Source organism: Ambystoma mexicanum, chromosome 10 (genome assembly GCF_040938575.1).
Source record: "Ambystoma mexicanum isolate Mex_15411 chromosome 10, UKY_AmexF1_1, whole genome shotgun sequence".
Taxonomy (NCBI): domain Eukaryota; kingdom Metazoa; phylum Chordata; class Amphibia; order Caudata; family Ambystomatidae; genus Ambystoma; species Ambystoma mexicanum.
The window spans coordinates 1,510,510,691-1,510,654,869 of record NC_090932.1 but is presented as its reverse complement, the minus strand read 5'-3'; positions in this window follow the sequence as shown (position 1 = coordinate 1,510,654,869).

Here is a 144,179-nt window from a genome sequence, read left to right as displayed (position 1 = left end):
TTGTGACCTGACAGCCGTACATGCTAACATCAGGAATCGCCTAGAACAGGCTCAATCCCGCACAAAGAACTTTGCCGATGTCCACCGTCTCCCTGCTCCACCCTGTCAAGCTGGTTCTAAAGTATGGTTATCCACCAAGAACCTGCACATTCCGGGGAAAAGTAAGCTGCTTCCTCGGTATGTTGGTCCTTACTGTGTCCTTCATGTTTTGTATCCTGCTGGACCTACCTGCACACAGGCGAATTCACCCAGTGTTTCACGTTTCTTTGTTGAAACCTTGCCCTCCTGCTACTCGAGTGCCCTTACGCCCAGCTCTGATTGATGTACATGGATCTGACGAATATGAGGTATGGGCAATTCTAGATACCAAATTGCAGAGGGGCAAACGCTACTATTCTGTAAATTGGAAAGGATATGGTCCAGAAAATAGGTCTTGGGAACCCTTCTTGTGGCCCGTTTTCATGCCTCTCAGGGGTTAGTTTGACCTTTGAGGGGGGATACTGTCACGATGCACAGGACTGTGCACTCTCCTACAAGTCAAACACTTGGAAAACATTATTTTCATCTGTGTCCCTGGCGGTTGCCATGGCGCCTCTTTCAATGCCAGGCACGCAGACGATAGTGTACGCTGAGCATTCTAGCATTCTAATGCCTTGGCAACGACGCAGAACAACATGGAGCATGTCATCACACTCTCTGAATGCGTATTTAATTCCTGCCTAGTTACACCACAGCGCTTCTGATTGAAGTAGGTAAGCCAACTGCTAACTCGCTGTTCCGTGTTTCAATTCAGCCCTTGTTTCTCTGCTGGTCCTCAGTTTTTTCCTTTTTTGACTCTGACCCATATTACAGACTGTCTTTGTCTGACCCTTGCTTGCCTCCTGCTCTTTGAACAACCTAGACCACGGTCGTATTACGGACTGTCTTTGTTTGATGCTTTGCTTATCTCCTGCTCTTGATATACCAGACCTCGGAACGTAATATGGACTGCCCTGGCCTAATCCCTTGTTTGTTTCCTGTTGTGGAACTCCATATAACTTCACTTATTAAACATCCTTTGCCTGTAATTATTTTTTCTTTTTGAGAATCACCAGATTGGATTGTGATCTTGCCATTGCTATACGTTGGATCTATATTCTTGGCTTATGGACTATTGGACGCTATGTAACGTTCCATCAACTGTTGCCCTTTTCATCAGTAGTGTGTCCTCGTTCCACCCAGGGGCAGGTCCTACGAACCAACTAACTCCCCTTCGCTCAGTCAGTCCCTTCTCAGCCCAATCTGTTCTCATTCATTTTGAATTCCAAGAGTCTTGGACAGTTCCATTTTCTGCACATGCCTGGAGCTGGGACCAGGACATTATTATTAAGGTTAGTGCTGCGTTAGTTCAATTACATGTACTGGTTCTTTCCATGTTGGTTCCTTTTCTAATAACACAGTCCTCTCTTTCTTCCTGAGATTGGTGTGTACTGGTAGTACCTTGCTCTTTCGTTTGAATCACAGTGGTACCCGTTTTATTCTACGAGTAGCACAGTGTCTTAAGAAAAAGTTCAGTCTCTATTGAGGAGACCCGTATTAGGTTCAAGTCATGATCTGGGCAGTAACAATCCAGTTGGATCTCGATTAGAACAACCTCAAGGCGACCTGATCCTTGGTACGTGAGTACTGACAGACTGCAGGTTCTTGTTAGGTTGGATACATCGATTATCAACTAAGTCAGTGTGGACCCGGAGAACAGAAATATTGCCATGAGTACAGGGTTCGAGCAGGGGGGGTGGGAGACAGCACCCTACGGTAGTGCTGAGTATGCTTCTCTGCCTGTAGAAGTACTAGGGGAAGTGATAACAGGAGTACAAGACAAAGGGGAATCGTAATCGGATGTCGAGGAGGATGTGGCCGCTCTACCTCCTGCTCCACGAGTAGCGACAGAGAATGCACTGTGGCGTCTTGGGATAAGAATGTGGCGATGTTTTATCACATGCTAAAGAAGGGACTCCCCATGGAAGTCCAGTACGATCTAGATAAAGTAGTAGAGATAGAGGCCAAGAGTTAGATGTAAATACAGGCACACACTGCATTTTCTTAAAAGGAAGCAAGAGAAGGAAAAGGAGAGTATAGAACAGGCACAAAAGGCAGAGGCCAAGCTTGTTCAGAATAAGCTATCGAAAATCTGTTTGGAAGGGGCAGTGATTACCAGCTCCATGGAAGGACAGCAGAGGCAGTTTGGACAATAGGGACATGGTGACTCGCATATGACACATGGTTGAATGAACGAGTATGCTCCCAGTCCAAGGCAAATAAGAGGGTTTCCAAGGGATAGGGGAGGATTTTCACGGGGAAGTGGGTAATTTGGCAGGTTCGGAGGAATGGGGCCCCGATTTAACAGGCCAATGGGAAATAACTATGAAGGGTTGTATGGGATTCAGTGTTGGTCTGCGGAAGGATGGAGTATGTGTCACGAGATTGTTGAGACAGGTCACAGTATTTTAATGTGGGAGCTCTGCAAATGCAATCCCCGACCATGCCATATGCCCCAGGCTCTGTGCGATCGCAGCAGGTACGGACTGAACAGAACCCAGTGATTGGGGCTGCACAGACCAATGGGATTCCGCCAACTATGCCAGCAAAGCCACGGTACAGACATGGGAAAGAAATCCTTTACCCTAAGGAACTGTAACTCATTACACTAGAGCAGGTATTTTTCGAAGGGAGTCCTTTTTCGCTCCCCGGTGCTAATATGTACCATTAGAAGGACAGCCGACAGGGAGCTCTGATGTGTCCAGTCTTGTCCATTACCACCGATCCGTAAGAGGAACCCCGGATACGTATACAGGTAAGTGACAAAACGTTTTCATTCATGGTCGATATAGGGGCTACACAATCTTGCATAAAGGAAGGTGAGTTTCCCTTGTCAGGCAAAATGATGGACACACATGGTTTCTCTGGGGCTGTACTGTAGGTTCTGTGATGAAGCAGAGGTGATCGGTTCAAAGTCCCTGGCTGGGATCCCTTCTCATGTGGCGGAAAGGCAGATGCTTCCTGATCCCGAACCTGGGGGTGGTGTTCTGCGGGAGGATCACATGGGAAGGGACCCAGGACAGGAGGATTGGGAAAACCCTCTAACCAACTTCCCTAATGATCCCACGGTCTTAGTGGCCTATTGTAAAATTGAAACATGTGATGGAAAAAAGAAACCAGAACATTAGGGAAACATTAGGGACTTCACGTCCCATAATGCTCTATGTACTGGGATGAGGAAGAGGGGCTCAGAGGCACAGAACTGCAGTACCTGAAGTGCAGAGGTTCTCCAATTGGAAGCCGGGCTTTGTCAGGCTGTCCCATGAGAAAGAGACTCTCCACCTCCTGTGTCCTGCTTCGGTGGCTGGCGAGCACCAGAGCGTGAGAGGAGCAAAACAGGCTCCGTTTCTGAAAGACGTGGGCCGCAGGAGTGCAACCCGAGCTGCCTGAAGCCCAGGAACCGACAGAAGAAGCAGAAGTGGCAACAGCAGCAGGTCAAGCAGACACGCAGGGAGAGACCGGTGAATTGGCCTTCATTAGGTGAACCTGGTGCGCTCTGCAGTAGACCGCTGGCTGCTCACACGCATTTTGAATATGGAACCTATGAAAAGAAGCAATCTTGGTGTGATACTAATAATAAGGAAAAGCAAGAAGGGAAAGTTTGTAACTACAATTGCCAAAGTAAAGAGGAGGAAATATTGAACCAAGATAGTAACCATCTTTGCCAAAGTAAAGAGGGGGCAATATTTCAGCAAGACAACATCCAGCATTGCCTAAGCCAAAGAAGGGTAATTACAAATAAAAGGGAAAACAGTTTTCCTCAAGAGAGAAACTGGAATAAGAAACATTATCAGCAGTTAACGGGTGTGATAGCAGAAACCCAAAGGTGGCAGGAGAGAAGCCTTCCTTGTACTTAGTATCAAGGGGGAGAGGAACATAACCTGCATTGCATGTGGCAAACAAATCAGTGGACCAAATGACATTAATGTATATTATGCCCTTGTGAAAGAAGATATGAATTTCAATGTTGTTGAAAGTCAAAGACTATTATAAAGTTTGAAGCAGACCTCACCACTGAATGCTTGAAGTAGTATTAGGAGTTTTATCCTGGCAGGTGAGTATACCTGGAAAGGGACTGTTGGTGGTCAGTCCTGACAGTTTAGTGGACCAGGAAGAAGACATTGAAGTACTGCATTGTGGTTGAAGGTTCTGGTAGAAAGAAAATGGCAAGGGCACTAATGTGTTATGATTTGAACTGTGGAAAAACCATCCTGACAAAACCTTATTGTTCATAAAGAAGAAATGTGAAAGTGGTTGTTGTACAAAGAAGAAAAGTTATATTGAAAACTGACTAGAAGAGTGAAGACAAAGTCGTTTTGGTCTATTGAGCAGGAATATGTGGAAACTTTGAACAATCCTATTTGAAGTATGATCGTTCTTGTTTAACATATCCAAATGCCAAGTGAAAGACTTATGGAGTGAAGAGAACTTTGTATTGCAGTTGGAGCAGAATTTGGATGTTGAAAAGAACGTTCCTGATTGAAACTTTGATTTGGAAAATCCTGCATTCATCTTGCAAGGATACAGCTTTACAAAGTTTATTTTTGCATCTAACTATTAGATTGTTGAGTTTGATTGGCCATATATCTGTATGATTTTGCTGTATATAAGTGTGAGGGATATAAACCTGTTTTCCTTTCGTCTTAGTTTAACAGGTAGTTAAATCCTTGTTAGGTTAAGGAAAGTGAGGTGTGTTTCTCACCCTTATTATTTAATAAAATGGCCACTTGTGAGAAAACTCTATTTACTTGTGTGCCTTGCATTTCCGACTCCTCACAGTTCCTTGTACTGAAGATCTACGTATCAAGGTAGGTACACAGAATGTATCTGCTCCTTTGTTGTATTGTACAGATACCCTGGCAAATCTTGTGGGTAGAGACCTCTTATGCCAGCTTTGAATGTCGATTGTTTTCACGGAGAAAGGTAAAGTATGCACAATTCCAGGTTTGTATCCTGTGATGAATAGTAATGATTCCCCCCAAAACCTCAACCTGGGACCTTCCGCATGTGGCCAGTGGAAGGCAGACGTTTCCTGATCCCGACCCTGGGGGTGGTGTTCTTTGGGAGGATCACATGGGGGAGGAAACAGGTGAGGAAGATAGGGCGATTCCCTGTTCAACTTTCCCTGAAGCTCTAGTCTTTTAATGGATTATTGCCAAGTAAATATAGTTAGAAAAGCTAACTTGGTTGTCAGGGACTTCAAGCCCCATAATTCCTGCAGTACTGGGACGAGGAAGAAGGATGCAGAGGAACACTACAGTGGGAGTGATCTCGTAATTGGTGTAAATGACCTACACCTGAAGGGGACTGGGAGGCTTAAAAAGACCCCTAAGGTGCAGGCAGGAGAGGGAGGAAGCCGAACTGTGTAAGCGGAAGAAACAGCGAAAACCGTGGTTGCCACTGAGAGGGAAGCCTGAGGCAAGACAAGACACCAGGATCACTAAATCATCAAGAGCCGTGGTAGATCCTGAGAGAGTCTCAGCCTGTGACTCTCCCTATTGCAGAGGTCGCACAGTGGGAACCATGAGGACGAGACGCTTGCTCGATAATATTTTGTTGTTCAGAGTTCACGCAGCGGGAAGCATCGGCAGCGAAGGAAGTGTTCCCTCTTGTGAAGATCAAGGTGGCAGGGTTGCACCTGACCCTCTCTGAAGCAGAGGAGGATCCATTCGTTGGTGGCATACGCAGAGGAGGCCAGGGGAGGATGTCCACCTGACCGCGAGAAGCCACATGCTCTGAAGACCAGCAAACACAGAGCAGAGCATACACGAGCGACTTACCTGATAAGTTCATAGCTTGCAAGTGACTCCGGAGCAGTCAAACGCTGTCTGTGTGTTCACAGCAGGCCGCTTCACTCACAAGTGAGTGAAAGCAAAAATAGAAGCAATTTTGAATACCAAACTAAACGAAAACCAACAAAAGTTCTGCTTATGAAAAGCAAGTAACTGCATAAATAAGCATGTGAGAGTGTAGAAAGCCCAAAAATCCCACGAGAAAGCTGAAATTGTCCCAAAAGCTTACATGCAATACCCAAGCCAAGAGTTTATAACAAACCTGCAAAACCAGTGTAACAAACAGTACTCGAGGCAAGAGGGTTATATTGAGAGGCTTAATGATTATAGAGCTTACTGCTTATGTGATACAAAATAAAAATATTCAGGTGATAACCTACATTGCTAAAGCCAAGATAGAAGAAAAGAGAGAGTATCTTGTGATCAGAATTTGGTTGTTGGTACAGAGGGGAAAGAAAGGTTGCAAACAGGCGGCCCTCCTGGAGTAGATCATCCAGCGGGAGAGGAGCATAGTTGCCAAGAATTCTTTAAGTGCACTAATGTGGTTTCTTGTTTCCCCTACAATATGTTTAAAGTTTGATGCTGAAGATGTCTAATGAAGTTGTTGTTACGCTAGTTAGAAGTTGTAACATTATCCTGATCAAGACATTTGTTGTTTCTTACTGGAATAAAACCTATGTGAGACAGTTCTTATTGAAGCAGTGGAACTTTATACAAAACCTTGAAACTGCATTGGAACTTTATGTTAAAAATGATTTCCTTGGGCCCAAGGCCGAGACCTATCCCACAGCTCTGACAACCATACACAAGGTTTGGTGTCCCACAAGAAGTGAACATAAGTGGGGAACAGGTCACAACTCATGAGGCTGCTAGATAACCACAGCAGAAAGAGGAAGGCAAGGCACTACTGAGTCAGTGAATGACAGTATACCACTGAGAGGTGAAGAAAGCAACAAAGGAGGTGCAAGGGGAAAGGGGCAGAGGGAGAGAACACGAGCAGTGTGGAACAGCGACAAAAAGAGGACAAAAAGAAGAGGAACGGAGGAGACTCTGGCAGGAGATAAGGAGAGGAAGGGGAAACCAGGGGACAGTAGGAAGGACCCTAGGAATAGCGGTAAGACAAAGATGGACGGCATGATGCCGCAATCAGGGAAAATGGGAATAACACCAAGGAAGGCACCAGAGACGAAAATGTTGGCAGAAATGGACTTGTCACTTTTTTCGACGAAGGAGGACTCAGGGCACAGACTGGCGGAAATAAAGGCCCTTAGGGGAGACATACAGGCCTCATTAACAGACCTAACTGGCAGGATGACAACGGTGGAGAACAAGGTGGAGGGCCTAGGACACAACCAAATGAATGCTGACCTGGTCGAAATGAGGCTCGATGCCAGGCTGACAGAACTTGAACTCTGAGAAGAAGAGGTAATGCTGAAAATGGATGATCTAGAGAATAGAGAAAGAAGAAACAACATAAGGATACTGGGCCTGAAGGAAACGGTAAGGGAAACCCAGAGGCAAGTGGAGGAGAAGGTACAGGCCCTAGTGAACCACCTGTTTGTGGCAGATGGGGGAAAACAGATACAACTGAAAAGGGCACACAGAGGAGGCAAGCCGTATCGGAGTGGCCCCCGCTCCACAGTAGCAATGTTCCTGAGCTACAACGACAAGACAGAGGTATTTAAGAGAGCAAAGCAACGGAAGGGAACTGGACTTCGAAGGCTCCAATGTGATGATTTACCAGGATTTGTCCAACCTCACTCTCTAGGTGCAGAGACTGTAGGCCCCTCACCAAGTGGCTACAAGAGAAGGGCATTCGATATAGATGGGAATATCCATTCTCGCTGCAATTTGAGGTGGAATCAGTGGACTACCGCATAACCTCAGCGGAGGAGGTGGAACAAGCCCTAAGTATTTTGTATTTGTTTTTTTGTATTTGTTTATTACTTGTATCGCGCGCCAAACTCAAAGGTAACTGGGCGCTAGAGACTTGTTAGTTACATAAATATGAGGAAAATTGCAGTGACATACATGTTGGAATATTACAGCAATAAGTGGAGGAGAGACCAAGGTTACAGGGTGGTCCGACAACACAGGCAAATGAGGCAAGTCATAATAACAGGTCCCTAGTTACAGAAGGGTCATGTAAATCAGGCAATAGTGCATTGTCATAGTGGAAGACACAGGTAATGGGAGAACAACCGGAGGTAGAAATGCTATGGGTTTTTCAGGATACGGTAAGTGGCATCTTACTGAGGCGGCTTGATGCTGAGCCAATTTTTTATTTTAGCTTTGAAGGTGAGGAAGGAGTGTTCTTGTCTGAAATGAATGGGGATGGAATTCCAGCGTTTGGCAGCTTGTACTGGGAAGCTGGCTCTTCTGGCAGTCTTTAGCTTGTACCTTGGTACCTCTAGGCTGAGTGAGTGAGTCGACCTAGTAGTTCGTGAGGGTTGATGAATACATATTTTGTCAGACAGGTATTTAGGGGCTGTGTTGGAAAGACATTTATGTGTAATAATTCTGTCCCGAATGGGCAGTCAGTTGATGTTGTGTCGCAGAGTGGAGATTCGGCTGGATCTGGGTAGACCGAGTGCTGTTCTCAGAGAATTGTTCTGGAGGACCTGGAGTCTGTTCAGGTTGAGTTCAGAGGAGCCCAGGCATAGAGTGTTGCAATAGTCAGGTTTGGACAGCTGCTGGTACAAAGGTATGATTTATAGCTGTAAATCAGTTTATTGGTGTATGTGGTGGATGATGCTAAACTACTAACTTGTTTTTTAAGGGACAGTGTAGAGTCTAGATAGACCCCCAAAGTTTTTATTTCTTTGGATACTTTAATTGCGTTGCCATCGATATTAAAGGATGAGTACCTCGGGTCGAGTTTATTCAGTTGTGTTTGGGTACCTATGATCATTAACTCAGTCTTATCGTCATTAAGACATAAACTGTTGGTGGCCATCCATGCTTGGATTTCAAGATAGATGTTGTTCAATAGTTGAGAATCCTGGTCGTAGCAGCCAGTGAAAGGGATCAGGATCTGAGTGTCATCTGCATAGTTGGTGTAGATGACACCCAGATTGTCCAACCGGTCGAATAGCAGCTTTGTAAATATTTTGTAGAGTGTGGGTGACACACATGAGACTTAGGGGACTCCACAGAGTATGGGCTTTGGGTCTGCTGTGTCTGATGGGGAAACAACTCTGGTGGTCCAATTTGAGAGAAAGGAATTGACCCATTCAGAAGCATTCGATGGGCATGCTGCAGCTGACGTGAGGTGTTTTGTGAGAATTTGGTGATCAACGAGGTCAAAGGCCGCCGATAAGTCTAGGAGTAGGAGAATGGCTAGTTTGCCTTTGGCCTTAGCCTAGTCCATTTGGATCTTAAGATCAAGCAGAGCTGCCTCGGTACCGTGTCTGGGCCTAAAGCCCGATTGTCTAAGGCCTAAGAGTTGGTTATCTTCTAGGTGTTTCTGAATTTGTAAATAGGCCATCCGGTTCAAGATTTTTAGGAGGTATGGGACAGTGGTGAGGGGCCAATCATTTGTGGGGATGTTAGGATCAAGGTTGGGTTTCTTTAGGAGTGGCATCACCCATGCTTCCTTGAGGTTGTTGGGTACTTTGTTGGAAGAGAAAGAAGAGTTTATCAAGGTGGTGATGAAGGGGGCTAGTTTTTTTGCTCCTTCCTTGATGATGGAGGCTCGGCAGATGTCCCCTTGACAATGAGAGGGTTTTAGACTTGCTATAATATCCTCTACTTCCTTTGGAGTTACTTGCGAGAATGAGAAAGGGGTGCAAGGTCGTGGAGTATTCGCCGGGGCTGGTGAATGGTGGCCGCCATTTGGGAGACTTGCCTTTTTGGCTTCTATCTTGTTTCGTAGAAGGGTGATTATCAGCAAGGGCTTGCTGAATTTTAGAACACCATTCTGCTTCTTTGATGCAATCCTGAGAGAGAGGTGCTGGTGATTCTAGCTCTTTTAGAATACAGAAAATCTCCTTGGTACTCGAGTTAGCATTAAGGATTCTGGAATTGTAGGCTTCCTTTTTAGCAGCGAAGATAGTGGTTTTGTATGTGGCAGAGGCTGACGTGAAGGCAATTTTGTTGGTGTTGGTGGGCGATTTCCGCCAGGTGGTTTCTGCTGATCTTTTGGTGTTTCTGAGGATTTTTACTTCTGAGGAGAACCACGTATGGAGGTGCGATGGGTTTAGCTTTCCTAAGTTTGAGAGGAGCTGCGATATCTAATGCAGACTGGAGAGTGTTGTTGTAAAGGTCTACTAATTTGTTTGGGTCAATGTTCTTGAAATTGGGCTCATCAAGAATGTTGTGATAAGGGGCTGGAGGCTATTAATGAAGATGTTGCGTCAGTTTCTAGATAGTGAAGGGGAGGCTGCCTTGGCTTTAGAGGGGCAGGACCCTGGGTTAGAGAACAGGATAAGGTGGTGATCTGACCAGACTACTGGGTCATTTCGGAGAATAGTTATAGAGCAGTTGAGGTCCGCCACCCAGTCCAAGATGCGACACTTGAAGTGAGTTGGTGTTGTGACTCTATGATTGAAGCCTAGTTGTGTGATGGAGGTTTGCACCACTAGGGCATGGACATCATTGGGGTCTTGAAGGCCAAAGTTGAGATCTCCTAATAGTATAGTTTGGGATCCAAGTTTGGTATTGGTGGATAGGAGATTGGTGATGTCTTCCTCGAAAGAGGGGGAAGTGCCTGGGGGCCGATAGATCAGATGCAAGTGTATCGTTTGAGTAGGAGACAGTGTCAGTTTCTGTCATGAGGGCTGGAGGCTGGAAGCTTTGGTCCCGATGGAAGCACCATTAAACTACACATTACGGCACCTCCAGCGCCGTTCTAGTAGTTACATTTTGGGAGCATTCATAACGAGGTTAGCCACGCCCCCTCAGTGCGTTGCAACTATCTTCGTTTCCTCGCTCCACTGTAGTCGTATACTTCAGTGCTCCTAGCGTTCTCCAGCCTCAGTTTCCTCTTTCCTTCTGCATTGCCTTCCCTTCTGATTCTTACCTACTTGTCCTCCTGACTTTCGCTCCGGTATTTGTCTGCCATCTTTACCGTCTTACCGTCTTCTATTCCCCCCCCCCTTGCCCTTTCTCCTACACCTGGTATTTCACGAGTTCCGGTGTTTTTTTTACCTTTCTAACGGCTCGGTGAGTTTTCTCCGTAGAGATTGGGGGATCCTTTCTCTTAGCCCATTTCCCTCCTCATTCTTTCTTTTACTGTCGTACTTTCACTGTTATTTTTGCTCCATCTGTTCGCCTACCTGAAGCCCTTCCTCCTTAGCTTCCTGTGTCACTGGCTTACCTTCCATCTGGATACCGGGTGGTTGGTGAGGGCTTCCCCTCCTGGTTATACAGTCTACATACTGGGGAAACTCCTGCCCAGCCTCTACTACGGAACATTCTAGGAAATCTCCGACTCAGCCTTTGCTTAAGTACAGTTTGCGGAATCTCAAGACCAAGACTTTGGACACTCCTCCTCTTTCGGTTTCGGAATTGAATGCTACTGGGGTTTTTTATGCCGCTGGCTTTTTCCCCATATAGGGCTGTAGAGGGAAGGTGCCATATATTATTGCAGTCTGTTTTCTAATAGCAACCATTGTGGCGCATTCCCGAAACAGACCCTATCTCTTCTCAAAAAAAGGATATTCCAAAGAGACAACAGAACTACCCGGATTGGAATTATCCTCCAGTGAATCAGACACCGAGATACAGGTGAGCTCCACTCTTGACAGATTGCAACGCCCAAAAATGGCCACGGCAGAACAAGTCCAGGAGCTAATAAACGCTGTACAGAACTTTTCCCTCGAACTGCAGGGAGTTAAGGCAGAGAACGCTGTTCTCCGTCAAATGGCAGTCGCCAGAGAAGCCCACCAGACGGATTTACCACCCTTGTCCTTGGCAGCAGGAAAGTTTGATGGTTCACCCAAAAGGGTTAAGGAATTCCTGGATGCTTGCATGATATACTTTACCTTCAGACCTACTACTTATACTCTAGATCGCACTCGGATAGGATTTCTCATATCCAACATGATCGGAAACGCCCTTGCGTGGGCAACTCCGTTGGTCACGTCCAACAATCCTGTCTTACAAGACTATAATGCATTCACAACCCTGCTACGCCAAACCTTTGAAAGACAAGAGATTGGATTCTCTGCTGGAGAAGCCTTGTTTGATATTAAACAAGGTTCGATGGACTTAATGTCTTATATTTCTACCTTCAAGAAGCTGGCGGCGGAAGCGGGCTGGCCAGACACAGTGCAATACACCGCATTCAGAAGAGGTCTGCACGACGACCTGAAAGACGAATTGGCACGAGTTCCTAGACCGGCGACATTAACCGACTTGTACACTTTAGTCCTACAGATAGATTATCGACTCATGGAAAGACGATCTGAGAAAAGAAAAAACCGAACTCTTTCTATCCCTGGACCGTCACCTGTTTCCACCCAGGGGTCACATCGCTCTGGTGAAGAACCCATGCAGATTGGTACGACCAGGGGTCCTCTTTCAACCACAGAAAGAAACCGACGGAAGGAAAAGGGCTTATGTATGTACTGCGCGTCAGAAACACACTTCCTCAGGGATTGCCCGGAGGTTCCCCCGAGACGTCGGGGAAACGACGGACCCCGGTCTTAGAAGGAGCCACTTACCGGGGTTCAGTGGAAGGCTCACATTGTGCTCAGACGTCAGGTGAAGACGCCCGACTTATGGTCCTTCAAGTGTCACTCCAGTGGAAGAACTGTCCAAAAAAGAACGCCTTAGCCCTCATTGACAGTGGGGCGGCTGGTAATTTCTTAGACATCAATTGGGCTAAACAAGAAGGTATTCACCTGGTAAAAAAGACAGAGGAACAAAAGGTGGAAGGGGTGGATGGCCGTCCCTTATGTTCAGGACCCATTGTACAAGCTGCAGTCGACATCAAGGTATGCATATCTCTTCATCAGGAAACCCTCACCTTTGATGTGATAAGAGCAGCACATTTTCCCATAATATTAGGAATCCCTTGGCTTCGTAAACACAATCCTGATATTAACTGGTCCCTCAACACCTTAAAATTCGAATCGGAGTACTGCTTCCAACACTGCTGCTCTTCCAAACAGACGGAAGCAACCGTTATCTCTAGCCCATCAGGAACTTCTGGTTCCCTTCGAGTTCTTAACATTCACCCCATTTTTCATGAGTTTGCTGATGTGTTTGAGGATAGAATACCCAAAGACTTGCCCCCTCATCGGTCCGAAGATTGTGCTATCGATCTCGTTCCGGGTACCACTGTACCCTTTGGACGTATGTTCTCTTTAACCTTCCCAGAAAAACAAGCATTGAGGACATATCTAGATCAAAACCTCCAAAACGGATTGATTCGTCCTTCCAAGTCTCCAGCAGGGGCTTCCTTATTCTTTATAGCCAAGAAGGACACGAGTGAACTACGCCCATGTATAGACTATAGGGGCTTAAACAAGATCACAGTGAGAGATCGCTACCCGATGCCTTTGATAAAAGATATCTTGGAAGCAGTTGAAGGATCATGTATATTTAGCAAGCTAGACCTTAGGGGTGCTTATCATCTCTTAAGGGTCAAGACTGGGGACGAATGGAAGACGGCATTTCGTACACCCTTTGGATTGTATGAATATCGAGTAATGCCCTTTGGCTTAGTCAATGCCCCAGCAGCCTTTCAGAGGTTTATGGATCATCTTTTTGCTGATCTCTTATTTGTCTCAGTTATAGTATACTTAGACGACATCCTGGTCTTTTCTTGTAACCCTATTCAACATCAGGGCCATCTCACTGAAGTTATGGAACGCTTGAGACGCAATCAACTCTTGGCTAAACCGGAAAAATGTGTGATTGCAGTAACTTCGGTTCCCTATCTAGGTTTTATCCTATCGGAACATGGTATTAAGATGGATCCCAAAAAGGTCTCAGCTATTCTCTCCTGGCCAGCCCCCTCTTCGGTAAGGGAGGTACAGGCCTTTTTGGGTCTTTCAAATTTCTACAGACGATTTATCGTCAACTTTTCTGAGCAGGTTCTTCCGATAACAGCTCTACTAAAGAAGGATGTTCCCTTTATTTGGAATCACAACGCAGAACAAGCGTTCCTAGGATTAAAAAAGGCGTTTTGTTCGGCTCCGATTCTCAAACAGCCAGACCAACGAAGTCCCTTCGTGGTTGAAACTGATGCATCTGCAGGGGCAATAGGGGCTGTTCTCAAACAAGAACACGATGGTAAGGAACACCCAATAGCCTATCTTTCTCGCACGCTTACGCCTAGCGAAAACAACTACTCTGTTATAGAGAAAGAGCTTCTGGCCATTAAGCAGGCATGTTCAGACTGGAGACATCTTCTCCAAGGGTCAAGACATCCATTTGAGATTCGCACAGATCATAGCAATCTCAAAGTACTACAACAAATGGAGTGTAAGAACACCCGACAAGCCCGATGGGCTTACTTCTTTGCCCAATATGATTTCTTTATTACCTACCTCCCGGGCAGTAAGAACGTCCTAGCGGATAGTCTATCTCGTAGCCCCTCCAGTTGGGTTAATCCACCCTTTAAGGGGGAACTTTTGTTACCTGAGGTCCGAATCGTCCATACAATCTCAAGGTTTCTACAGGACGTCAAGGAAGCAACTCAGGTTGCTATACTACCTCTTTCCAAGCCAGTTCAGGAGCAATTATGCAAGAAAGAAGGACTGTGGTTCTACAAAGGAAAGCTTTTCATTCCCAACACCAAGCTACAGTCACGAGTCCTTCATTGGGGTCATGAATCACGGATCGCAGGTCACAAGGGCTTAACAGCTACTTCCGACCTGATCAGACAAATGTTCTGGTGGCCTAACATGTTGTCTGACATTCATTTATATGTAGGGTCTTGTCCTATCTGCGCCAGGAGCAAGGGTCTGACTTCAAAACCTGCTGGTTTATTGCACCAACCTAAACTTCCTACAGCTCCGTGGGCACATGTCTCTACCGACTTTGTGGTAGATCTCCCTAAGTCTCAAGGATACTCAGCAATCATGGTAACCATAGACAGCTTCAGTAAGATGGGCCATTTCTCACCACTGAAAGGAGTGCCTTCTGCTCCGGAGATGGCGCAGGTATTTCTAAAAGACATTGTCCGACTCCATGGTATCCCAGAAACTATTCTTTCGGACAGAGGTTCCCAGTTCACTTCTACCTTTTGGAAAACCTTATGTGATCTACTGGGAATAGAACGGGCCCTCACTTCAGGTTACCATCCACAATCGAATGGACAGACGGAGCGTCTCAACGCCACTATGGAGCAGTATCTTCGCTGTTTTGTTAACGAACAACAAGATAACTGGGTCTCTCTTCTTCCAATGGCCGAGTTTTCGTATAACAATACCCTTCACTCGGCTATTAAAATGACACCTTTTTTTTGTGTGTTTGGTCATCATCCCCGTTCTTTTCCCTTGGATGATATCCAGGCTTCATGTCTACCCACGATAGACTCTCTCTTGGAAAACATTACCAGAACACAGAAGAACTCTCTTATCAACCTACAGGAAAGTAGAGCTCGATCTAAACATCAAGCTGATACACATCGGATCCAGAATCCTGACTGGCAAGTAGGGGATAGAGTCTGGCTCTCAACCAGATACTTACCTCGTTGGACACATCCTTCTAAATTCTCTCCCAAATATCTGGGCCCTTATACCATCACTGCTCGCATTAATCCTGTGGCTTTTCGATTGAAACTCCCTTCTCAGCTCAGCAGAATTCATCCAGTCTTCCACTCTTCTCTGTTGAAAAAGTTCATCCCAGACCCACACCACAGGAAAAGAAGAACCTTTCATTTAAAGGACACTAATCCACAGGCAGACGAATATGAAGTGGAGAGGATAATAGATTCAAGATACTACAGAGGTCGACTCCAGTACCTAGTGAGATGGAAAGGTTATTCTCAAGCAGAGGATTCTTGGGAACCTGTGACTAATCTCTCAGCTCCCAGATGTGTGCGACAGTTTCACGCCCTCTATCCGGGTAAGCCTGGGGTCGGTACCCCAAGAAGGAGGCATACTGTCATGAGGGCTGGAGGCTGGAAGCTTTGGTCCCGATGGAAGCACCATTAAACTACACATTACGGCACCTCCAGCGCCGTTCTAGTAGTTACGTTTTGGGAGCATTCATAACGAGGTTAGCCACGCCCCCTCAGTGCGTTGCAACTATCTTCGTTTCCTCGCTCCACTGTAGTCGTATACTTCAGTGCTCCTAGCGTTCTCCAGCCTCAGTTTCCTCTTTCCTTCTGCATTGCCTTCCCTTCTGATTCTTACCTACTTGTCCTCCTGACTTTCGCTCCGGTATTTGTCTGCCATCTTTACCGTCTTACCGTCTCCTATTCCTCCCCCCCCCCCCCTTGCCCTTTCTCCTACACCTGGTATTTCACGAGTTCCGGTGTTTTTTTTACCTTTCTAACGGCTCGGTGAGTTTTCTCCGTAGAGATTGGGGGATCCTTTCTCTTAGCCCATTTCCCTCCTCATTCTTTCTTTTACTGTCGTACTTTCACTGTTATTTTTGCTCCATCTGTTCGCCTACCTGAAGCCCTTCCTCCTTAGCTTCCTGTGTCACTGGCTTACCTTCCATCTGGATACCGGGTGGTTGGTGAGGGCTTCCCCTCCTGGTTATAGAGTCTACATACTGGGGAAACTCCTGCCCAGCCTCTACTACGGAACATTCTAGGAAATCTCCGACTCAGCCTTTGCTTAAGTACAGTTTGCGGAATCTCAAGACCAAGACTTTGGACACTCCTCCTCTTTCGGTTTCGGAATTGAATGCTACTGGGGTTTTTTATGCCGCTGGCTTTTTCCCCATATAGGGCTGTAGAGGGAAGGTGCCATATATTATTGCAGTCTGTTTTCTAATAGCAACCATTGTGGCGCATTCCCGGAACAGACCCTATCTCTTCTCAAAAAAAGGATATTCCAAAGAGACAACAGAACTACCCGGATTGGAATTATCCTCCAGTGAATCAGACACCGAGATACAGGTGAGCTCCACTCTTGACAGTTTCACTGATAAGATCTCTACAGAGGGGAAGCTGGAGGGAGGTGTGGGTCTGATGGTCAGATGTGATTTGGCAATGAAGGCCACTCCTCCACCTTTACCTGTATTTCTGTCTGCCATGGTAATAGTATAACCTTCTTGGAGGGCTAGAGAAAGTACTGGGCCTGCTGCGTGGTGCAGCCAGGTTTCTGTGATAGTCAGGAAGTCAAGGCTGTTGGCGGTGATGAGGTCGGCGATATCAGTGGCGTGGGCTACTAGAAACCGAGCATTGATGAGTGCACCTTTGATATTGGTTGGAGATGGGGGGAGTTGGGCTCTCTGGAGCTCCTGTGGGATGAGAAGGTGGTAGATGTGGGTGCAGAGATTAGGGAGAGTGGGGGGGTAGGCAGTCTTGGATATTATTGCTGGGCGAGCGGTGATGCTGACAGTATCAGCAACAGTGACATGGTCCAGAGGAGCATGTGTCTTTTTTAGCTTTGGTGTGGCTTTGTGGTTGAGGAAGCGAGAGCCTAGCCTCTGATTCCTGGATTGACTTGATAGTGGGATGAGAGGTGTAGGGGGCGTTGCGAAGCACTGGATCCATTCAGTGGGACTGAGTGTCATGTTTGCTGCAGTGTTAATGGATGCTTCCACAGTGGGACTGTGTATGGCAGTCAGGTGGATGGATGGTAGGAAGTGTGTTGGGGGGTTGGTGTGAACTAAAGGCAGGATTGAGGCCATGGCCAGAGTAACTCTATGGAAGGAGGTCATTGTTGTAGGTGTGAGGGCAGACTCTGGCAGAGTCTGACTGTGTGGGGAAGCAGTGGGCTTGGCCACTCAAGTCACCTCACGGCGGACACTGAAATGGAAGTAAGGGACCCTGAGGGACCGAGTACCAGTAGGGAGAGAGCAGGCCCAGCATCAGGCCCGCAGAGGAAGAGAAGAGGGAAACGGGTAGGAAATACATGCAGCTGAATGGACCATCACCACAAAAGACGCCTAAAATGCCAGAGCAACCACGAGCGAACAATCCTAGAGAATAGACAGTGTGAAGGCTGAAGAGCTAATTGAAGAATTGGGTGGAAGGTACAAGTAGGAACATGGATCGCTGGAGGGAGGCTATAGTCTCAGCTCCAAGGTGGCCCTCTGTGGGAGAGAGGGTGTCCCAAAGACATTTGTAGAACTTAAGTTACAGTTACACACAGTTATGCAGTTACTAAGGGGTTCTTGTTACTGGACTGGCTCTGGGGTAGAAGTCAACAGCTACAAGAAATGTGTTCCACAAGGCAATGCAGAGGGGGAAATGGTAGAGTCACATGCTAGGCAAACGAGGACCAGGTGGGCAAGGTGGTGCATTCACAATGGGGAAAGGTGAAGTTGATAGGGGTCTGCTGGTGGGAACGCTAAATGTAAGGGGTCTAAACTCCCTGACGAAGAGGTCGCTGGTCATGAGAGAATTCTGCAAGACCTCTCTAGACGTGCTGTTCCTGCAAGAAACGCGTTTAATAAAAGGGGAAGAGTGAGTACTGAGAGGGGCAGGAATAGGGCAAGTCCATTGGGCATCAAGGAGCTCCAAAAAGGGTGGAGTAGGAATTTTATTACACAAACAATGCAAACTAAGGGAATGTGTAGCAACTAACCTGCTGGAAGGGAGGTTGCTGATACTGTGGGGAGTCATGGAGGGGGCGAAAGTACTATTGGCAGCGATATATGCGCCCAATCAGGGACAAGCGCAATTCATACACAGGGCGCTCGATGCGATACCAGAGCTGGAGGCTGACTTGTACATTATAGGGGGGGACTTTAACTCCTGGGCAAATGAAACCTGGGATGGGAGGGCAAGGGGGCAATAGAGGCCAAGAGGAGGTGAAGACAGAACGGGGTACCTAGGGCGGGCAACTGAGTCACGAGGCCTGATTGATGTGTGTAGGAAGCAGCACCCGCAGGAGGAAGGATACACCTTTTTCTCGGCCTGACACAAAACGTATTTTAAGATTGACTACCTGCTCCTTAATAGAGATCGGGGGACGAGGGTAATGGGATGTGAAATTAGGCCGGTGGGATGGTCAGATCATGATATGGCATTTATGACCCTAGATGTGAAGGGGCTACACAGGCCGGAAGGAAGCTGGTGCTTTAATGAAACGCTCTGGAAGAACCCAATTTTTGCAGTTCGGCTAGCCAAAACAATCAGCGAAAACTTTGAATTAAATGACACTGGGGACGTACGTGCAGGAGTGGTCTGGGATGCTGGGAAGGCAACTTGGAGAGGACTGTTAATTAGTGAGGGGGCAAGACGCAAAAGGGAAAGAAATCTGAGGGAGGAAAGATTAAGGAAAGAGATAGTAGAGGAAAGTATGAACGCTACAGATGGGAACGCCGATGAGCAGAGGGAGGAGATACTCACAAAAAGGGCTGAGCTGAAACAGTTGGGGATGGTAGAGACCCTAAGAAAATTGAGGTATCTAAAAACAGAAATACTACGAAAAAGGAGACAAGGCAGATGCTCTTGTGGCAGCAAGGCTGCAGGTGCAGAGAGCAGAAAGATGGGTATCTAACCTGGAGAATCCTGAGGGGGACAACAGGGTTGTGCCGAAAGATATTGCAGAAGGATTCGCCCAATATTACGAAAAGCTTTATACATCTGAGGCCTCAGGCGGGGAAGCCGCAGTAGGAGAGTACCTGAGAGAGGTGGACATGATTAGGCTTACGAGCACAGAGGTAGATCAGTTGGAGAGCCCAATAACATCAGAAGAGGTGCAGGAGGCGATATCGGTCCTACCCAATGGAAAGGCGCCAGAGGAGGATGGATATACCATCGGGTTCTATAAGAGATACACTGGGGTCATGTTGCAACACATGGTGAAATTATACAACCATATCCGAGAAACAGGAGAGGCACCGGCCACGTTTAGTAAGGCACTGATCTCCATGATCCCAAAAGAAGGAAGGGATCCAACTCAATGCTTATCACACCGCCTCATCTCACTCCTGAATGTGGATGAGAAAATCTTTACGCGGATCCTAGCAACGCGTTTTGAATAAAAAACTACCCTGAATAGTCCACCCAGATTAGAAGGGGTTTATAGCAGGGAGGCAGGGCCCAGATGCAATTAGAAAAAACTCTGGACCTTATAGAACATGTGGGTGAAGAAATGGGAGATCAAGCACTGCTGAGTTCAGATTCTGAGAAGGCCTTCGACTGAGTCACATGGGGGTTCTTATTTGCTGTGCTGCGAAAGATAGGGGTGGGCAAAAGGATGTGTAGAGCTATCAGGGCGATATACTCAGGGCCCACGGCGAGGGTGGTGGTAAACGGAACAAAGTCTAGACAATTGCCCAGATGCAATTAGAAACACTCTGGACCTTATAGAACATGTGGGTGAAGAAATGGGAGATCATGCACTGCGGAGTTTAGATTCTGAGAAGGCCTTCGACTGAGTCACATGGGGGTTCTTATTTGCTGTGCTGCGAAAGATAGGGGTGGGCAATAGGATGTGTGGAGCTATCAGGGCGATATACTCAGGGCCCACGGCGAGGGTGGTGGTAAACGGAACAAAGTCTAGAGAATGTCCTCTATCACCCCTCCTCTTTTCCATGACAATGGAAACGTTTGGGGAGAAGATATGTAGGGAGGGCCAGGTACAAGGTATTAGGGTGGGGGATGATAGTCATAAATTGAGCATGTACACAGAAAATGTGTTGTTGTAACTCACAGAGGTAAAAGAGACGGTCCTGAGGGTGCTACAGATGCTTGACGAGTATGGGAGCGTATCAGGGTTTAAGGTAAATGTGAGTAAGTCAGTCCTCCTCCCCCTGAGAGGGGTGAACGGAGAAACAAAGCGGAGGGTGGGGAGGGCTAGGGATACCAGTGGAAGGGGACAATATAAACTACCTGGGGGTGACAATATCCAGGGACCTAGACAACTTAAATGAGAGGAACTTTCCCCCTTTATTACACCGGCTCCTCAGTGAGCTGGACACTTGGTCCAAACTCGCCATTTCGTGGCTAGGACGGCTAAATGCGCTAAAGATGGTGCTCCTTCCTAGGGTGTTATAATTGTACCAGGCATTGCCAATAGAAGTGCCAGACCTGTACTTTGCGGAATTAAAAAGGAGGATGGTGCGATTCATATGGCAAGGAAAAAAACAGAGTAGCCTACAGAATATTAGTTCAGCCCAAAGAAAAGGGATGAGTGGGCCTACCCGACATGCACACTTATGTTACTTTGCATTTATGTTACTTTCAACCTACCAGCGCCTTCAGACCATACCAATGGTATATAAGGCGCTATATAAATGCAAAGTAACATAACATAACAAGTGTTTAAGAAAAGATGGGAAAGGGACATGGGAATGGAAATGGGGGCGGACCAGTGGCAAAGGTTATGCGTGAATGCACACCACACCTCGTGGCATGTCAGTACAAATTGCATGGCTCAAACTCTTTTATAGGTGGCAATGGGACCCAGTAAGATTATCAAAGATGTACCTGGGAGCTGACCTGCTTTGCTGGAGGGGGTGTGGGCAAGCGGCAGATTACTGGCACATGTGGTGGGGATGCGAGAAGGTGCAGAAATATTGAAAGGGGATTCTGGGATGGATAAGGAGCCTAGATGGAATAGATAGGCAAATGGACCCCCTTCTCGTATTGTTTGGGGTGGAGATAGTGGAGGAGGATTAGGTCAAACTCCCACATATGCCACACTACTTGTTGTTAGCAGCCAGGGCTTGTCTGGCAGCGGGATGGAAGAAGGGGGAACTTCCAAGTGAAAGAAAGTGGTCTTCCAAAGCTCTTGACATGTACAGAATGGAACAGCTGACCAGAGAGCTACATGACCTGACCCCGTCAGGAGAAATGGAGTGGGCAGCTTTCCTGGAAAAGTACAGCCCGGAGAAGCCAAACCTAACAGCCGGAAATGGGAGCCCAGAGCCCATAGAGGTCACTGATGGGAGAGTGTGACCCAATGCAAGAGCTAGAGTAAAGATGGAAGCAAGGGGGAGGGGTAACCTGACCAGGTAGCAGTGGGAGGGGGAAAGAGACAGATATGACAGACTGTCATGATCCCAGTCAGAGAGCACAGTTCTCTTTCAGGCATTCAACATAGGCAAGGAACATTACATCAGTCAGCGGGTCAGAAGTGGGTGTTAGCCTGGCATATATGGCATTCGCACCATTCACAGCATATGTTTCCATGGACTCTCATAGTGTTAACATTGGTCTTATACTCTAAACATGGCTGCCGCAAGATCCATTTGTACCTTGCAGCACGTTCCATTCATATCGCAGTGGGAGCTACTTAAGCCCCGCCTCCACAGGAACGCTCGCTTCCGGCGTCTCTCCTCACAGAACCTGTCAAAGGAGAAAATATAAAGACATTAGCTTAACAGAAAGAGACAACAAAATATAATAGTTATAGAAAATACTTACTGAACCAATGTTATCTCTGAAGCAGTATCTTCCGTCAGTAGTGGTTCTTCGTTACTGCAGCAGCTCCTGTCAGAAGTTTCTCTCACAGCCCGCAGCATCTTCCAGCAGCAGTTTTTGCTCATAGCCGCAGTATCCTCAGTCAGAATTTTCTTCCACAGCCTCTGCATCTTCCAAAGGTATTCTCCTCAGTTTTCCAAAAACCTGCAGACAATTAGAGGTATTTAATTAACGAACGAACTGAATAGAAAATAACAGAAGAAATGTTAAATAAGTTTACGTACCTGAAGGTTCTTTTAGTTTTCACCTCACCGTTGTTTCTGCACTCTTTCTGAAGGCTGCAGTTACTCTGTTTAGACGAATTTACGTTGTTTAACATTTCCTCATCCCGAGTAACTTCACAGTCATCCGCAGCCATAAATCTTTTCCGAATTCAGAGAACCTGTAAAAAAAAGTTAATTATTTAGAAAGAGAGATCTCTCCAGTGTAGGAATTATTCCAAGACATAAAAGAATAAGTTATTTTCGCCAAGAGACGTTACCCAAAGACTAATTCTGGAAAAATATAGACATTGTCAAGGCAAGAAATTATAGAGTACCTTAGCATTCCAAATTCCATTTGCATCTTCATCCCAACGCGCCCCTGTAGAAAGCAGGATGGAGAGCTCCACAAAAAATAAATACAGGTGAGACATATACATTTAATGCAGTACCTTCTCAGTAACAGATGTTATAGCAGCTCTATTGTTGTTATTATTGTTTATACAGAAAGGGAATCTGAAAAGTGTCCAAATACAGGTCCATAGGCTGAGAAGGCATTACACTCCCGAGGAGTCCGGTTAATTGTTACACAGACCTTCACCCAGGCTCCAGAGACACGTTGTAGAAACTACCAGTGAATGCAGAAGAAAGACTCAAACCTACAGATTTGGCTACCGAGGGAAGGAGCCTGGAAAAAGCAGGATCCATCAAAACATACGCAGTTTCCACCCCAGGGCCAAGTTAGTAGGGAGTGGGGAGGGTGGGCTCAGGCAGGGGTAGTATCAGGGGGTGGTAGTTGGGGGGAGGTTGGGGTAGTATTTGACAAAGTTGTTGTTGGGGAGGGGGAACATTTAAAAATGTGTATGGTGAATTATGAGATATGTATACAAGAAAAATGTACTGTTTCAGTTCTATATGTGCCGATTCACTAATAAAACCTAATTTAAAAAAAATATATGATTTTGTGTGGACAAAACCCCTGATTAGATCGGGCTAAGCGAAATTCACCCAGGTTATGAGAAGAGACATTGATTATATTGCACAGCAAATCATATATTATACAGTGTTGATGAATTGAATTGCCAGATATTTCCTTATTTCTGTATTTGTTATAAAAAGTGTGAGGGTCAGATATACTTTTGTTAGAGTGTTTCCTTTAGTTTATTTTAGGGTGGGAAATCCTTGTCAGGGTAGGTAAAGTGAGGCGTTTATTCAACATTTTTATTTAATAAAATGGCTAAAGTACAAAACTCTTTACAAAGTTGTCCACCTCACATTTCTGACCCCTCACATATGGTGTCAGAAGTGGGAACGTAATCAATTGACACACATTTGGGGAACCCTGAAGTTTGAAAAACGTAGCAAAAGGGCCTCCACTCCCATTATAGCCACTGAGCAGTCGATAGGTTTTGATATATGTAGTACTACGGGGGAGTTAATTCAACCGGAGAAAGACCGCTGATCCCTACAGATCTAATTCCTATACCTTTCCATGGTACTTATGTCCACCTTGCCTCTTCGTCAGGGCTGGCCTGGCCTTACTACCTAGACGGATTGGCAGGAGTAATCCATTCAGACTATAGAGGAGAAATTAAAGTATTGATGCAGAACAATGGGAAGAAGGCATTCCAAATTAAAACCTGCAAAATGATCGCCCAAGGCAGTCTAGACAAAGCTGTATTTCCAAAACCCAAAGAGGTGAAAAACAGTAATACCACAGGGAGAGGAACTCAAGGTTTTGGGGAAGAAGGCTTTGAACCAGTTATACCACTACCCGGAGATACTGAAGATGAAAATATCCGTGATTTAGCTTTTGTCCAATGCGATGATCTATTAGCAGAAACGTTTAATCAAGTGACCAGTGGGAAAGAAGGGAGGAAAAAGAATGCTCCATTTTGTTTTCTTAAAATCGGGTTAATATATAGAGGGGATGTAGATCCTTGTGGTACTTCGAGAACTCAAATTTTAATTCCTATGAGTCATAAGATTTTCTTTTAGAGGTGGTTCATCCTCATTTAACTGGGGGACATCTAGGAGCAGCGAAAACACAAATGCAAATCATACATCGATTCTATTGGCCTGGTAAATATGCTGACATAAAGAATTTCATAAATACCTGTGAGGTTTGTCAGAAAACTAACAATAGAATACTCCCTCCTGCTCCATTAAAACCTTTGCCCATTATTGATGTTCCCTTTTCAAGAACTGGAATGGATATAGTGGATCCTTTAGAAACATCAAGATTAGGTAATAAATATATACTGGTTATCTTAGATTATGCCACTCATTATCCTGAAGCCTTTCCCCCTAAGGAATAATACCTCCAGCAAATTCTGAAACATTTGCTCCCTTTTTTTCCCCAGACTGGTTTTCCAAAAGAGATTCTTACGGATCAGGGGTCCACATTTATTAGTAAACTCATGGCGGGGGTCAGGGAAATCCTACATATTAAAACTCATAAGCACTTCCATTTATCATCCCTAAACAGATGGATTAGTTGAAAGATTTAATCAGACTGTGAAAAATATTTTGAAGAAACTGGTTGAGGCAGATTGGAAACATTGGGACATAACAATACTATGGGCTCTATTTGCCATTTGAAAAACCCCTCAATCTTTCACAGGGGTAGGTGAGGGGTAAGTAACATTTGTAGTTTTCTCAGTAGTTGACATTTTATTAATGAAAGAAAATGCAAAGAAAACCTACAATGCCCACTGTACCAGGGAATTCCCTACCTAGTCTAGGTTCTAAGGGAAAATCTCCTAGCATAGACTTCACACTAAACAACAAAACATTCAACATAACTCATAAATAACATAAATATTTAATAATTTAATATTTAATAATTAGCAAATAATCAGTGTCCTGGACAACATCCACTTGTCCTGGGTAGATCCCTTTCCCAGGAATGGCCAAAGTAAAAATCTTTAACAAAGAAAAGTAAAGTCTTGAACCAGTTTTTGAAAGTTCCAAAAGAAACAAAAGTTCACACAAACAAAAATCTACTGGTAACAAGACTTCCTCCGTTTGTTGAAAAGTTCCCTTTCCAATTTCCACAAAGAAAACGGCACCAATGGTGTCAATAATGCATAAAGGGTGAGGGAATCAATCCCCTCACCCGAACCACAGAAGCCGAATAGATCGACCCTCCCACTGTGGTTGGCATGGGCGCCTGAATATTAATAATACAGGAAACCACGTGGCAGCCAATGGGGGAAAGACGGAGTTAGGGAAAGGGGATGGAAAGACAAAGGGAAGGTAGGGTAAAGAAACATGCATACATAGAACAAACCTAAATGCGCATAACTCCTGCTTGGCAAAACAACTCTAAACTTGTTATCACATGAATTCCACTCTCCACCTTTGGAGTTCTCACCTTAGTACAAAGAACTAGTAGCGAGGGACATAGACTCACAGAAGCATATCAAACACATTGGTTAGTGGGTCCGACTTAAATGCAACACAACATAAATATTCCACTCCTCATACCAAGAGCGTAATATTGCATAAGCATGATGGCACAAACATAGGGAATTCCCTATAGTGACTGACAAAGACACATGGCCCTAAAAGAGCAAGCAGAAGCCACAAAACAAAGAACATAGCGCTGTACATGTAGTTGAAAGCAGCATTATGTGTACATAAGGCCCCTTTTTGCCTGGCCTCTCCTGTTCTCTCAACACCTCCCAAGATGACCCCTTCCTCTTCTAGGTTTATCCAAAATGCCTATTAATAGGATGGTGCAGGCACAGTTGACCTGCAAGGGATACGTATTAGGCCACCTCTCATCTATCACCATATAGGCAAGAACAACATGTGCAAATGGTAGGACACACTTAACTTAATGCCCGGAAGCCTCCTGAGGCCGTCCGGACCGAAAGTAATGAAGCAGAGTTCTGAGCCTGGCTTCCTACTTTCCCCGCGGCGACCCAGGCATAGCAGAGTTCCATAGAAGTGCATGCAAATTTGTGAGCCACTTAACTGGATGTCGGGGCGCCTTCTGAAGCAGCCGGGACCTGAAGAACCAATGCAGAATTTAATCTCTGCAATCTCCTCTCACCTCTGCGGCCCAAGTCTCCTGCACGGCCCTCGTAACGCTCATTAGAGAGCTTAGTTCAACGCCCCCTCCACGTTCTGTCCACCTGCCAGCCTCACCGTCAATTCAGCCTGCTAACTCCTTGTCGCTGCCGCCTCCGCCCCGTGCTCTCCTCAACATTAAACATCAGCACCGGAGCGCGGGCGGTTGGCGGTTACAAGCAGGTCTCTTGATTGTCTGCAGCTGCTGAGTGGCGCGCCCAGGGAACTACCCAATGCCCCATAGCCCCCTGGGAAGTGTAGTTTTCCCTACTTTACTTTCGCCTTATAAGCCTTTTACTGCTCAAACCCTGACTTCTGACAAATGGTAATCCTGGATAAGCTTGACAAAAGTTAAAAAACTAAAGTACCACTTCTGCTTCAACAGCTGTCATCTTTTTGTAACTTCTGCAGCGTCTTTGGTATAACTTGTCGGATGCTTCTTCTAAGGGGGTTGCCTCCCTCATGGCAACTTCCTTCTATTAAGGGCACTGTGAAAGCAGGCTACCTTGCCTCACAGTATACCACTGCTTCAACCACCTTCAATATCATGTTTTCTGACAATATTATAGACAACTACAGTTCTGTTAGTTCTACTGCAACTTGGAACTTTGAGCTTGCTCGGACTGGCCTATAGGGCAATAGGCCCATGGCCGGTCCAAAAACACAAAATGCTGGTGTGGGTTCGTTTTTTTGGTCAAAGTGGGACACTTTTTTGCCAATTTGGGCCAGTTTGATGAGTTAATTCACTCTGCGGCTAGTAGTTTTGACTAGTGTTGCTGAATAATTATTCTTTAAAATGCACATTTGCATCACAATTTATCAAAAAACTCCCCCTTGGTTACTGTTCAAACAGTGTCAGAAAAGGAATGAATAGCCATTTGCAGTGGTGGGCCACTTTTTCATTGGTGCCTGAGACAATTGTATAGCCAAGTCTGAACCTGTCTTTGAGGATGTATTATGCAAATTAAAGACCAGGATCTTCAACCACCATAGGTGGGCAAGGCACTGTTCCTTCCTATGCCACAAGAGAGGGGCAGCCTCTTTACCTCTTCTGTCTGTCTTACAGCTACCACTAAAATCTGCCTTGGCTTCTAGACTGCTGCTTTCTCTCAGCTTCAACAGTCTCAGCTCTACAGATTGTTGATTAGTTCTTTTAACAAGCACCCAGCTCCTTGCCCCGGCTTTTATTTTATTTATTTGCATTTATAAAGCGCACAAACAGCCCAGAGGCATCGCAGCGCTGTTACATGGAATCGGCTTAGTTACAGTTGCAGGTAGGTGTACATACTTAAGTACATGAAGTGTTACATGAAAGGCGATATGGCTACACATAGGGTTACATGGTGTATAGACTATCGTACCATAGCATATTGTACCATAGCACAGTACATATAGCTATTACATGAGAACCCATCACGGCCTCGCATGGAGACGCTGCTGGCTTTGGTGAGGGATTTAGGAGAATAGCCTTGTTCTGACCTTTGTGCACACCTTCTTGATTCCAGCAGTTACCCCAAAGCTGTATTGCCACTCTTCCAGCCTTGAATAACCTTGTCACATTTGTATCAGAGGACACTGTATTGGTAACAACTTTGACAACTTCAAAATACATGTGATTAGTTCTTGTTAGGGCTGGTTTCCCATTAGAAAGGGTTTTCCTGCTGGCTTGGGTAATGCTTGTTCTTCTTGCTACTTCAGCAACTTCTACAATTAAAAGTACTTTGTTCTGGATGTTATGAGATTTAACCTTCACAAAGGAAACAGAATTAAGTATACGCAACCACTGTTTGATGGAGAATTTCAACTGCGAAGCCTTGCATTCGCTTTCATTTATACAGAATGCTGCTTTAAGATGTATCTGGAATCACCATCATTCATACGTGACCTTTCTTTGATGTTTATATTCTTGTAACAATTCGGGAAAGTCAGCTATTACCTTTCGAGTGATTACAAACAGCGTTCTCCCTCTTAATTGGAGACACGCAACCACTTTGGTAAGGTTATTTATTACAACAATGGAAAATGAAAGAGTTTTCTTATTTGCATGCACTTTAACTTGTTTCAAACATGCGCCTGATACATTTTCTTTTGTTGTCCAGACTTCCACGGCAACAATCAACTTTTACCCGCTCTTCTTTGCAAGTTTACATGGATTTGGTTACAGTTACTGGCAAGGAGTTATTAGTGAATTGGAGTACGGAGCTTCACTCACTGGCTCCAAAACACTGCGATTGCGGGCGGCTTCCACTTCCTGACTTTTCTCTCTGCTACTGCAATTTCAGGCACTCTTGGGACTCACACCCCACTGCAGCACAGGTGTGCTTGATCCAGCCTCGACCATGGAGAGACCCCTTCTCTCCTACTTCCCTCGGCTTGCTACTGCACACGGGCCTCAGGTAACTTCACAACTTCAGCTCTGCAGTCACAGCTATTGGTCGCACCTGAGGAAATCATTAACTTTTTCAAGTCACTCTCAGTGCAGCCACAGCCAGACAGGGTTTATGAACACAGGACCAACTCAGAACCTGCAGGTGACATCTGCTCTTCTCTCGTCCCGGGGTCCCTTAAGTGGTCACACTTCCTCATGAACTGCCAGCCACGTGCTCTTCTCCTTCTGCTACTGCTGCCAACCTTCCAGTTCCTGCTCCAGCTTCTTCCTACTGTTCCTTCCTACTGCAGCTTTGTATGCCTCTCAGGTGGGGCAATTGAATTCAGGTGCAGGCCCTTCATGTTAATTGCCTGAACCTGGCAAAGTCTGATAGGCCTACTTGCCTGTCCTTTACTTCTTTATGGCTCCTCAGCCCTCTTCTTCGTCACAGTCCCTGAGGTATTCTGGGACTTGTAGTTAATTTTAAGAAAAATTAAGTTTTTCCACTTCTTTTACATTTCTAAGGGCGGCTGTAACTCCCCTAATATTTTTAGAAGAGGGATTGTGAGCTTTAGTTTTACTAGAGACAGCAGATGTAGGGAAAGCAGCCCTCTCACATTCTCTGTAGTGTACCTTTGATATCGAGGGGAACATTTAAGCTCAGGGATAAAAAAGACATGTTCTTTGATTAAATAGCTTTAAATATGTCAAACATAGGTTTTAGCACCTTAGTTTTAACTGTAGGCTGAAAGTAATTCAAATGACAACAAGCCATAAATTCTTCTATAATGGTAGTAAGAGTATCCCTTTCAGAGGAAATATACAATGGGCCTCATTATGACCCTGGCGTTAAGTGGCAAACGATGCCGGTAAAGGATTACCGGCATCGTTTACCGCTCCGGCCGATTATAACTGAGCAATGCGCTATTAACGGCACTGTAATGAACGGTGCCGCTAAAAGCGCCAAGGACGCGGGCACGCAACCTCCCATGCCGTAAATACCGGCATGGTGCAAAGTGGGGAACATCACAAGTCGGGCGGACATGCAATTAACGCCATTGTGAAGGGCGTAAAGTACCTTACCGCCATGGTGCTAATACTGCCATCACGGACCAACCGTAAACGGCCATGTGCAGTGTTCCCAACTGCCACATGTGCACACAATCAGCACAGGTGGAGGCCATACAGACTGGGCAAGCACAAAAGGAGCACACCCCACCCCTTCCCACACCCAGTCACACTCCACAATGACCCCAATACTACTAGCAATGCTGGGGCTGGAGGACCTGATTGCAGTGGAAGTGCAACAACAACAGGCAGCACAGAGGAGACGCAGGAGGAGAAGGAGGGCAAGGCAGGGCCAGCATGCCCTACCAGCACAGCCAGTGGCACCACGCAGGCAGCCCCCAAACCCACGCATCAGAGCCAGTCCATTCAACCTAAGCGCTGAGCAGATCCGCACCCTGTACCGTCTGGACCGGGACACCATCATCACCATTGGGGACATGATACATGACCACAAAATGCAAGATGCAAGCAGCCCTACCATGCAAATGAAGCTGTGTCACAACCATTCCACAGCCATCTGCATGTGCACTGTACCAAATCAGATTGCATCCCCCCTCATCAAAATGCAGGTACAAGCAATGATTATGGCCAATACACAGCACCAAAAACCATCAACTGAAAGGACAGTCCACCATTACTGCGTACAAAGGAATCACATGAGGGTCAAAAACATCAATACACCACTACACTGACACAGAGGCCCAAATGAATTGCATGACACCTTTTGTTGTGCATAGTGAGATCATCATGAGGCTGACATCAACGGTGCCAGGATGAAAGCATACAAATCACCGGACATCTTCAACATCACAGAAACAACCACTGTGGACTAACACAGTGCATGGGCACTCACAAAGAACTTGACCCTCCTGCGCCCACTAGTAGATGGCATGCAAACCAGTCCATAAGAGGAATACAGACATACCAGTCACATCGTGTGTCTCCATGCATGGAAATGAGCTTGAACATAAGAAATACATGCATGCTATGTTGTCACTCAATGAGGTCAATTATGATGTGGTAACGTACTCATACATCGTTGGCCACATACAGATGATGCAGGCCATCTCTTGAAGATGTGGCTCCTTACCACAGTCTGTAACCCGCAGAACATGCACGAAGAGGACTACAATCGTGCGCATACACGTACCCGTGTGGTAATTGAGCAGACATTTGGCCTTTTGAAGGCAGGTTTTCACTGCCTCAGCAGGTCTGGTGGGGCACTCCTGTACGGGCATCAGGAGGTGGGCAAGAACGTCATGGCATGTGTCATGCTACACAATAAGTGCATCTGACGGAATGTGCCCCTGCCCACTGACGCTGAACTGCAATCACCTGACAATGAGGATGAGGAGGTTGGGGATGGGGCAGCACCTCAGGGACGTAACGATGCACAGGAGGGACGTGCCATGTGTCAGACTCTGATCAACCAATGTTTCTAGCAGACATGGACGGGGTGGGTTACATGGAGATGGCACTTGGGGCACAGGGTGTGTCCGGGACATGGACACTGTAGACTGTTAACCAATTAAGCACAGTTACGCAATAAGCAATGTCCACACATGTCATTTCTGATTAACCATAAAGTGTATTGAATAGGCACACAAAGTGAAAAGGCCCACCACCCCACACACCCACTCCCTCCTCCCCCTCTACTCCCCAACACACCCACTCCCCCCTCCCCCCTCTACTCCCCAACACACCCACGCCCCCCTCCCCCTCTACTCCCCAACACACCCACTCTCCCCCTCCCCCTCTACTCCCCAACACATGGTGTGCAGTACTGTGCACCAGTGGACCATGTGGCACCAGTACACAAGGCTGTGCCTACTGGCATCCCCCTCTCCCAGCACCAGGTGCACCCCTGTCTGATCGCCGCAGGTTCCTGCCCGACCTGCGCACAGGGCTGGTCCTGGTGGAACTGGCAGCCGAGGATGTACTCGGTTGCTCGGATGGACGCATGTCCCGCATTGCTTGCACCAAGTCGGACAGTACGTGCCGCACTGCGGCCAGTTCAGCGCATATGTCCTTTGAACTGGACTCAATAGCTGACCTCAAGGAAGCAGCACAATCATGCATATCCTCCCTAGCACTACCACATTCCGTGATATGCTGTGTCAACAGGCCAGTGAGTTGTTGTTTGCGCCTTATAATGTCCTGCATCCCCTCTTGGGTGTTTGGGGCTGTGGTTGATGGTTGAGGGGTGTCCAAAATACTGTTTTCCTCCTGCACAGGTGTGGTTGGGGACAGGTGGGGGAAATGCAGGGGGACAGTGGGGGGAGTGTCAACATGCAGCACATCCCCTTCCTCGTCATCCGAGATTGCTGCTGTGGCAGCTGTTTCTCCAATGGTGCTGCTTGCAGCCGATGCAGTTCCTTCGGCGGCCAACACTTGGCTGATGCTGGCTGTTGTTGATGCCAAAGTTGTGGTCGTAGAGCACATTGGTGCAGTAGCCTGTGGATTGCTCTTGGCCATTTCCTGTCTTAGAGGTTTCCTTATGCCCCTTGAAGTGGAGTGCTGGTGTTGTCCCTCTTCGGCCCTGGCCTTCTTAGCTGGGGTGGCACCGGTGTCGTCATCAGCGCTGTCTGATTGTGTGCCTGTGGGGGACCAAAGGAGGGAGAGGGTTAGTGATGGGTCTACGGGCATTGAGCATGCATTGTGGTGGCTTCATTGATATGGATTGGTGGATGAGTCACATTGGAGGGAGTGACATACAGGTTGTCTCACTCTTGGGTGGGTGCTGAATGGGGTGCATTATGCATGTGGACAAGGTGATACTCTGCACTGGCTGTAGGCAGTCTTGTGCTAATGTGTCTGGTGGACACTGGTATGCATCATTGCACTTCCCATTCATCTGGACATCATCGTGGTGGTATTGGCATAGTTATATTTGAGACACCTACCTGCATCGGCTGATGACGGGGCTCCTCTCTCCATGTCCCCAACTCCCTCTATGGACTCCATGCCTATGGTGGAGGCACATATCTCCTCCCATGGCTGGAGTTTTAGGGGCGACTCAGCACCTCCACCTTTCGCCATCCCAAGATTCCTGTTTGCTGCCAGTAAGCTCCTCATGCGGAGACGTAGATCGTCCCACTGCTTGCGGCATTGTTTTGGGGTGCGGGGTGTTGTGCCAACAGCACTGACCCTCTGGGCGACCATAGCCCAAATCTGCTTTTTCCGCAGCAGCGCCGGTCGGGTCATCTCTGTTGCAAACACAACGTCTTCATGTTCCTGGAGGGTTTCTGCCAACATGGTCAGCTCCTCTCTTGAGAAGCGCCCCTAGCGCAGCCGATCTCCGCTTTTCTTAACAACTTTTGGCATCCTGATATCAGAGGGGTGGTGGTTGAGGTGTGTGGGCGTTCTGGGGGTCAGATGTCTCCTGGTTACAGAGGATGGCAATGGATTATGTTTTTAAAGATGGCCGCCGTGCTCTTTCCCGTTCCTGTGCGATGACGCTACTTCCGGATCCGCTTATTTACGGTCACCGCCAATAGCGGTTCCCGCTATTTGCGGTTACCGCTATTAGCGGTGACCGCTAATGCCGATAGCTAGGATGCCGGAGGTGCTATTTGCACACATACGATGCCGGTAAGTGGGATTTTTAGCCCTTTAGCGGCATGGCGGTGATTTCATTAACGGCATGGCGCAATGCTCGTGCTCGCGAACTCGTAATGGGACGCTTTTAGCGGTCTCTTGCCAGCACGGACACGGTAATTGCGCCAATGCCAGTAATGACTGATACTTACCGCCAGGGTCATAATGAGGCCCAATGTCTCTATTAGGTTTCAACGTGGGCCGATTGAATGAAGCATTTAAGTCAATATGCACTAATGAAGACACAGAGCCAAGTATCTGACGTCTGGATCTTTATTCAATATAGCACGAATTGCACTTTGGGCGGTAGCCCCGCCCACTTTCAACATATGGGTCGCAGCCCACCAAATTCAAAAGAACAGAAAGGAGACTTGGCTCCTTCTAACAATTAGCAGTAGTAGAAATGGGACATTAAATCGCCCCCTTCCTTTGAATATAGCTGGGCTAATTAGTTCATCTCCTCTATCCATCTTGAAGGCTTGCGTATGGTCCTCCTGGATGGGCTACATGCAGTGGAGTAACTTTGCTGAAAATGTTGCTTGGGACATGATATCTGAAGAAAAGGTGCCCCAGCCAAATGAATGGGGACAAAATGGTGTGCCATGAAAGTTGGGGGGGACAAACACCCCCGTTCACCCCTAAAATTACGCCCATGGCTACATGCAGTTGGACGTGCACTTGTGCTTGCCTGGTCGCTGTCACTGTGATCGGCATCTCTGTCCTCCTCTCTGTACTCAGAGTCCATGTCTGATGACTCGTCTGCCCTGGTCAGTGTGGCGCTTGCTTGCTTTCCATCGCCCTCAAATGTCCGAAAGAAAGATGAGTTTCGTGTGATGGTGCCTTGCGGGCTTGTGGCCGTTATCATTGACACTTGTATGTGGGTTATGGTCATGGGCTCGGGCTTCAAAGCTGGGATATATTTGGCGTTCTGGTTCTGTCAGACCAGGACATGGTCGCCTATTTGAATGGGGCTTGGTCTCGCTTGCCTCAGGAGGTCTGCATATCTTTTCATTTTCACTTTACTTTCCTTGTACTTTGCTCTCACAGTGTCAACATAGGTGGTGGGAAGAGCGGCATGGGGGTTGTGTGGTAGTGTGGTCCTTATAACTCGTCCAAACATCAGGGCGGACGGGCATTCTCCTGTCGAACTGTGGAGTGTGTTTCAGTGTTCACGTAACAGCGTGCAGATGGCCTGCATGAATGTCCCGTTGGTGATGGAACACACCTGTAGGGTGCGTTTTAAGTTACTCATGACTTTCTCTGCCATTCCGTTCGCTTGGGGGCACAGTGGCGTGATCTTGCGATGCTGGAAACCCAAGTGTTATGCAAACATGACAAAATCATGTCCACTGAATGGTGGTCCATTGTCTAACTTCACTATGGATGGGATTCCATAGTCCACAAAAGTTTTGTCTAAGGCTGGTATTACTGCCTGGGCACTTGTGGAGCGGATAAGGTGCACTTCAGGGAATCGAGACATCTTGTCTACAATCATCAACACGTATTTGCCATTTGACAAGGGCCCAAACATGTCAATAGCTACTTCGTCCCATACTTGCAGTGGCATTGCAGATGTCTTTAGTGGCTCTGGGAATGTACGTGGGGCAACTGCTTGACATGTGAGGCACTTTCGTAGTAGTTGTTCTACCTTTTCATCCATTTGTGGAAACCACACTTTGGTCCTGAGTTGTCGTTTGGTCGACACTATTCCCCTGTGTCCTGCGTGAGCAAGGGCTAACATTTGTTCTTGAAGACTAGATGGAATGATGATTCTGTTTTCTTTTAGTAGAAATCCTTCTGGCAATGTGGATAGTGTATGTCTGATAAGTTTGAAGGTGCAGATGTATTGCTCTTCATCTGGTGATAACGTATGTCCATTTTCTTTCTTGTTGTACCATTGACGAGACCTCAGGCACTCTTGTATCACTTGAAGTAGGTGGTCTTTTCTCGTGGCTTCTAGCAATTGAGCTGTTGTGATGGATTTGGGGAGTGCATTGCTTATTAAATAGTTTAAGTATTGATTGGCTTTGGTTGACTGGCGTTCATCGTGCGCTGTCAGCGGATATCTGGATAGAAAATCCGCCGGGTTGTTGTCCTATCCCGGGTGATGTATGATCTTGAAGGAGTACTCCTGTAGTATTAATCCCCACCTGGCGATGCGTGGCGGCATCTTGGCGGTTGGTTTACCGTATATGGTGGTGAGGGCCTGGTGGTCTGTGAATGGGCGTCCATATAGGAATAGATGGTAGTGTTTACACGGCCATACAACCGCCAAGCTTTCCTTTTCAGGCTGAGAATAAGCGCATTCAGTAGCTGACAAACTGCAGCTTGTATATGCCACAATGCGACTCGGGGAGTCTGGTGGCGCACCTGGTTTAGATTGTGCTAAGATAGCTCCTAACGCTACTGGGCTGGCGTCCACGGTCAGCTCAGTGTCAAAGTCTGGGTCATAGTAGGCCATGCATGATGCTGATGCAATGCGCCTTTTGATTTCCTGGAAGGCCTCCTCGCATGCACTTGACCTGTGGAATTCTTGGTGTTCCCCCGTGAGTAGCCTGAGTGGTGTACTTACTGACGCAAAGTCTTGTATGTAACGCGTACAGTAACTTGCCATTCCCAGGAATTATTGTATTGCTGACACGGAGGTGGGCGTAGGGGCCTCCACTAGAGCTTGCACCTTTACTGGATCGGGTTGTAGGCCGTTGCTCGAAAATACGTGTCCGAAGAATTTTAACATTGATTTACTGATTTTGAACTTGTCTGGGTTGAGCGTGAGATGAGCATTTTCAAGGGCCATGCACACTCTTCTCAGGGTGTCATCGTGAATTTCTCGGGTAGTGCCAAAAATCAAAATGCCATTGCTATAATTTAGGCAATTCGGAATGTGCTTTATCACTTGGTGGATTTCATTTTGAAAGATTTCGGCTGCCGATGATACGCCGAAACTGAGCCTTTTGTAGCTAAATAATCCCAGGTGTGTTGAGAATGTGGTGATGTATCTTGATGATGGGTGCAGTTCAAGCTGGTGGTAGCCCTTGTTTAGGTCCAGTTTCGAGAACACCTTTGCCCCATGGAGTAAGTGCATCATATCAGTCATTCTAGGTGAAAGATGACGTTCTCTTTCTATGGCTACATTTGGCACCCTCATGTCTACGCAGATACAAATACTGTTTTTGTTCTCCTTTTTGGGCAAAGGCACGATTGGGGATACCCATGGCGTTGGTCCTGATGCAGGTTCAATGATGTCTTGCTGTAGTAGTGATTGAATCTCATCTTCTACGTGTCTCTGAATGTTGAAAGGGATCCCCCTGTAATGTTGAGCTGTCGGAGGAATGTGCTGATTTATATGTAGCTTGATCTGTTTGTTCTTTAGTTTTCCCAGTCCTTTGAACAGCGCTGGAAACATCTTCTGTATCATGTCCTTCGGACTGATGGTGTATGCTGACATGACTTGATACATGAGGTGAATAAGGCCCATTTGTATGGCCGACTTGAAACTCAGTATGCTTCCTCCTGGTACCTCTCCTTTTATGACGTAGATCTTAACTCTTTGACTTTTATCTTTGTATTGGCATGTAGCTGTGAACAAACATACCTCGACAAGTGAGGGGTTTGTTTGACCCATAGGGGTAGATCAGTGTGTCGGCTTCTTTTAGTTTCTTCTTTGTGGCAAGAGATTTGTAGGTCTCTTCATTAGTTACATTCACTGTCATGCCTGTGTCGATTAGGAATTCTTGATTTTGTCTATTTAATTGCATTAGTAATGTTGGACTATATTCTGCAGCTGCACTATTTCCAATGGCACGGTCGTATCCTCTCTTGCGGTCTCCACTCGAGGAGGATGAGCGTGAGTCACGTCCTTGTCGTGGCGAATCATCCACATATCTGAGTTTTTGTCTTGAATTCTTTCTTTGGGAGTCGTGTTTGCTCCTGTAATGGCTGGAGCTGTCTCTCCTTTTCTCTCTCCATCTGTCATTTCGTGATGACTCAAGTGAAGTGCTGTGGGAGTGGTGCCTGCTGGAGGAGGGTGATCGCCGCCTGTGAGGTCGTGGACTTTCCCGACTTGAGCTGCGGCCATCTTGTCTCCATGAGTCTCTGCTTGTTTACGCCAATTGAAAGAATTTAATGTTTCTGCAAAATGGTTTTCACCCCCGCACTTGTCACACCGATGTCATGGACCAGTATGGGGAAATTAGAATCTGCATCTACAGAATTATTTGTGTTCTGCTGTGTCTCCCGTCGTGCGAATGGGGCAGACTGTTGTGGTCGCGGCGGACTGATAATCTTGATGTTTCCTAGTGACTCTGTTTGCAATGCTAGGGCAACCGCTCTCGCTAGTTGCAAGATTTCATCTAGTGTCCTGCTTTTCTGTAGAAGTTTCTTGCGGAAATTAGGGGATTCGCACCCCACTATAGCCTGAGATTTGAGTGCTTCCTCTGTGGAGTACCGATCAATGTCACAGGAGTTCTCCCGCTTTCACAAGTCTCATTACAAAATTGTCCATGTTTTCACCCTTTTCCTGCGTGGTGGTGTGGAAAATGTGCCTTTCATAGTCTACATTTCTCAGTGGCGCAAAGTAGTTATTTAGAGAATCAATGATGCCTTGAAATGTGTCTGTGCTAGTTTCTGGCATTTCAAATACAATGTAACGTACCACTGGAGCAAGTGAGTGCAGTAAAATGCCTCGTAGTCTACGTTCCTCTCATACTCCTGAAGCATCAAAAGCATCAATGTATATCTGTAATTCCTTGAGCCACCTAGCCCATCTGGGTGTCAGACTACTGGTGTCTGAGATGTCGAAATGCTGCATTGCTTGCAACTGAAGTGACTCAGTGCCCCCAACTTCCTTGGGTGGGGGGCGGCGTGGAATGGAGCTGAACTGAGCGCTCTGTATGCTGCTGCCAGCATTGCTTTCAGACATGATGTCTTTGCTTTCTGTTTGTGCAGAGGTATGTTTGCTGGTAGCCCACTGGCACAGGGGTGGTGTCTTTAATGTTTCTCCCCAAGCACTATATCTTCAGGTCACTAGAAGTGGATTGTTTGGGCCTGGCACACCACGTTGTGCCCAGAGGTGCTGGCAGGCATCTGTACAGCAGAGTTATAGGGGCACTGCAAGGAAGCACTGGTGTTTGTTGTAAAGCATGTGTCATACGCGGCACAGTTGCAATGCACGTGTTATACGCGGAAAGCGTATGAAATAAATGAAAATTTCGTTCCTCCATGGTGGTGCAGTATAATCTTGTGCTGACAGTGTTTTCTTACTTTTTATGGCACACGTCGCTCGTCGGCGTGGGGTCTGAGGCGGTGACAGCGTCAGGGCGGCCTCCAGCGCTGCCGTGGCTTTCAGGCGGCTCGCGAGGCAAGGTATAGCAAAATGACTCCCAGATCAGGGGCGCTGCCTCAGATGTTTGTTCCTCATCGCCAATGTTAGGTTTCAACATTGGATGATGGAATGAAGCGTTTAAGTCAATATGCATTAATGAAGACACAGAGCCAAGTATCTGACGCCTGGATCTTTATTCAATATAGCGCGAACTGCACTTCGAGTGGTAGCCCCGCCCACTTTCAACACGTGGGTCGCAGCCCACCAAATTCAAAAGAACAGAAAGGAGACTTGGCTCCTTCTAACAATTAGCAGTAGTAGAAATTGGATATTACAGTCTCATCCCCTGGAATCTCCCCACTACCATGGGCCTTGTCTCCACCCAGGTGATCCTCCCGCATTACACCACCCCCAGGATTTGGATCAGGAAGAGTCTGCCCTTTGTTAGCCATCTGGGAGAAGGCTTTAGGCAGGGTTTTGGTGAGAATCCACAGGATTCCCCACAGGTATCCCCCTTTGAGTTACTGTATGAAAGAGAACATAGAGATGTACTAGACATGCTACGGGAAACCTGGGAAGAAAGAGAAAGGACCACTATTCCATTGTCACAGAAAGCACAGAGGTTGAAAGGACATATGGCTGCAGTTAGAAATATAATTCACAATAATATGGTCCGAGCTCATGAACATGAAAAAAAGTGTTGTGATAAGAAAGCGATAATGAGATCCCTTTCCATGGGTCAAAAAGTGTTAGTCCTTCTTCCATCCTTAGAGACAAAGATGTGATCATGATGAAATGGACCATATGAAATCTTAGAGCAGATGAAACTTTATAATTATAAAGTCTCTCAACCTGATCGAAAAATTAAGGTACACATATATCATGTCAATTTACTTAAAGAATGGAAAGAGGACCCAGAATGAAATACTTCAATTATGTCAACCAGTCTGTTGTCAGAAGATGGTGAGGTTCTTCAGTTAATCTCTCCTAAATTGTCTCAGAATCAAAAACAAGATCTGTTAGAACTTTTACAACAGTTCCCTGATGTGTTTAGGACTGAACCAGGAAGAGTGAAGGGAGTATATCATTATATACATACCCCTTCTGGACAAGTAGTACACCATCAACCCTGTAGAATCCCATAAAGTAGGAAGCAAATAATCCAAGAAGAGATAGAGTCTATGTTAAAGGATGACATAAATGAACCCTCACAAAGTCCATGGTCTTCCCCTATTGTGTTAGTTGCCGAACCAGACAATTCCTGGAGTTACTGTATCGACTTTTGGAAGGTCAATGAAGTATCCCAGTTTGACAGCTATCCAATGCTCAAATAGACAATCTGATTGATAAAATTGGAGATGCAGTATATCTTTTCACCATTGACCTTACTAAAGGTTATTGGCAAGTACCAGCTAATCCAAGAGACAAGCCCAAAACTGCTTTTTCTACCCCTCTTGGATTATTCCAATTTAAAGTTTTACTTTTTGGTCTACATGGTGCTCCTGCTACCTTTCAGAGATTTATGGATTAGGTTTTAAGACCCCTTTCGTCATTCTGTGGGGCTTACATTCATGACATCATTATACATAGTAGAACTTGGCCTGAACATATGTCGCATCTATATCAAGTCACTAGGGCATTGCGAAACGTTCCATAGATTTCTTTGAATACCATTTCCCCTAATGAGATTTTACTGAATATATTTCACAGAAAAAGGTAGGGGAAATGGTATATGTGTAATGCATAAAAGGTGGGGTGTGGGGTAGGGGTATAAGTTAGGGTAGGGAGGGATGAGGGGGGCTGTAGGAGGTCTTTCCCGCATTTAAAAAACAAAAGCAGAAAAAGTAAAAAGAAGATTTATTTTTTCGGTGAAATGGATTCGGTGAAATCTCCATTAGGATAAATATATTCAAAGAAATCTCTTACATCCTTGAGAAAAGCCAGCCTTACGGCCAATCCCCCAAGAAAATATTTGGCTAGGTCTGCTGTAAAGCATTTAGGTTTTTTGTGGGGAATGGACTAGTTCAACCTCAGTCTGATAAAGTGAAAGCAGTTATGGAGACACCCTCACCAACAACCCAAAAAAAGAATTGAGGAGGTTTTCTGGGACTTGTGGGTTACTATCGCAGGTTCATACCCAATCTTTCTCCCATTTCTGTTCCCCTTACAAACAAACGTAAAAATGCAGAACCACAGAAATTAAGGTGGGGTCTACAAAAAACCCAAGGGATTTTCGCTGTACAGAACATCGGGGAGCAGGGTAGGGGCCCCCGATGGTGAACCACAGTATCCACTTTCCTTTGAGACCTCTTCCCCATCGTACTGTGTCAGATTTACTGACCTTCCAACTCCCCCCCTTCCATGTAAACACTGAGACGAGGAAGAGGGAAACTTGGAGGATGAAGATTGCAAACAGGGAACACACTCAGACACATAAAACAGACTCTCCCCTTCCTACAGCAGACTGTCCCAGTAATGAGGCCAGGCTAAGTCAGGCCTCCCTCTTTAACTACTCACACCTGACTTCACTTGACTCTCCCAGGCAATAGAAAAGGAGGAGCAGGAAAGCACACTTTGAGCGAACTGTGGATACTGGAGGGTGCCAGGACGCCAGAGAGAGACCTATGGAGCTGAGAGGAACCTGGAAGGCCTAGAGGCGAAAGAACCACCCAGACACTGAGCCTGACTGCACAGGGGAGGTCGCAGTGTGGAGTGGAACTTGTGCCTCCAGGGAGCCCAAGCCAGGGCAGCTGGGATTACCTGGTGGCACCCACAACAAAGCTCCATCCCTGGGCTAAACAGGAGAGCCGTGGCCTCTGGGGGGTAGGTGACGAGACCCTGACCTTAGGTAAACTTCTTCTAGTGCTCCAGCAACTCCCAAAGCCATGGGGAGCTGTGAAGTGGGAGCAAAATAACAAAGTGCATTGTGGGACGGTGAGTCCAAAACTATTTCTTTTGAAAATCTGAGAAGGGTCTGAGCCCGACTGGAGGGACACCCTTGTGTGAACATTGATGAAGGAGAACCCTAGGAACCTTTGGTGAACAAGGCAGAGAGCAGGGCGAGAAGGGCAACTGAAGTGAACAAGACCAGCAGAACGGAAGGGCAGGTAATCCTGGGAAGGCGACGAAAATGTGGATAGAGCAGATGGGACCAGGAGGTGAGCAAAAGGTTGTGGTCCTACCAGCTGCAAGGTGAAAGTCGCTAGAGAATCCCAAGGGGACAACTCCCTACCACTGCAGAAGGGCACAGCGGTACTTCCTTCATGTGCAGCGTGAGGACTTGAAAGTAGGTTAACTGCGCTGGGCCAAAAGCCTTGACTGAATGGAAGGTCTTGATAAATTGTATCAGCCGCTGCCGGTGAGTGAAAGGGAGGTCGCCTTGTGATATTGTATGAAAAGGACATTAACATTTTAATTGCTCGTGAGGTTGTCAAGAAGCCGCAAGCGAAAGTACATTGTAGCAAGAATGAAGAATGCCGAGATTGTACATGTGAGAGAAGAAGCCGCAAGAGAAAATAACTAAGCAAGGAGATGAATAGTCAAAGTGCTTATATGAGGACAAAGTCAAGGGTAAACACTCCCTCGTACAATCGAAACTCTTTGACAAGAAGGGAAAGGAACTGCAGATACCAGAAGTCCTTGAGAGTGGAGGCCGGTATAAACCGTTAAACTGTATCCAGTATTGTGGGTTTCGCGTAGGACAGCAGCCATGAGAAACAGAAGCTTGATTTTGAAAAGTAAACACACTGGCTACAATATCACAGAGTGGCCCAGCGCGACGCGATCGCCTATCGGAAGTCTTTGTACCGAACTGGCAGGTACGTAAAAGAGAAAGCGTGAACGATTGCAAAGAAACAAGTGTGAAGCTGGCGGTTTGAAGGATCGCGCCCGATTGAGGAAAGCTAGAACTGCCCTACAGAGGAAGGTCTGAGCCCAGAGGAGGGGGACTTGAGTGAACCAACTAATTGTTTAAAAAGACATTAAGAGTTTCTGAATGCTATAAGCAAATGGAAATGGTAAAGTTAACTGAACTGTGATTTGAATAAAGGCTACAGTGAACCCAACGGAGGGATGCCAAGTGAAAGCAAGGGAAGGTGAATCCTGCATTTTGATAAAGGGACTGAATGTGAAAGTAAGAGAAGGTGAATCCTGCATTTTGATAAAGTTATTGAACAGTGAGGTAAAGACGAAGGTGAACCCCATGAAGGGGTATCACGATAAAGCTGCAGAAGAGAGGAATCATACAACATACTCGGTATAATGATCAGGCATTCTTGAAATGGTCCATACGTTTGGACAAGCCCAGCTGTAGCAGAAGTATTGGCAACAGAGTCATGATAAACTCCCTAGGAAACCACACTATATGGTCAAAATTGAATTTAAACAAGCTTACTTAACACATTTCAGAAAGGGAACACTCCCTTTTAGTCTGGCTTGAAAGCCATGGCTAGGATTTTGGTGGGGTGATCACGGTGCTGGGCAAACAACTTGGTTTAGATAAAAACATAGCTACCAGAGCTGCTCTGTGTCACGGTCCTTTTGACATTTTAATACAAGCCAAAAAAGGGAATATTGCCATCCCAGATCTAGGTTAAAGAGAGAGAAGACAATCCTATTGATTGCTAAAACGAGAATAATGTCAAACTTGGCAACACGCTATAAAAACTGTCTCGAGGCACATAAGGTCTCATTGACCAACAAAACATTTTGGTCTCTAGCACAGACAGCTCAGGAAGACAATGTGATTTCGGGCACGATATGGACTGATGCAGTCCAAACTCTATTCAAACTTCTGTTTTTAGAAACACTTGATTAGGTCAATCAAGTAATTGTGAATGATAAGACACACAGATCGGAGGCGATAACAATAAATCCAATAATCGATCCCCGAGAAGTGTTCACATACTTTTAAGATGCAGGAAAGTAGTGAGAGAGGATAGGGTAAGGTTTTTGTCCATCCCTCAGCTTAGACAGGCGCAACCAGTACACCCTAGGGACATTTCCATCAACCTGAGGGACAGCAAGATACTCTGTGCAGGGATATTTAGTTAATTTTAGGGATTCAGACAACAGGAATAACTTTATAATTGAATGGTTCTGTCTATATAGTGTTACAGAAAATTGGGCAAAGACAGAATGGAACAGCCCTTAGACTCCATTTCGGATGTATATAGCTTTTAAAGAGACTAAATAAATCTGCAGAGGAAAAAATGCCTACTTAATAAACTCCAAACTGTCTTGAGAAAAGAGCATTCCACTAAGTTGAATATCTGTGCCATACATTGCTTAATGTCTGAAGCTTATCGCCCTAAGGCAAAGAAACTGTACCTGTGCTTTGTTGACTTTAGCAAAGCATTTGGCACTGTTCCTCAAGCTAGACTTTGGGCGATACCTCTGACTTGGGTATTGAGCCGTGTCTCTGTCACTTCATCAATATGCTGTATTCTGACACTCGTGCAATGGTCTGATTGAATCAAGGGGGTTTGACTACTCTGCCCATATTGACAAATACAGGATTAAAGCAAGGATGTGCCCTGGCCCACCCTTCTTTACAATGTATACGTCCGTGACATGGCATTGGCGCTAGGAGCCGCACATAATTTCCCTCCCAAATTGGGGTGTGTGGCTTGGCTAGGGTATGCCAATGATACTGTACTACACCCCAATTGGCCTCCACTGCTCTATTTAGGCGCTGTCTGTCTATACAAAAGAAAATAACCAGAAATTAACATTGATAAGACCAAGGTTCTGATAGTTCACCCCCGTTCCAGGACGGTTCTGATAGTTCAACCCTGTTCCAGGACCAAGGACACCTTTAATTGGAGAATGGATGACGCTCCTTTGGAGATAGTAGATAATTACATCTATCTCGGGGTACCTATTAGGGCTCGTACTAAACAATCTTCTTAAGGTGCCTTTGTAGTGAGTAAGGTTCTGAGAAAATGGTGAGTGTTAAAGAAGTATATTTACAGCAAGGGTGGACAAAATATTGAGGGATGAATATCTATATACAAGACCAGTATCGTAGCAGGAATATTATATGGTACTGATTCCCTACCTGTATCTAGGTTGAAATGGCTTGAGATCTTGGAAGAAAAACAACTTTGTTTAATTATTGGTGTACCACCGTCCATAACGGGGGAGGCGTTGAGGCTTGAGTTTGGGCTCTGCTCCCTCAGATCGGTGTGGCTACTTCAACTAGGTAGATTTGTACTATCGTTGCACTTACCTATGTCACACCAAAATCGCTTGTTAGGCCTGATAGCAAAACAATACTTTCAGCTTTACATCAGCCATCTTTTTTCTGAAATAAAGGCCTCCGCATCAAAATATTTTGTCTAAAATAGGTCTTTTGATGCAAGACCTGATCCCTTCCCCGGCTGCTGCCAGGGATATGAAATTAAAGAAATCAATATGGGGCATAAATTCTAGCCTCTGCTACCTGCATCGAAAAAAAACTATGCCACGTTCGCTAGTCAAGGGTTTTGTTTTAACCAACCTCACACCTACTTAGTCAAGGCATGCAGTATGCAATTAAAACACTTTATCATATATTTAAGATTTAACATTCTTCCTACAAAAGAGTATATTGGCGGTTGGTCTGGGATTCACTGGCCTATGTAAATCAGCCATAGAAACCTCTCGGCATATCCTTACCGCTTGTGCGACCATATCCAGTCATACAAAAAAGGATATGCTTCCTTGGTTTCCAGTATGGATTTCACCATTACTGACCAATTTTGGAACTCAATATATTGTGCTGAATCTATTGTGATTACTGCGTTTGCCGTCTATATTTGGAAAAAGGCCTTCACAGTAATATTATAGTATTTCATGTTTTCTTTTTAGCAAAATGATGTTTGTTGCCATTTAATGAATGAATTTTAAAATGTATATGATGTATTATTGTACATTTGTACTCATGAATGTATGATTCATTTTGCTTTTCTCTTTTTATGATGAACTTCCTTTGTTTTTTAATGTTTGATATGGATATTGTGTGCTTAAGGTTTTTTATTAATTAACTAAATGCACAATAAAAAAAAGGTAATGGGATATTTGCGGTTATACCCCTGCGCTGCTAGGTGCAACAGATACACCTGCAAAGCTTGGCCATTCACACCTGGAAGAGGCCCAGCCGGCAATGCTACTTGTGTATTGGTGTCATTATATAAAGGTAGGAAGTGCAGGGAATCTGTGGAATCTACCAACAGGCACCGCCCCCCATCAAACATTCTCACCATCCAGGTGAGTAAGGGCTCCCCTGACTTCTGCCTCAATTGAGTAATATTCTCACCAACCTCCTAATGTGTGTAATCTTCTAGTGTAGTCAAAACCACAACACCCCCCCCCCCGAGCCCTGGGTTATGGGGGTAGACCTACACCTTGTTACTGGGTTTGTTTGTTTGTTTGTTTGTTTGTTTATTTGTTAGCGCGCCTAACCCAGAGGTATCTGGGCGCATTTAAAAAGTTACAAATAAACGTGGAACAGAGATACAGGTGAGACAGATACAGGCAATTATTTACATTACATTGTTATGATAAGCAGCAAACACTATACATTACATGATTACATTACATAAATGTACAATTATGGTATGTACTGCAAAGTTAAACATCGAGAGAGACAAGCCAATTATTAGCATTTTTTCTGAAACAGTGGAAGGACGGTTCTGATCTTAAGGCTAAAGGCAGGGAGTTCCACAGTTTGGCTGCCAGTACAGGAAAGCTACTTCCCCCTGATTTCTTGTGCTTATATCTTGGTACCCTGAGGCAATGAGAGTGTAAGGTTCTGGTAGGACGTTACAATGTGTTTTTGGAAAATGTGTCTGCTAAGTATTTCGGGGCTGAATTGGCGAGGCATTTGTGGGTGAGGGTTAATGATTTGAAATTGATTCTATCCTTCATAGATAGCCATTTGGTGTTGCGTCTGACATCAGAGATGTGCTGCGTTCTAGGAATATTTAACACAGTTCTTAATGCATTGTTTTGCAAGATTTGCAGTTTATTGACATTGTGTTTACTCAACCCTAGGCATAGGGCGTTGCAATAGTCTATTTTAGACAGGATTAATGCCCTGGTAAGAGTAGTGCAGCTTGATGTAGAGAGGAATGGTTTGCACGCATTGATTAACTTACAAGTGTATGCCGTGGCAGAGGCTGTGGCATTGACTTGTCTTTTCAGGTTTAAGGCTGAGTCGAGATAAAAGCCCAGGGTTTTTACCTCCTTAGATACTTCAATGTTGTTACCGTCGATATTAAATGATTTGAATTGGTTACTAAGTTTATTTAGTCTTGATATAGAGCCAATAAGCAGTAGCTCTGTCTTCTCATCATTAAGACAGAGGCCATGAGTGGCCATCCATGTTTAGATAATGAGATATATTTTGTTGAGCAAATTTGAGTCAGTCCCATGGTCACCAGTAATAGGGATGAGAATCTGGGTGTCATCAGCATAGTTGGTGTAGGTGACACCCAGATTGTCAAGGTAGTTGAATAGAGGCTTGGTGAAAATATTGTACATCGTAGGGGAGACACACAACTCCTGTGGTACTCTGCAGGAGATGGTGCGGTCTCAGCTGATGCGGTTGGGGAGAAGACCCTTGTGGTACGATTATCCAAGAAGGATTGTATACATGCAGTGGCTTCAGCAGAAAAGTAGGCATCAGATTTTAAGTAATTACATAAGACTTTGTCATCCACTAAATCAAATGCAGCTGAATCAAATGCTTTGTATAGTATTTTCAGCAAAAATGGAAGACTCGTTATCGGTCTGTAGTTAGTTGGGAAAGTGGGGTCGGGTTTTTTTTTTTTAATAGTCGGAGGCCCCATGCGTCTTTTAAATTAATCTGGACAGTACATGTATCAAAGGAAGAGTTTATTAGTGTTGTGATGAATGGCACTAGTTCCCTAGCTGCCTCTTTAATTATTGGTATTATTTTCAATTTTCTTTTGTGGAAGATCAATTTTATTCGAGAGCGCCAGTTGAATATTTGTACACCAGGATTTGTCCTTGTTGCATGTTTCCGTTGGAGGAGGGGGGAACTCTAATTCTCTTAAAATAACTAAGAGTTCTCTTGTGTTAGAGTTGGCTTTATTGATTCTATCGTTATAAGTATCTCTTTTAGTTTGAAGGATCTCGGATTTATATCTAGTGGAGATTTTGCAGAGTTTTTCCTTGTTCTCCACTGTGGATTTGTTTTTTCATGAGGATTCTGCACTTCTTTTTTCATTGCCTAGTGTTTTAAGATTGGGGTGAGCCAAGAGTTTAAGTGTGGTCGAGGCTTACCTTTGCACAGTTTTAAGAGTGCTATTTTTTCCATAGCTTGATTGACCATGTGGTTGTAGAGTGCTACAAGAACTGTAGGGTCTGAGCAAGTAGATGTGAAATTGGTAATAGGTTGGAGTAAGTGTCACACCACTTACCTGGAGACCGAGATTCTCCACGCCAGTTCACCCCTCTTCCTCTTGGCGGATCTATCCGCGCTTCCGCACATGGGGATCCGCTGCTGGGAGAGTGTCGGGGGTCCGTGTTGGTGTGCCTCTGCGCATGCGCGGGCGACCGCGGTCACGGTTCCACGCATGCGCAGTAGATTGGGCCCTCGCCACTGCTAAGGCTTGCTTTCCAAGCCTCGTTTTGGGCTTGCCAGCACCAGGCAACGAGACGGCTTGCGTCTCAAGCCTCTCGGGTGCTGGCGGCCCATAAGAGGAGCAGAGATCGGGAGCGAGTCGCGTCTCAACGCGGTTTGCTTCGGATCGTGTTGCCCGCTCGCTCGGCTCCCGAGCCCGTTCCTGTTTTTGTTCCTGGTCCTATGTCCTGGCCCCCGCCTGGTTCCTGCTTTAATCCTGCTCTCCCTTCCTTGTGGGTCTCCCGGGCCTCCTGTCTTACCTGGCCTTGCCTTCCTGGGGGGTTCTCCTTCTCAGCTGTTCTGGGTTCCTGCTCCTAGGCTGACTTCCCTGGGGTTGTTTCCCCTCTCTGTCCGGTGGTTCCCATTTTCCGCCTCCAGTTTGTTCCCATTTCCTGAGTCAGTTCCACTTCCTCCTGCCTGAGACTTCCTCCCTGCTCAGCCCTGAACTCTTTTGGACCCTCTGTTGTTGCCTCAGTCTGACCTGACATCTCCTCTTCTGCTACCATTTGCCTGCATTGCCATTCACCCTCTGTGGACAGTAGTGGATCTGCTTCAGTCATCTTCCTGCCAGTTACCCCTGGTCAGCACTGGATCTTCGGCCATTCTCTGCATCAGCTTCATTGCTTCCCGGACTTGCTCTTCTGGACACCACCCTCTGGCAATCTTCATCAGACTGAAGGACTACAGAACATCCGCCTCTCCTGCCAGTGCTTGCACTGTCCTGACGTCACGCAAATCAGGAGAGAGAGTTCCGTGACGTTGGGAGTCGGTCCATCTTCCACCCAGTACCAATCTTGGGTTGTGGAAAGGCCGGTACCCCGCGTCATATGCTCGTCTGGAAACAGTGGTCAGTCTGGCTGCCACATCAAGATCTGCAACCAAACCAACAGGTACGCAACACTCTCCTGATACTCACCTTAACAGTAACGGTAATACATTCTCCAATGTTATATTGCACTTGTTTCTGGTAAATGCCGGGGGAGCCACTGGGCTCACGAGATTAAGTTGTGGGCTGTCTTGTAGGGTGAAAGAGATAAGGTGAAGGTCAGTCCAGGCACAAGGTTCATTGGAAGTGATTTTGATATTGCAATTAAGGTCGGCTAGCCAGTCTAATGTTCTACCTTTAGTATGAGTTGCAGAGTTGATACGGTGGATGAAGCTTAGTTCAGTGATAGTATTAGCTAGTGTTGTAGCATTGTCATCTTTAGGGTCATTGAGAACTAGATTAAAGTCACCTAGTACTATGATTTGAGAGGTAGGTTTTGTATTTATGGTGAGTATTGAATTGATATCTTCCTCAAGAGTAGAAATAGGGCCAGGTGGTCTGTAAATAAGGTGCATGGTTATAGTGCGTGGCGTTGTGAGAGGCAATTTGCTCTGTCTCGTCTTAATAAGGTAAAATGTTCTGGTATGGCTAGTGAAAGAGTTGGGCCTGCAGCTGTATGAAGCCAAGCTTCAGTTATGGCTAAGAAATCTAGTTGTTTAGAGACGATGAGGTCAACAATGTCTAATGCGTGAGCTACCATGGATCTGGCATTTATCAAAGCGCCTTTGATATGAGGAATGTCAGTATCAAGTAAGTTAGGCAGATGGCACATAGTTTTCTGTCGTGTTAACTTATTGGTAGGAGTATTGTTGTTTAACTTTTGTTTGGTTCTCTTATTTGGTGAGATTAGGATATTGGGTTGTCTGTCACTGTCATTATTAGTGGTTGATATGCCAATTTCAATCTAGGTCCTAGCCTGAGATTTCTGGAGTTTGTGAGGCACGGTTGGTTCGGTGTAGGCCTGGTGGCATATAGTTGGATCCATTGGAGTGGTGATAATGGGCAGGTGGGGCAGGTCAGTAGTTTGCCATTAGTGGTTGGAGGGTCAGGAACGGGTTGAAAGTATGGCAAGAATTTCGTTGGTGTGATGCCATCTGACTGATGGTGGAGTGGTCATAGTGAGAGGGAGCTGAGGTTTGTGCGGTATGCCCATTGTTGTATTAGCTGTCACCAGAGTATTGTGTGTTTGTAGGTTTGCCATAGTGGTAGTAGTATGTGGAGGTAGTGTGAATATGACGAGGGAGCTGATCAATGGGAGTATGCATGCGATATTGGTGGTGAAAGTGGTGCATGACTTAATAATCAGTACAGCTAAGTGTATGAAGTGGAAATTGTGTTGGAGGTCAGGGACAAGGCGTCCGTTCATGAGAGGATACTGATGGGTTCAGTATATTGATAAATGGTCGGTAATACAAGGGAAATCGTAGGTTAGTAGGCAGTGGGGTTATGTATGCTAAAGTAACTATGAATAAGCTGAAAGTGGTCGGACAATGCAGTGCGTAGAACTGGTGCCGGATGTCTCAGTAGGCAATGGTACAGGACTGGCTAATGGCGATATATGATACCAGTATTCAGCAGTTAAGCAATACAGTGTTATGCAATCAGCTACTGGCACTGACAAGGCATAATTCAGATTGGTACAGGTGATCGTAGTGGCATAAATATTACCAGCAGTTGGAGAGATATACGTATGCTTCGATTAGTACAGTGAGTAGCTACTATGCTGAGTGAGCAGCGCAATAGGCCTAGTGAACACCATGCGTTATTACGGGGCCGGAGGGAGGCAGCAGTAATTCGTGAGTGGCATTGGTAAGAATTAGCTGAAACATGCTGCATTCACATTCGCAATGACTATGAATGACAATGGTCAGGATCAGTTCTGATAAATTACATTCAATAATGGCGGTAATTAGCAGATAGCAAAAATCTCAATATAATAAATCACATTCAATAATGGCAGTAATTAGCAGACAGCAAAAGTAAGATCCGAGTCTAGCATGGTACATTAAGACAGTTGTTCACTCTTAGGATCAGGTTGTTGAACCGGAGGTTCACAATGGCAACTGGTTGTCGGATTACTGCGTGACTCGGCAGGCATGTAGCGGTCGGTTGGCGTATGGCAGTCACAGTCGTGAGAAGTCCACACAAGAGTGTTCTGTGTGTTAGCAAGAGACCTCTTAGCTCGCCGTAGTGTTAGATATGGTCAGGTACCAGCAGATAATTGTCTAGTGCGAGGAGGGCATAGGTACACGTCCCATGGCTCTAATGGCCCGGACAGGCACAGACAAGCCCTTATTATGCAGCCCTTGTGTTTGCGGCCGGCTTCCACTGTCGGTGAAGCTAATAGATTAATAGCATAGCCGTGGGCCAATCAAGCTTCAGGATTCTAGAGAACAGGAAGGCTCCTAATGCTTCCCTGTAAGCGAGGTGGCCATAGCACACATTACCTAGTCACCAAAGGAAACGTTGTGGAACAAAAACAAATGGCTGTGTGGCACCCAGATATGGTGTTAGAGGCAGTTAAGGTGCTGCCGTAAAGCTTGGGTAATGATGCTCTGAATTTCAATGCACAAAACTGCAATATTTTCGATGAGCCAAGCACGCCTTGCAATCTCACCGGATGGTCCCGTGAGAAGCTGGTATCTCGCTTCTTTAACAGTGACTGGTTTTTTGTCAGGTTTCAATTCAGATTCTGCCTCCAATTCAGGGCTACGCTCTGAGTCAGTGGAATTCCAAATATCACCATCTCATTTATCTGGATCCCAATCCGCCCCTGCAGTGGCAATTACAGCAGCGACTTTCCTCTTGTTTACATTGCCTCAATGGCAATGTAAACAAGAGGAAAGTTGCTGCTGTGATTCCTTTTTATATCGCTTTTTATATTTATACTGAGCAAAACTGACAGCTGCCCATTCAGACACTTCTTGGTATTAATTTGCTTTATCATGCCAGATTTTCAATTGTAAATGCTGCATCAGTGAAATGTGTTTCTCAGCAGCAAACTCTTTCTCCAAACACAAAATATCTTCGCTTAATTCAACATTTCTCGGGTGCATTTTTCCATACCAAGCCTGTCTTCTTCCTAACGCAGCAAATTCCTTTCCTTTTCCACAAGGACCTGCTGTAAACAAAACACTACCTCTGCGAGCCCTGCGATGCCCATGCTTTTATCCGACGGTTCACTTAGCCCAGTGCCGCATGCCCATTTTTTCGCTAATTTATCATATGTGCTCTTTGCTCAGCCTGGAATCATAACAGTAAGGCAATCGCTGCCAGCAGAGAATCCCTTATCTTTTTTCTTAAACAAGATATTTATATTTACAAAAATGTACAATGATCTAGTCACAGTAACTGCTCACAGAGCCATATGTTTTGCTTCAGAAGTGCACAGAAACTAGTTCACAGCCTCAGCACACAAAATGAAGAAACCTTAAGCACTGGAGGGCAATTATATACACAAACACTCGGCTAAACTGTAAAATGGCTCTTTGCGGCCCTTTATTCACAAAAAGCATACATGAATGAATAAATGCAGTAAAAATTACTGCAACAGAAATCCTCATCTTGCCAGGAATGCAATCAAAAGCCGTGAAACAGGCAGGCAGAGGAATTACCACATCAACAGGCCTGGAAGCAGTGCATCCACTCTTCCAAATAAGCTTTCTGCCTGACTGCTCTGGTGCCCCTCATTTTAAACCATGCGCAAATGCATGATTGCATTTTCCATAACGTTCTGGCTTTCAAAGACTCTACCTGTTGACAGTTCCCATGTGACCCCGGCCTGAGGGGCCCATGGCAACCCCAAGAGGCATAACACTTCCCTTTCTCATAAAAACATGAAAACAGCTACATAACATTTCTTCAGCTTTGCAAGATGATTCCCTGGCAATGTTATCACGTACCAGCTGGCACCTTCTTCAAAACAGTCTTTGAAGCAATGCAGAAGCAAAAAAAACATGTTTGCCAGTGGAATTGTACAAACCACGTTACAAGTACACATCAAATGCAGCTTTCACTGAGGCAAGATGAAAATGTCCATTATGGCTCTGGGAGCACCTAAAATTCACTGTGCACAGACGCCATGTTTCACTCGAAAGCATTACATACAGCATTTAGTTTCTGACATCCTGACACAGATAGATCCTTAGTTTTTTGGTTTTTAGGCAGGCAACTTCCTCTTTGGAATAGGGCAAGAGAGGCATTTTCCCAACACATTTTCAGTTGTATAAAAGTCTTTAACAAAAAACATGACAGCTTTGTGTCCAGCTTTCATTTCTGACCCTCACATAAGCCTGTCACAAAAAATGATTTAGGGGAAGGGGGCTATTTCATTATAATATTGCTCTAATAAAGGAAAAAGAAGACACTACAACCCATACATTTCTCACCTACGCTTCCATTCTAAGGATCAGTGAACGTTCTTCTTGCATTCATCCTTATCGCTCAGTGCTATACAGAACCGGAGTTGGTCGTATCTCAATTGCACCTCTGAACTTGGGTAAAAAGGATACTATTCGGTATCTCTTTCATCGGGCAACTTATTGGGCCAATAGGTCAATCTCCTTATTTGGTATAACGCTCTTACATTTTGCAATCATTCTTTTTAATAGGTGCTATTGTTCTTTTATCAGCCCACAAGGCAGCCTCTTGCCACTAGAAACCTGTGATGAGCCATGTGTGGCAGTGTCCTCATTTTATCTTCTTTTGGGTATTACCCACATACCATCAGCAATCAGTCCAACTTTCTATCTACCACTTCCAGCTGCTTTACCCAAGAAAGAGCCTCTACCCTGTAAGCTTGTTTATACTTAGAAATCTGCCAAATGTACCAAAACATTTCCCTTTCTATCCAGTGTTACCAGTGACAATAGCCCCCAATGCAACAATGTGCTATTGATTAATTGTACACTCTCTCACACAAAAGGGACCAAGGGCTCTCAGAAATAGTGAAACAAAGATCCTTTTGCCATCTCTAATAGTGGAAGAACCAGGACATTTCACGTCCATCGATGACCTATAAATAGCTAAGACCAGGTCCTATTCCCTGGATGAAGATCCAGTACCTGTTCAAATGTTGCTGGTCCTCAGCTGCCTCTACCGACCTCCTGGTCCTGCTCCTGTCGGTTCCCATCGATTACCTTGCCCACTGGGTTGGGCTCCATTTATACACCTGCAGCCCCTTGACAGGCTGCAGGTGTGGATGATTATTCAGCCCTGCCTGACTCTCATTAAAGGGACATGCCTGAACTTTACTACTCTTAGCAGGCATATTCCTCTTCCCAGTACTAGAGTGGTAAAAGTGCATAGTCTTCATTGCTCTTAGTTGCCTCTTCTTCGTCCTAGTACTGTCAAGGGTCAATTGTGGAGAAATGAGGGGAACTGACCTACAATAGTCCATAAAGGTTGGGGAAGGGTTGGTGTGAGAAATCTGAAGGTGTCTCCCTGACTAGACTCCGGGGATCTGTTATTCAGGTGGCCAGGTCACGGCCATTGCTATTGGATCCAGTTCCTACGGGTGGACCAGTGCGGGAGGATCACCTAGAGGGGGGGTCCGCGGGGAGTGGAAGTGAGACACTGATGGGTGAGATGAAATATTCCCCTTCTTATAACACCTTTTCCCCATCATACCATGTAGGATACTCCGAACCTCTAACCCCCTTTTCCCAACACAAACACTTTCTCATGACACGAAAGACAATTGACTAACTCCAGAGCCCTTTACCTGACATGTCCCAACACAAGGGTCAGGCAAAGTCAGTCAATTGACCATAACCACACACACCTGATGACCCTTTCCCTTCTCCACAGGGATAAAAGGTTGAGCATGAGAGCCCACTACGAGCAAGGCAGACTGCACAATGAGACAGAAATCCCACGGTGGCAGTTCAAGAGGAGGACAAAGGCGGTGAGAACCAAAGCGGAGACAAGGAGAGAAGCGACCTTGCCCTTTTCAAACCAGACCCACAAAGCCTCTCTGAAAGGAAACATAAGCCAGCGTGTATTGCAGCAGATGTCAACGGTATACAGAGCCCTCCTACACTGATAACCAAGACAGGGAGAGACGCTTGCTATCGTGGTACTGTCCTTGACTCCAAAGACAATAAAAGCCAAGTGGTTCATCACAGCCGGTGAGTCGAAAGGAGAACCAATAGGAAACCGAACTGTGTTGAACGAAAGTTGCGAATGGCAAATTAATGCAAAATCAAAGACCTGCTAACACCTCAGGGGAAACCAGCTGCAGAGGAGTCCGGCACCATGTCGGTGCTCACCCGAGAGACTCTGGTTGATTCCCCTATTGTTGGAACTACTGATACCAGAAGGCCTTTGGAGAGCTGCAAGGAAAAGGTCAAAGTGGTCATACAGGGATCTAGCAAAACCCCCTGTACAGTCGAAAGTCTTTGACCGACAAATAATTGGAAAATGAAGGGAAGTGAATCCCAAATAGTGAGAAAGTAGAAGGAACTGTGGGGCTGGCAAACGTGAACCCGACAGATGGATGCCTGCAGAACAGGGTGAAGCATGATGCCTCAACGAACATTGTGTTGACAAGAGTGAACCCGACAGAGGGATGTCCACAGTGGATTGTCTAAAAGGACATTAAGACTTGTGAATGCAACAGGTGAAATTAATTAGGAAAAAGCCATAGTGAACCTGACAGAGGGAGGCTAACATTCAAGAAGGGTCTGAACCTAGAAGAGGGGGGTCCAGGGGTGAAAAGTGGAAAATATGGAAAGGAACTTTTTGTTTGGTTATTTAGAACACATCAGGTCCACAAAGGAAAGAGACTTTTTTGTATAAAAGAGACTTAACCACCGAAGATCCTGATACCTGAGAACAGAACTGTAGTCTTGTGCTGGGAAAGTTCTAAAGTGTGTTGTGCTCAGGTGTCCCGCCTTGTCCCGTGCTCAAAACGTGGGAAGGGAGACCCCGGCTACCACATCCTGATTTATCATTTTGTGAATACTTCTTTCTTTCTTATGAACCCTATTCAACACTCTTTTTGTATTTAGTTGTAAGGATTGACAATAGTTTTTTTTTAGCATAGACCCTTTTATTTGACAAGACACCACTAGGACTGCCTTATTATTATTTGATGGCCGTAGCTTGCTCCCATCTTAGATTTAGGTTTAGATTAGGCAATGTTTCAACCTACCTATATAGTTTAATAAACCCTCTTGAACTGTTATCACTTGCGTCTGCCTTTACTGTTGCCACCATGAGTTCTTTACAGTTGGGTTTGTTGTTACTAGGGAAAGGGGGATGCCATGTCTCGCCCAATGGTACCCCATGCTTAGTCCCCAAGGACCCTCCATCCAGGTGATCCTCCTTGCTTCTCTGCCCCCAGGGTCGGGATCCACTAGCGATGGCCTTTCCCTGGCCACCTGCGTAGAGGATCCAAGGGGGTTGAGGAGTGAGAATACCCTCAGGTTTCTCACATACCCTTCCCCACTGCGGGTTGGACGAAGGTGTTTCACAGTGAAACCGAGAGAGGAAGTTTGCCTCATCTCTCTTTTGGTCCTCTCAGGGGCTCTACTGTGGATCAACCAGGTTGACGTTCCAAGAAACCCTGCATAGCCCTTAGATTAGATCCTCTTTATTGGGATATGGATTCTGTTCCTAACAAATTTACATTATTCTCCTTACAAGCTTGTTTAAATTTGGCAGGCTCCGCTTTCATAAGGCGAGGAGGTCCAACTATAGACATTTTAGAATTTATTTGGGTTACCCGTGAAACCCATTGATCAAATTGGGTTATGTCTCTCCCTAGGACTAATTGAGTTGGTAAATTGGAGATCACTGCTACAGTCAGATCTAGTTTCTTTCCCAAGATGGTAATAAGAATATTGGTTAACGGGTACCTTTTCGTATGGTCATGTACACAAGTTACCTTCTCTTTTCCTGCTTCTTTCCACCCATGGGGAAGTAACTCTGTTCTTAGGCACCATCCTTACTTCCAGTTTTCAATTCAGGACAAATCAGTTTTTCCTCTAAGATAACAGGGATTTTATATGAGGTTTTCCCTTTATTACATAAAAAGACATACGCCTTCTTTGAGTCTCTTCGGGTTCCCTGGATGAGGGAAGTTTGGGAAGGTCATCTACATTTAATGGACAACATTTTGCAATGTGTCCATACACCTTACAAGAGTAACATGTATCGCTCACCTGGTATCCACGGGGACGTCACTCAGCCTGTTCTGACCTCTTACGACCTCAAACCCTTCCCTGAAGGCTATTTGACTGGAGACAGGGCCTAAAACACAGGATTGGTAGAGTTTAACTTCCTATTGTCTCTGTGTGCTTGAACCCCTTCTTCCCCAGGGTCCAACCCTTCTCTTTGATCCACAGCTTACCTTGTTTTCTTGGATAGTGTGCTCTCCGTCCTGCTTTCAGCGCAGGGGCGCGTTGATTGATGCAGGCTCGTTGCTGCCTAGTTACTTCACTGGCAAGAGTCCGACAGGTAAGTATAATGAGTCTTTTGAACAGTTCTCTAACTTCGTTCCTTTCCTTCCTTAGATGATGGCCGGCGTCCGGGGATGGAGGCGTGCTGCTGATATGAGTAGAGCTGAAGGTGAGTGAGAGCGCGATGCGCGATGCACTCCTTTCATATTTGCATTGAACTAAGTTCTTTTTCTGTGTCTTTTAGGTGGCGTGACGTTTTCAGCGTGGATGCTGGTTATGAAGAACAAATGCGGTGGGTAAGCGCGGTATGCAGCACCTCTAGATGTTTCCACGCTAATCTGGAGTGTCTTTTCCCTCTTGCAGATGGATGAGAAGTTCCGGAGACAGAGTTCCCCCAGAGCGGCTGGGATTCAGGTAAGCATTTGAAGCTCGTACAGTATTTAAAAATAAGCGAAGATTTGCAGAATGCTTACTAACGCCTTTTCCCTTTTCCTTAGGAAGCGGCGTGCCGGGATGGGAATGACACCGCCGAAGATGCCCGCAGAACAGAAGGAGCGATGAATGATGGGCAGAAGCGCCGCAAGGTAAGGCTGTTCCTAACGGTGTTCTTGTTCTTGCAGGAGCTGAGCGCAGAAGAAAGATGCAGGCCTACTGGAGACCGATCCAAACACGGTGAGTGTCACGTTGCAGGTGCAGAAAACGCAAGGCATGTTTCTCAGCCTGGGTGTGGCTTAAATAGTCTCTGGGTATCCCAGGTGTCTCTGGGCTGAACCACACCCAAAAAACTAGACCGCACATGCAGTTCTGGGAACTAAAATATGTGGGGGCAGCCATCTTGTCCCCATCAATGCACTATAAATCCAATCCCCAATGTTATCCTATGGGAGTGAGTGAGTCTGGTGCCACAAGCGCCAAGTCTGGCTTCAAGTGGGTCTTTGGAGGGATGGAGAGGCCCTTGAGGGCCATGTAGGTGATCGTGGCCTGGCTCCAGCCTGACATCTTGGAGGGCTGGGGACATGAGGTGCAGGAATCATGACATAACACTTCCGATAGGGATCAAGAAATGGGTTCATTACTGCGGGATACCCTCCCTCCTCTATTTGTTCCATTAAGGATTCAGTTCTTGTTGCCCCTTGTTTTAAAGATGTTGTTATCAGGGGAAGTTGAATGTCAAATAATTTTGACGGGGAAGATAGAGCATTACATGATGACTGACTGGGGCTCTTTGTAGTCCAATGAAAAGTATTCACTGAGGTTAAGTTCTCTTTCTCCCTGGCCTTTGGGATTACCAAACTTTCTGAAGTAGTGGGTGATGATTCTGGTAACATATTGTCAGGATTCATTCCCTTCCAACCTTTTCTTCGCTAAGAAGAACAAGGAATCTGAGGGTAAGGCAATCTTTACACACCAGAAAGGGTGCTGTTTCACCGTTGCCCAATACTCATCCCCGTTCCCGCTTTCCCCGGTCCTTTAGGTGCAGTGGACATGGGTTACCATGGCGATTCTGGCGTCCTCTACACTCCCGTTCCGCAGAGTGACGCTGGAGGGGCAGAGCTTAGACTCTATGGCAACCCTATTAAAACCTCTGGGTTGCTCCAGGCGCCGCTTCTGATTTTGTTTAAATCACGGCTTAACTTTGACTTCGTCTTGATTACTGCCTCAGTTATCTGCCTTGTCCTTGCCCCCCCCTTTTCTCCAAACCATTGTGTTTTAACATAGACCCGGAAAGCTAATCGACTATGCGTCTGCCTGCTGACTTCAACCCTGGATTGGTTGCACGTTAACAAACTCCCAATGCTAAAGAAACTCACCAGGCCTCCTTATCGACCATTCTACTGCCTGCTGATCTTGTCTCTGAATTTGCCTGCACATTAACAATTTCAGAATGAACTCGGATTATGCTCTGCCTCTTGATTTAAAACCTGCTACTGCCCGCACAACGCCAACCTCAGAACCCTCCTGACCATTCTTCTGATCGGACCGCATTCAGGAACACTCTCCTCCAAGCATTTATTCCGGTCCGTACTGCATCATCATTCACTTCATGTTCTACAAGGAATCAACACCTCACCAGTGTATTTCAATAAAGCACACTGACTTGGGACTGCCTTTTTTCATCTAGCACTTAGGTCGTTAGGTGTCCTTGTGCCGTCGGGGTAGCCTTGGGACTAGAGACTGCTGCTCTCCGATTAGGCGTCCTCATGCCGTCGGGTATAGGAGTAGTAACGGAATACTCTGGGTGCTACCTTGATTTCAAGACACGCTTCATTTCCCTTTTGGTAAGTCACGGTATCTGGTTAACTCCCCATCGCTTTTGGTGCTTACTCTTGTGCATTGTTTCATGATCCATGTTTTGTCTCCTTAGAGTATTCTCTTGTGAACATAACTGATTGAACGTGGGGAATAGTCTCAGGCCAGATAGAAAGAACTCATATAATCACTAGTTCGTGCTAACCGTTATTTCTTGTACATTGTATTTTGGGATTAACTCTCCCAGTAACTTGCCCTTTGTTCCTTTACAGTGCCTGGTCTCGCGTGTAGTGTTCCTCCTCTTTCGACCAATAGACCCCTCTGTATTTTCATTTTTGTGCATACAGAAGGGTACATTGGTAGGAAGAACTCGATGGCTACACTACGGGTTCAACTACCATGGATTCTGACTCATATCTTCCCCACAGGTTCTTTGTCTTTCTGCTTCTAGAGGATAAGAGATAAGACTTCGATGCCTCTCCTTATAAGAGGCTTTCTTCTGATATCTCTCTCTCGAAGTTGGATAGGAAGAAGGCTCCCATAAGATTTCATACCTCAGAATCCCTACCATCTGGCCCCGTTTGATCTCAATGGGGTTATCAGAAAAATTCAAGAGAACACATTTTAACTCCTCTCCCCATGAGAGTAAAGGCTGTAGTCTTAATCCTTTTCCTATAAGCGGTAATATATAAATGTCCAAACTATAGGGAAAATCAAGCTGTAAACACAAAGAGATTATTATTTTGTCTCTCGCTGGTACTCGACAGTCATGAGGAGAAAAAAGATGGATGCCCCATCAATGTTTTCCTTTTCTGCTCCCCATGTGAATCTGGGAAGCGTTGCTCTCTCAATAACTCATTGAGGAATCTTATGGCCTTGGTAAACTTGGAAGGGTTTCTTCCTGTGGTTTTGTAATAATACCTTAACATCCCCTTGGACGTTTGGGTCTATTACCCCTGCTAAAACATCAGTCTCATATTCCCACACTAACCTGAACATGTGTGCTAGTCTGATGTATCGATCAGGAGGTGCAATTGTGGGATATATTGACCCTACTCAGCTGTGCTTCCCCACATCACCAAGCTGCATTTCAGCAGAAACAACAAAATGGCTGCGCTGGCTCCAGTATGCACCCTTGCCTCAAAACTGCGTTTTGCAGTGACAAAAAGATGGCTGCACCATCTTGCCAAGAACATATTGTGCAGGATGGAACAAGGGGGCACACTGAGGAAACCTGCCAGTGTGTTCTTACATATACAAAAGAGATAGAGTGAAGCAGCAGCGCTGCTTTGCTGGAAGCCCAAAATTCCCATTGAAAAAGGGAATATGTCACCTCTAAAATGATGCCGCTGTGATGCTATTTTCCCTGTTTTCACCAAACTGCTTTTTCTCAAAAAGACCCTGTCATGCCCAGTCATATTCACATTGTGCTCCATCAGAAAAGAGCCTTATTCCTAAATGCCAGCCAAACCTGAGAAATCAACAAAAGCTTTTCTTCATCTACACGGGAAATGCTTAAATTGTGCAACATGTCACAAATCACTGCTTGAAAAGAAAATCATATCTTTCTGTGCACTTGTCAATTCCAGGAGACCTTTGCCTTGTACAGACTGTTGTGTACAAGAAACTAACTATGGCTGCAGAACAATGTGGGAATCTAGATAGAAAAAACGGATTTGCAAGAAAAATGCAACTTTCAGTCACCACATATGAAATGTACTTTTGCAAAATAAAGGAAAATATATGCTTTAAAACGGCATGTTGGATAAGGCCCTGCCCTTATCTAGCAATGTGAAGGGGATTGTGATGTTAACATATATGTATGAGATGGTTCTATTCAGCAGGTTGTCTTCCAATTCAGAGCAAAAATAAATACAATTGAATCAAACTGCAATGGCTGCCTGGTGGGAAGTCAGCCCAAAAATAGATTTCTGCAGTGGCTACATGTGGGGAGAACCAGGCACACAGGTCTGCTGGAAGGATGCTAGCAACATAAGGACCCCCACAGTAAACTCCTTGAACACACAAGTGATAATTGCTAGGTTGGACAGACTGTTGTCTGTGCTCCAGCCTCGTATAGAATATTTCTAGGAAACTAAAATACAAAGTGAAAATTCACACCTCCTCATGATTTCCACTAGAAGCTTCAAAAGAAATCTCTGTGACAACCTGGGGTGAGGGGCTAGCCTTGGAAAGGCATGCTCATACATGGAGAACAATACTGACATTTGTCTCCAAAACTATTTATTAATAAAAATGTTAAAGACCTTTATCTCTGCAGCAGGACTTTGCAAAGATGTGAAAATGTCACAGTTTAAATGTGATTTTGTGGTTTATAATTTAAGACATTGTAGCATTCACTGACCCCTGGGTAATAGAAATGGCAGAGAATTGGGTATTATAAGGAAAGTATCCATGATGCCATTGCGAATTCTAACACTGATATGCCTAATAATAATCTATACACATGTGTAAAGTTATAGAATTTTAAGTAATATAATCCTCCCTGAAAAGGGCGAAACAAGGTCCCACAATTGTGAGGATTGGACTGCTATGCTCTACATACAATATGTAATCTGCCCATGTGATTTGTTAAAATGCCACAAATGTATAAATGTGTAAATTAGGTTATGACTGATTTTGGGCAAAAGGACTATGGAATGGCTTTTTACCTCATAAAATGCAACCTCATAAACTGGCACTCCTCCCCGAAGAGGCAACCAACATTGATTGTCCTATCCGCTTCTTGGAGGTAGGCCTAGCTCAGTTCTGCCAAACAATAATTCTGTGATATCACCATGCTCTATATAAAGAGTAGCTGACAGAACTAGAGACAGAACTAGAGAGAGACTCTTCCTGATGTTTCTGTGCTGCGTTCCTGATCTGCTCCATTCATCCTGACAGATTCCAACTACAAGGCCCAAGCATTGCTGACCCTACTCCAGAGCCCACTGCAAAACCCAAGCATAGCTGATTCCTATCCTAGCAAGGCCAGTGATCCAGAATCAACCACTAATCTCCCATTAAAAAGGGGAAAGCTGTGGTACCTTTTGCATCCTGAAATCAGACGGGCTTGCTGCCCACTAACTGCTTGCCCACTGACTGCATCCAGCGCTACCTGTGCCATCCAGTGACCCGAATTGCCCAGCTGTTCGCTACCCGGTGACCAGAACCTGTTGAGTGTCCAAAAATCCCAAAACTAAAAAGTGGACTGTGAGTATAATCCCCACCCCATAGAGACACATAGCCTATTTTGTCTTGCCTTTGTCCTTCCCCCACTCTCTAAGTAGTCATATTTACACCCTGGTAACTTGTTGAAACTGTTAGAATTATCCTCGTATCCTGTCCTTAATGTTTAAGTGCTAGTGCCATCATTTTCAATTTTGTCTGGTGTAAAACCCTTAGTTATATTTGAGTAATCAAACTCATTTCCATATATTTCATTGTTGGGGTTGAGCACTGGGGTGACAAGGTTGACCTTGCCAATCAACCTTGGAGCTTACTGTGTTCCTCCTTAACAATATAGCCTAGATAATTAGTGTAAGTAACATTTTCCTTTCTTTCAAAACCGAGTTTCTCACTTTTGACTGCTCTATTTACCTAAAAACAAACCTCACTCTACCTTCCAAATCTCTCTCAATTTACCAGCTAGAGACCTATTTTCACCTCTACATTGTCCCTGTGATATACCTCTATCCCCCGGCCCAGAAACAAATCGGAGTATTTCACCCGTTTTTATTAAAAACCTTTTGGGTAATTTAAAGCGGGAATTAAGAAAATTGCAAGTTTTACAACATGTCATTTGGCTGCAGCATGCTCTAAACTTTCCACTCATTTTCTAATTGTATGCCTTTTGCTGATCCATTGCCTTGTGAGTGCCAGCGAGATAACATACCTGATATTGTGATAAAACATATGTATATTATAATTTAACCACACATTAATTAATTATTTGTAAACTTTGAGTGTTATTTTAGGCCTTTGCTAAGGGTTTAAAGTCAGTTTTTGTCTCTTATTCTGTGAGGGAAGGTTTTTTATTCTGTCTTCTGCATCTTATTCCTGACTACCTGCTGCTTCTTTCTATCCGCTCAGAATTTGATTATTTGTGGGTTGAGAGAACATTGCAGGGGGAAACTTTAACTTGGGTACTATCTTTCCTAAAATCAAAAAGTGCTCCTATTCAATTGTGCAGTGTATATGTTCTGGGAGAAGGTTAATTAAGTGCATTGCTTGCATTTCTATTGTAATTATCACCCATTGGTGATTTCTGCCCCATATTAAAAATGTTATTATTTCCTTAGAATTTTAAAAATAAATAAATATTGTATTTTCCCCAACCGGCTTGGTTCTCGGTCCATTGGGACCCAGGGTATTTGAAAAAGGGTGTGTGATACGAGTGGTGTACCATCTCAAATTGAATTCGCATAAAATAAAGAGAAATGTATATCGATTGAGCGCTACATCCTAGGCTGAGACCAAGGTGTGTGTTGCCTGATTGAAATACTTAACACAATCAATATTAGGTCTGTGGGTATTAGTCTTCTTTCACCTGGAGGAATTAATTTATCCTTACTTCTACAGATATCAAACCCAATAGTGCCTTTAGTGGCTACTGAGAGGTCTGATGTGTGGGTACTTCGTTTTTTAAAATTTTAGGTTCCCCCAACTTGTATCAGTTGAGCCGCTTCCCACCTCTGACACCATCTTTGAAGGCATCATGAAGGAGAACACAGACAACTGATTCCAACTTCAAAATAATAATCAACTTTATTAACTTATACGTAAGGATGGACAAATGCCTAACTTGCCCTGTGCTACTGTCATGATGCCTACCCCCGGGGACCCAGACCACGTCCAGGCATCAAGTTATCCTAAGCAAGCCCAACAACCCCTGCTAGGGGCTATTTGGGTCCAGTCCTGGTGCCTATGGCGCCAGGCCCATATGGAGAGTCAGTCCTGGTGCCATAGGCGCCAGGCTCATAGATTAAAACTTACCTGATGCAGACCATGCTGCAAGAGCTCCAAGCCAAAAGAGGCTTGGAAGGGACTACTTTACTTAGGGACTATTTTTTACTCGGGCGGGGCTGGGGAGGAATACTTACCTGGGACTACTTTGGAGGCTATTTAAACCATGCCCAAAGAGCAGTACACGCTTCACGTTATTCTGCATCCAGCAGCGTAACGCTCACCGTGCCTGCAAGTCTGCATCCAGCCTTCTGCCAGGCCCACCTCGAGTTTGGAGCTCCTAGAAAAAGGGAGAAAGAAGGAGAAAAGGTTAGAACAAAAGCAATACCTTTAATCCTTACCTGAATTCCCGATCCATCGCGCCTTCAAGCTGGAAGAAAGAAGTTATTTTATGCGCATCGCGTCGCCTGCTGCAGCGCCGCGCTGAACTCACCGGCCTTCACAGCATCTTCACGTTCCACCGCATCCTCCTGCATGTTCCCACCGCACTCCGGCACCTAAGGAGAAGACAAGAACAGCAAGGTGAGCCAAGGGAATACACAGAGGAATATTAGTTACCCCCCCATAGACTTACCTGATTTTACCACCGGGGGTACTATTCCTCTTCACGGGTCGGCGCAGCTTCCACTGCATCTTCGCCGAACCCCGGCCCCTAAGGGGAAACAAAAGGACAGCAAGGTGAAACAAAGGGACTAACAAAGGGAACCCTCCTCACCACAATAGACTTACCTGATTTTACCACCGGAGGTATTATTCCCCAAGACTTCATACTTTCTCTCAGCGCCTGAATAAGGGAGAAAGCAACAGCTTACATATTGACATTATTTGATCGAACTGTGTTGGAAAATACAAATCCTTACCAGAATACTACCGGTTGCCACGAGGAACTCTTCATTAGGGTCAAGCTGCAACCTGCAAGGAATCGGACAAGAGTGAAAGTCAGGCATTTGAACTCTTACGAACTTTATACTTACGGCGTCTTGCCGGGAATCTCTGAGTCAATATTGTTCTGGAACTCACCAATTCCTTGGAGCCTGTGAAGCAACTGGTTATCAACGCGCCCCTGCGCTCAATGCAGGATGGAGAGCTCATCTTTTCAAACCATCAGGTGAGACTATAAGAGGGGACATCAAAGTTGATCTGTGGGGAGAACAGCGGGGGTGGGGGGATTTACGCTCAACTCCACGGGTGGTTAATTCCCTTTCTCCAATTGCAGAAGAATATTCCTACAGGCCAAGCAAACGAAGCTAGGTGGGCCAGTCCAGTCCATCATCTCGGCCCTATGCGTCACATTGGTGGAGACCGCAGCTGTCCAGTTCCGATCGACGCCTCTGTGGGAGCCAGGTGAGCGTAACAGAACGCAAAACCTACCCACAAATTCCCACCCGGGCGTTATGGATACCTCAGAGACTGACCAATTGGCCCAATTACTAGGGGAACTGAGGGCTGAAGTGCATTCCGCCCGTCAAGAAACTAATGCTCTTAGGAGAGAACTGATTTTGTCAAAGGAGCAAACTGATGACCTTGCCAGGCAACTATTGCAAAGCAAGGCTGGACAAGCACCCCTACCTCGTTTCCGGGGAAATCCAGCTCCTGTGTTATCGAGTAACCCTGTGCAAATAAACCTACCAGGAAATATTCCATTAGCTCCACCCGAACGCTTTACCGGAGATCCCAAAAGGTTCGCCGTGTTTATGAACCAATGCCGCTTGCACTTTTTATGCAGACCTGGAGCCTTCCCAAACAATCAAGCCAAGGTAGCTTTTGTATTGTCATATCTCAGCGGCATTGCAGCTGATTGGTCAATTCCACTAGTTACTCAGGATGACCCAATTCTTTGGGATTTTCAGGGCTTTCAAATGAGCATGGAAAGACTATTTGCCCGGCACTCCCAAGGACAGGTCCTGGATAACGAACTTTTGTCCCTACGACAGGGTAACCAGGACCTTCTATCCTACATCGCAACCTTTAATAGGTTGATAGTGGAAACTGGATGGCCTGAGGTAAAACGAATCACGCTATTTCATCGAGGGCTTCGAGGAGAACTCAAGGATGTCTTGGCTCAAGTCGTGAACCCACCTCAAGACTGCGCTGAATATATAGACTTAGTGGTCCAGTTAGATCACAGACTTCAGAACAGAAAGGCTGATCGAGCAAGTTTGAGAATCGGGTGTTGGTCAAAACCCACGCCAACCCCAAAGGAGCAGATGCTTCAGAACCCATGCAAATCGGAGGGGTTAAAGGATCCTTAACCCAGAAGGAAAGAGAAAGGAGGCGGCAAATGCAATTGTGTCTATATTGTGGAACTTCTCGGCATTTTCTATGTGATTTCCCTGTAAAACCACCCAAGAAGGTGGTAGGAGCTGCTGATAAAAGCCATATGGAGTCAGACTCGGGAAACGACCACGCCCGACAAGCATAGAGGTCCGCTTGCCGAGCTTGAAGAAGGATACTCAGACCTCGCATTTCATCATACCAATGGTCCTCGTAGATCCAGGGCAGCCATCGCGTATGCACGCAGTAAGGGCATACATTGATAGCGGGGCCATAGGAAACTATTGGCCGAAAACAAGGCTCCCCTATTAATGCCGGGAACTACAACCCATGTCAGGTTTTCTGGGAAATGTAGTTTATTGCAGCTATTCTCCATGGCAGCTGCCACCGTGAGAAAAAATGTGCATGACAGCGCTGTAGCAACTTATGAAGAGCAACCACTTTCTTGTTCCTCTTTCTGGCCTTACATAGAGTCCCCAACTGTCCATGTTAACGCGGGAGACCGGAGAGGCACAGGGCAGACACCAGGGAAGTGTAATGAGGCGAATGTCGGGGTATAACACTCAGATGTCATCACCACAGTTGATGGAACTGAAATTGCCTCTGGGCCTGTAACTCATTCCACCGCAGAGATGACACTATTGGGTCAGGATGGGCATCGAGAGACTATTGTGTTTGATCTAATCAAATCCCCACAGTTCCAAATAATACTGGGGATACCTTGGTTGGAAACACATAATCCTTGTATTGATTGGCGAGAGAAGAAAATAACCTTCCCGGATTGTGCACAAACCTGTTACCCAAAGAAAAGTCAGAACGCAGGCCTGGCCACAGTAACCACAGCAGTCATGTAACTACCTCCAGAATACCAAGAATTCCAGGATGTCTTCCAAAATGAACAGACAAACACCTTACCTCCTCACAGATCGTACGTTTGTCAAATCGATCTCATACCCGGTGCACAACCCCCTTGTAGCAGGATCTATGCCCTTACCTTCACCTACGACAATACTTAGACTAGTACCTTGCCAATGGCTTTATTCGCCCATCCAAGTCCCCTGCATCTTCAGCTTTGTTCTTCGTGCCCAAAAAGGAAGGTGACCTCAGAACGTGCATAGACTACCGCGCATTGAACCAGATAACTGTTAAGAACCGATACCCATTGCCTCTGATCCCTGAACTACTAGACCAAGTGAAGGACGCTTGTATATGCACTAAATTAGATCTCCGGGGGGCATACCATCTGGTACGTGTAAAAGAAGGCGACGAATGGAAGACTGCTTTCCGCACTAAGTATGGGTTATTCGAATACCAGGTGATGCCTTTCGGGTTGTGCAATGCACCAGCAGCCTTCCATGAACGATGTCCTTCGTGAACTCATTGACATTTGTGTTGTCGTATATATCGATGATATTCTAGTATACTCCTCTTCAGAATCTGACCATGTGAAGCACGTCCGAGCAGTCCTTGAAAAATTGCACCAGCACAAACTATATGCAAAACTGGAAAAATGCGTTTTTCATGCCACAGAAGTTGAATTCCTTGGGTTTATCCTGACCCCAAAGGGAGTCCGAATGGACTCACGAAAGGTGGACGCAATCCTTAAGTGGCCATCACCAAGTTCTGTTAAAGGAGTACAAAGCATGCTCGGCTTTGCCAATTTCTACCGCAGATTCATCCCAGATTTTTCACATGTTGTACATCCCATCACAGCACTCTTGTGAAAAAAATAAACGCTTTATGTGGACTGAAGAAGCTGAAAATGCCTTCCAAGAGCTGAAAGCGAAATTCACGTCTGCACCTGTATTAAAGCACCCGCGCCCTGAACTTCCATACATAGTGGAAACTGATGCATCCAGTCTAGCCATGGGAGCTGTCCTGTCTCAAAAGGATCCTGAAACTGGCCAGCATCATCCAGTAAAATTTTGGTCCTGATGTTCTCGCACCCGAGTTAAACTATGCGGTTACCAACAAGGAGTTATTAGCCATTAAATCCGCCTTCAAGGCTTGGCGGCACTATCTTCTCGGTGCTAGGCATACCATTACTGTGATCACCGGAACTTACAGTATTTAAAGACAGCCAAGGCCCAATCGTCACGTCAACTCCAATGGGCATTGTTCTTTGCCGAGTTCGATTTCGTAATAACCTATCGACCAGGTTGTAAGAATGGTAAAGCAGACGCCTTATCCCGAATAGGGATGGGAGAGGCAGAAGTGAACCCATAATCAGTACCTATAATTTCCGAACAAAGAATTCTTGGCATGACTACCCTACAGACACTAGAGGACATTCAGGTAAAGATCCAGCAACTCTTTGATCCTACAGCCCTGCAGGACTGGGTACAAAAAGGCCCGGACTACTCTGTCACCAATGATCTGCCTTATTACCAAGGGCGGCTGTTTCTGCCACACAAGGAACTACAAGAGCTAGTCATTTCCCGTTATCATGATACCCTAATGGAGGGGCACCCAGGTATTGCAAAAACTGAAGCTAAAATTAAAAGACAATTCTGGTGGTCCACCTGGCGAAAGGATATTAAATCATTTGTGATGTCTTGTGGCATTTGCGCCCAAAACAAAAGTCAAAAGAAAAAACCAGCTGGACTGTTACAACCTTTAGACATTCCGCCTACACCATGGCACACCTTATCGTTAGACTTTATTACTGATCTACCCCCATGCAATGGATTTAACACCATTCTAGTTATTGTGGATCTTTTTTCCAAGATGGCCCACTTTATTCCTTTAAAGGGATTACCTTCAGCTTCAATCCTGGCCAAGGAGTTCCTTGAAAACATTGTTTGCATACACAGATTTCCGTTCATATTGGTCTCTGACCGGGGCAGTCAATTTATTTCATATTTTTGGAAAAAATGCTGTCAATTGGCGCAAATCGATGTGAGGTTATCGACCAGTCACCACCCCCAGACCGATGGTCAAACGGAGAGGACCAACCGGACTCTCGAACAATACCTGCGTTGTATGTTACATCAGACTGAGAGTAATTGGAAAGACATTCTTTGGATCGCCGAATATGCATACAATAATTCAGTACACTCTGGAACTGGACAAAGCCCCTTTTATACCTTATATGGGCACCATCCTCGAACCTCAGACCTTGACTCACCCCAACACTTAGAAATGCCCGCAGTCAACCATCTGCACGCTATGATTACACAAGCCTTTAAGGAAGCAACTACACATTTAAAACAGGCGAAAGAAAAATACAAGAAAGATGCTGATCGGCATAGAAGTGATACTCCACAATACCAGATAGGGGACCAAGTATGGTTAGCCACAAAACATATACCTCTAAAGGGAACACGGACCTTTAACCCCAGATATTTGGGACCTTACTCTATTAAGGCCATTATCAACCCAGTGGCTGTCAAGTTGGACTTACCTGCTAATATGCAAATTCACCCAGTCTTTCATGTGTCACTTTTGAAGCCAGTGCAACCAGGGACAAGACTAACCAAGCCACCAGACCCTATCCTTGTAGGCGGAGAACCCGAATTTGAAGTTAAGAACATCCTGGACTCCAAGCTGATAAAGTCAAAACTCTTTTATTTAATCGACTGGAAATGTTACGGGCTGCTGGAAAACGTCATGGGAACCTAGTGACCATGTTCATGCACCCCCCGATTGGTGAAAAAATTCCACCGAAATTTCCCAGACAAACCGAAACCACAGGGAAGAATGACTTTAGGAGGGGCCTTGGGGGGGGAGTGGTGTCATGATGCCTACCCCCGGGGACCCAGACCACGTCCAGCAACCCCGGAAGCAGGCATCAAGTTATTCTAAGCAAGCCCAACAACCCCTGCTAGGGGCTATTTGGGTCAAGTCCTGGCGCCTATGGCGCCAGGCTCATATGGAGAGTCAGTCCTGGCGCCATAGGCTCATAGATTAAAACTTACCTGATGCAGACCATGCTGCAAACTTACCTGATGCAGACCATGCTACAAGAGCTCCAAGCCAAAAGAGGCTTGGAAGGGACTACTTTACTTAGGGACTATTTTTCGCGTTATTCTGCATCCAGCAGCGTAACGCTCACCGTGCCTGCAAGTCTGCATCCAGCCTTCTGCCACGCCCGCCTCGAGTTTGGAGCTCCTAGAAAAAGGGAGAAAGAAGGAGAAAAGGTTAGAACAAAAGCAATACCTTTAATCCTTACCTGAATTCCCGATCCATCGTGCCTTCGAGCTGGAAGAAAGAAGTTATTTTATGTGCGTCGCCTCGCCTGCTGCAGCGCCGCGCTGAACTCACCGGCCTTTACAGCATCTTCACATTCCACCGCATCCTCCTGCATTTTCCCACCGCACTCCGGCACCTAAGGAGAAGACAAGAACAGCAAGGTGAGCAAAGGGAATACACAGAGTAATATTAGTTACCCCCATAGACTTACCTGATTTTACCACCGGGGGTACTATTCCTCTTCACGGGTCGGCGCAGCTTCCACTGCATCTTCGCCGAATCCCGGCCCCTAAGGGGAAACAAAAGGACAGCAAGGTGAAACAAAGGGACTAACAAGGGGAATCCTCCTCACCACAATAGACTTACCTGATTTTACTGCCGGAGGTATTATTCCCCAAGACTTCATACTTTCTCTCAGCGCCTGAATAAGGGAGAAAGCAACAGGTTACATATTGACATTGTTTGATCGAACTGTGTTGGAAAATACAAATCCTTACCAGAATACTACCGGTTGCCACGAGGAACTCTTCATTAGGGTCAAGCTGCAACCTGCAAGGAATTGGACAAGAGTGAAAGTCAGGCATTTTAACTCTTACGAACTTTATACTTACGGCGTCTTGCCGGGAATCTCGGAGTCAATATTGTTCTGGAACTCACCAATTCCTTCGAGCCTGTGAAGCAACTGGTTATCAACGCACCACTGTGCTCAATGCAGGATGGAGAGCTCATCTTTTCAAACCATCAGGTGAGACTATAAGAGGGGACATCAAAGGAGATCTGTGGGGAGAACAGCGGGGGCGGGGGGATTTACACTCAACTCCACAGGTGGTTAATTCCCTTTCTCCATTTGCAGAAGAATATTCCTACGGGCCAAGCAAACAAACCTAGGTGGGCCAGTCCAGTCCGTCATCTCGGCCCTACGCGTCACATTGGTGGAGCCCGCAGCTGTCCAGTTCCGATCGACGCCTCAGTGGGAGCCAGGTGAGCGTAACAGCTACAGTGGGATTTCCCTACCTAACTAAAACTAAGGGAAGTCTGAGTCAAAGAGTTCAACTTAGAAACCTGTCTGTGTCCAAATCCTATGCTTGCCATCACAACTATAACCATACAATGTATAGGGATGTCAGCATTAAAAAGGAAAACAGTGTTCAACACAAAGTCCTGAGCATCTTCCAGCTCGCAGCTCTCGTTCAGCTCACTTCTCCAACTATAAAATAGATCAAAAAAGTCTCAAAATTCCCTTTTTGAGAAATAGAATGTAATAGTCTCTTCAGGTCTCAGAGTTTCCTTCCCCAAGTTAGGACTCGGGTTTCCCTTCCCCAAGTTCCAAATCACACAAGTTGAATGTCCTTGAAATGAAAGACTTCTAGTCAGGACTCAGGGTTCCCTTCCCCAAATTCCAAATGTCACAATTCCAAAACAAACACATAAAGGTCCTTGAATTCTATAGTATAATTGGATTTTGTTTTCAAATGTATAGTTTAGATAATTTTGTAGCTTTCTCACAGGCTGAAAATGTCACTGTGAATCAAGGTTCAGAATCCTTTGTTTGTCTGTTCTTTTAACATCCTTTTATATTGCAGCATACAGTGATTGGTTTATAATTATATTCATTTTAGCACTACAATGTATGATGGTTTATACTGATTTAGCCTTTCTTTACTCCTTTAGATTTCATCTGTTTAATTCTGTTTAGTAGTATAGTCTTCATTCCGTTTAATGGCAAAGTATTAATTATCTTCATTGTTCAATAATTGTTAATTTAACTTTAAATGCATTGTCCAATGCGTGGAGACCTTCTGAAATGTGTTTCTTGGCCCACACGACCCCTCCGATGCAAGATATTCCCTTTTTTGTAATATTGAGCAATTGTAACTGTTTGTTATACTTTAATTGAATAGTTCGGTGTTCAGAGACTTTTTAAAACGTGTTCTTTGCCACACGTGACCTCTCTGATACAAAGTATTTCCCTTTGTTGTATTGTTAACAGATATAGTTGTTTGTTTCACTTTAATTGAGCAACTAACTGATCGGAGACCTTCGAAAACATGTTTCAGTTTACACGCGTCCACTCCGATACAATGTATTTCAGGAAATGCTGCAGTTCACACAAACGCACCGGGTTCCTCAAGCCTTAGAAACTCAACAGTCGCTTTGAATGCTTGTGCTGCAGCGCGGATCACTCTGCCTTCTTCCTTTCATGTCGGGGCACCAGTACCTGCTCCTCAGACACTCTTGGGGTGGTCCTCCACCCCAGGGGAATGAGCACGTTGTATGGAAAGGAACGTGGCCACCTTCCTGCATGGCTCCCTTCAACTTTCCTAGTCTGCTCCAGGGAGTCCCCACTCCTACGCCATGTGGTCCGGACCTCAGCTGCCTGCACTGACCTCCTGGTCCTGCTCCTGTTGATTCCCATCGATTACTTTGCACACTGGGTTGGGCTCCATTTATACACCTGCAGCCCCTTGACAGGCTGCAGGTGTGGATGATTATTCAGCACTGCCTGACTCTCATTAAAGGGACATTCCTGACCTTTACTACCCTTAGCAGGCATCTTCTTCTTCCCAGTAGTAGAGTGGCAAAAGATCATAGTCTTCATTGCTCTTAGTTGCCTTTTCTTTGTCCTAGTACTGTCAAGGGTTAATTGTGGAGAAATTAGGGGAACTGACTTACAATAGCCCATAAGGGTTGGGGAAGAGTTGGGTTGGTTGTTACTTGGGAAAGGGGGATACCATGTCTCGCCCAAAGGTACCCCACTCTTAGTCCCCAAAGACCCTCCACACAGGTGATCCTCCACCGCTTCTCTGCCCCCGGAGTATAGATCCACTAGCGATGGCCTTTCCCTGGACACCTGCGTACAAGATCCAAAGGGTTGAGGAGTGAGAATACCGTTAGGTTTCTCATATGGCAACGTGACTGCCTCACCTCATAGCTTTCCTGCCACTATGGTCTTTCCCTATTGCACTTTGAAGTAGTTTCAAGGCATTCTTTATGACCTAACCTTACCTAATAAATCATGTAATTAATTTGTCAGTATCAAACTGTCAATTCTCGAATGAGTGATCACTTGAATGTGAAACTCGAACTTAATCGGAATTTAAACTATTTCACCCAATCAATAAAAATACAGGGTGAATACCATACTAATTTTCGTGGTAGTAAAATAATCTGGAATAGAGCAAACATGTATAAATTCAATGAGATTCTAATGCATAATAGCTTACTACTTTCCCCTTCATGTGTTGTGGTGAGGCAGAAGAAGGACACAGACTTATTGGTACCATTGTATTAGTATGGTAATAAAAAGAATAAGACCTGCTTTTGCCTATCACTATAGGTGTTTTCCAACCTATCTTATTAACTTAGGTGCTTGTCGGAGGGGGGGCGCTGTTGCACAACTGGTGGAATGGCGGCCATCGCGTAAGCTCCATGAGCAAGGGGAGATCCCTGGTATAATACCAGCATAAAATGACAAGGCCTTTTTCATTAAAACCCCAGTGAATTATTGCAGAAGGTGTGGGAACAACTTGTTACGAAAGGCGACCTGATCCCTGCAGTACCCCTGCAGAAATCAAACGGAAAGGTGTGGAGAGGCCGGATGGCACACGCGGGCCGCAGCATGCTGCTCGATGCTTATCGGTCTCCGGAGCTGCGGCAGAGAGTGGGACTGTATTGTGAGGAGCCCCGGAGGCCGCAGAGACTATCAATAGCCCCCTCCCGTGTCACCATTACCTGTGGCGAACTGTGGCTGCGCCTGCCGCATGCTGGCCCACCGGTGCGCCGGAAAGAGGAGGACTCAGCCAGCGCCCTGGACTGTGCGGCACGGCCCGTGAGGGCTGCATGACTGGTTTGGCTGCTGCCATAGTCTGGGGGTCGGGTGGTTGGAGCGAGCCCCGACGTGTAGAGGTGTCTCCTGCAGAGCATGCAGAGCCTCCTCCCAGCACGTGTCTCGACTGCTGCGTGGTAGCCTCGCACTCTCCCTCTTTACATTGTGCTGGGGGATGAGGGAGTGGCTGGATCGGACCTTGCACCGGCAAATAGCGGTCTCTTTTTTTATTTCATTTTCCCACCGCCACTACTATTGCTCCTCACTTCCCCACGTTGTGTGTCATACCCTTCCTTGAGATTCCAGATCAAGGGAGTGGTGAAGAGGCGAGCTGCTCCCGCTGGGCTGGTGTGCAGAGGGGGATATGCGCTGGCAGCCTGCAGGGGTACACCTGAGCGCATAATGTAGATACGGATTGACTGTTGTCGACTGCAGCAATTGGGGCCCATTGTACTGTTGTCCTGTGGATTCGTGCCCCTCCGGCTAGGGCGGGTAGCGCTCTCTACACGCCCTGTGGGGTGAGGGCTGTCTGTCTTCGACTAGGCGGTGTGGACTGGCCGCTGCCTGTGGAAGCATACGCTTACCTGCTTCCTCCCCTAACCCCCCAGGTGGCATCACTGGGACAGGCCCGCAGCAAGACAATATTTGCGTCACATGAACGGGAGCAGTAGGGACCGCGGCGCGCACTGGGCAGCGATTGGGCTGCAGTGTAATCGTGCAGAGATTATGTGGCCTGCTGCGAGGAGGGAGTTCTACGAATGGTAATCATCAGAGCAGTCCCGGCTGCGTGGTTGAGTCTGGACGCCGCAGCATAGTTGGTAGCCGCCCTGGCCGGGGACACTGCAAATCTGACATACCTCATCACGCATCATTCACTGACTTTCAAGTTGCGAGGGTGGGCGGAAGGGTGCAGCACTATGCCTAAGGCTGTCGGCCCCAAAAAGAGTGGCATAATGGATACATTTGCTAAACCTGGCTCTAGGCAGGCAGAAACAGTATGCGAGGAAGCAAGCACCCAGTAAACAACAACAGCAGTTTCACCTACACTACCCATGGACCCACAAGGGGTCATGGCTATCATGCAGAAGAGATTTTCTTCCATTAACGACAAGCTGGACGGTATTACAGTGAATGTCACTATGATTCGGAATCAACTGGAAAAGGCCACGAAATGAATCACGGAGACTGAGACGCGAATCAGTACGGCAGAAGACGCCATCGTATGTTATGTTATGTTAATTACATTTATTAAGCGCACGTACGCCTGAAGGCACCATGGTGCTGAAAGCGAGAGCAAAATATTTGTTTTTACCAGAGTCTAGAATTCAAATGTTTTAAGTGAGCGGCGAAAGGAGAGGAAGAGAGTTCCATGTGGCCACTAAAAAGGCATACCCGCCTGTCGGAATCAGTGTAAACCGACGAAACACCACAAGAGAGGCAGACTGAGACCAGAGACACCGGCCAGGAGTATAATGTTGAAATTTAGCCTTAAAGTGTTCTGCGCCCATGCCACAAAAGGCACGGTGGACCATACACATAGATTTAAACAAGATCCTATTTTCCACTGGAAGCCAGTGGAGCTGCTTCAACAGCGGGGCCATGTGGGCTCTAAAAGGTGGATGAAGAATGGCCCTGGTGGTAGCATTCTGCAAAAGCTGTAATTGGTTTATCAAGTAACAGTATTGCAGGGGAAAGTGACGTTCATGGCTAAGGATCTGGGCAGCATTAAAATGAAGTGTGAAGATTTGGAAGCAAGATCTAGGCAGAATAATGTTTGCATCGTAGCAGTTCCGGAGGATGTCCTAAAGGGCCCTATGGAGACTGCAGTAGAGGAGCTACTGAAAGATCTGCTGGAGGATCCTGGTTGGTCTCAAATGTTTGTAGTGGAGTGGGCGCACTAATGGCAAAACCAAAACTGGGAGGGTTCCCCCGACCAATAATTGCACTCCTAATGAACTACAGAGGCAGAGAACTAGCTCTGAAGGCTGCACAGGAGAAGCGGGAACTGAAGATGGGCTCCAACGTGGTCCGTATATTCCCTGATTACATGCTGGCAGTCCAGCAGGAGAGACACGCATTTGTGGGTGTAAAAAAGCTGGTCAGGGAGCACAGGATCCCCTGTGCTATGATGTATCCAGCTAAACTGCACCTACAATTCAAGAACAAAACTTACTTCTTTACGTTCCCTGAGAAGGCTGCGTCATTTGTTGAGGCCAACATTCCGCTACCAGAGAAGCAGACAATGGAAGATACTTAACATTTGAAATATTGTGTATCACACCTATAACTATAACTATGCAAATTAAGATGTGTTCATGGTAATGTTTGTTTAACTTCTTTAATTATAGTTCTAATATAGCCAAGGCGAAATATCACATTGCCGGGGTCTCTACTCGTCATGGTAGCAGTCGCCCCTAATGCGAGTGCACAGTTTTGTTGTGCAATGTTGGGTGGGAGTGTGGGGAGGTAAAGGGATGAACATAGTCAACGTTCAGGGTACTATGAGGGGGGGGGAGTGGGACATGGGGGGTGTTGGGGTGAAATTGTTAAAAACAAACAGTGCGCATTATATATTGTGGACTAGACGGGAGATGGCGCAGAGGGATGTGGCATGGTATGGGGTACATGGAAAAAAATGGCAGGACCCACTCCAGCTGATGTTAACTTGTTAAGTTGTAATGTGCAGGGCTTGGGCATCCCCACAAAAAAGTGTAAAATGATGCGTATGTTAATAGGCAAGGAGCCAAGCTCCTGTTTTTACAAAAAACACACCTGCTAGAACACCAGGCATGTAAGGTCGCTCCTGGTTGGGGAGATCAGAGATACTACACATCTTACTCCACTAGAGCACGCAGGGTCATGATCCTAGTGCACCGTTCACTGCCATTTACTCATTATGCGACAGAATGTGATGAATGTGACAGGTTTGTGATCGTTCATGGGAAGCTAGGGAGTGGGGAAGTACTCTTGATGAATGTATATGGCCCGAATGTAGGTGATTCTGAGTTTTATGATACCATATTCCAAAAGTGTGCTAGGTACCCTACCGCTTCGATAATCTGTGACGGAGACTTCAATACGATCCTCGATGTACAATTAGACTGTACATCTTCCGCACCCCGGTCCCTAATGAATGCAGCGCGTATTATAGACACACACATGGAAGATTTGGGATTGAAGGATGTGTGGCACACACTCCATGGCACAAGCAGCGTTTTTACTTTCTATTCATCGGTGCATGATATGCATGCTCATATTGATTACTGGCTGACATCCCGTAGGTTAGTAAATTGGTTGACCGAGTGCCGCATATTGCCTAGAACTCTGTCCGATCACTCCCCAGTGTTACTCTCACTGAGCATTCCAGATGGCACGGACCAACGACCACAGTGGCGTTTCAAGCCTGCATCCCTAAGGGACCCTGTCTTCCGGTCCAGTATGCAGCAACATATAGATACCTATTTCGAGAACAATGAAGTTTCGGTAGCCACGCAAGCTATTCCATGGCAGGCATTCAAGGTATACATGAGGGGGGTTGCAATGTCTACTGAATTTGGGGTGTTGCGTGACATTAGGAGGGAATTAAAAAGATGCAAGGAGGCATTGGCGCGGCTGCAAGCAGAATATGCTATGAGCCCCACACCGCAGATTAGCAGGGATATTAAGACGCATTTAGATAAATATCAGAATGCGGCGGATAGAGAGTTGCAGTACTTTGACAAACCTGCAGCAGTGCACCGATATGGGGAGCTAGAGAGGCCGGGGAAGCTGCTAGCGCAGACAATCTGCTCTGAGGGGGTTGCACCAACAACACCTGCATCGTCAGGGTAGATGGAACGGTGGCTAATAAAGTCGAAGAGGTGTGTGAGGTGTTTTATGACTTTTACAAAAATCTATTCTTCCCCCAGAGTGTGGCTAGATTGATGATTACTTGGCCAAAATACCTATGACCCTCCTGTCGGCGGAGGCTCGCTCCACACTGGAGGTACCTAGAACGTTGAGTGAGATTAAGGAAGCGATCAGAAATCTGCCGGGAGGGAAAGCCCCGGGCTGTGACGGCCTTCAGAATTCTCTTGAAGGTATGGGTAGACTCACTAGAAACTGGCGCCCTCCTGGACTCGATGCGTCAAGCAGTTATCACTTTGTAATTAAAACTGAGTAAGACGCCACATGATTGCGGTTCATACCGACCGCTGTCCCTGCTAAATATTGATGCAAAAATATTTGCGAAAATACTGGCTACCAGACTCAAACCGCTGATGCCCTATATGGTCCATGAGGGACAGGCAGGGTTTATATCGGGGAGTCCAATATTATGGCAAGGGTACCTCAAGATAGGGGTTGCTGTGTCCTTAGACATGCATAAAAGCATTTGACACAGTATGCTGGCCTTTCCCGTTTAGGGTACTGCATAATTATGGGTTCGGACCAAACTTTATAAAATGGGTAAACATTTTATACACACAGCCATATGCTTGAGCATGTGTGAATGGAGTGCTATCACCGATGTTGGCAATGGCGTGAGGCAACCGGCAGGGATGCCTGCTATCGCCATTGCTGTCTGCATTGGTAATTGAGCCTCTGGCAGACCTTATGAGGGCTCGACATGCCTGTGCCGGCATCAACATATTTGGGCAGGTAGAACTCGTTATCCTATATGCAGATGAAATTCTGATGTATGTCAGGGAACCTGGGAGGTATCTGCAGAGAATACTAGCTGCGGTTCACGAATTTGGGAAATATTCTGGATTGTGCCTAAATAGCAGCAAGTCCGAGGTTTTCCCACTAACGGACAACACACCTGAACCAAGGAATTTGTTCGCTCTGAGATGGACACATCAACATATAAAATACCTCGGGGTAGAGATTGCTAGATCTGTGACCCTTGTTAAGTCCCTTAACTATGCCCCTCTGGTTGTGGCATTGTGTGCCACGTTGGAACAGTGGAACCAGCTCCCTATCTCTCTGATGGAATGGGTTGCACTAGTTAAAATGGTCATCTTGCCCAAACTCTTTTATCTCTTCAGTAATATCCCGTTGTGAGCCGGTAGGGCCTTTTTCACTAAAATAACTGGAGTGTGTTCATCATTTGTAAAGGAGGGGCAGATAAGGATCAGCTGGAAGCGACTCACACTCAGAGGGCTGGCAGCTCCACATTTTTAGCTGTATTACTTTGCTGCTCAAGCATATTATACAGTGTACTGGGTCGGGAAGGGACCATACGCACTGTATGTAGGATTGGAAAGGCAGGGGAAAGAGGCGGCAACTCTGCTACATAAAATAGCTGTAGGTACACGGGGTAATGTTGACCAACTGGACCCGGTGTCCGTCACACAAGAGGCATGGTCCAAATTGGTAAAGCAGCCCAAGGATACAATATTGTATAGTCGGACCCTGCCAATCTGGGATGCGACCTACCTAGGGCCAGCGAGGGACAAGGTACTAGCGGCGCATTGGAGTAAGGTGGGTGTACTGAGGCTGGGAGACTTATTTCATAAAGGGCTATTTGTAACTTGGGACATGATCAAAACGCACGTGGGGGACTCCCCTCTTCAGAAGCTAATATACTATCGCCTTTGTTCAGCAGTTGTATCGACGTGGTCCGAGTTCCCCTGCGAACCGGCATCTCACCCGAGCCTCAACTACATACTGACCTCAGATACTACAAAGAAGTCTGCTTCAGCACTATATAAACTAGTACACACGGTAGGGGGGTACAAACAGCGCATATTAGGGGGGACTGGGAGAGGGACCTGGGAGTTACCTTTACAGACACACACTGGCTGCAAATATGCAGACTTACAAGGCAGATATCATTACATTCCAGATACAGGTTAATACATTTCAAGATCTTACATTGAGTGCATCTTACCCCATCCCACCTCAAGAGAATGTACTCCAGCTCAGATGGGAAATGCCACGCTGTGGGGTGGAGAATGCGGACATAATGCACATCTTGTGGTCCTGTCGGATATTATCAGAATATTGGGACAAGGTATACAGAGGACTAGGAGATGATAGACCAGCCCGTGGTGCGCATACACTCAACATGCATATTGGGATGTGAACATAAATTGAATCGGTTAAAGCGTAAATTGGTAAATATTGGGCTGTTGTTGGCTAAGAGGGCTATCCTGATGAGATGGAAGAGCACAGTGCCCCCCATAGTTGAGAACTGGCTCGGTGATATGGCCTGGGCGGATGATAATGAGGAAATATACACTGGCTTAGTTACGCCGGCCAGTCGGCCTAGAGACATATGGGGTGATTTACGACAATGTTTGGTGAATAGAAGTATGGAGGAAGAAGATGAAATAATTGTAACGTGAATAATGTAGGTGCTGAGGTCATCGACGATTGTATTTGAGACCTCTATGCGTCATTCTTTTAATTACGGTAATGTTTGGTTTTGTAATGCTCTCCCCTGTTCAAGTTAAATAAAGTAAAAAAAAAACAAGGTGCTTGTCAGTCAGTCAGGATTGTTCAAACAAGTTAGTCAGCTGCCCAATAGCTACCCTTACTGAGCCTACCGCTATGTAAAAACTAACTTAGGCCAGGAGAATGACTCCCTCTTCCTGAAGGTTCTTCTAGTACAAGTCTTTCAATATGTAATTCAAAAGTAGTCTCTTGAAAATGATCCTTGAAATGGATGCCAAGTGTTTCAGTATATCACTTGCAAATAGACTCTTGTAATGATTTCAATTACACTCTTTAATTCTTTAGTTGGATCACTTTGCTTTCTCTCCTCAGGTTTGATCCCTCTAAGGATTCTCTTATTACTCTTGGTTTCTTATCTGTGATTGTTAATGTGTGCTTTTATAGTTATTGGCATACTTTGTGTAATGTGTGCTTCAGTTGCCAATTTTCTCTATGTTCTTTTCTATATCTTGCTTCATCTTCAAACTTAATTTCTCTTTGTACATGATGTCGAGTTATCGTCCCCAAGTTAACCGCTTGCAAGAATGAGTCTTTGGGGTCTTGACAGGCCGCCCAGTTTCCCTGTTAGCTTCCAGGTGATAGGAGAATGTCGGTGAGAGCTGTGAGGAACCTGAGAGCAACCTCCCATCTACTTCCCTTGGATCCTCTTCTCAGGTGGCCAGGGAAAGGCCATCACTTTTGGATCCTGACCCTTGGGTTGGAGATGCGAGGGAGGATCACCTGGGTGGAGGGATCTTGGGAAGTGGAGAGAGGATGTCTGCAGGTGAGACATGGTATTCCCCTTTCCCTGTTGAGAATGAGTCCTACCCTTCCCCGACCTTTGTAGGGTATTGTAAGTCTTTTGCCCTTCCTTACGCACCCACTGTCCCACATTCACATACTTTTACAACTGAGACAAGGAAGAAGTAACTCGGAGTAATGTACACTTCTAGTCAGTTTCACCACTATGGCACTGAGACGAGGAAGAGGATTATAGAAGGTCAGGTATGTCCTGTTAACTATTGTAATTGTGATCATGCAAAGGACTTAGACATGCTACCAATCGAAAGGCCACAGGTGTATAAAATGAGAAACCAAGAGAGAAGAAATGGGAACCTTCCTGGTATGAAGGAGGCACCTCCAAGGCGAGGAGCGGGCTGGAGCAGGATCGGCAGAGAGGGTGCAGTGTGTTGCCAAGGGGTAAGAAAGGCGCAGCGACCCGAGCGGGCCGTGTGAGGACCAGAGCCTCAGCGATTGCCTGAGCCACATGTTCCCAGATGGAGCTGGAGAACACGAAAGACTCCTATCAGCGACGGCCCGATGCAGCAAGGTTTTGCGATAGCGAGCGCTGCTCGCTGGCGCTCCCAGCGTCTACCCGGGAGGAAAGTGGAAGCCATAGAAGACTGCAGAGACATCCGGAAAAGCAGCCGAGTACCGATGACTGTGAGAGAGGGAACACTCATACTGGGGCACTCCAGGGGTGGGAATTGTATTGTATTGTATTGTTTATTTATTTATAGAGCGCACCGGCCCGTTAAGCAACTGAGCGCTTGTGAAAATCTTAGGTTACGGTTACATAGATATCTTACATTTTTTATGTTACAGTTGCAGGTTAATGTAGCATAAATATCTTAACATTTCTTATCTTACAATAGATGCAGATGCAGGCATATTTTACAAGTTACATACAGGATATTTGGATATATTTACAGTTATTAGATGCAGAAAAAGGGGGATAAGAGGATTTCAGAGAAGGGAGGAGGTGTCTGGGACACCAGTCATTCAGAGGACAGGAGTCAGCAGTTGTTGGTTTGTAGCCAGAGTTTAACATTGGTTTTGAACATGTGAAAGGAGGGAATGGCTCTAAAAGGGTCCGGAATGGAGTTCCATAGATTTGCAGCCAATACTGGGAAACTTGAACCTCCTGTTCTTTTCAGATTGAAATTTGGGATTCTGATGCTATTAGATTGGGCCTTTCTAATGCAGCGTTCAGATATGTACCTGGTAAATTTCGCAGTGAGATATGCAGGTGCTTTGTTGTTGAGACAGTTGTGTGTAATGATTAAGGTTTTAAATTTGATGCTGTCATTGATGGACAGCCATTTAGCAGTTCTTCTTTGGTCAGATATATGTTGACCTTTGGGAATGCCTAGTGCTGTTCTGAGGGCGTTGTTTTGAAGGGTTTGGAGTTTGTGGGTGTTGTGTTTGCTGGTACCTAGATAGAGTGCGTTACAATAGTCTAATTTCGATAGGATAAGGGCACGTGCGATGGTGATACAACTGTCCGTAGACAAAAATGGCTTACATGCGTGAATTAGCTTGCAAGTGTAACTGGTTGCTGAGGCTGTGGCATTGATCTGCTTGTTAAGGTTGAGCGCTGAGTCTAAGTAGAAACCTAGCATTTTAACTTCCTTGGCTACATTGATTTTAGTACCATCAATGGTGAAGGATTTGTAGAGGTGGGAGAGCTTGTTTAATTTACCGGTAGATCCAATGATTAGAAGCTCGGTTTTATCGTCGTTAAGACATAAACCGTGAGTGGCCATCCAAGTTTGAATGATTTGGTAGATTTTGTTTATGAGATGGTGTCTTTGTTGTAATCTCCTTGGATTGGGATGAGGATCTGGGTGTCATCAGCATAATTGGTATATGAGACACCCAGTTTATCCATGATATCAAAGAGGGGCTTTGTAAAAATATTATACAAAGTAGGTGAGACGCAAGACCCCTGTGGAACCCCACAGGTGATGGGGACTGGATCAGCGGCTGAGATGGGCGAAAAGACTCTTATAGTTCTATTATCCAGGAATGAATGTATCCATGCCATGCATTTGTGGAGAAGTTGGCAGCTGATTTAAGGTGGTTGCAGAGTACTTTATGATCTACCAGGTCGAATGCGGCTGATAGATCTAGTGTCATGCCTGCCAACCCAGGCCCACCCGGTACATCTGCTTCCACAACTATTGTTACTCGGAGGACTCACAATAGGCTGTACTTACCTGCCCACACAGCTCTTAGAACTGCCAGGCCTTTCTACACACAGTGGAGAGTCTTTGGGAAGCTGCCGGGGAAACGCTTCGAGTAAACCTTCCCAAAGGCGCATAGCACTGCATCTTTCGCGTGCGCTTATTTCTGCAGTGTTTACTATTGTTACAGCGGCTAGTGAAATCACGTGATATATTTTGTTAACGTGAAGTTCCTTGGTTACTTCGTGATCACGCGTAATACGTGCGTGTCACGTGATCCCTTATAACATGACGCATCCAGTGCAACGGTGCTTCTGGTCGTTATTGGATACCTCGCGTTCAGGAGCTTTTGAAGTTGGATGTTTTCTTCTATATCGGCTTCAACCTTTTACCGCGTTCTACTGCGGTCATCAATTTCTATTTACCCGCTCCAGTCCCGCCTAGGAGCAGCCTGGCACTGCTTCCCTCAGCGGTCTTCATCTCCGCCTTCCCGCTTCAGGACTGTACTGTCTAGGAGCTGTATTACACCGCGGTCCTCAGTGGTCTCCTTTTCCTCAGTCCTGCTCCAGTTCCGCCTGGGAGCAGCCTTTTCTCTGTGCTCTGCAGCGTTCTTATCCATTCCATTCCCGCCGTGGAGCAGCCTTATATGTCTACACTGGGCGATCCTGTTTTGTATAGTGGCAACTGCTATCCCATTCAACCAAATAGCGGTATCTCAACTATCCTGGACATTGGCTATATTTGAATCACCCTGCTAATCTAGACTAATTCAGTCACTCCTACTAAGGGCATTATTCAGACAATCATTTCCTGGAACAAGATATTCCAATTCCATTCCATCTTTGTTGGCTTCCATTCAGGACTCGTGCAATGGACTTGTTGGATGCTATCCTGCGTGCACCAACCCGACTCTAGTGCGGCCCTCATTCCGTACGGGTTAGTATCCTCTACTAACTTCCTTCCTTGTCGATTTTCCCTTGGATTTCCTGCTGACATTTTCTGAATTCCATCCGTGACTGTCCGGAAATACAGGTTAGTTTATCATAAAAAGACCCTCACTTACATTCTTGTTGTAGGTCAGTTACTAATGTAATTCCTGGTTTTCTATCAACAGCCTGGTGTATTTTTGTCCTACTCACCCTTTCCATTAATTACTCTCTTTGGCTGTGTACCTTACTAGTCAGATAGTGATATTAGTTGGAAGGTCTCACATTGACGGACGTCGGTCTACCTCAGATCATTCTGGACGTCTGAGACTACTCCTCGTATATCCTTTTTACTACCAACCTGTATCCTTTGATTGGTGTAATAGGGGTAGTATACCTGAGTCACAACAGAATCAGAAGCCTAAATGGAGGGCACCGACTCCTTGGCTGTTCTCACTCAGTTGGTGGCAGACCTGAGACAGGAAATGATCACAGCTCAGGATACCTTCCACCATCGCATGGATGTGTTGCAAGATGCCATGCATGCATCCCCGCAAGGGACGGTGAACCCTGAACCTGTTGCCTCTAGTTCAGGTTTAGCGGCACCTCAAAGAGAACCCATTTAGGTGCTGATGCCGACTCAGTTCCCTCTGGCTCTACCAGAGAGATTCACAGGAGATCCCAAATCCTATTGCACTTTTGTGAATCAGTGTCGCCTACACTTTCTGTGCAGGCCCAGTTCCTTTCCAGACTTAACCACAAAGGCAGCATTTGTATTGTCACATTTAGGGGGCACTGCTGCTGCATGGGCAAACCCGTTGTTGGAATCCAACAGCCCATTATAATATGATTGTGATGAGCTGTTGTCAGCAATGAGTAAGGTGTTCGATATGCGATATGCAACTCAGGCAACGGATTTAGGACTGTTGAGTCTGCAACAGGGTAACCAACCTTTGTTGGATTATCTCGCTCGATTCAACCAGCTGACGGCAGAAACCCAATGGCCGGAAGATAAGAAGACTGCGGTTTTCTATAAAGGTCTGTCTGAGGAACTGAAAGACGCCTTGTCAATGGTTCCCGTAGTTCCTTCAGGGTTCATAGAACTACTGGACCTTATCCTGCAAATTGAAAAAAAGGCGAAAAAGAAACCCTTCTTATCTGCACCCAGTCGTCCTGTGGTTTCACAGACTGCCTCCAACGAACCTGAACCAATGCAAATCGTTGCCATTCGCGGTCGCTTATCCGCTGCTGAGCGTGAGAACCGCCGCAAAAATAACCTATGCATGTACTGTGGTTCTGCTGAACATTTATTGGTTGCATGCCCCAAGAAACCAAATAAAAAGACGGGAAACGCCAAAGCTCGGAAATAGGGGTGGTCCCTCTGTCGAGTACCAAATCGGACTCCACATTGCAATTAGCCGATTCCATAGCAGTTACTGTATCTCTATGTTTCAATGGCAGTACCGTTCGGACCAAGGCTATGGTAGACTCTGGTGCATCCAATAGCTACATTAATGTCACTTTTGCCAAGAAATCGGCTATCCCTATGGTAACCAAGCTGGTTCCCGAATCGGTCAATACTGTTGATGGTTCAGCTTTGTCTTCCGGTTTGGTAACAGAAGAAACAATACCTATTGCAGTGTCTTTACCTGACAGTCACACTGAGAAATTGGTGTTTGATGTGATTGCCGCACCCCAATATCCGTTGATTCTAGGTCTGTCTTGGCTTAAGTTACACAATCCAGTCATTGATTGGGTCACGGGTCAAATCCAGTACCCATCTGACTATTGTAATGAGAAGTGCTTTCTGGAGTCCCAGGTGGTTCTTCACACAGCTGTATTGGCTTTCCTTGATGGGATCCCCAACATAAGCACACTCGTGACAACCCAAGAATCAATAGCCAGGCAGTACATGAGTTATGCAGACGTCTTTGATAAAGGCAAGGTGGAACTACTGCCACCTCAAAGACAATATGATTGTCCAATCGAACTGGTTGCTGAAGCTAAGACACCAACCGGTCGTGTGTATTCACTCACTCAAAAGGAGGATGCGGTCTTAAAGGAGTACATTGATAAAGCACTCAAGTTCGGCTTTATACATCCTTCACAATCCCAAGCGGCATCTCCTTTATTGTTTGTCCCAAAAAAAGAAGGAGACTTGAGGCCCTGTATCGATTTCAGGGCTCTCAATGCCATAACGGTCAAAAACCAGTATCCTCTGCCCTCACTCAATGTTCTATTGCATCAATTGGGCGCTTCTGTCATTTTCACTAAATTGGACTTAGGGGGCACGTACAATCTTGTACGTATTAGGGAAGGTGACGAGTGGAAGACGGTCTTCAAAACACGATACAGTCTTTTCAAATACCTCGTCATGCCCTTCGGGTTGTGCAACGCCCCCGTAACCTTCCAGTATTTTATGAATGACATCTTCAAAGATTACATGGACCAATTCGTAGTTGTCTATCTGGACGACATGCTGATTTATTCAGCATCCATTGAGGACCACATTACACATGTGTCTAAAGTACTCCAAAGGTTGAGAGAGAACCATCTATTCGTGAAAGCAGAGAAATGGGTCTTTCACACACAAGACGTAGAGTTTTTGGGCTATGACATTACCAATCATGGAGTAAAAAGGAGCCACTCTAAAGTTAAAGCCATCCTAGAATGCCCTGTGCCTGACTATCAAATCCCTGCAATCATTCCTTGGATTTGCTAACTTTTATAGGAGGTTTATCCACTCTTTTTCTAAGGCGGTAGCGCCTCTTACAGCATTAACAAGCCCAAAAAATTAATTTAATTGGTCACAAGAGGCTCAGGTGGCTTTCGATCTGCTTAAAGAATCCTTCACCTCTGCCCTTTCCTACAACATCCTCATCCAGACGTTCCATTTATAGTAGAAGCCAACGCTTCTAGTCTGGCCATTGGTGTCAGGAACTGTGAATGGAAGCTTTGGAAGCGCTGGAAGCATTGACTTGCGCGCGCTCTAGTCCTCACCCAACATGGTGGCCGTGCCTTTAAATTCTGGCTCCTCCCACAAACCGATGCGTTGTATCTGTTTCACTACGCTCCGGTTCGTGTGGAACTTCGTTCGTGAATTTCCTCCCTGCCATTCCTCCTCTGCTGCTGCCTTTGCCTTCCCTGTGCCTACCTTCTGTGCTCACCCTTAGTATTCTCCTGGGTTCCTGTTTCCTGGGTCTTGCTACTTCTACCTTGTGAATATTTTTTTCCTCACCTGTTCTAACGGCTCCGCCTTGCCTGAGCTACAGCCTCCTACGTCTCTTGTTTTCTGCCGAAGCATTCTATTCAGTTGGCTCAGCATTTTCTGACTTTCGGCTACTCTTCACTCTACATTTCTCGTTTGCAAGCTTGCTTGCGCTCTGCAGGCATATTCCTTTCCTTTTTCTGCTTGTGGCCTGGGTATTTTCTTGCACACTCTTTCTATACTTCCTCTTTTCCTACATATTTTCACTATTATTTACGGGCATTCCTGTCCATTCTTTCCTCTGCTTGCCCCTATTGTGTTATCGATTTGAAAGGGTACCCCTACTTCTCTCCGGAAGCCCTACTGTCACTGCCGAGTTTACAGACTCTCTCCATCGGTGTTGGAATCCGACTTTCTTCGGTTTCTGCTGAAAACAGACCTACATTGCTTTGTGAAAGGAACACACAGCTCCCTAATAGAACACATCTGGAAACAGGGTTTTTTCTGCCTTTGTGCTTTTTCCCTGGAACTAGGACTGGCCCCCTGGGGGTCCCAGTGGACAGGGTTCCATCTCTGCCAAGGTGGCCTCTGGAGGGGCCAGACCCTATCTACACGAAAAGAAAGTCAAGACACCAAAGGCAAGACTCCTATAAGGAGGAAGGACCGTAAGAAGACGGAGTCGAATCCTAGGGAATCCGCCACAGAAGATTCAGGTTAGGAGGAAGGGGAGAAGGCCTCTAATCTTGACAGCATACAACGCCCAATATCTACCATGGCATCGTTAGAGCAATATCAAGAATTGGTAGCAGCTATGCAGAACCTTACTATGGAGGTCCAGGCTTTGAGAACAGAGAACATAGCCCTCCGACAACAAGTTGTGTTGCATCGTGACGACAGGGGAGACCTGCCTACGATGCCGCTCTCCTTTGGCAAATATGATGGTCACCCGGGAGGGCTGAAGGACTTTCTTGATACATGTAAGGTGTATTTCACCTTTCGGCCTCATGCTTATGAGACTGCTAGATCCAAGGTCGGGTTCATCATTGCCAATCTAATGGGTAATGCTCTCTCATGGGCTACACCGTTTGTCACCGGAAACGACCCGATTTTGGGTGACTATGATCGTTTTACGGAGGTGTTTAAAGAACGTTTCGACAGACCAGAAGTCTTCTATTCATCTCTAGAAGCTATCCTAGATGTCAGCCAGGGAAACACTGACGTCCAAACCTATCTATCTTGTTTCCAGAGGCTGGCAGCCAAGGCAGATTGGCCTGATTCCGCTCAGCAAACAATCTACAGACGGGGCCTTTGTGATGAAATCAAGGATGAGCTGGCCCGAGTAGCTAGACCCGCATCTTTTCAGGATCTGGTGACATTGTCTCTTCAGATTGAGTTCCATCTACAAGAGAGACGATTAGAAAGAAGACGAACCAGAGGCTTTCCACCACCAACCAGTCTTCCCTCTCCTGTTCCTCCCACCAGAACTACCCATCCTCCAGATGAACCTATGCAGATCAGGGCTGCCCGAGGACCTCTAACTCAAGAAGAAAAAAGGAGAAGAAGAGAGGCTGGATTGTGTATGTATTGTGGCTCCTCGAAGCACTTATTGAGAGATTGTCCTGAGGTTCCACCTCGAAGACAGGGAAACTTCAACCCCCGATCTACAGCAAGGGAAGTTTCGGGGGAAGTAACAAGCACCTTTGCAACTACACAAGAGCAGTAAGCACTCCGGATGATAACAGTTTAATGGTGTTTCGAGTTGACTTGTGGCTGTCCGAGGCAGGTCCCACAGAGGTGTTCGCCATGCTTGACTGTGGAGCAGCAGGAAATTTCATCGACTCCAAGTGGGAAACGGAACATCTTGTTCCCACAATACCCAAGGCCACTCCAATTCCGGTGGAAGGGGTGGACGGGAAGCCCTTATCTTCTGGACACATTACCAAGGAGACCATTCCGTTGAGAATGAGGTTAGGCCATCACGAGGAGTTCCTGGTATTTGACCAGATCAGAGCAGCTCATTTTTCGTTGGTCATTGGCATTCCTTGGTTAAGGAGGCACAACCCTCACATTGAGTGGACGGCTAACAAGGTAGTCTTCAATTCTGCTTTCTGTAAATCACATTGCATGAACTTGTCTTCGACTTCCAACACCCTAGCGTATGACCGAAGCAGTATTCCCGAGCCAATCACTGTGGCCTCAGTTCCCATCCATTATCAAGAATTCTCAGGGGTATTCCTGGATGCTGTTCCTCGACAACTCCCGCCTCATAGAACAGAGGATTGCCGCATAGACCTGATACCAGAGGCGGTGGTTCCTTTTGGGAGGATGTACCCTTTGTCTCTACCAGAGAGGAAGGCTCTGAGAGAATACCTCGACGTTAATCTTCAAAATGGACTCATCCAAGAGTCCAGATCCGCTTGTGGGGCTTCCTTGTTCTTCATTCCCAAAAAGGACTCTGCAGAGCTGCGCCCTTGTATAGATTACAGGGGTCTCAACAAGGTTACCATTCGGGATAGATATCCCATGCCTTTGATCCGGGACATCTTGGAGGCAGTACATGGGGCGGTGTTCTTTACCAAGGTTGACTTGAGAGGAGCTTATCACCTCTTGAGAATCAGGCAAGGGGACGAGTGTAAGACGGCGTTCCGTACCCCTTTTGGACTCTTTGAATACCGAGTGATGCCATTTGGTCTTGTGAACGCACCGGCCATCTTCCAGAGGTACATGGACGAGGTTTTCGCAGATATGCTGTTTGTGTCGGTGGTAGTGTATCAGGATGACATCCTCATCTTTTCCAAGACTCTATTGGAGCACAGGTCACTGGTCAGACTAGTCTTACAGCGTCTGCAATCCCATCATCTACTGGTAAAACCGGAAGAATGCTCATTTGAAGCTACGTTTGTGTCCTACCTGGGATATATTTTATCCAAGGAAGGTATCGAGATGGATTCCAATAAGGTAAAGGCGATCAGAGAATGGAGAAATCCCGTCAATGTAAATGAACTCCAAAGCTTCCTAGGATTGGCCATTTTTTATCGGAGATTAATTCCCAACTTTTCGAACAAGGTACTCCCACTGACCTCTCTGTTAAAGAAGAGAGTCAAGTTCGTATTTGATGAAGGGCCCCAAAGAGCCTTCTGTTTTCTAAAGGAATGTTTTTCTACAGCCCCCATCCTGGTCCAACCGGATCAGAACCGACCCTACATTCTGGAGACAGACGCATCTACAGGGGCGGTGGGGGCAGTTCTACTTCAAAGGTCAGAAGACGACTATGAACATCCAGTAGCTTATTACTCCAAAACACTTACCAGTAGTGAACGCAACTATTCAGTCATAGAAAAGGAGCTGTTGGCTATCAAGTTGGCCTGCCAAGAGTGGAGACATCTTTTACAGGGAGCTACTCATCCATTTACGATTAGAACAGACCATCGTAACCTTCGGGTTTTACAACAGTTGGAATGTTCTAATGCCAGGCATGCCAGATGGGCGTATTTTTTTCTACAATATGATTTCGTAATTATATACTTACCTGGTACAGAAAACATGAAGGCTGACGCCTTGTCCAGAAGTCTTGGGGATACTTCTGGTTCCTACACAGGACACAATTTGGTTTTCCCATATCTTACTGTGTTGGCTTCAACTGTTTCATTCCTTCAAGACCTAATTCCACAGTATCAGATGGGCACCGAGCTTCCATCAACTGTCATTCAGGATAAGGACGGATTGTATTATCATGAAGGAGCTCTCTACGTACCCACTAAGAAGCTACAGAAACAAATACTTTCTTGGTGTCATGACACCCCTTTAACTGGACATTCCGGAATTAGGAAGATATTTGATCTGCTACGGAGGGGGTTCTGGTGGCTGACCTTAAGAAGAGACGTAAGCCAGTATGTTTCCATTTGTTCGGTTTGTGCTTCTAACAAACACTGAACGGGAAGACCTCTGGGGTTACTGCAGCAAAGTTCCTTACCGGACCGTCCTTGGGAACACATCTCTACTGATTTTATACTAGACCTCCCTCCGTCATATGGCATGACAACGATCATGGTGACAGTTGACTCATTTAGCAAGCTAACCCATTTTTCAGCCTTCAAACTGGTTCCTTCAGCCTCCGAAATGAAATGGCCGCAACTTTTCTTCAGGACATAGTCCGTCTACATGGTTTGCCCAGGACCATAGTGTCGGACAGAGGACCTCAATTCACCTCTAAATTGTGGGCTTCTCTCTGCCAAGTTCTAGGGATTCACAAGGCTCTGTCGTCAGGATACCACCCGCAGAGCAATGGCCAAACTGGGAGATTAAATGCCAGCCTAGAACAATACCTCAGGTGTTTCTGCAGTCCTCAACAAGAAGAATGGTATCGTTTCCTCCCACAAGCTGAATTTGCCTACAACAACTCTCTCCATACCTCTATCCAGATGAGTCCTTTCTATTGTACTTACGGATTCCATCCTCAACACTTACCCTGGCTCAGTCCTCCTTCTACCAAAATTCCGGCTCTAGATGGGGTTTTACAGGACCTACAGGAGGTACACAGACTCGCTAAGGAAGCACACCAAGCGAGTCAACTCACACACAAGAAATGGGCAGACAAGGGTTGTACTGTCAATCCTAGCTGGAAGATAGGGCAACTAGTCTGGTTGTTCACCAGATTTCTACCCAGATGGGTTCATAAGGGGAAGTTCTCCTCTCGTTTCCTTGGGCCATTTCCCATTCTGCAACAGATCAACCCTGTAGCACATAAACTCAAGCTACCAGAATATCTCAGGAAGGTACATCCAGTCTTCCATGTCTCCCTTCTCAAAGAACATAAGGAGGACCCTTTTAAGAGGCCTGTGTTCAGAACGTGTGCTCAAGTGAGCCCTGCACCTGAAGAATATGAGGTGTCTCATCTTGTTGATTCCAGATACCGCAAGGGGCGGTTGCACTATTTGGTTCATTGGAAGGGTTATCCAGTGGAAGAGAGGACATGGGAACCTGTGAGCCATATACATGCCCCACGCCTAGTACAAAGGTTCCATCGACTTCATCCGGGCAAACCGGGGGGTCCCCCGAAAAGACGGGGGTATACTGTCAAGAACTGTGAATGGAAGCTTTAGAAGCGCTGGAAGCGTTGACTTGCGCACGCTCTAGTCCTCACCCAACATGGTGGGCGTGCCTTTAAATTCTGGCTCCTCCCACAAACCGATGCGTTGTATCTGTTACACTACGCTCCGGTTTGTGTGGAACTTTGTTCGTGAATTTCCTCCCTGCCATTCCTCCTCTACTGCTGCCTTTGTCTTCCCTGTGCCTACCTTCTGTGCTCACCTTTAGTATTCTCCCGGGTTCCTGTTTCCTGGGTCTTGCTACTTCTACCTTGTGTATATTTTTTTCCTCACCTGTTCTAACGGCTCCGCCTTGCCTGAGCTACAGCCTCCTACGTCTCTTGTTTTCGGCCGAAGCATTCTATTCAGTTGGCTCAGCATTTTCTGACTTTCGGCTACTCTTCACTCTACATTTCTCGTTTGCAAGCTTGCTTGCGCTCTGCAGGCATATTCCTTTCCTTTTTCTGCTTGTTGTCTGGGTATTTTCTTTCACACTCTTTCTATACTTCCTCTTTTCCTACATCTTTTCACTATTATTTACGGGCATTCCTGTCCATTCTTTCCTCTGCTTGCCTCTATTGTGTTATCGATTTGAAAGGGTACCCCTACTTCTCTCCGGAAGCCCTACTGTCACTGCCGAGTTTACAGACTCTCTCCATCGGTGTTGGAATCCGACTTTCTTCGGTTTCTGCTGAAAACAGACCTACATTGCTTTGTGAAAGGAACACACAGCTCCCTAATAAAACCCATCTGGAAATAGGGTTTTTTCTGCCTTTGTGCTTTTTCCCTGGAACTAGGACTGGCCCCCTGGGGGTCCCCACGGACAGGGTTCCATCTCTGCCAAGGTGGCCTCCAGAGGGGCCAGACCCTATCTACACGAAAGGAAAGTCAAGACACCAAAGGACAAGACTCCCATAAGGAGGAAGGACCGTAAGAAGACGGAGTCGAATCCTAAGGAATCTGCCACAGAAGATTCAGGTGAGGAGGAAGGGGAAAAGGCCTCTAATCTTGACAATTGGTGCTATTCTTTCACAAAAATGCAATGACACTGGGGTGGAACACCATGTGGCGTTTTTCTCACGCAAACTGGCTCCTTACGAAAGAAACTACACAGTAACCGAGAAAGAGTTATTGGCTATTAAAGATGTGTTCCTTACATGGCGGCACTATCTTCTTGGGGCAAAACATCCTGTATTCGTTTATTCGGATCACCGTAATCTGCAAGCCATAAAAACAATGAAGTGTCTTACTGCACGACAAGCACGATGGTATTCGTGTTTTGCCCAGTTCGATTTCTGTATCTTATGCCGGCCTGCCAGAGACCATACCAAATCGGATGCTCTATCCCGCCTTCACACCAGTATTGACGATACTGGCTCAAAGAAACCTCTATTTTTGGCAGACAACGTGATATGCACTTGTTCTGTACAGCCCTCTATGAATCAGAAGGTACTAGAATGGGTCTCACAAAATCCTCAGGAGGTGCATGATCTCAATCTGGAAATCAGAGGTGGTCTCCCTTGCGTGAATGGAGTTTTTTATTTACCCACAGAGGAAACTCGTAACAAAGCATTGCGTTGGGGTCACGACTCCCTAGTAGCAGCCCATCCAGGTCAGAAAAAAACATTGGATCTACTTCAAAAATGGTGTTGGTGGCCAAAAATGACAAGGGATGTCATAGGGCCTCATTACACGGTAGGTGGTAAACCATGGTGCTATTAGCGCCATGGTTCATGCCGGTAATTTACTGGTACCGCCTTGGAGGAAAGGGGAATTACCGCCCTATTCCAAGGTTGGGAAGGCGGTAATTCCTCCTTCCTCCATTGCCCTTCCCCATTCCCATTTTTGCCTCATAGGGCATAATTGGAATGGGGAAGGCGCTAATTACGGTACCGCAAATTGCGGTACCGTAATTAGCACTCCGGTCCCTTTGCGGGTTCGTTTTTTAACACCTGCTAAAAGCAGGCGTTAATGTACCAACCCGCAAAGGGACCTCGTAGTAAGGCGGTAAGGGTAAAATACCGGTACCGGTAAACCCTTACCGCCTACCGTGTATTGAGGCCCATAGACCATGTCTCTCCCTGTGCTGTGTGTACTCAGTGCAAGGATTCACCACGCAGACCTATGGGACTGTTGCGTCCGTTACCAGTTCCTCATAAACCCTGGTACATGGTGTCCATGGACTTTGTTGTTGACCTGCCTCCCAATTATGGATTCGATACAATTTGGCTGGTGATTGATTACTTCACCAAGATGGCATTATTCATACCATGTCAAGACATCCCCACAGCTAGTATCTTTGCAGAATTGTTTTTGAAGCATGTCTTTCGCTTCTTCGTATTACCTTCTGTGGTGATCACTGACAGGGGGTCGCAGTTTGTGTCCTGTCTTTGGAAGGCCTTAACCTCAGCCCTTCTTATCGATGATCGTATGTCCAGTTCCTACCATCCTCAGACCGATTGACAAACGGAATGGGTTAATGGCACCATGGACCAATTTTTACGTTGTTTATGTCTGCAATACCAGACTACATGGTTTTCGGTGTTGTCAGCAGCTGAGTTTGCATACACAACTCACAGCATTCCTCAACTGGTACCTCTCCATTCTATGCCCTATATGGACAACATGTCATGATGCCTACCCCTGGGGATCCAGATCAAGTCCAGCAACCCCGGAAGCAGGCATCAAGTTATTCCAAGAAAGCCCAACAACCCCTGCTAGGGGCTATTTGGGTACAGTCCTGGCGTCTATGGCGCCAGGCTCATATGGAGAGTCAGTCCTGGCGCCATAGGTGCCGGGCTCATAGATTAAAACTTACCTGATGCAGACCATGCTGCAAACGTACCTGATGCAGACCATGCTGCAAGAGCTCCAAGCCAAAAGAGGCTTGGAAGGGACTACTTTACATAGGGACTATATTTTACTCGGGTGAGGTCGGGGAGGAATACTTACCTGGGACTACTTTGGAGGCTATTTAAACCACGCTCGAAGAGCAGCACGCGCTTTGCGTTACTCTGCATCCAGCAGTGTAATGCTCACCGTGCCTGCAAGTCTGCATCCAGTCTTCTGCCACGCTCGCCTCGAGTCTGGAGCTCCTAGAAAAAGGGAGAAAGAAGGAGAAAAGGTTAGAACAAGAGCAATACCTTTGATCCTTACCTGAATACCCGAACCACCGCGCCTTCAAGCTGGAAGAAAGAAGTTATTTTATGCACGTCGCCTCGCCTGCTGCAGCGCCGCGCTGAACTCACCGGCCTTCGCAGCATCTTCACAATCCACCGCATCCTTCTGCATGTTCCCGGCCCACTCCGGCACCTAAGGGGACCACAAGAACAGCAAGGTGAGCCAAGGGAATAAACATAGGCAATATTAGTTACCCCCCATAGACTTACCTGATTTTACCGCCGGGGGTACTATTCCTCTTCACGGGTCGGCGCAGCCTCCACCGCATCTTCGCCGTACCCCGGCTCCTAAGGGAAACAAAAGGACAGCAAGGTGAAACAAAGGGACAAACAAGGGGAATTCTTATCACCACAATAGACTTACCTAATTTTACCGCCGGAGGCATTATTCCCCGAGACTTCATAATTTCTCTCTGCACCTGAATAAGGGAGAAAGCAACAGGTTACATACTGACATTATTTTATCGAACTGTGTTGGATAATACAAATCCTTACCTGAATGTTATCAGTTGCCACGAGGAACTCTTCGCTAGGGTCAAGCTGCAACCTGCAAGGAATCGGACAAGAGTGAAAGTCAGACATTTGAACTCTTACGAACTATATACTTACGGCGTCTCGCCGGAATCTCAGAGTCAATATTGTTCTAGAACTCACCAATTCCTTCGAACCAGTGAAGCAACTGGTTATCTACGTGCCCCTGCGATCAATGCAGGATGGAGAGCTCATCTTTCCAAACCATCAGGTGAGACTATAAGAGGGGACATTAAAAGTGATCAGTGGGGAGAACAGCGGGGGTGGGGGTTAACACTGAACTCCACGGGTGGTTAATTTCTTTCAGTGATAAGATTAGAGTGATTAGTGATGAGCTGAATCAGAGGGAGGAGATTTGTAACCGTTATGTTTTTTTTACAGCGTGTAAAGGCTGGAGGTGCCGGTAGTTTGGTTGTTTTAGATTGAGGTCGGTCTGAAATGGTTAACAAGATCAGATGATGATCAGTCCATACGCATGGTTCAATAGCCGTTATGGTGGTAGTACAGTTAATGTCTGTCACCCAATACAAAGTGCGGCCTTTGACATGTGTGGGGCCCTTGTTTCGGATGGTGAGGCCTGCTTCCAGTATTGTGTTGACTAGGATTGAGGCATTAGAGTCTTTAGGGTCATTGTATCCTAGGTTGAAGTCATCAAGTAGGATAATTTTCGTCCCTGGTTTAGCGTTGGTGTTAAGAAGGGTGGTTATGTGTTCCTCAAAAGAACATAGTAGGCCTGGGGGTCTGTAGATCGGGTGCACAGTAGTCGTGCGTGAGGCGGAGATACCTAGTTTGAGGGAGACTAGTTCTGCTGAAGGCATGGACATAAGATCTACTTCTTTGATAGCGAGGTCGGCTCTGCAGATGAAAACTATGCCGCCTCCTTTGGAGGTTTCTCTGTCCTTTCTAAAGATGGTGAAGTTAGGGGGAATGGCGAGCATTAGGGCTGGACCAGCCGCTTTGTGCAGCCATGTTTCGGTTACTGCTAGAAAGTCGAGCAGGTTGCAGATGATGATATCTGCAATTTCAGAGGCATGGGCTATCAAGGATGTAAAGTTGATGAGGCCTCCCTTAAGGTTATTTGTTCCTTTTATGGCGATGTTAGTGTGATCACTGATGATCAGGGTTTCAGAAGATTTAGTACAGGGATTCTGGGTACGGCTAGGTTTACTTTTGGAGGGGTCGTAAAGTATTCGTGTAGGTTACCTTCGTGGATTGACCTTGAGAAAGGTGGACAGAGGTGGCTTGGGCAATCTAGATCCTAGTCTGAGGCTTCTTAGAGTTGTAGGGCAAACCTGACTCTGATAGATTAAGGAAATGGGCTCTGATAGCTGTTGGGTCAGAGGCTGGGGGTATGTCTGGCCAGGCAGTTTCCATGCTGTTGAGATACTATAGTTGAGGGCTGCCATTGTATATAGAGCAGTTAGTGTAGTAAGGATAACTAGGGAGCGATTGGGCAGGTTGAGTATAGATGAAGTCATATCAAAGTTGGTGCAGAAGGTTACCTGTAGATGACAGTTGTGAGACCCGTATACTCAAGCAACAGACAGTACAGTAGGGCACATCAATCAATATAGGGCCAGGCTAGTACAGTGTAGCATCAAGCAGCATAGGGCTAGTACAGTGTAACATCAACTAGCAGTAGGGCACATCAATCAGCATAGGCCCTGCTAGTACAGTGTAGCACCAAGCAACATAGGGCTAGTACAGTGTAACATCAAGTAGCAGTAGGGCACATCAATCAGCATAGGACAGGCTAGTACAGTGTAGCATCAAGCAACATGAGGCCAGTACTGTGTGGCATCAAATAGCAGTAGGGCACATCAATCAGCATGGGCCAGGCTAGTACAGTGTAGCATTAGGTAGCATGGGGCCAGACTAGTGCAGTGGGGCACATCAAGTAGCATAGGGCCAGGCTAGTGCAGTGTAGCATTAAGTAACAGTAGGGCACATCAAGCAACATAGGGCTAGTATAGTGTAACATCAAGTAGCAGTAGGGCATATCAATCAGCATAGGCCAGGCTAGTACAGTGTATCATTAGGCAGCTTAGGGCTGGGCTAGTGCAGTAGGGCACAACAGGCAGCAAGGGCCAGGCTGGTACAGTGTGGCAACAGCAGCATAAGGCCAGTACAGTGTAACATCAAGTAGTATAGGGCCATGCTAGTGGAGGGTAGCGTCAGTAGTCATAGGGAGATAGGAGTAAGACATACTAAGTTTTTCTGTGTGACCAGACTGTTAGAAGCCTGTTCAGCCTGAGCATGTGCCAGTGGGGCAGGTAACAGAGTTTGCCACAATAGGTTGGAGGCGTTGTTTGGAGAGGTCTGTGGGGGATTAATGCAGATAGAGTATGAAATTGTACCTGGAACAGTGGTTACATATAATGCACAAATACTGGCAAGTTAGACCCGATAGTAGTATAGAGATATAGATTAGATATCAGGAAGGGTCGGTGTACGCTAGAGAATGCAACGGGTGGACGGCGCAAAGTTCACTTTCTCATGAGCGGTATGCAATGCAGTGCTTACCAGAGTAGCAGGCTCAAAGGCATCTGGTACGGCTGCGTGAAGAAGATGAGCGGCATGGCTGGGACTCCTGTGGGTAGGAAGGGGCTTAACAGGGGGTGCAGGGACTTTGTGGGAGCAGGTGTAGGGCTCGTGGCCCTGGGCTCGGAAGGCTCCCCGACAGGCTCGGGTCAGGGGATGCCTTTGTGGAATGTGCCTTAGTGGAGAGGGCCGGCTCATGCTTGCCGGTTTCGATTGGGCTGTAAAAGCGGGGCAGCAGCCAATCGGCAGCCGCAGGGTGAAACTGACGAAACAAAGGTGCTGGTGGTCATTACATTCGGCGGGCGGCCATCTTGTAGTGAGAAAGCCTCATGGTAGGCTATGGAGGTTTACTTTTTGGACTGCAGTAGCTGTTAGCAGGCGATCTTTAAACGCAGAAGCAACTGCGGGGGGTGCTGTTGCGCACGACAGCAATGGCCGCCTGATTGTAGAGCTCCCGCTCCACTGGAAAATCCTGCGTATCACCATCTGTCCCAGAACTGCCTGTTGTGCTGCAAACATAGGCATACAGAGCCCAACTACCCGTGGTCGACTCCTGAAACTCCTGAACCCCGGTGACTGAAGAAGACGAAGTTACGGCGGTCTGAACACCAGCCGGCCCACACGGCAGGCGGTACCTGGCATCGAGAACCGTGGCAGATCACTCGAGAGCCGCGGCCACAGCTAGAAGGAAGGCCCCGGATGGGAGGAGCTTGAGTCTGCGGCCCGCGCCCATTCTACAGACCTGAACTGCGCGTCTGGTTGCCCTGGGCGGTCTAGGGAGGTGAGGCGAAACAATCCGACGCAGCTCCGGAGGGCGAGCTGAGCCCGGAGTGATCCTCGGCTCCTGGGCCCTGGAAGAACCCCCCCAAGATCCATCTATACGCGGAGACACAAGACGAACGGAGTGACCGCACCGCAGCGATACAAGGCTTCCCGAGGACTCACACGCAACGCCTCGGCGTCAAGTAAGAAGGGGCAGAAGAAATATAATAATAATTAGGAGAGTCGGGTGGTCCTCACCGGGCAGCGACCCCCCGTGGACTGGGAAACACCATTTGTTAGTAGGTGAGGCGGCAGACAGGCCCGACGAAACATGCACTGGCCTGAGAGGCTGGAACACATCCCCTGTTGGGAGAGCAGCCCTTCTGTGATTATAAATCCTTACCGGGTCTGCCCATAAACCTCCCTCCTTCGGAGATAGTCCTTGGCGGGCTGCGGCAGATTCCCGCTCGGGGGGGGGGCGGCGCAATTGGCAGGCAGGAGCCAGGGGGCACGCTATGACTCTCTGAAGAAAACCGATCGTCTTATTACCCCCCGCTCTGAGGATAGTGCTGGTGAGGACATACTGGGCACACATAAGCCGACTACAGACCTGGATGGCTTGAGACTCCTGAGTGAGGTTGTTGTATAACCTAATACGAATTTGACAATCCTGTACTATAATACGTGGGGAGGCACAGTCCTACACCGGGTACTGACGGTTGGAGCCCCGGAGGGCGAACACATATAACGACATCCCTGAAGCCCGCTCTTACCCCAAGGCTGTGATATAGTATAAGAGGCAGAAGTGATTGTTACGCAGAGGTGTGGCAAGCTGAACACTGTGGTACTACAGAAACTAAAGTGGGGGGAATTCCGGCAGCATTATGGGGGAACCATCCAAAGCAGACAAAGGCGCCAAAACCCCAGGGAACAAAAAGAAAGGCCCGATTGGCGCCTACTTGGCAGCCAGAACCAAACCACTGTGGCGGACATTCACACTGACACTAATGAGGCCCACAATTCAGAATCTGGTGATCATGAAGACCAGTTAACAGCAATAGTGCAAAATGGGCTTCGATCTGTCAATATGAAGTTGGATGACATTGTGTCCACCATAGGTTCCCTTAAGGCTAGAGTGGAGAAAGAGAGTGCACGTGTCACAGAGACCGAAAACAGAATGAGCACCAATGAAGATAACATTGCGCACTACAGCCACAATATTACCCAGCTCAAGGAAAGTATGGCAAAATTACAAAATAAAGGTGAGTACCTCGAATCGCAATCGAGGAGGAACAACATCCATGTGGTGGGCATATCAGAATCCTTCAGGAAAGGTCAGATGGAAAAACAACTGGAGGAGCTACTCAAATCCTTGTTCAGGCAGGAAACATTCTCCGAGCACTTTTTGGTCGAAAGAGCACATCGTACACTGGCCCCAACACCTAAACCAGGCGCTCCGCCACATACTATAATTGCAAGACTCCTGAACTACAGGGATAGAGACACAATCCTGCGAAAGACAAGAGAGGCCAGAACACTTCAATTCGAGGAAAGTCGCATACACATCTATCCTGATTTTTCTGAGGGGGTTCAGGCTAGCAGAAGATCCTACGAGCCGGTCAAGAGGCTCCTAAAGGAGCGTCAAATCACATACAACCTTATTTTCCCTGCCAAAATGAGGATCAAACACGAAGGCAGGCCACATTTTTTCGAATCTCCGGCTGAAGCTACACAATACATTGAAACTTCCATACCCCTGCCTCCCAGAGGGGGTAGACCAACACAAAACAACAGGCCCAGACCGGCGGACTAAGTAAACACTTAAAAGGCGAATAAGTGGAAAATCCTACTGCGCATTGATGGTCGTAGTCGAGATGACTTGAAATTTAAGCAGCCCAGGCAATGTGGTTAAGTGGAGGGTGGGACCCAGTCGGCAGCCATGTGAAGCAACATGGCTACCCTTGGAATATTCCATGAGTTTTGTATGGTTCATCGTCAAGTTGGGGGAGACGATGAGGGTGGTGGGGAGGGAAGAGGAGTTGGGATTAGATGTTACAGTTCTAAAATGGATCAACTGTGGCACAATGTTGGAGTCTGTGGCCACTTGAAGATGCCACTTCCTGGTGGAAGGGTGGCGAAGTTAGAGTTTGAAAAGTAAAAAGGTGGTTGCATTTAGACTGGCACTGACTATATGATAAGCCTGATATACGAGATAATGTCAAATACTTACTTGCAATGCACAGGCGATGGATTGAAGATTAAACTGTTAACATGGAATGTACGGGGGTTAAATAATCAGATGAAAGTTAAGAAAATTGGAAATTACATTGCAAGACATAACCCCCAGATACTTAAGTTCCAAGAAACTCACATGGTGGGGACGAGCAATATGCATATATTACCCAAATGGGGTGCTCTAAGGTTTTACACAAACTACTCATCGCAGTCTAGAGGGGTCATCACACTCATACATCCGGGCTTGGGGTTCAAGCTAGAGGGCCACAAGGTCGACCCTCTGGGAAGATATGTTATAGTATGGGGGAAGATCGCTGCCCAACACTTACTTTTAGTAAACACCTACGGGCCTAACATCGATGACCCCACTTTTTATATGGATATGTATCAGATAGTTGTTTCACTCGATGTATCTAAGGTTATCTGGGGAGGAGATTTCAACCTGGCCCTTGACCCAGTTCTTGATAGAGCCTCAAAGACTGTTAGAGCCCCCAGCAAGTCCGTACTAAGTTTGTCACATGTTCTATCACAACTTCTGTTGGTGGATGCCTGGAGGGAACTACATCCCAGTAATAGAAGATACACGTTTTACTCTTCGGTACATGACTTTGAATCCAGAATTGATTACTCGTTTGTCTCCTTTTCCATGATGACTGCATTGAGGGGGTGTGAGATTTTGCCACGTACAATGTCAGACCATTCCCCAGTGCTGTTGGAATGAATGCTCTGAAATATACCTGTCCCTGCTAGAAGGTGGAGAATGCCTGGAGGCATGCTGGCTCCCGGAGTGGCTGAAACACTGCATGTTGATATTATTTTTTGCTAATAATGTGGGATCGGTTGACAAATACTCAACAGTATGGGAATCCTTTAAGGTCTGGATAAGGGGATTATTGATATCCAGGTATGTGGGCATGTTGAAGGGGGTGAAAACCGAATTGTCAGATATTGAAAACAAACTAGACTACTTGTTAGAATTCTTCCTCTTGGACTTGGCCCTGTAGTGTAGAAGAAGAATTCTTCCTGCTAATATATCACTTTGAATGTGCAAGTAAACATACAAAGCAATCTATTGACTGGAAGATAGGATTCCCATCGAGACCTCGTGGCTGTAGAAAATAAACAAGATTGATATGATTAGAACAACTGACAATGGGTACAGAAATTAATTTCTCTAGAGTTACTCCAAACTAACCTGACTAATGTTTAGAGACTTCACAACGGATAAAAGGAAACCCAATAGATGTTCTGAAAGAAGGAAAAAACAATGTGAGCCTATAACCCTGGGATCAAATGAAGAGTGACAATAAGCAACAAGAACCGTATCTTGCTTATAATAATGGAGAAAGTTTACCAAGTGAGACCTTCTTCCTAGGCAGAGCGGAGGCTGTTCCGCGGTACTGCAGCGGCTGTCCCACGGTGCAGCGGCGGCTGTCCCACGGTGCAGCGGAGGCTGTCCCACGGTGCAGCGGCGGCTCTCCCACGGTGCAGCGGCGGCTGTCCCACGGTGCAGCGGAGGCTGTCCCACGGTGCAGTGGCGGCTGTCCCACGGAGTCCACTGGTTATGTTAGTCTCTAAAACGCGGAGGTGAGATAATGTCTTTACCAAGTGCAAAACAACAGACGGAAAACCAGAGTGTTGCCAAGTACAAACCGGGTCGTAAATCCAAGCGGGCAAGAACAGGAACAGAAGGAAAAAGGCCAGACGTAATCGAGGGACAAAAGCAAGAGTTCGTTACCAAGAAGACCAAAGTTTTCAAAGCAGGCAAGGATGATCCAAAAGAGTAGTCGAGTCAGAAAGCCGGGTCAGGAACGTGTATTAAATCAGAACAAGAAAAAAGGCCAAAAACCGAACGCCAAAGAAAACTCGATCAGAAGCACTGAACAACGTGGAGGCGTGGTTTAAATAGTCCAGGTCACCTGATCAATGCCGTGATCCCAAACGAACGTTGCGCTTCCTTAGCAACGTATCATGTAGTTTCCATGGCAATCTCCATTCACTGTGGCGAGTAGTGCTTCGATTCGAATGTTCTCTTACTGCATTAGCGGGACCAAACTTGCGTGAACCAACGCGCAGCGGTCCACGCATGACACTACTAGAGACAGAATACATGGGCACACAAAACAGAGAAATATTAGCTAACATACACACACACAAGCCTGCAGGAGTTCAACAAGTTGGCCAGCAGAGAGGTTCACTATATGGCGGCCTCTATACGGGCACGCAGATATGGAGAAGGAAATAAGGCAGGTAGAACACTATCCAATTTACTTAAGCACGATAAACAACCCACTCAGATCACAAGGATACACACGGCACAAGGTGAGATACTCCTCAGTGATGAGGATATTAATGGGGAATTTGTAAACTTCTACAAAGAGCTTTATTCAAATAAGGATAAGAAATCACTCACAGAAATTAAGGCATACCTTGGGGCTCTTTCCCTCCCTAAGCTCCCAGATGAAGATCGTCTGGCAATGGGCCAACCGATATCTCCAGACGAGATCACGGAGGCAATCAAGGCACTGTCGTCAGGCAGGGCACCAGGGTCAAAAGGAATAGGGGCCGAATTCTACAAAGAGTTCCGTGAAGAACTTTTCCCGATACTGATGCAGGTATGGGAGGAGGCCCTCGAAAGTAATATACTACCCCCAACTATGAGAGAGGCTGTGATAACCGTACTCCCGAAGCCTCGGCGACCTCCACAGGATGTATCGTCACATAGACCCTTGTCACTTATAAATACTGATGCCAAGATATTCGCAAAAGTGTTGGTGAATCGACTCCTTCCCGCAGTCCCTACCCTGGTCCATCCCGATCAGAACGGGTTCATCCCCACAAGATCCACGGCCCTGAACCTCCGGAGGCTTTTTGGCATAATGGCGCAGATAGACCCGGGGAGAAGTGTGGCGGCCATATCCCTTGATGCTGAAAAGGCATTTGATTCTGTTTCATGGGTCCATCTCTTGACGGTTCTGGAGGCATTCGGGGTGGGCCCCAACTTTGTAAAATACGTGAGGTTACTATACACAGAGCCTGGTGCACGGGTGCTAACTAACAAGGTCATCTCCGAAATGTTCCTTCTGGTTAGGGGGACCAGACAGGGATGTCCATTTTCGCCCCTACTGTTTGCGTTGACCATCGAGCTTATGGCAGCCGCGGTTCGATTGAGACACGCGCATAGAGGGATTAAGATGAAGGGGTCCACCCAGTTGATCTCACTTTATGCAGATGACACATTACTTTATGTCAGGGAACCTGAGATAAACATAACTCCCATTATGGAAGAGATAAAGGAATTTGCAGACTACTCTGGGTATACTATAAACAGAACCAAATCGGAAATATTCCCGCTCACCCCGGCCACCAAATGTCCTGACATCACAGGAGGGTTCAAATGGTCTGAGAACCACATCCGATACCTGGGTATTCTGGTCTCCAGAAATAAACTCACACTGTACTCTGATAATTACGAAAACGCGCTAAATACTCTGAATACGAAACTCCAGTTGCGGGGACTCCTCCCAATTTCACTAACCGGCAGAGTCGCTATCCTTAAGATGGTGATCCTGCCCAAGTTATTGTATTTCTTCGTTAACATCCCCATTTTGCCAGGCAGAACCTTCTTCGTTAAACTCCGATCCATGGTGGTATCATTTCTCTGGAGTGGGAAGACAGCAAGGATAGGCTGGGAAAAAATGCCGGAACCTTATTCCACAGGAGGTATATCCGCCCCTGACTTTGAGCTTTATTATTATGTTTCCCAGGCACAGTTTGCAAAGTACTGGTATGAGGCCTCGGATGGTACACCCCACGCATGGATAGAAGAGTACACCACACAACCCACGAACATACAGTCTGTTCTCTTTGATTCACAGTACAGAGACACTTGCGAATACAACCCGGTGAGTTGCACAATAAGGGCATGGGAGGCTATATTCAAAAGATTGTCAGGCCGATTCATGGAATTAATGTGCGCCGAAAATCTCAGCGCAAGCGTGCAAAAGCAAGCGAATCACAGCGTAAGCGCGAAAATCACAGCGAAAGCCACGCACATCGATTCATGGAAGTCCGTGCGCGTGTAAATCCTGGGATGTGCGCTAAAATCCTGCGTGGCACACGCAGGTGCACACGTGATCAAACGGCGTGCGCTACGCGCACAGAGAAAGTGCACATAGCGCGGCGCACACAACAAAAGTGGGCGGAACATGGAGCGTAACACGCGGAATGGGGAACAACGCGTGAAAATGTGGGCGTTACAGGGGAAGTACAGGAGTTAAATGTGCGGAACACCCACACGCGTGCCTACAACACGTATTCATGGAACCGAACAGGGGAAACGCGTGTGCCAAAAAAGACGCGTTAATCCGGAAACACATACGCCAGCAGGAAGCAGGCATACGCAGCCCCACGCAGCATAAAAGTCTGCGCAAATGTCATGTTCTGTTCGGCAGATCCGTTTCCCGGGAGGCACTTCAACATGGCCGCCGTGTCTGGCGATTATAGCACACGCAACAGTCTAGATGTTCTTTCCCAGAACACATTGCAGCGCTCTGATGTCACATCCTCCCAAGCAGCTTATCAACAGGATCCTCCAGGAGTCCAGTGCGTTGCTACTCTCTTAGGAGTATACAAGCGCTTCGTGAGTCAGTTTATTAGTTTACCTCTGTGTTTCCTTATTCCTTATTCCTGATTTCGGCTGACACTCTCTCATCTCGTTACTTTTCCCTTTTTACTCTTGACTTCCAGACCGCTACAAAAACACGGGAAAATACTTGTCAGACTTTGGACGACTTTAACCACGCCCCTTTGGAGCGCGGTTCCAGCTCAGTTTCTCTTTGGTTCAGGAATACAGATCCTCGCCCTCCACGAGGTATTCCATACATCTTATATTCTTTCTTCTTTCATTAGCAGTCTAGGGAATCTAGTTATCGTTTTATTTTTCCTCTTCACGTTGTCATTTTAGCACGGATACCTACCTCAACATCCCAGGTCCACTGCCGAACTTCTTTGAGCAGTCTCCAGGAGACTACCTTTGTTTACGAACTGGTAGGCTTTATATTTTATGGTTGTTTCTACTATTGGTAGTGATCATTAGCTATTTCTCTCTCTCTACCCGTCCTTTTCTATTCTGCTATTTTCCTTAGCCCAGCAATTCAGTACTTCTGGGAACTCCAGGCTATCTCGCCCTTCCTCCACATCGATTTCTCCCTTTCTACTAATTGGGGGTAAGAATTAGAACTAAAGTTTCTAAGGGGATCTGACCTCTGATAGACAAAGGAAATTATATTCTAATCTACTTTGTATTCCTCATTAGAACTTAATATCAATCGCTAAGGAGCTCCCAAACTCTGAGGGTGAATTTTCAGCCCGCGTTGGAACATCCCGGTGATACAACGCTCTCAAGCAGCTCTCCACAGGGTTTTTTCCCCCGTGAGGGTTTCCCTGGGCACCTCTCGGGGATCAAGCCTTTGAGCAGGACTCCGGAGGGGTTTTCAGGGGAATTCCTAATATCTTCAGGGAGAGTCAGCGAGATCCATTCCAGGTACCCACCGGGCCATAGGACATTTCTCTTCGTCCATTCTGCCCAGGTAGGTGATTTTCTGTTTTTCCTTCTCTATTTACCTGGAGCAATTGATATGTATATCTAACATTGTATATTTGCTGACAGCAAACAACAAACAAGCTCAGACGCTACGATGAATATACCGTTCCTTGCAGCAGTGGTCGTGGGACACCGCAGGAGGAGGAGGATAGTCAGGCCCCGAATGTTTACACCCAGGACCAGCCTTTTTGGGATGCCTGATGATCAGGTGTATGGGAGGTACAGGTTTCCACCTCACATAATACTCGACCTGGTGAGTGAGTGAGAGGATGACCTCACATCACCCACCATGTGCTCCCAAGCACTGAGCCCCTTGGAAAAGATGCTCAATGTACTGCACTTCTTGGCCACTGGTTCATTTCAGCGGACAACTGCCATAGTGGGGGGGGGTGTCACAGGCCACGCAGTCACGCTGCCTACACCAGGTGTTGGCCATCATGACTGCACGCTCTTCAGTCCGCAGGCACACATACCTGCCCAGAACACCTGCAGAAAGGCAGGCTGCCGTCCAGGATTTTTACGGGGTGGCACACTTCCCCAAAGTGCTAGGTGCCATTGATTGCACCCATGTGGCTCTATGTCCTCCCAGGGCAACTGAGCACTTCTATAGAAACCGCAAGCACTGGCATTCCATCAACGTGCAGGTAGTATGTGATGCCAAGGGAATCATCACCTCAATATATGCCAACTATCCAGGGTCCACCCATGACAGTTTCATTTTCAGAATGTCACCCCTAAAGCGGGACCTAGAAGCTGGGCGGCATGGCGAACATGGCTGCTTGGTGAGTATAAATGCCTCTGCACATGCATGCATATCAGATACTGAGTAATGTCACAGCCCCACTAATGATACCCATCATCATTTCCCCAGGGGACAGTGCCTACCCTCTGAGCACCCACATGATGACGCCAATTCGGAACCCCACCACACCACCCGAGGTAAGATACAACACAGCCCATATTGCAACCCGGGGCATAGTGGAGCACACATTCGGAGTGCTCAAGTCACGCTTTCGCTCCCTGGACCGCTCTGGTGGGCAGCTGCTATACGCGCCCCCAGTAGTGTGCAGGATCATAGTGGCAGCATGTGTCCTGCACAACGTTGCAACCTGCCGGGGCCTGTCAGTGGACATGGTGGTGCCTCCACATCCCCAACCACATGCACGCCCGCTGCGCATGGGAGGGGAAAGGGCACGTGGTGACGCAGCCCGTACGCAGCTGGTGGCTAATTACTTCACCTAAAATCATATCCCTGTGGAGTGCACACAGCCCTGGCACATACTAGCTGACAATCAGTGATGATGACATAAGGGACAGTCAACTGTCACAACCATACCAGCCTGAGATTGGTCACCTGGAAGTGTTACATTGTGTGCATCCCTACCTACCGAAAGACAACCAATGCTGTGTCACAAAAAGTCACACATTTATGCTGCATGAATGACTACCCCCTTGCAAAATACTACATGAAAATAGCGCCATGTCACCCAACCCCTCCCCATCTCCGCTACCCAACACATCATGGCATGTCATGCAATGTGAAAGCAAACAAAGGAATGCACAACACATGACACAAGTGTCACAAGGTGCACTGTCCCAAATGGAAACAGGCCAAAGACAATATGCTCCCAGTAATCAATAACAAACAGCACACATGACCAAATGCTTACCAGCAACACAATACAGCAACACAGGATGAAACATTGCCAAAATATGACAGTACAAAATCAAAGTAGTGCAAGTCTTACAACCTGAATAAGCCAGCACATTGACCCCTTCCAACTGCAGAGTATTGCTGTCAGGCAAATGTGTCAGTGTACTGCATACAACATGAGACGGCCTTGTGAAGACATGAAGAAGGTGTCTGTGAATAAGGAGGAAGACATGGATGTACAAGGACATATTAATACACCATGCAGTGTTCAATACAACAACAATCCGCACTAGGGATGTCCACACAGTTTTGACCACAGACTGCCCACACAGCTCATGGGAGCCCAATGTCACTGTGTAAGTCACTGTCACTTGGTCACACCCTTTGCAAGCCCATGGAAAGGGGAAGCAGGAGGGGGCTGTGTGTGTCAGGAACACAAGCATCTAACCCAAACACAGGACAAGCCTGCATGTGCCCAGCTGGAATACACAGTGGATTCCCACGGGAGCCACACAAGGAAACACACTGAAAACATTTTTTTAAAAAAATGGTCATGTGTGGGCTAGGGGGGGGAGGCCATCCAGGAGGTTCAAGGACAGGGTGCACACCAACACCCACCTGCGTGGATGTTGCGAAAAAAAAAATACCTCCATGGGCTCATGGCCTGCACGGCTACGCTAATGTGAGAGAACTGCTGCTGTCGCTCTCTTCACCCTCTGCTGCTACATCAGGAGGTGGCCGTGTTATGGGAGGCAGCCCACGCAAAGCCCTGGTATGGTCCTCCATGGCAGCAAGCATGTGGGTGTTGAAGGTCTGGTTCTGGAGGGTGATAGTACGGAGATCACCATGCAGCACCTCACGGGTTGCCTGCATTTCTGCATGCATGGCCTCGCGTGATGCCCGAATCTCCTCCCGAGTTGCCTGCAGCTCAGCTGAGAGCGAACATGTGCGCTGCTCCAGCTGCTGTTCTGACCTAAAATTACGGGAAGCCTCAAGTTCACTTAGAGTCTCCCTGAGGAACTGCAGTTCTAACCTCAGGGCTTCCCTGTGGCCCTGTGACTCTACAGAAATGGCTTCCCGCAGAGTCTCCAGTGTCGCCCGTCGGTCCCTGTTGGATGCCAACATGTCCTCCCTGTGTGATTGGCAAATGGACTCTGTTGCCTGCTGTTGGAGCTCCATCTGCCTTTCAGGGGGGAGAATGGAAGTGGCCACCCTTTCCATTGCCTGAGCCATCATTTCAACCGATGCTCCCTGTTGTGCTGCTATACCGTACATGGAGTTTTCCCATACAGTATTGCCTGGTGGCGCACGGCCACCGCATCGGTGGGAACCACACCTGTTTGGGGCAAGGCGATCTGCACCTTGCTGTGCTGGCACTGCCTGAGGCTGCAGGACTGCATTCCCCCTCTGATCTGCTGGCCCTGGAACAGGATCAGATGTTGTGGAGTGTGACCATGCATCCATAACCGCCAAAGGCGGAGTTACCAACACTGACATCCCCATAGAGGGGTCTACCCCTGGTGCAGGTGGGTTGGACAGAACAGCATCCCTGCCAGAAACACTCACCTGCGACAGCACATAAGTCTCATCATCCGATTCAGCACCTGAATCATAGAGGTCTGGGGAGGTGGACCCAGAGACACCCCTGGACAGTATGGTCTGCAGGATGATTGGGTTTTAACCCACCACCACACCACGTCCTCCACTGGTGCCCGGTCGTGCCTGAGATTCCTCCTGGGTCTGCACCATCTCCTCCACCTCTACAGCATCAAGTGCGTCATCACCTGCAAAAACATGAAAGACAACAAATGGAAACAAGCATGAGCCCCATAGCACACACATAGGCCTGACAAGCCAGAGATCCAGTACATGAACAACACATGTCCCACATGACCATAACCTTGGCATGCATGCACTGTCAATGTTTTGGAAGGGGAGGTAAAAAGCAGACACTGAGGACTCCAAGATGGAAAATGAACACATGTTCTGCATGCTGGATAGCACGGTCATCACATATTAGCCTGTGAGTGGCATGGTCAATCCACATACGTGGCACATGCCAGGACACAGATGGCATGTAGCATAGCCATGGTACATTTGACAAGTACAGCCATATGTCAGTGAATGAGTACTGTCACCCATCCATGTGAGATGGACATGATGAGAAGAAAAATGCAGAATAGTGTGCCAAAATATGCATGTACCACACACTGCAACACATCCAGTGTGCAATAATACATTCATGGCAGGCAGATGGATACATCAATGGTTGGTCACTTCAACATGACAAAACACAACAGTCATGTTCAACATTCAAACAGGGACCAAAACTTAATGTGAGCAGGCCCTTACTCAATCAGACTGAATGGTCAAATCATTCCCATAACAAGGTAATACATGTGGGCCAATGTGGGTTGTAATCTATGACAGAAACATGTCACATATGTGGCATTAGGGCAGAAAAATGCGTTGCAAAAATGGGAGGATTGAAACAATCAGGCTGAATGAACACTGAAAAATCAGAACAATGTTGTTGCAAGATGACAGTTCAAGGGCAACTGCAGTAAGGTGGCGCTAATTGGCTACTGTGGTCAGAAGGGATACTGTCATACCCAAACCCAAGGCTGGTGAATGGTTTGGAGGAAGCACATGGGTGACCCATACCACTCAAGAGTACACACCCTCACCTGGCACTCAATCATTAAACATCACCCAAGAAACATACACATGGATTACACACACTTGCATGGGCACTCACCGGACAATGCATCATAATCTGGTAGGTCTCCCACGCCTTGGATCTGTTCCTCTGTGATGAAGGTTCCAGCAACAGACTCATGTTCAGTGAGTTGGTTGTCCTCTGGTGGAGACCCACCGCCAGTCACCAGAGTAGAGGCATGATTTGAAGCCAGCTTGTTCTTTGCTCTGCGTTTCAGGTCATTCCACCGCTTGTAGCAATCATCAGCTGTGTGCCTCACAAATCCAAGGGCACTAATGTGGTCCGCGATGGTCTGCCAGTGGGCCCTAAGTTGACCAGGCGTAGTCTTACAGCCTGCAGTCACCAACATTTCGCGGCTATGTGCCGACACATAGGCCACAAGTGCATCAAGTTCAGCGTCATTGAAGCTAGGCTTCCTTGACATGCCGGAGTGTGTAGCCGTGTCTTGGGTCTCAGCCTGTAGTGCAAGAGCACCCTTCTTCTTCCTCTTGTAAGGTGGTGCGGTCCTGAGTGGCTTACACCGCTCTGGTCAGTAGGGGCAGAAGCGCAGGTGGACTGGGTACTAGAAGCCTGTAAAGGCACAATGACCATAGGTCTTGGTGCAGGCATTGGCTGCAGGGTGATGTTGGCAGGGCCAACGTCAGTGTGATGGACCTGGACCGACACTGTCCCGGCTGGGAGACTCGGAGCTGGGGTGGATTGAGCTGCAGCTGCCCCTGCAGCCTCCCCACCCTGGCTACTTGGTGCAGCAGATGACATTGCTGCCCCAGATAGACGTGGCCTGGTGACAGCAACTTTCACCGGCACACGTGGCTTAGACTTGCTGGAAGTCAGCCTGGGAGTCATCCTGTGCCGATTCAGGTGCCAAAATGGGCCGGTCCAACAAGGGCTGAGCTGGGATGGTGTCAGCTACGTTTCCCACAACCACTGGGGGGGAGGCATAGGTCTCCCCGATTTGGTCCTCCACACACAGGGCTCTAGGGGCACCCTGCAAATCTTGGCCACGTCCCCTACCGCGCCCACCATGCCCACCTTTTGGAGGTCGGCCACCTGTGACTCCCTTACTGCTTGGTCGCCTCCCAACCATGGCACTGATGTTGTTGTGCGTATGGGAGTTGCAGTAAACAATTGTCCTGGGCAATTGGGGTGAAAGGGGTAGGGTACTAGATAGAATTCGTACCCTAGTGCTCTAGCAAGGCTGGATGTGACACCGGGGGGAAGATGACGGGTCACGCAACGCACAGGCACCCCAAAAACAAAACTACACGTGCACGCAACCCCTGGTAGACCACGTGCGTGGAAAAATAAACCCGCACTACGCTGTGACACCCAGAAACACAAAAATAAGCATACGCGTGTTACACGCAGCCTGGGGTACGTGACACACGGGGGCAACCACAGTTGGAAAATACGTGTGCGACTCACCGTCTGCCTTGAAAAAGAACGTGAAAAAGACACGCGTGTGCGCGCTGGCAACACCCCCGCCAAAAGAAGAAAAGAACGCAGTCTGAGGAAACAGGGAGTACGAACTGGAAACGTTGTGAAGTAATTGCGTGTGAACCAGCAAGAAGTACAAGATACACCTGCTCGCTCTCCACAAAAAGCACGTACAAGGAAACAGCGTGATACTCGTACCTTTTAAACCAGCCCACACGTGAAACGTCACTTACGCGCTTACGCGCTAAGGCCCTTTCCTCCAATGGCACAGTGATGTGCAGTTTTCTCACGTGCTGATTCACTATGCACCCATGTTGTGGGCAACGCCCGCACGCGTAACGTCACTGACGCGCTTACGCGCTAAGGGCCTTTCCTCGGATTTCACGCTGACGTGCAATTTTTTCACATGCCAAATCACTCCATATCAAGCTGGCCACGCGAATACACACGGAAGACCACGCTCCTGCCCAAAAGGCCATTTACTGCCCCCAAGATCCCCAAGTACGCTCCCACCAGCCATCTGCTGCTGCCTGCCTGCTGCCCACGTGCCCTGCTATTTGGCGGCTGCACGTCAGCCATCTGCAAAGGTCCAGTTGCTGTGTCCACCCCTGCTGGAACAGAAGACTCTCGATTGGGATACCATCGCTCCACAGCCCAGCCTCAGGACCCAGTTGCCCACCCACGCCTGCCTCTGGGGTCACCATGTCGGGCAAACACCATCTGAGACCACTGGCGACCCCCAGTCAGAGAGGTAGAGGGCCACTAGCTTCAGTCAGAAGGAAGTTGGTGTCCTGGTGGAGCATGTCCTGGGGCATTATGATGCCCTCTTCATAACATCACCCTCGAGCAAGGAAGGACGGTCGAGGATCTGGGAGGATGCAGTGGTTGCCATCAACGCGGAGGGGGTGGCAACCCGCGACATCAAGCACGTCAAGAAGAGCTGGGAGGACTTGAGGTCCAGGACCCTCTACAAGGCCCGGCACCTCGCCGAGGGGTCCGGGGCAGCATGAGCAACATCCATATGAGGGTCCTGGAACATGTAGCCCCAGCGCTCCACGCCCAGATCCTTCGGAGGCAGACCCATCTGGAGTTGAGCGGTAAGTGGCCAAGCATTGCTGTGTGAGACAGGGCATGTTGCAGTGTGCTGGTAGTCTGATACTTGCCTGTATGTGTGACATAGGCCATGTATGGATGTGTGTGTGCAGGGACATCATGGTCATGCATGTGAGACCAGTAATGTGTGAACCACATGGATGGTGCATTTGTTCCAATGCACCATGGGGAGCTGTATGCGGAATGCACACATGAAAGCATGCCAGTCTCTGTTCTTGGACATGGAGGGGGTGTGAGGGATGGGTGCTGCTGTCATGTACATGTATGGTGCACATGTGTGTGTGTCTGAGAAGTGTGTGTGTGTGACTTTGAAACGCCATGGATGCATGACACATGTCCGTGATGATGTGTAGATTCACTCATGCAGTGCCTTCACCGTTGTATCCACTGTGTCTATCCACTGTGTCTGTGGTGTACAAGCCATGATGCATGACCCTCTGTTGATTTGTGTGCATGGGATCAGTGTGAGCCATGATGCATGTGAGTTTGAAGGCAACATTTTGGTTAACAGAGGCCCTTGTACATGGATGCTGATGTTGATTACAGGCGCCGGGACTGTTTCTGCATGTGTGTTGCGTGCATTCACCCATGTGTTGTGGAGGGACAGGATGGAAGTGACATTTGACAGTGCAACTCATGTGTTATTGCTTCCTGTCTAGGGGAATATTGGACTGTACTCTGATGCTTGTGTTCTATGTCTCCCTCTACGCAGCGTCAAGTGAAGAAGAGGGCAGAGACGGCGCTGTGGAGCCAAGCGGCGGGGATGCCTCCACCGGGCGGCGAAGCAAGGCCCAGCCACCCTCCCAGGAATTTCCATCATCCGGGAGCTAGGGGGCTGGTGCCGCGTCTGCCACTATGGCTGTAGCGGAAGAGCCAAGTGATCCCCCACAGGGGCTTGCAATGGCGGAAGACGGTGTGGAGACATCCAGGTTGGTGGTCTCCACAGAGGAGAAGGAGCCTGCTACTGAGCCGCACATGGGGCCTGGTGGGGGTAGTACCACTGGTGCAAGTGGTGCAGTCCAGGGCCAGGGTCAGGAGGCAGCACGGGTCACCGCGGAGGGACCTGTGCATGACCCTGTGACTGCACCACCATGCACCATCAGGGATGCCCCGTCCCAGGCCCGTCCGCAGGTAGGGGGAGTGCCACGTCATCTGCCTATCCACTACCTGCGGACGAGGGGTCCCACGACCGTATGGGCTCCGTCCTGGTTGTGTTGCGTTGCGCACGCGTGACATTCGTGATGACGTGCGTGCTTCCTGGGGGACCACGCACGCCATCACGAACAGCAGCGTCGCGACATGGCACTGTTGGGAGGGGCCCTGGTTGGTGGGTTTCTACATGTGTTGCGCACTCTGGCGGACCTCTCCTCCTCTGTGGAGACTATGCGCCAGTCGTTCTCCCTGCCGTCTTCCGGTCCAGATTCTACCAGGGCCCCCTGTGGACCTGGCCTGACCAACAAGGCCAGCTTGGTGGAGATCCCATCCCTGCCACAGTCAGGAGTCGGTGGTCCAGCAGGGGTGGACACCCCAACAACTGGAGACCAACAGATGGAGAATGTGCGGGCATCGGACAGGGCACATGGACAGCAGCAACAGCAGCAGGCTCTAGGTGGGAGCAATGATGGCTTGGGCCATCGACATCAGAGTGGCAGGAATCGGCCAGAGGGCAGGAGAACCCTGGAATGGGAGTGTCTTCTGTGTGGCTGCGGTTGGGCCAGCGCATAGATGCGAAGCGGCGGCGGGCGGAAGAGGCGCTGCTCACCATGGTCAGGGCAGAGTTCTCCATGCGTCGGGCGTTGAGGCGGGCAGAGTGCCTCGAGGCAACTCGCAGGGAGTTGGAACAGGCTATGAGTGCATCCCTGCAAGACCTCGGGGCCAGGGCAGAGGCCCGCCTCCGGGACATCGACATGGAGTTCGATGATGCCCTGGCCCGGGACATCACAGAGTGAGCCGCAGGACTTGCCAACCGCCATTGTATATAGTTAGATAGTGTTAGGTTTCCTTTATTTTTCTTTTAATTTGGAGTTAATGGACATTGCTCCACTTCGTGTGTATATAGTTTTTTCTTCATAGGACTTTTTTGTAGGTTTCCTTTTGTTTGTGGATCATGGACCATGTCAGATCCTCACTCCTCTTGACAGGCGCAGAGGCAGCACAAACTCCTCCCTCCCCATTGGGTCTTGGCACCTGGGAAATGAAAACCGCAGGCCACCGCAACCCTCTGGGGAAAGAGGGTTAGGGTTCGTTGAATGGATGGGTAGAGGGAGTTCAGGATCACCGGAAAGAGGTGTAGGGAATCACAATGGATGGGAAAGGGGGTTTTAGGGAAACATGATCCTCGGCTCCAATGCTCCTCTTGCTGATGGTTGTTGGCATTGATTTTGCTCACACACACTTTCTCACTACCATCACTCTCACAGAAATTCTCCTTGGAGGCATTTGTATTGGAGCCTCTAACCAACTTACACCTAGATCTGTATTCTCTAGTGCTGGCTTGGTTTCACACTGCCTTCTCAGACATAAATATGCAGATTACATGTTCCCCACCTCACCCTGTGCAATAGTAACAACAAACAATAACATGCACACGAGGTGCTAAAGCACTTAGCTCACTGTTCTGTAGAATTCTAGGTCCTTCAGTCTTTTCGTGTTGATGGGCGTGATATGTCTCACCAATCCGATCAAACAATACGCTGAAAATAGCAAAACAAAGTCAGTGCACGTGCGTGCGAAATTGCCGTTCCAAAGGAACGTTCCCTAAAGGGTTAAAGATTTGTTAAAGGTGCGGTTGCTTCACCGCCAAGCTAACTCCAACTTTGGGTTAGTATCATGCTCTGCATGCAAACATGTATAACTCGTCTTTTCGTGCTTCCGAAAATGTCAACAGAATACTTTCATCAGCGCGTAACGCGTTTCCCTCCCACGGGATAAATCAGCTGTTTATGAAAAGAGTCGTGCACTTAGCTTTTCATGTACGCGGGGCCGGGGGTTGAGCTGGCGGGCGGTGCCCCGCGTAGGCGTGCCTGCAGGAGTTCGAGGCGAACACGTCCTCTCTTGCCGATGGCCAGGATTGCGAGCGCTGCTCCCTGGGCGCGGCTCGCGCATGCGCAGTAGCGCGCGTGTGGTCCTTTTCCTCCCAGCAGGCCCATGATGCGCATGGCCTGCTGGCAATGTAGTCTCTGGGCGGTTCTCCTTCCTTGGGCCTTTGTCCTGCAAAACGGAAGGAGAACACGCCTGGACAAGGTGGTAGGACTCCCCAGGGCCCTCTTAACTCCTCCCAAAACCCCCAAAACACTGCCAATTGCCCCAGCCCTGACAGACCATTTGGACTTACATTGTATATAGTTGCAGACTTGTACATAATTTGTTTTTCTATATTCCCATGGATCAATGGTTATTTTTTATTTGGATTATGTTTTTATTATGGACATTGGCAATGGACCACTTTTTTATTCTAGATGATTTTTCTTTTTTTTTAACTTCATTGGATTTACAATATTTTTTTTCTACATCGGTCATTGTACATTGATTTTCATTTTACTATTCCTCCAAGTCAGTTCTTTATGTTTTTAATACATTTTTTGTTACTTCTGAATTGGTGTTGTGTTCTGTAATTGGTTTTGTGCATGTCTCATTGAACATTTCCTCAGTCACGTGTTGCCACTGTGTGGCTACGTTGTGCATTCCTGCATGGGCATGGTGGTTCATTTCGACTATCATGGCATGGGTAATTTGGGAGTGGGTTCTGTGGATGGTTGCATGCTTGGATTGGGGGGTTAGGGGGATTAGGGTTGGCTTTAGGGACATGGCTCTGTTTTGTTAGGACATGTTGTTTGTTGGGACATGAGTCGGGGCCTGCTGGCAGGTGCCCGTCAATGCTGGGGGTGGGGGTGCTGGGGGACATGAGTCAGGGCCTGAGGCTCACTGCTGGGTGGGTGGGGGTGCTGGGGGACATGAGTCAGGGCCTGAGGCTCACTGCTGGGTGGGTGGGGATGCTGGGGGACATGAGTCGAGGCCTGCTGGCAGGTGCTCCTCACTGCTGGGGGATGGGGGTTCTGGGGAACATGAGTCAGGGCCTGAGGCTCACTGCTGGGTGGGTGGGGGTGTCATGAGTCGTGGTCTGCTGGCAGGTGCCCCTCACTGCTGGGTGGGTGGGGGTTCTGGAGGACATGTGTCAGGGTGTGAGGCTCACTGCTGGGTGGGTGGGGGTGCTGGGGGACATGAGTCAGGGCCTGCTGGCAGGTGCCCCTCACTGCTGGGTGGGTGGGGGTTCTGGAGGACATGAGTCAGGGCGTGAGGCTCACTGCTGGGTGGGTGGGTGGGGGTGCTGGGAGACATGAGTCAGGGCCTGCTGGCAGGTGCCCCTCACTGCTGGGAGGGTGGGGTTGCTGGGGGACATGAGTCAGGGCCTGAGGCTCACTGCTGGGTGGGTGGGGATGCTGGGGGACATGAGTCAGGGCCTGAGGCACACTGCTGGGTGGGTGGGAGTGCTGGGGGACATGGATCAGGGCCTGCTGGCAGGTGCCCCTCACTTCTGGAGGGTGGGGGTTCTGGGGGACATGAGTCAGGGTGTGAGGCTCACTGCTGGGTGGGTGGGGGTTCTGGGGGACATGAGTCAGGGCCTGCTGGCAGTTGCCCCTCACTGCTGGGTGGGTGCTGGGGGACATGAGTCGGGGCCTGCTGGCAGGTGCCCCTCACTGCTGGGTGGGTGGGGGTGCTGGGGGACATGAGTCGGGCCTGCTGGCAGGTGCCCCTCACTGCTGGGGGGTGGGGGTTCTGGGGGACATGAGTTAGAGCGTGAGGCTCACTGCTGGGTGGGTGGGGGTGCTGGGGGACATGAGTCAGGGCCTGAGGCTCACTGCTGGGTGGGTGGGGGTGCTGGGGGACATGAGTCGGGGCCTGCTGGCAGGTGCCCGTCAATGCTGGGGGGTGGGGGTGCTGGGGGACATGAGTCAGGGCCTGAGGCTCACTGCTTGGTGGGTGGGGGTGTGGGGGGACATGAGTCAGGGCCTGAGGTTCACTGCTGGGTGGGTGGGGGTGCTGGGGGACATGAATCAGGGCCTGCTGGCAGGTGCCCCTCACTGCTGGGTGGGTGGGGGTGCTGGGGGACATGAGTCGGGGCCTGCCGGCAGGTGCCCCTCACTGCTGGGTGGGTGGGGGTGCTGGGAGACATGAGTTGGTGATCACTTGTGGAAGGTGACATGTGGGCTGGCTGGGGGGCATGCGTGCGGGACATGACCAGGGGTGCAGGGTAGTCCCCTGTGGTGTGGGTTGCCTGCAGGGGCCATGGAGGGGGTAGAGGGCACACCTGGGAGGACCCACACTGCCAATTCGCGTGTGGGACTCCCTGCGCACTCCACTGGATACACGTACCCCGCTCTGACAGCGGAATCGTGTTGAATCTTCCCGTGCACCCCCGAAATCCACGAATCCCGCTCGCACAGGCCCAATCACGTGTGGAACTCCCCGCGCACCCCAGTAATACACGTACCCCGCTTGCACAGGGCCAATCGCGTGTGAAACTTCCCGCGCACCCCCAAAATACACGTACCCTGCTAGCACAGGGCCAATCGCGTGTGAAACGTCCCGCGTACCCTGGAAATACACATACCCTGCTCGCACAGGGCCAATCGCGTGTGAAACTTCCTGCGCACCCCCGAAATACACGTACCCTGCTCGCACAGGGCCAATCGCGTGTGAAACTTCCCGCGCACCCCCGAAATACATGTACCCCGCTTGCACAGGGCCAATCGCGTGTGAAACTTCCAGCGCACCCCCAAAATACACGTACCCTGCTTGCACAGGGCCAATCGCGTGTGGAACTTCCCGCGCACCCCCGAAAAACACATACCCCGCTCGCACAGGGCCAATCGCGTGTGATTCTTCCCACGCACCCCAGTAATACACGTACCCCACTCGCACACGGCCAATCGCGTGTGCAACTCCCCACGCAGCAGGGTACGTGGGGAGTTTTACAGGCGTTTTCGTGGTTGGGGGCCTGTGCGCCATGTACGGGATTTGTGCGCTGTACATGGCGCACGGGGAGGGGTTGGGGGCGTAACTGGTGCTGCTGCAGGGTCACTGCGCCAGTCTGCGCCACGGCTGGTTAGGGATGTTCAAATCCATGAATACGCTGTGCGCGGAAATGGATTTTGGCGCACACGGCAGTCGCAGACTGTCGCACGCGCACACTGTGCACCAGCCGCGTGCACCACTTGTGCGCTGAATTCTATGAATTACCCCCTGAAACTGGAAACGCCCTACAACCCTGAGATACCTCTTTGAAACTTCCCGGGCTTGCCCCCCCCAGCACAACACAAGTATACAGGAATCCTGGGACCCTAACAATGAAATGAAACTGGGGATATGTTTGTCAACGGGAAATTTGAAGATCTGAGATTATTCTTAGGGGCACTGGGGGATGGACCACCCAAAACACTCCAAAGTTATCATATGAGAGCCGCATTTCAGAAAAAATGGCCATCTCCAGGCTATACTCTGCGGTTCAGGCCCACACCCCCACAGTGAACCGAGTTAAGGAGAAATAGGAAGTAGATTTGCAGATACCCATTGGGGAGGAGAAATGGGCTAGATACTGCATGCTTACCAAGAATGTGTCACTTAATTCAGGGTTGAGGTTGATTCAATTTAAAATCCTGAACAGGCTATATTATACCCCGGCCAGGGTAGCAAAATTTGCACCAGACACCTCAGACACTTGCCCCAAATGCAATGCACCTCAGGGGGGTACTTTTCGTATGTATTGGGAATGTCTGGTGGTGGCAGGCTTTTTGGAAGGCTGTGGCAGAATTGTTGGAAGAAATAACACAGGTTCCCCCTGAATTGACCCCCCAGAAATATTTGTTTGGCGATATCGGTAAATGTTCAGAAAAAATTAGAAGACTATTTAACATCATATGCGCTGTAGCCAAAAAATGTATCCTACAGAAATGGAAAAATGCCACCCCACCCAGTATGAATCAATTCCTACAAGAACTAACATATGTTAATGAGGCAGAGGAACAGTTTGTTTTGACCCAACCTGTGTCATGCAGGCCCAAAGACATTTGGGGCCCCTTCAGAGTTTATTTGTGCAACATGATTGCTGATGATGACATGTCAATGTAACATCGAATATAGAAGTATATTGATAATGTATTCTTGTTATATACGCGAGATAAATTGTGTAATGGTGCCATATATCCTTTTGTAACCACTAATAAAGAGAGTTTAAAAAAAAAAGCAGAAGCAATTGCTGGTGGTAGATGCCAGTAGATTTGCGCCGATCCCGGCGTCAGGAGAATACATTCTTATGCTTGCAATGGCTTACCTTGCAGCAGGCAGATGCAATGGGCATTTTCCTTGTGGATCGAGCAAATGTCCAATTGATAGCAATTGGACATTTGCAAATAGCGATTTAGCTAAAATTCCTAAGATTGGGGTTTGGATCCCTAAAGGAATCATATTGAATACAGAGCAAACTGCAAAGTGCTTTTTGAAATACAACAAAGGTGATTGAATACCGAGCAAACTGCAAAGTGATTTCTGAAATGCCACAAGAGATATTGAACACTGAACAAACTGCAAAGTACCTTTTGTAAATAAACAAAGATTCAGAAAATCAGATGAAAATACAGCACAAGTGAAAAGCGATAGATGTACAATTGTGAATGCAGTAAAAACCTGTTCAGAAGTGTTTAATGAACAATGTGAAATTTCATAAGTATTCTTGAATCAAATAGAAAAGCAAGTCTGAAAGACAAGCTGATGAACTTGAATGCACATTGAGAAAGCATGTGTGAAATGGATTATACCACAGAGTGACAGAGTGATTCGAATACAACTTGTGGCAAGGCCAAGAGACTGTCATTGTGAAAGTGATAATGAAGGTGAACAACTGACAGGTTAAGGGAGGAAACCTGTGTTGGCCAAGGAAAACCAAGAGCATCACAAAGTGCCAAGGGTTATCGGTTGTTTGACCTGTAATGGGTGGACAGTGTGATTCGAGAACTATGGCTGGACGAAGTAACCCCTACTGGCGAAAGAAACCAGGAAGCCTTCAGATAAAGGCTTTGCTGCATGGTGATTGTTGAAGTTCAAGAAAGCAGTTGTTTAAGTTATCAAAAGAGCCTAGAAGATTACAAAGTTAAACCTGGAATAATTCAAGAGGCACATAGCAGTTCTGTTGAAGGAGCTGCCTGCTTGGGGACGGGAACCCCAAGGTTTCTGTGAACTGTACTGATTTTGGAGAAGGGAACCCTGAGATAATTTGGAACTGTGTTGAACTTGGGGAAGAGAACCTTGAGACATTTCGGCACTGTGTTGAACTTTGGGAAGGGAACCCCAAGATCGTTTGTAACTACTTTGAAGTTGGGAAAAGGGGATGCTGATACCAAGCTAGGCCTGGAAAAAGCTCAGTGTAAAGAAGCCACAAACTTGGTAAGTGAAAGCCAGTTTATTTGGAACAGCTTTAGTAACTCACTTAAGACCCCCAACACAGGCAGCATCCAGGGTATAACTGACTTCACTCCAGAGTGAACATCTCCAAGCACACATCATTCCAGAATGGCACAGTAGGCATAAATCCATTCTGGAATTACAGATGATGTGCTTGGCATAAACACAGCTGAAAACCATAGCAACAAGAAAGCATACAAAGGTTTAGCTTTATACAACAAAGCATACAAAGGTTTAGCTTTATACAACACATCCCCCTCCATTATGAAATACATTTCTTTATTGTGGGATATGTACCCACTGAACAGATATATACTTACATCATTTTACTTTCGCGATTCTGGACTTTTTGAAGACTTGTGTAACCCTAACAGGCTCTGTGTAGAACGGTTCCCCTTTCTTGGTAACAACAGCCTTCCTTATCCGTACCCAATCTCCAGCTTTGACCACGGTTAGTCTCCTTGGGTGCTTCTTATTGACTCTTTCCACCCACTTGTTTTTTCGGGCTTCCATCCCTTTCTTTACATCATCCACAACCGCATCTGACGCTCTCGCCCTGCCCAACCAAGCTGGCGCAACACAGGTATTTGCCTTTCACCCTCTCATAAGTTCAAATGAGCTAATCCCTGTTTCTACTCGCGGAGCCATCCTCAAAGCACACAGCCTGTCTCTTAATGCAACCTTTCTGTCAGGACCACATGCATTAGCTCCACGAATAGCATCCATAATACTTAGATTTACTCTCTCAACCATACCGTTTGCTTAGGGACAATACAAAGGAGTCTTTTTGTGTTTGATTCCACATTTGTACAGATACTCCAAAAATAGTTTTCCCATGAATTGTGGACCATTATCCGTGAGAATGCTCCTGGGCAAACCCTCCCTTTCAAACACATCCTCCATGAATTCAATTATACGTTGACACGTGACTTCCCTCAGGATCTTAAACCCTGTCCATCTTGAAAAGGTATCAACCATCACCAAAATGAACTTACCTCTACTTGCACCCATGTCTATGGGACCTAGAACATCCATGGACAAATCTTGCCACACACCATCAGGAATGGTAGTTTTACCCATTGGTTGGGACACAGCTATCACGTTCTTCCCTGATTTGGTACAGTCACTGCACGCACCAACCACTTTCTCAATTTCGCAATCAATTCCTGGCCACCAGTAATCAGCTTTTATTACTTCTTTCGTTTTACAAATGCCAATATGTCCCTGATGGGCACAATCAATCAATTTCCTCCGCAGACTGCCTGGAACCACCAACTTGTCCCATCTGTACAACAGCTCTCCTTTTACGGATAGTTCATTCCTTACTTCCCACATAGCCCCCTCTTCACCTAATAGTAGCCTTTTCTCTGGCCACCCATCCGCCACAAATACCATAATCCGCTTCCACATTTCATTGGCCCTTAACACTTGAATCCACTCTTGTTTCTGAATTATACCCTCCACAGTTGCAAAAACCATTTCATGTTATTGTTATTGTTATTGTTATTTTGCACTTATATAGCGCCTTATATACCATTGGTATGGTCTGAAGGCGCTTGTAGGTTGAACGCCCTTGGGAACCGAAGTTCAGATCAGTAGAGAGAGTAGGGAGAGTCAAAAGGTGCGTGTGAGCACCGGGTATGTGTGCAGCTCGTGCGGTACTCGTGTAATAGCTGCTTCTTAGCGGTAGGTGTGGTGGTTGAGAGATCAGGAGAATGTGTTCGTTCTGGCAGGATTTATCCGGAACGGATGTGGCTGCGTTAGGCCTGAGGAAAACGCCTGGCTGGGGGTGTGGAACCAGCAGTGATTACATAGAATGATGTGGAGTAAGCGGCGGAATGTTGGTATGAGAACAGTTATACCGAATGGTGTCATAGTATCTCTGTGTTCTAGTTGAGTGGTGATGTAAGGAGAGAGTAAGCATGGTGGTGTGGTATGGTCGGTTATATGCTCTTTCACTGAGCACACTTCTAATTGCAACTTTCCCAGAGAGGGTACTGGGTGTATTTCTAAATACAGTTTTCCACAGAGAGGCTAATTGGGCACACTTGTAGATTCAGTTTACTAGAGGCTATTGGGCACACTTATAAATGAGACTTTCCAGAGTGTCTATAGGATACAGTTCTATAGTCAACTTTCACAGATGCTATTGGGGACACTTCTAAATTCAACTTTACAGAGCGTCTATTGGATACACTTCTATAATCAACCATATACATTACTTCCTTTTTCACCAGCATCATTCTCCAACTTCACTCTCGAAGCGTGATCAGCTTGCACATTCTCTTTACCAGCAACTACTTTTATTTCAAATGTATGACACCGTAGCCTGGTTACCCAGCCTGCCACTCTCCTTGAAACCTTGTCGAGGCCTTTACTTTCAAAAATCGCCTTAAGAGGTTTGTGATCTGTTCTCAAGGTAAACTGTTGACCCCAGACAAAGTTTTTCATCTTTTCAATGCCCCAATGGCATGCCAGGGCTTCCTTTTCCAACACGGAATAGTTCAATTCTGCACCTCTTAACATGTGGGATGCATGCATTACAATCATCTCCGTACCATCAACATCTGGCTGCAACATCACCACACCTATACCTGTCTCACTGACATCCACGGCCAGAATGGTTTTCTTCCTAGTATCAAACATCGATAGGGGTTTTGCCATATCAATTTTTCTTTTCATTGCTTCAAATTCTTTTTCACATTCCTTGCTCCATTCAAACTCAGCACCCTTCCTTAATAATGCCCTCAATTTAGTTATGGAATCAGCATAGTTCTCAACAAACCTATGATAGAACTCAATAGTACCTAGAAATGATCTCAACTCAGCCTTATTCTTTGGTGGCTGTGTTTTCAAAATGGACTCAACTAAATTCCTTTTTGGTTTGAGTCCCTGCTCAGAATTTTCATGACCTAGATAATCAACCGCTTGAGTCAGAAATACACATTTTTCGCCACGCAAAGTTATTCCTCTTGCTTTAAAGATCTTGAGAACTAAATCCAGTCTTGTTTTTAACTCACTCTCGTCCTTCCCACATATCAGGACATCGTCCTGAAAGCGCCATACACCGCCGACATCCTTCAACAATTTGTCCAAAACCTTTTGGAATACGGCAGACGCTGACACCAGCCCAAATGGCATGCGCTAGAATTGATATATTCCCTCATAAGTGATGAAAGCAGTCAATTTGCGTGACTCATCATCTAAACTTATCTGATGATATGCACTGGCCATGTCAAGCTTTGCAAAATATTTTGCACTCCCTATCCTACTTAATAACTCCCCCATATTGGGAAGAGGATGGCGATCTGCTACCACACACCGATTAAGCTCCCTCAAATCAATGCATACCCTCAAATCCCCATTGCTTTTCTTTACCACCACCACAGGAGATATCCACTCCACAGCCCTAGCTGGCTCAATAATTCCTTCTCTTTCCAATTTCATTAATTCCTCACGCACAGCATTCGGCATAGACAGGGGCAGCGGTCTGAGCTTGGACGCAACAGGATTGCTTCCTTCTTTTACCTCAATCTTGTGCACCATCCCTTTGAGCCACCCCACTCTGTTACAAAATACCTCAGGATATCTAGTCACCATTTCACATTTTGTTTTGTCACTATTAACCTCAGAAGTATTAACCACATTGAGGACTTGCTCTTCACTATTAGGATCCAACTTGATTCCCAAACCCCTTTGTTCCTTCCAACCTAAAAAGGTTTCACCTCTTTTGGTAACATATATTTTCCCACGTGTGAACCTCCCTTTGAATTTGAATTCTGTCTCATAGCACCCCAGAATTTCTATTTTGTCTCCGTTATATCCGCCAGGCATTTTATCTGAAGGAATCAAACATCTGACGTCATCTCCAATTACATTCTCAAAAACAGTTTTAGACATTAATGTGATTTTGGAGCAGGAGTCAGCAAGCATTTTAACCATTTGACCATTTACCTGTATCCATGCTGATGGATGCTCGCACTCATCAGAACCTGAACACTTTACCATATGAACGGTAACTATTTCATTCTCAGAAACATCAGCTTCTTCAGAAGATACACCGTCATATTCTTCAATCAGGAGGGTTCCCCTTCAACCTCCAATTCGAATAGTTTTTATAACAATTCTCGAAGTGCCCCCACTTCTTACATACACCACAATTCACTCGCCTCCCAGGGCAAATGGGAGATGTAGACAAATGTTGTGAGCTCCCACAGCCTATCTTCCTTTTTCACATTAAATTGAGCGGCGTCCTTTTGAAACCGCCTATTATTCTGCTCACCACCCCCACCTTTGGCTTGGGTATTCTCATATTGTTTATTGGGCTTGGTTCTATGTTTTTTCTTTTCCTTTGGGCACCCTCCCTTCTTATCTCCAACTCTTAGTACCTCAACACTTGGTGCTGATTTATTTTCCTTGAGGGACAGCTTCGCTACACACTGTAATGTGTGCTCAATTCTCTTCGCTATACTAATGACCTCCTCTAAGTTTGGATCGTTCATTAACCAAATTTCCTCACGTATTTTATCATTAGAGCAGTGAATCATAAATTGATCTCTTATGTGTTCCTCTAATCCACCACCAAACTTACATTTGAGGGATAAATGTCTCAAAGCAGTTATATAGTCTTCAACAGTTTCTCCTTCATGTTGACATCTCATGCCAAAATGATATCGCTCCAATACCGTGCTAGTTTTTGACTCAAAATGCCTATCAAGTTTAGTCAATGCCAGGTCAAAATCATTTGTTCCCTCTTCTGAATCTAATTCGGAAATATCAGGAAGTGTGTCATACATCCTCTGACCTTCATACCCCAGAAAATGCATTAACATCGCTACTTTACGTTCTACAGACATTCCATTCCCACACGTAGCTTTAACATAATGTAGGAATCCCTTCTTCCACGGGGCCCACTTAATTTTTGGCGGACCTGGTGTGAGCATAAATACTTGCGGACCGGGGACTCCAGACAGGGCCATATTTATAACCTCTAAATGCTACGTAACACAATGCGTAAAATAACAGGTTAATATGCGTCCAAAGTATATGACACAACAAAAACAATTTTGCTTTCAAGATGTCAAATGGTGATTCTTAGAATATCGTCAAATGTTGCCATACATAGCCACTCTATTTTGGCTATGCTTGTCCAGTCACCACCACAAAAATATCTCCTCTTTTGGGGGGCCAGAGAAAGCACCTTCTCTAAGCTGTGGTGCCCTTTGTCATACACCCCTAATTCGCCTTCCCACAGGGGGCCCTGGGCGAGGTTTCAGTATCCTTTCTCAATTCAGCGCCACATCCGCATTCAGCTGGGCTTGATTCAGCGCCACATCCACTTTCAGGCAGCTTCCATCTTCCCGCTTCCTGCTGATAGCTCCTCCTAATTCGCCTTCCCACAGGGGGCCCTGGGCGAGGTTTCAGTATCCTTTCTCAATTCAGCGCCACATCCGTATTCAGCTGGGCTTGATTCAGCGCCACATCCACTTTCAGGCAGGTTCCAGCTTCCTGCTGATAGCTCCTGCCAATTCCTCCTGGATGGTGGCTGCTCCTGCTGACAGCTCCTGCCAAACTCCACTTCCAGTCACTGTTTGGGGTCTTGGCTTCTGCAGGGATCACTACAGACATCCCATCCTCGTCGCCATTGTAAAGAAGCCACAGACTTGCCAAGTGAAAGCCAGTTTATTTGGAACAGCTTTAGTAACTCACTTAAGACCCCCAACACAGGCAGCATCCAGGGTATAACTGACTTCACTCCAGAGTAAACATCTCCAAGCACACATCATTCCAGAATGGCACAGTAGGCATAAATCCATTCTGGAATTACAGATGATGTGCTTGGCATAAACACAGCTGAAAACCATAGCAACAAGAAAGCATACAAAGGTTTAGCTTTATACAACAAAGCATACAAAGGTTTAGCTTTATACAACACTCAGAACTTTAATTTGAACACTGTTTCTTTTAGTGCTGACATCCCTACACATTGTATAACTTTAGTTGTGAGGGCAAGTATAGGTTCGGGACAGAGACAGGTTTTTGAGTTGAATTTACTGATACATACTGGCCGTAGTTTCTTTAGGTAGGGAAATCCCACCTTAGGTTAGGGCAAATTAGACATTTCTCTATCCTGACATAAAGACAAATAAAGTATTTTATTAAGAAAAGTGAATCTGTTGTATGTGTCTTGCTTCATGATGCCTTCACAGAGCCTCCTTCATTGCAGACCCTTGTTCGATGCACAGACTGCCAGTATCCCTCCTTCTTTGGTATTACTCTGCTTGTGGTATCTCCTTTCTTTACGGTAACGCGGCTGTTCAATGTTGGACCATACTAACTTTGTTTTCCAGTTGTCTGTGGTGTCAGCGACGTTGCCTGCATCCTTGTCCTACTAAGGATTCTCGTCCATGGTCTCGCCACCACCGTCAGAGGGGCTCCGGCTCTTATGTATTCACAGTCTCTCTGTTGCCCTTGCTGCAGTGTAAGGCTTTGCAATGTTACGGGAGTTTGAAAATCGTGCGTTCTGGCATCTCTCTCTCTCTCTCTCTCTCTCTCTCTCTGGTTCGCTATACATGGCTTGGGGAACTCCCCAGCTGGCGTACAGATCTCTCTCTCTCTGCTTCACGTCACGGTCACGCAGCTCAGGTTTTTCCCAGCTGATGTGAGGGTGTTCCTCTCTCCCTGGTTCATTATACGTGGCTTGCGGGTCTCCCCAGCTGGCGTACAAGTCTCTCTGATTTGCATCACGCAGCTAATGGTTTTTCCAAGCATTTCCCAGCTGACGTGAGTGTGTTCCTCTCTCTCTGGTCCTCTCTCCTTCGTCTCTCAATGAAGTTATTTTCATCCACCTCTTGTCCGATTGGATCTTGTATTTTAAAGTGATATGTCCTTTTTCATTCAGATAATAATATCTGTTAGGATTCTCCTCGTCCCAGTATGGACGATCCACAGTTTCTGGTATTATGGTTTCCTCATCAGAGTATAGATATTTCCCAGGATTTATTATTGTATCTTCTTCGTCCCAATCTTGGTACTTTTTGGAATCTGGTGCTCTGAAGCATTCCATATAGGCCACAGTATGTATCTCCTGACAGCATTCCTCATGGGAACGGGAGCCCTTGCCCCCTAACGGGGAGTCTCTCCTGGTGAGGTTCCACTTGCCTCTAGCTCTAGGGAGAGTATTGCTGAGCAGGCTCACCTCCTTAGCCTCACAGGAAGGGGCTCGCCCTTGGAGGGAAGGGTCGAATTCCCTTGATTCGTCACAATGTTCTGATGAGATAATTGTGGCTCTGTTGAAACAGAGACAGGTTTTGATTGGCTCTTATCAATTAAATAACAAGGTAGATAACTTTTAATCTAAAATGAATAATGCGTATATTGCAGACAAAAAGAGAATTATGAAACGTAATATAAATATAGTGAAAAAAAGTAAATACATACATCTTGACATAAAATGAATTTGATTGTCAAAGAAAGCACCTGATCTAAAAATTGGTTAATAAATTATAGACATTCACTTGCTAATTTTCAATGGCAAGTCATTTTTAATGCCTCAACACTTAATGAAAATAAAATATGTTGGCCAGTTCTGCAGAAACACTTCAATTTTCATGCTAAAAAGGAAATTCATATCATTTCCGAGTCTGCTTGTACAAAACACATTAATTTGCTTTATTGTGCAGAAGAATCAAGATTGGTCATCATTGGTTATAATTATGTTAAAACTGCCATTGATATTATTACATCATTTTACAGCTTAAATCATCCAGGGCACCCTGCCTGATGGAATGTTAATGTTAATGTTAAAGGATATTTATACCGCGCACTATCACCACCGGAGTGGTCCCCTGCCGCTCTGGTGGCTCTGAAAAAGGGAAGGGGTGGAGGGGTGAGTTAGTGGGAGGAAGCCGGAAAAGTGCATGTGAGCAGTGAAGGGCTGTTGGCAGCCTCAACCCGTTGGGTCCGTTGGCTGGGCTTGGGGTGTTTTACTTTTGGTAGTCATCGTGTGCTGTTGTGCGAGTCTATGTGTGGTTTGTCTCGTTGTTGTAGTGTAGTGAGGTTTTTGCGGATTGCTGTGCTGTAGGTTTGTGGTTGTGTCTGGTTAGAGTTTGAGAGGTGTATGCAGAGGGGTGAAGTTGTTAGTGGATCGGTTAATGGGCATTGCTGTCCTTGCAATTATGTCTAAGTGTGGTGCTTGCTATCATTCACCATTCCATCCGAGTGTAGCAATTGCTAATACTCAATATCCTATCTCGATGTGATGCAGGCTAAGGTTGAGCATTCCATCTAAGTCTGTCTAAGTGTGGCACATGCTAACATTCACATTTCTATCTAGGTGTGACGTGGGCTAAAGTTGAGCATTCCATCTAAGTGTGGCGCATGCTAACATTCACAATCCTGTCCAGATGTGACGCAGTCTAAAGTTAGTTCAATCTGGATGTGGCACATTTTAACATTCAAATTTCTATCTAGGTGCGACGCAGGCTACAGTTGAGCATTCCATCTAAGTCCATCTAAGTGTGGCACATGCTAACATTCACATTTTTATCTAGGTGCGACGTGGGCGACAGTTGAGCATTCCATCTAAGTCCATCTAAGTGTGCCACATTTTAACATTCACATTTCTATCTAGGTGCGACGCAGGCTACAGTTGAGCATTCCATCTAAGTCCATCTGAGTGTGGCACATGCTAACATTCACATTTCTATCTAGGTGTGACGTGGGCTAAAGTTGAGCATTCCATGTAAGTCCATCTAAGTGTGGCACATGCTAACATTCACATTTCTATCTAGGTGTGACGTGGGCTAAAGTTGAGCATTCCATGTAAGTCCATCTAAGTGTGGCACATGCTAACACTCACACTTGCCTCCGGATGCGACGCCGGCCAATCTTCACAGTTCTCGCTAGGTGCTGCACTAGTCAGCATGGGCAAGTAGATAAGTGTGTTTGCAATGCAACATTTACAGTCCAGCCATGGGAAAATTTGGGCTGGTGGTCACAAATTTCTCTATGTATGCATGGTATAAGTCTATGGCAGTCTATGTTATTGTACGGTAAGGAAGAGTGGCGGGGGCTTTCTGGAGTAGAGTAATTGCTCTACACCCCACCCATGCCACACTTACAGTTTTGTTGGTGTCTGTTGCCTTCATTGGCTTCCCCTGCGGACACCTGCAGACACAACTTGGAGCTGCCATTGTAGGAGCCCCCTTTGCCTCAGGCCCTTAGCCAAAGAGCTGCATGGGCAGAGGGCTGTCCTGGGAAGGTCAGTAAAGGCTTGGGTAACATGGACCAGAGGACCAATTGGAGCAGGGGGGGGTCGGGAGGCGGGAGGGAAGGGAATCAGGAAGATGGTGCGGGGTGGGAGCGGGCAGTAAACAGGGACTACAACGGGCCTGGGGCCGGCACAAGATGTTGGAAAAAGGGGACAAAAGGCCGCAACCTGCCTCTCCAAGATTTTAAAGGAATGCACAGTGCAGCGTGGGCCTCTGGGCCTAAGCAATGGATCCAATTCTAGCCAATCACAGGGCTCGGGAGGCGGTAGCAAGGAGCAGGAAGCATGGAAAGGGCCAGGGAAGCGAGGCAGCACGCGGGGCAGAAGGGCACAATTTTAACAAAAAAATATGCTAACCAGGTCCCAGGAGGATCCTGGGGGCACTCCACTCACCTGCATCTCCAAGAATTTAAAAGGAATGCACAGTGCAGCGTGGGCCACTGGGCCTAAGCAATGGAGTCTTTTCTAGCCTAACACGGGGCTCAGAAGGCGGGAGCAAGGAGCAGGAAGCCTGGAAAGGGCCAGGGAGGCGAGGTGGCATGGGGGGCAAGGGGCACAATTTCGAAAAAATACTGCTAACCAGGTCCCAGGAGGGAATAGCTAATTTTTTTATGAAAAAGGAGACCCTTATGTGGGCTAATATACTGCACACGTCAGTTACTTATATATGCAATTCAGGCAAAATTCCGGAATCTTGGTGAAAGTCAATAATTATACCTTGCTATAAAAAGATCCCAAAATGTTGCATCTAATTACTGATTACTCGCAATGACTGATTCATCTTGTAAAATATTTTGTAATATCTTGTTAGAGGATTTACATTCAGGGGCTACCGATTATAATCTTTTGCACATGCAAAAAACGGGGTTCTGGAGAGGCTTGAGTACTTTATACAACGTTTGGACTCACCAATTTTTAATAAGGAGAACATTGTTAATTCCTAAAAATAATATTTATCCGGTTTTCATAGATTACTCCGGAGCCTTTGATAGCGTTGACTTTTGTAGATTATGGTCTAAATTACTCAAGTGTCATATTCAACCTGCGATATTTAACTTGATCATACACATGTATGAATTTACATCTGTTGCTACCAGACTCAATGCCATGGGTTTGCGCTCTACACCTATCAAAACACACTTTGAACTTAATCAAGGATGCGTTTTAGCTCCACTACTTTCTAAAATTTATGTGACAGATGTTCAAGAACATTTCAGCAGTAATAATTTGCAACCTCACTTGAATAAGCAGAGTATAGCCTGGCTGTCATATACAAATTATACTGTTATATTAGACTGCAACCCTGTAGGCCGTCAAAGATTTCTACAAACTCTACACACTTACTCAAAGGCTAATCAATTACATATCTATCTATATACATATATTTGTGAAAATGTGTTTGTATGTTCGGGGTTGGCTCCAGCCTCATAACAGTTGGTGGGCTGAATTTTTGGCCAAGGTCATATTACCAGTCTGGAGTGTACTGGCGATAGTAAAATATGACCAAATTCACCTTGCACAGGATGAGGTCCGGCCATGTGCTATCAGTATAGGCGATTTTGGGAGATCGACGATTTTGCAATTGTTGGCTCCAGCCCCCCAACAGTTGATGGGCTGACATTTTGGCCCAAGGTTGGCATACCAGTCTGGGGTGTACTAGCGACAGTGAAATTTGACCAACCCCTCCCATTCGTCCTGCACATGGGTGGAGCAGGGTCTGGCCCTGTGCTATCAGTACAGGTGATTCAGGGAGATTGCCGATTTTGCAGTTTTTCAAAAATAGGCAGTTAGGACATAATATGACATACACAAGGCTATAGCAGACCCCCCACGTGCATGTTGTTGGGTGTCTTGGCCCACGTTCAAGTTATTATGCTGCAACACTTGGTGCTGTGGGTTTAGGAAATACAAGAGGGTGGAAAAGCCCACATTTGCGCCAGAATCCTGGAGAACCACGCAGTTTTGCGCACAGCAAAATGGTCCCCTGACCTGCCACCCACCAGTGCGAGCGTGAGGGGCCAGGAGTGCCTTGAGTGAAATGTGTGCCAAAGGAAAAACAGCAGTGCCGGTGGCTAAAATAAAAAAGCGCGTTGAAATCACCTTTGTTTCTCTGAAATGCAAGCTAAAAATGCCTATTTTAAACATTGCAAGATATTCAAAAAACTCAATGAACACCAGCAGACATTTGGCAGAATGTAGTCTTGCGTGCATACAAAATCTGGAAAGAGAAAGAGCCCAAAACAATGTTTATAACAAAACTGGCTGAGCTGTGGATGTCAGCAGCTGAAGTGAAATTGGACTGAAAGGCACTAAAATCTAAATGTTTAAAATAAATGAGTGACCTACTGTTGAGTGTCACATAGTTTGCAACTGTTGAAATGTCATAGTTTTGAACTTAGAATCAGCGTTCTAGCTGCATGTGTAAAAATTGTCAGTTTGATTTGAATGTAGAAAACTGGGTACCAAAGTGACATTTAGCTGAAGCCAGTTTAAAGAGATTGAATTCTGCCTGAAAACCACCCCCCCGACAGGAGTTGAAACTTGATCAGCAGCTGTGTTCCCAGGCCTGGCTGCATTCTGCTGTCCCTGTCAAATGGAGATGACACCTCTCTGATTGAATTAGGGGAGGAGCACCTGGGGACTACAGGAAACTAAACAAAGCACTGTCCTTGGCCCAAATGTTAAATTAGGGGGGGTCGTAAATGGCTTCCTCTTGGAAGGAATCAGGGAGGGGCACTGCATCTGTGAGCCAGCTGAGCTTGGGGGAAGTGGATAAACCAGACATTCCACCATGTGCTTTGGAAAACCACACCCCTTTGGGGCCAGAGCAGAATTTTAAAAAGATGGATAATTCATAGTGCGGACTTGTAAAAATTATATAAATAAAATCATCATTCTTGTGATTTTTCTGTGCACATTTTAAGAGGTGTTAGGACCCTGTGGTATGTTCTTAGGGATAGTAACGGAAAAAAGGTTGTTACTCCAAATGTATGCATGTTAAAAATCTGACACTTTATCATCTGAAACCCATATCCCTGGTGCACATTTGTGTAAAATCTGGAAAGGTTTAGAGGTTGTAATCTGGATGAAAATGGCAGAATTCTGTCATAAGTGGACACGACATCTTACAAAGACAGGGATCGGATGGTTTGGTGCTACAGAAAATATGTTAACTGGACTTATAATATTAGAAAAATGGTACATAGATAAATATGTATTTGGATCAGAAATAGATTTGTGTGCAATTTGACAAGGGGAGGATCCTCTGACCATAAACCTACCTCATCACTCTGACTCACAACCCAGTTCCCCCAATCAAGGGAGAGAGGAGGAACTGGCCAATGATAAGTTGAGAGGGTTGGGCATAGAAGATGAGCCGACCCTCCCACTTTCTAAACACCTAAAAGGAGACTGTGCAGGACAGGTAGGGACATTCACTTCCCACTTCAAGCTGATTTTTTGCGGAGCGTTTTGCCAGAAGACACCAGATCCAGCACTTAGACTTCAAATCCAGACAGAGACCAGAACTTTGAATTCAGACTTCAGAATTTGTCAGCAGGCCTCAAAATATTTTGCAAACTGATTTACCCCAGACTTCCAAGGGGCACATCAGAGTAAAACAGCCGGGCTGAGCTGTTTGATTTTGGCCTAAAACCCTGTGCCAGAAACACCCAGAAAGCAGAGCTGTACCCGGAACCAGAGACCAGACCGCCGTGCAGTGCCAAGAACTTTTGCCAGAACCAGAGATCCAGACCGCTTTGCAGTGCCGCTAGCAGAGCTGACCCAGATCGCTGTGAGCAGAACCAGGCAGAGACCGTCCGTGGCAAGGGAACCGCAGTCCAATCCTGACCCGATCCGTGGACGAAGTCGCATTCCTGTCCAAAATATAGTGTGAGTACGGCCAGAACTGTGCAAAACCCAATCTCTTAGTTTAAAATAATCTAATTCAAACTATTTTAATCTATTGAGAACTGCATCCTAGAAATCTTGTGTTCCTTCTGTGATCTCAAACCTGAAAACTGTCATCTGTCATTCTGAGCTTGACTTTTCTTTTGAGAATCTACCTTCACGAAATCATCCGTATCTCCGGAACCGTTTGTCCTAGGAACGAAAGACTTTCTATTCATTATACTTTTTCCGCAATCGCGCTCGACGCACTCGGAAAAATTGCCGCGATTTGCGATTTGGCTCAATTTCTTCACTTGTCAAAATAGCAGCTCCTTGCTTTCCTTTGCTGAAATTCGTTTGCAACCTGACAATCATTCATAGAGCATTGCTAAAGTGATCCTAAACTAATTTAAAGTAGCTATCACTCACCCTGAACCTCTAGAGGGAATTAAAATAATTTTTTGCATATTTTTCCCTTCTTTGCATACCACCATTAAAGTACTTTGCATGTGTTTAAAATCATCCCTGTTGTTCTAAGCTTGCTAGGGGGGGAACTGAATTGGGATTGTACTGTGATTGTATTCCTGAAGACTGTGTGTGTCACTTCCACCTCCTTACATTGCATAGAGGGGGGGGGGGTGAATTGCCAAAAGGGGAAAAGTGATTATATTATGTTTTGCTGAAATCATATCAAGTTTATTCCTGTGTTGCTTCTTTTCCACCTTGCATTCCCTTGTACCATATAAAGCATGCTCAGCTACCTTATCCTATATACTACTCCTAAGTAATTAAACCAGCGTGCTAGTATCACCTCATCCATTGCTGATTACTGCTCATATTCACAAGTGTGATATCAATTATTAATTTATTATAAAAGTGTGAGATATATATATATATATATATATATATATATATATATATATATATATATATATATATTGTTTAATTCTCAAAAAACCTTTTAAATTTGCAAAACAAACTTACTTCTTGGCTCAGTGGGGTCAGGGGGATTCTAGGAGAGGGGTGTTATATAAGGGTTGTCATCCAGAGTACACGAACTGGACATAAAAATATATAAATAAGGGCTTCCCTTGAGCAATCCCAGCCAAGGCACTGACTTAGTGGGACTGCTTGATTGGAGTCTTTAACAATGTCCACTACAGACTGGCTAGTTAATTATAATAAGAATAAGATAAGGGTTATAGGGAAACATAAATATAAGAAATATGTTTGGAAAATTGACAACACACGTATAGAAGTTTTGATAGTTACATTTATTTAGGTGCCCAATTGCATCCACACTTGGTCATGAATTGCTGGGAAAGCTTATAGTCCCTATAACACTCAAATAAAATTGGTACTATTAAACACTTTATCCACAGTAAGGGGGGTATTTCTCTGGAGGGTTTGCTTAAAACATATAGGACTAGCATTGTTCCGGGTATTTTATATGGCCTTCAATGCTACTCTGAAAAGCAAATTAATTGGCTGAATAGACTGGAGGGTAAACTCTGGCGCCCGGTGGTTGGACTTGCTAATGAAGTTCTGATTCAAGCCATCAGAAGTGAACTGGGCTTGTTTTCAATAATGACCTTGTGACAGAACAATCGCAGTGACTGGGCACTAAAGATCAAATTAGATAAAGCTATTGAAGCCTTACTTCTTATCCTCTTTGCTACCATTTCCAAGGAGGGGAAGGAAGGAATTATCATGGAAAAAATGTATTATTATCTTGCAAACTTTTCTATGACAAGATAGGCTAGGATCCGGAAGATTCCTATTCCTATAGAGCTGCTAGAAAAATGAAGGATAAAGTTTTAATCTGGGACATGAGTATGCAAGGCAAGGTTTTCCTAAATTGGCACCTTTTGATTATGTCATCCACTGTTATGATCAAAGCTTAAGACAATTCATTATGTGCTTAAGATTTGATGCACCACAGACAAAAATGCTAATCGGGGCTTGGAATAAAACTTCAATTGAATCTAGAGTATGCTGCTTTTGTCAAATTAGTATGGAAGCTATGTGCCACTTACGGACCCAATGTGAGTATTTAATAGAATTTTATAGGGCGGCTTACTTTAGATTTTTCCATGACCTTAGCAATATTCGGCAAGATACATTTTTGTCCTACCATTATTCTTGTAAATTACTAATCTTATCTGCTGCTGCAATTCATGTATGGAAGAAAGTTACATTGTTACCACTAACCGTATAAGATATATTTATCTTAATATGAAACTGAGATTAACTGTTTTGAAGGTGAGCAATGAAATTGTCTGAATATAATCTCGATATTAATTATTCAACACTCTGATATTGGAATATTGCTGGCGTCCGAGTCCAGAAATACACATGTAATATAATCATAGATGTGGGTTCATGTGTTACTTTTATTTTTATCAGAATTTATGTTTACTTATTAATACCTTATGTAAATAAATGTTGATATTTATATTCATCTTGTTAAATGTACTCTTTTTGTAAAATATGATATGTATTTGTAGTGTAAAAAGTTTGAATTTAACCAAAAACACTAATATAAAAATGTAACAATTAAAAAATGGGTGCTAACTGCCTACTTTTTAACCACCACCTGGCTCTTTCCCTTCACACCCATATTCCATTCTTCTGCCGGAGCATTTGGAACAGCCTGTGAACTTTGTGTTCACCAACTAAAGAGAGCTATTGGCTCTTGCTACACTTTCAATTGAGAGCAAAATTGGTGGAAAAATAGATCACAGGAGCAGCAATTGGCAATTGACGCTTTTGTAAAGGCATCATCTAGGAGAGAGCCCTTCATTTAGACAATGAACAAAAACATAAGGAAATTATTTCTTGTTTAAAATATTGTTGTATACTTGTTAATTGTAAGTACAAGTCAATGGAACAGTATTTAAATTGCATCAATTAGATTACTTTGTAGAGGGAGTGCTGTGTGGGGTAGAAGTATCAGAGCACCGCGGGGGGCAGGGCATGTTCGGGTGTTTCATCCTAGGTGCAATATTTTCTAGAAACTGCCCTGCTCATATTGTAAAAAATATGAAGTGCAGGAATTGAAGGCTGGCTAGGACCTGCACATTTAAAGCAGCCTACATGCACTGCTACCTGCCTTGCTAACCTTTTCTTCGCCAGTTATTGCAAAACAACTGTGCTCTTTTTTGATCCCTAACCATCCCTGGCATTATTTCTTTGGAGGATTTTGCAAGATGCTATATGTATTGGTAAAGAACTATTCTTCTGGTATAAAGTTGTAAATACAACATCATTTGTTTGGCAGTTTACTGTTATTAACTATAACATAGATGCAAAGTGTTATTTAATATATCTTAGATCTAGCTCCATTACCTTTCTAAGAAAAAGCTACACTGATACATGTATTGTAGCCTATTAACTGCTAGTCAGTTCAGTACACTTCAAAGGAATACACTTTTGCAGCAAGTATTCTTTCACACAACAAATGAACTTCGTCAGCGCTGGTCATTGGGCCGGATTTCCCCAGCAAAAACGTCTTCCGGATTTTGTTGCAATCTGGATTCAAACCCAGGTCTTCCGGAGAAAAGTGGGGAGACTTACCTACTAGAGCTCTCAAAAGTCTAAATAGGTTCCTTGTCAATATGCTCGTTAGGCTTGTACTCTGCAAAAAACATTTTAAAAAAGCTGTGTAGGGTAAAAAGTGTGCAACATTTATACCCTGATTGCAACATTGTAGGAAATGTTCATCCTTTATGATATGTAAGGAAGGATTGGTATCAATAGTAAGACAGACACAAGCGACCACAGTTCATTGGTGTTTACTGAACTTCAATAAGGGTGTGATAAACACCTATCTAATCCTAGATCTACAGATGGGAGCAATCTACGACCATCAAATAATAGAACACACTGTCCTAGTCGTGTCGTGTCAAAATAATAACGACTGCCAATCCTTACCGCTAAATACAAATAGTGTGGGGTAGTGTGCATAAAAAAGAAAGCAGTGTTCACAAAATGATACGTCAGGATGTTCAGGCCATTAGCCTCCCTTCCCCACATTTTCAGCACGGCAAAAGGAAGTTCATTCGAGCAAAGCACATACTCTGACTTCTTCTGCACAGGGATAAAGTTCCATTACCAGCATCAGTGCCTTCTTTGCCCAAGTCTATTTACTTATGAAAGTCTCTTGATTCAGAGGGCCTGATGTATCAAAACCAAAACACAAAGTTCTTTTCCTCTTATAACTACTCAATTTAGGGGATTCACCCTGGATCCCTCTCAGCTGGGCGCAGATCCCTTTTTATACCACAATCAGTACTTTGGGCCTCATTACGACCCAGGCGGACTTCGCGGTGCTAAATGCACCGCGAAGCATGGCGGAAAGCCGCCGATAGCGCCATGGGGGTTGGCGGATTTACCGCCCCATTCCGACCTCGGCGGAGCGGTAAATCCCCAATCCCCATTCTGCCCTTCCCCATTCCCATTTTTGCCCCATAGGGTATAATGGGAGTGGGGAAGGAGTTAATTACGCCACCGTAAAATACGGTGGCGTAATTAACAACGAGGTCCCGTAGCGCCATGGTTTTCTCCGGCTGGTAAAACCAGGCGGAGAAAACCTCCATGGCGCTACGGGAACTCGTAGTATGGCGGAGAGGTACGCCATGCACTACGCTGGCGTAATACCCTCTCCGCCAGGGTCCTAATGAGGCCCTTTGTATCTGCCTCTTCTAATTGCAGTTCGTATTAGCTATGGAAAACTTTCGAATGTACACAGGGTGTAGCTTGACCTGTGTCAGGACCACTTCGATTTCACAATTCACAATTTACATTTGCCACCTCTCAGTTGGATACCTAACAGAGACCTTCGAATCAGCACCCACGTGGTGCCAGACCACTCTGTATATGGTATCTATGATATGATACGATATTTATATTGCGCCCATACACAAGTGTTTCAGGGTGCAACGAGGCAAGGGAGGGGTACAAAGGAGGACAAAACAACAATGTTACTCGCCCAGCCACATTGAGAATGTGCAAGTGCAAGGGAGAGAGAAGGGGAGAAGTGCAAGGGGCAGGGGAGGAGAGGGAAGTGCTGAACACAAGATCAAAACAACAACAGGCAGTGCGGCCAGCAGGAGGCAAGTGCAAGAATTAAGCGCAGACAACAGGTGTCTAATAAGTGCAGGTTAGGGGACTGTAGGGTTGCAAATAGAGACCCAAGTGCAAAGGGTTGCCAGGAGGCAGTGCCTGTATGCATGGGAGGGCAGTGATCTGGGTCCAAATACAGAGGGTAGCCAGGTGCCCAGTGCAGAAACAGAAGAGATGAGCAGGGGAGAGGAAGAGAGAAGGCAGATGCAAAGAGGAAGGTCTTGAGGTGCTTCTGGAACCGAAGATGGTTCTCCTCAAGTTTCAAAGAGGCAGGGAGGCTGTTCCAGAGGGAGGCCCTAGTCGAAGAAAGAGATCTACCACCAACTTGTTGTTTGAAGAAGCGACTGACCCTGAGGGAGTTGGAGCTGAAGGAGCGAAGAACTTGAGTAGGAAGGTATTTCCGGAGGGAGAGTTGAAGGTATTGCGGCCCCAGGCCCCAGAAGGCCTTGTGGACAATGCAGACGGTCTTAAACGTAATCCTTGCAGCCACTGGGAGCCAATGAAGAGATTTCAGGGCTGGAGAGATACGATCCCTGGACTTGAGGCCAAGGACAACTCTTGCAGTCCTGTTCTGGATGAGTTGCAGAGGGCGAAGAGTGGTAGCAGGCAGGTTTAGAAAAAGGCTGTTGCAGAAGTCCAGCCTAAAGAGAACCAGAGCTCTAGAGACAGTGAGCTTCTGGGGGAAGGAAAGAAAAGGAAGAATACCATGAGGAGGTACAGTTGGTAGTTTGACTTCTTAGCGACGTCAGAGATGTGAGGACAGAAGGAGAGTGTGGAGTTGAAGATGACACTGAGGTTCTTAGCCTCACAGGTGGGAGCAGGAAAAGGCCCAAGTGAGGCTGGCCAGAGAATGACAGGAAAGGAAGGTTCAGGAGTATCGATCAGGAGGATCTCCATTTTACTGGCATTAAGACAGAAGTCGCTGGCAGCACACCACTCCTGGATTGCAGGCAGACAGTCAGATATGAGAGAGGGAGCAGAGGGGAGCCTGAAAACGAGCTGGTTTTCATCTTGGTTTCAAAGGTTCAGTCACTCTTCGGATGTTCAATTGTATTTGCGTCGCTCATCACATACGCTTCACACACTGTTCTCTTCAGATGTCTTCATACAATGTTGCCGTTTGCATCCTTGGTTCTAACACAGACCAGTCTGCTATCAGTCTCCCAGACTCACCGGCTGGGCTGACTTTATTGGCGCTGCTTTGTTGTAGGAGCCAAGTACAGTACCACATCGGCAAACGCTCCTTCCCGCCTTGGTTATCGGCCTGGAAGAGCCCCGGGTACCTCCGACACACAATGAATGTTTCTTCAGCTTTAATTCCAGGTCTTATGTTTCTTATTTTCAAAGACTTGTGAAAGTAGTGGTTGTTCTCCGAAAAGGTCAAAGGAACTTCCCTCTTTGCAACCCTCTCTGGTCTTGTCGTCTTTCTCCTCATATTAAACTGCCATTTTGGAACTGCTGCTTCCTTGTGTGTTTTGCCTTGCTCACAGTGTGCTTTCGTGCACTGCCTTTTATCTGTGTGGAGAAGTGTGATGGAAGTCAGGTGTGTGTAATTATCAGTAATTGCCTGACGTTGCCTGACCATTGTGTTGGGACATGACAGGTCGGGTGTTAGTACATTTTCTCTCACAGTGAGATGTTTGTAGAAAGTGTTTGTGTCGGGAAAGGGGGTGTGAGTTCCTAAGTA